General features: G+C 40.4%; 3 protein-coding genes across 5 annotated transcripts; 2 read left to right on the top strand and 1 right to left on the bottom strand.

Annotated features, from left to right (window-relative positions):
- Window positions 1–27,237: 27,237 nt before the first annotated feature.
- On the bottom strand, window positions 27,238–45,107 carry LOC148836129 (B- and T-lymphocyte attenuator). 2 transcript variants are annotated; one of them, XM_088913760.1, is made up of 6 exons: window positions 44,961–45,107; window positions 31,736–32,077; window positions 30,523–30,561; window positions 30,019–30,141; window positions 28,184–28,221; window positions 27,238–27,781 (listed from the first exon to the last, which is right to left on the bottom strand). In XM_088913760.1, exons 1-6 carry the CDS (start codon window positions 45,028–45,030, stop codon window positions 27,416–27,418), a joined length of 978 nt encoding a protein of 325 aa, XP_088769886.1. In that variant the 5' UTR covers window positions 45,031–45,107; the 3' UTR covers window positions 27,238–27,415. The 2 variants fall into 2 exon arrangements, with proteins under 2 accessions (XP_088769886.1, XP_088769887.1); XM_088913761.1 differs by having other exon boundaries at window positions 28,184–28,218.
- A 12,187-nt stretch (window positions 45,108–57,294) lies between these two features.
- On the top strand, window positions 57,295–74,180 carry u2af1 (U2 small nuclear RNA auxiliary factor 1). 2 transcript variants are annotated; one of them, XM_088913259.1, is made up of 8 exons: window positions 57,295–57,380; window positions 59,709–59,796; window positions 69,722–69,788; window positions 71,121–71,170; window positions 71,903–72,001; window positions 72,252–72,385; window positions 72,955–73,047; window positions 73,922–74,180. In XM_088913259.1, the coding sequence occupies exons 1-8, from the start codon at window positions 57,337–57,339 to the stop codon at window positions 74,037–74,039; spliced, it is 693 nt and encodes a 230-aa protein (XP_088769385.1). In that variant the 5' UTR covers window positions 57,295–57,336; the 3' UTR covers window positions 74,040–74,180. The 2 variants fall into 2 exon arrangements, with proteins under 2 accessions (XP_088769385.1, XP_088769386.1); XM_088913260.1 differs by lacking the exon at window positions 69,722–69,788 and adding an exon at window positions 67,068–67,134 and having other exon boundaries at window positions 57,304–57,380.
- A 3,390-nt stretch (window positions 74,181–77,570) lies between these two features.
- Window positions 77,571–112,843, top strand: cbsb (cystathionine beta-synthase b). The gene is made up of 16 exons (XM_088913329.1): window positions 77,571–77,658; window positions 89,410–89,612; window positions 90,303–90,409; window positions 94,743–94,877; window positions 98,106–98,185; window positions 99,155–99,289; window positions 100,548–100,617; window positions 101,456–101,547; window positions 102,046–102,171; window positions 103,938–104,022; window positions 104,630–104,735; window positions 105,559–105,633; window positions 105,770–105,904; window positions 106,346–106,454; window positions 107,800–107,884; window positions 110,119–112,843. Exons 2-16 carry the CDS (start codon window positions 89,416–89,418, stop codon window positions 110,226–110,228), a joined length of 1,647 nt encoding a protein of 548 aa, XP_088769455.1. The 5' UTR covers window positions 77,571–77,658; window positions 89,410–89,415; the 3' UTR covers window positions 110,229–112,843.
- Window positions 112,844–116,542: the final 3,699 nt, after the last annotated feature.

Below are 116,542 nucleotides of genomic sequence, written 5' to 3'. Positions count from 1 at the left end.
TGAACCTTGCTAGAGAGAGCTTCCTATTTTATGTTTTTATAGAACTTGTGTTTCCTGGTTAAAAGGTACTACAGTTAGAGATGTCTTTCCTGCTTAGGGTGCATTTTTAGAATAGGGAGATAGGCTCCCATTTATTTTGTGGCTCCTGGATTTGCAGAGAGAGAAATTTAACTGTAGGTTGTATTGTATTTATTAAGAAGGCAGCTTATCTCTTATCGTGGCCTCTGTAGGAATTATTTAAGAGTTCAATACTTAGTAGTAGTCTAGTTTTTTTTTGGTGATTAGAATGTAAGGCCTCTGGAACACCTTGTTTGTACTTTCTGGGAATATAGTAACTTGTGTGTTGTATGTTCTGTTGTGTGTAATGTAGTGTTTGTATTGTCATTATTAATAAACATTTGTTTCACCAAGCGTGCCTGTATTATTAGTCTTTTCAATAAAGCTGTGCCAGATAATAAAGAAATGTGCCTCTAATTATACCAACCGCTTGGGTATATTCTGGAGAAATCGCTTACAGGTTGGAGGTTATGAATATTTATTTTACTTATTGACTAAGCCAGTCAGTTCCTGATTTTCAAGTTCAAGTTCAAGTTTATTGTCACTATACTCATATACAGATATATGGTATAACGAAATGCTATTTAGCTAGCTCTCAGATGATAAGTAGTACAAAAAAACAACAATACAATTGTATAATAAAAGAAAGACAGAGACAACAGGTAGTTTGCAAAAACAACAACAGGCAATGTGCAAAACAACAAAAGGTAACAGGTAATGTGCAAAACAACATCAGATGTGCAAAAACATGCATCAACAGAATGAAATAAAAGGATAGAAAGTTATGGGGAGTGAGCTTTTTGAAATGTAAGGTAGAGGTAGATTTCAATGTGTGTTTGAGTTTTTGGTAAGAAAGAAGGCACTGTGAAGTTCAGATCATAGGTGAGAGGTGAGGTGAGAGAGGCTGGGAGTTTAATAGTTTGATAGTGCTGTCACGGATGTCGGAAAGGACAAACTGTGGAGAGGCAGGAGAGCGAAAAAGACCCTATGCGAGGCGGCGGAACTGGGAGTTAGCCCGGGCTCGTTAGTGCAAAGAGTTCTGGAGTGCCGTATAGAAACCTATGCCCTCAGGTAGCGGACGTGGGGCGACCTGGTGCTAGGCGGGTCTCAGGACATCCGAACGTCAATGCCGAGCGAGGCAGAATAAGTGACCCGGAAATATAAAGCCCAAGGAAAGAGGGAAACCGGAAAGACAGCAAAGCAGGAAACTAGGGACAGGACAGAGTAGGAGCGCCCTCTGGCTGCAGAGGGCGTGACAGTGAGGGGGTAAAAACTTTCTCTGAATCTGGGAGTCCAGGCCCGAATGCTCCGGTACCGTTTTCCAGTTGGTAGAGGGTCATACACCGTCTGTCATAAATGTCCTGTATAGATGGGAGGGCAACCCCAGTGATGGACTGGGCAGTTTTCACCACCCGCTGTAGGGCTTTGCGGTCAGCAATACTGCAGTTGCCATACCACACTGTGATGCAACCTGTCAGTGTGCTTTCTGTAGTGCATCTGTAAAAGTTAGTGAGGATCTGGGGACATATCTTAGCCTTCTTCAACCGTCTTAGGAAGTACAGGCGCTGTTGTGCTTTCTTGATCAGACAGGTGGCTTTGAGAGACCATGTGAGGTCCTCGGTGATATGGCCGCCAAGGAATTTGAAGTTACTGACCCTTTCCACTTCGGTCCCATTGATGTGGATAGGGGCATGTCCATTTTGCAGTTTCCTGAAATCAATGATCAGCTCCTTGGTTTTGCTGACGTTGAGGATGAGGTTGTTGTCTTCACACCACGTTGTAAGGAGATTGATCTCCTCCCTGTAGGCCCTCTCATCATTGTCTGTGATCAGACCTACAACTGTGGTGTCAACGGCAAACTTGATGATGGGGTTGGTGTTGTGTTTGGCCTTACAGTCATGGGTGTAGAGGGAGTAGAGTAATGGACTAAGCACACACCCCTGGGGGACCCCAGTGTTCAGAGTTAGTGTGCCAGAGGTGTGGTTTCCAAGCCTGACAGCCTGAGGTCTGCCTGTCAGAAAGTCCCGAATCCAGTTGCAGAAGGTGGTGTTGAGACCCAGTGCACTGAGTTTCTTGACTAGTTTCTCTGGAATGATGGTGTTAAAAGCTGAGCTGAAGTCGATGAATAGTAGTCTTGTGTATGTGTTCTTTATATTCAGATGGGATAGGGCAGTGTGTATGGCAATGGAGATTGCGTCATCTGTGAATCTGTTGGGCCGGTAGGCAAACTGGTACGGGTCCACTGTGTTTGGAATGGTGTCCTTAATGTGCTTCATGACCAGCCTCTCGAAGCGCTTCATGATGACAGGTGTTAGTGCCACTGGTCGGTAGTCATTAAGACATGTCACTGTGGTTTTTCTCGGTATTGGGATGATGGTGGTTGTCTTGAAGCAGGTTTGGACTTTGGCTTGGGCCAGAGACATGTTGAAAATGTCTGTGAATACACCCGCCAGTTGATTGGCGCAGGCTCTGAGGACGCGACTGGGTATGCCGTCAGGTCCTGCAGCCTTGCGTGTGTTCACTTTTAGCAGAGATCTCCTCACCTCATCTGCAGACAGAGAGAGCAGCTGGTCAGCTGCAGAGGGTGCAGCTCTGTTGACTGACTTCAAACCGAGCATAGAAGGTGTTGAGCTCGTTAGGCAGGGAGGCATCATGGGCACGTGCACAGATGTTCTTCCTCTTGTAGTCTGTGAGGACCTGTATACCTTGCCACATGCGCCTTGGGTCATTAGTGGTGAAGTGTTCCTCCAATTCCTGTTTGAGTGTGTTTTTTGCATGTTTAATACCATTGTTAAGATTGATCCTGGCTGACCTTAGTTCTGATTTAATGCCCGATTTGAATGCTGCATCCCTTGCTTTGATTGGGGTGCGAACCTCACTGTTCATCCATGGTTTCTGGTTAGGAAAAGTTCTTATTTCTTTTGTGAGTGTGACATCGTCAGCACATTTCCTGATGTAGCTCGTGACTGACGATGCATATTCCTGTATGTCGGTGTATGATCCCTGTGTGGCTGCCTCTTTAAACACACCCCAGTCAGTGCATTCAAAACAGTCCTGCAGGATTGATTCAGCTCCTTCAGGCCACACTTTCACCGTCCTGACCACTGGTTTCACTCGCCTGTGCAGCTGTCTGTATGCCGGGAGGAGAAACAGAGTGATGTGGTCTGAGTGTCCACGGTGGGGGAGGGGTACTGCCTTGTAAGCGTTCTGAATCTTGGTGTAAACATGGTCTAGAGTGTTTTCTCCTCTTGTTGGGAAGGAGACATGCTGATGGTATTTTGGGAGAACGGATTTGAGATTTGTTTGATTAAAGTCACCGGAGATGATAAATGTTGCGTCGGGATGTGCAGATTCCTGTTTCACCATTATCGTAACCCCCCCCCATTTGTAACAATATAAAATAAACATTTCCTTGAACTGTGGTATAGACCCACGTTAAATTAAACTGATGACCAAAAAATAGTGGAAGCGTCCAGTTTCACAGCTGTGTAATAACTGGGCAATGCTCTGGGTGAGAATCTGGGCCAGGCCTGCCTTGATGTACAAGGAATTGAGATTTTGAGTCTGCTTGTTTTTATACTCGATGAGGGGTCACACATGATTGGTATTCATAATTTTGGGGGGGATTTCTTTAATTTCAAATCAGAGGAGTTTAGAGACAGAAAAAATACCTGGGGAATCAATTCAAACATCATGACTTAACTGTTACTTTGCTCTAGAAAGAGATGTCCTCATTAAAATGAAAATGAAAGCAGGTAACATATGCTAAGATTGGCATGGTGGTGCAATGGTTAGTATGGCTGCTTTGCAGAGAGGGGACCCTGGGTTCAATTCTGGGATGCTATCTGTTTGGAATTTGTGCTGTATGTTCTCTGTGTGTTTATATGGATTTCTGGTTTCCTCCCACAGTCCAAATACATACAGTTGTTACTTTTTTGCAAAAATAAATTTTATTACAGCTCTCAAAGTATATACAAGGTCACACTGGTATATGCAATACGTTTAAGTACATACTCACTAGTTTCTATTTGAGGTGTGATAGCACTTCTGGCCTCCAAAGGCCTTCTGCATTTAAATCTATTTACAATACAACAGTTCACATGGAGGGGAGGTAGTTTACTCCCTATTGTGTCCATCTGCTACCTGCCAGGCTCTTAAACTGTGACTGAACATTCACACGAGTTGTTTCAGGCAGGAAATCTTATCCTTTGTTTTTGTGAAAGGCCCACAGTTCTTTCCATGATTTCCTTCACAGTGGAGACTCCCCACTTGCAAATGGCTCTCTTTGTTCTCCCTCTCAGGTCCGCATGTACACTGTCTCCAGCTCCTCTCCTTTTCTTTGCTGCTTTCTGCTTGCAGTAGCTCTGTGCTTCTTCCCTTGACTGCTTCCCACCATTCCACCTCCGAGCTGTACCTGTGCTCCGATGCTTCAACATGAATCCCCAGTTTTACACTCTTTTGAAGGATGTCTGCTTGTCACTTTCCTCTAGGAGGTGTACTCCCTGTAAGAAACAAACTGAGAAAGGGAGGGAAGCCAAGTCGTGCAAGACCCTCACGTTGGTTATTAGCACTTCCAGGTTTAGCTGTCATGGTTCCAGGAGCTGGAAAGGGATTTTCCAAGAGCGGTTTCTTTTTCTTCCTCTCAGATGCTGGATCTGGTCTCTTCTCTCTTTTCTTTTTCCCTAATTTTTCAGGGGATTTACAGGGCTTTTCCTCCCCTTTCTCCTCTCTCTTTTCCAGCACTAAGGGGAGTGGTGATGCAGGTTTCTTACCTGGCCTGTTTTCTCATCTCTCCCGCGTTCCCTCATGTGGGCCTGGGTGCCAGCTTCCTTGCCTGTGTGACCTGGGTGTAGGATGGCCTGCTTACCTTGCAGGTGCCCCTCTATGCCACACTCATCCACAGTGCTGGAGAGTCAAGACCATGTTTCCTCTCCTTTTCCACTTGTCCACTTCTCCCCTTCAGGTCTCAGATTACTGAATCGACATCAAACAGCACTTTCCGCTGCCTGGAACACACATGCTCATCATTAAAGCTTCCTTTCATCTGGCACCAGTATTAAATGGTAGCATGAACCCTTAACAGAAAGCATCTTAGGAATCAGCAGGAGATGTCTGATAATAAATTAGAAGCTGTTTCAAGGTGTTTCTCATTAGAGTGCCTTTGACTGCTACCATCTGTATAACTGAAGTGCATAGAGAAACACTTCATTTGGCAATTTCTCAAAATATTGCAGCCGGTTCTGAACATAGTTTTATTATCATCAACTTATTTCAGTGTTTTCGGAACATTTGGACATGTACATCACATAACAACTAAAGCAAAATGGGTAAAATGACAGAAATAAAAATAAATTACATGGGCTAAACAATCTCCCTCCGACTGTGATATTTAATGTTCTTATTGTAATTCACAATTTGACCATTACTTGTCAATTTCCTATTTTCAATTTCCTAATAACCAGTTTCAGTTTTGAAATCTTCTGTTGTCTCATAATTAGAAGTTTACAAAGCAGTGGACACAAACATCTGAAACTAAGTAGAAGCTTTGTTTGTGTTTTTACAACTGTAATTATGACATTTATCGTTTGGTTCCACTCACCTCTAGCCTCCCTTATTCTATACGTCTTGTTGTACTGCAGTTATAAGTGCAGAAGGTTGTGTGGTAACATTAGCTTTGCTAACTTACCTCAGCTACAGGTCCCTGTGAAAATGTAATGATCATGATTTTTTCACATTAAAGTAAGATTAAGATTATGTCAAGATAAAGTAAGATTAAGATCGAGATCAAGATTAAGACATGCAAGTTACCTGGGAAAAAGACATTAGCTACATATAACAATAATGGTGCAGTGGTTAGTATTTCTGCCTGGCTGAGGCCCTAGGATCCTCCAGGTTTTCTAGTTTTCTCACATAGTCCAAAGATATACAGTAAATGGCTTCTGGGAGACCTGGCCCTGGTGTCAGAGTGTGTGTGTGTTTGTGTCTGTGTGTGCCCTGTGATGGCCTGGCATCTTGACCAGGGTGTGTTCTCCCTTACGCCTTGCTTGCTGGGATACACTCCAGCTGCCCCCACCCCCTGACCCTGAATTGCATGAAGTGCTCAGAAAATGGATGGATGGAATAATAATGTGCAAATTTCTTTGTCATTCAGATGTAAAATACATGCCTAGATAGGTACGTATTACTTGAATATTTGCACAGTTTACAGGAAACACCAATGAGGTGACCTCCACATTGCATAATTAAGATCCATTTCAAATTAACCAGATTTTGCCTGTGGAATAAATATGTCTTGAAGGAGTGCCAAAATACCTTGCACACTCTGTACATTTTGTTCTGTAGCTAAGGCTAAAAAAAAAACAATATTTGTTCCAGGTGTTATAGTTCAAATACATATTCTCCAAGGAAGCAGAAGGCGAAGCCAATAATGCATCTGTTATTAATTATGCAAAATAATGTTTTTTTACTAAAAAGTCCTAGAAAAGTAAACTATGATGGGTTATGTTAAATACAGATCTAAATGTATGGAATATCATAAAGAATTTGGGTATTGTAAATAAATCCAAGAACTAAAAATATCAAAAAGGGCTGTTAAAAACAAGAACAATTTTGTGGACTTAAAAGAAAAAGGGAAAGATGGTACATTATTTTTGGTGACGTGTAATTTAATTTACTTTTTGACCTATATGCCAGAATTAATTCATTTTGAGCCAGGATTCACAAAGTTCTTGACTTGTTTACCTCAGATAAACTGTGGGTTGTTAGAGGATAAGTGCTAATCAAGTGGTGTGGTTCTGAGAAACTGATCATCTGCATTTGAAAGTTCAGAGACTGGAAGCAGAAGATTAAATCAGCGTGTATATACAGTACCTAAGAATGTGTTTTAGAAAGAATATTTAACTCAATGCTTTCACTTTAATGCTATTTGTAGGTATTTATTATTGATTAGCACATTTTTACAAAGTTTTAATCATTGTTTAGTGGTTAATGTAGACCCGGACTTCTATAAAGGTGCTTCCGTTATGAACTTCCATTTTTAAAATCGTTCTTCCTGACTGTACAGACTCCTCAACGTTTCCATTTTTCTTATCAGTGATTATTTCTTCCTCCAAAACACAGTTAATAGGTTTTTATATGTCTACTTTTGTCTATTTCACAGATAAGGCATCTGCTACACAAAAAAAAAGTTATTGCTAAGATTACGAAAAAGAGTAAGAAAGGACGAATACTGAATATGTTAGAAGTAACAAATTAATCGGATATAATCAATTTTATTTTAATCAATTAAGTGATCCAATCATTGCAGTCATAATCTGAGATGTCTAAAAATTTCACAAAGCTGTGCTTTAAGTTTTTATTGACTTCTCTGAATTGAGGAAATGGTATTAATGCAAAATCACACATGTTGCTCCTTCTCCAGATGGTTGTTTTAGGACACTGCCCAAATAACAACTTAATGTCCTTATCAGAATGTTTCCCAGACCTCAGATCCAAACACAGCCTGAGAAACTAAGATCTGAATTCTGTCCTATTTTTTATATGTTCTGTCATGTTTTTATATTTCCACATTCCCTTCCTCACATTAAAATGGGTAGTTTTATCAAAAACAGAAAAAGTAGCTGACGTAAATGTTCCTAATAAATGGTTTTAATGATTCACACTATTCATGTTTAAAGGTCAACATATTATTTTTTTTAATAAAACACACACTGCTGTGCAAAACTCTTAAACTTCTTAGGCACAATAAGAAGTAATAATGCATGCAAATTACAAATTCACCTGATTCAAAACCTTTGCTAGTGTTTTATACTAAGTTATCAACTTGGACATATTAAATGCAGTTCTAACAAAAATTCGGGAGGGATTAAGGCAGTTGGACTAATTAAGCTCAGCTGCCTCAACCTACAACTAATCCTAATGTAATCTTCGGATTCCTATATATACCACACCTCTCTCCCTCCTCCTCCTCGCTTGTTTTGCTTCTCAAATGTGTCTTGTACCATGGCAATGTTTAATTCGCACTGATCACAGTCTTCAAAAACACAATGACAGCTCAAGGCCAACTGTGCATGAGCAGCTGATCCAAAGTGTTGTAAGAACTAATGAACCTCATTGATCAATCAAACTATTTGAATTATATGTCACTTACACCTCTCCACACATCTGCATGGATAAGACATAAACAGAGAAGCATGGACTGTAATCCGTATGTAAACTGAAAGAAAGTTATGATTTAAGAGCATAAGATCAGTTACAAACGAGAGGAGGCCATTCTGCCCATCTAGACCATTTGGTGGTTATTAGGAAATTGATCTCGTCCAGATGTTTATTAAAGGAAGCCAGGGCTTCAGCTTCAAAAACATCTCTATGTAACCTCTTCCATACTTCCACAGCCCTTTGTGCAAGGAAGTGCTTAGTTCTTGGTTTGTAAATGGACTTTAATCAAGTTTTCACCAGTGTCCAGTGGCTTCTATTTTTTTTATTTAATCTTGTGATCAAACCATTATGAGATGAGTGTTTGTGAGGTACTATAAGAATAGAAGATTTTCCCATTACTTCTTGGGGGTTCTGGACTCTAGTGAGGCTGGACTGTGTGAAATACTCTGTTTTCTATTAATGTCAATAAATCTCATCTGATAGCTGATGCCCACAAGGAAGAAAAGCAGATGAAAGGTTTAAGAGGATGAAGGCATGATAAAAATGTTCCAGTTCTGCAGCAAACTGGCAAGCACTGCCACTGATAGAACAATGGAAAGCATGACTAGACCAAATTAAAAATGGTATTTTAGACTGTGACATGAAACATAATTCTTGTATCATTGCTTTGATAAAGAAATGGAAATACAAACCTCTTCTCATCATGACTAATACGATGTATCCTAATAGTGATAGGTTGAGATGATGTGTGTTTTCTGATGTGTGATCTCACTATACTGCTATGTGAATGCTGGTTTAATTTGTGAAGTGAAATGTCCTGAACAGTTTGCCTCTCAAATCACTCACCACCACCATATAAATGATCAAAAGCTTGATCAGTTTAAATGATCAGCTTCTGAAGTTTGTTACAGGTCACCGGTGGTCAAACCGGGTTATGCACTGTACAGATGTTTCCATGTGCTAGTCTTGTTCTTGATTTACTTAACATGGCAGACAATAAGCGCAAGGCAGGATTCACCCTGGATGGGGTGCCAGAGCACACACCCAAATGAGAGACAATTTAGTGATCCACACTACTCTACATGGCCATGGACGACTGGAGGAAACTGGTGCACATTAAAAAACCCAAACATCCACAGTGAGAACATGCAAAATCCACATAGAAGGTGCCCCATATGGAAACAAACATAGAAGCTACAGTAGTAGCTGTGAAAAAGCAGTCTTGATGGCTAGCCATGATCCATTGTTATTTATAGTATAACCATGATATTTATTAACATGAAAAGTGTGAAGATAGCAGGTATGTTTAACTACCTGGTCATCATGTTGACCTTGACATCTCATGACAAGACCCCAACACTCCCTTCAATCACACACAGTAAATTCCCCAGCCTAGCCTCTGCTAAGGCAGCCCAAACAGGATGATGGACAGTATTAGAATGAGTTACAAACATCAAAATGGATTGCTAGCACATGCAGAAGAATCTGTGGACAGGACTGCATCAGGACTAATCCTTGACAGTGTTCATTCAGTGTTTAATAATCAAACAGGGTGGTGGATCAGATTATTTTGCAAGAAATGACAAATTTGTCCCGGGATGAGAAATATAAGGGTTCTAATAAGTCAGGTGAAGCAAATGTCAAACAATATCCAAGACATCCTGTTCCCAAAACACAGGAACATGATGTCTTAGATATATTAGGTACAGAACTGTTAGCTAAACTGCTTTAGCTAACAGTTCTGTAGCTAACAGTTCTGTACGTAAGCTCAAACCAAACAATGTCATTTTTATGGATGGTAAATTTGCAAAGTTGTCAAAGTAAGTGGGACTGAAGTAATCGTTTTCAATTATCAGAAGAAAAATATCAGGTAATTATTTGGAAATGACTTACTAATGGGATGGACAAAGGAAATAAGACCTTAACATGAAGCACAAAACCAAAAGCTCTAGCAGCAGTCAGAAAACCCAGGAATTGAAAACACATCAATCACTTCATATTCACAGAACAGCTCAATACTGTAAATGCTGAAAGACTGTGACTCATTGATGGCAGTCAAAGTACGTGACTTTATAGAACAGTGCACAGCCAAGAAGAAGGTCTAAATAAAGAAAAAATGTATTGGGTGTTTTACCAAAAAAAAAATGAAAGGAAAAAACCAACTCTTGCAGGTTAAAGTGCAGCTCATATTTGTTATTTGGAAATGAATAATTTGTAATTGTTCATGTAATTGTTCAGTAACTGTAAAGTAACTGTAAACTGTAAAGTCATTATTGTTCACTAATTTTTGTTCACTAAAAAATAACTTCAGCCTGGAGATTAAAGAGACTTATCAAAAGGAAAACTCAGCCTCCTCAGAGCTCATCTGTGCATTAAGTACTCAGTCACGGAGCAGGAGGACAGATAAATATATTAAAACATGACAAGGTAAAACTTTGAACTTGAGACTACACTTTGCCATTTTTATGTATGTTCAGATCATTAATGCCTACGGTCTGTTTTGCCCTTCAGAGAGCTTACCAAATTCATTTGTTTAAAGTGAAGTTGGGTGAATTGTACACAGAGAGTGTGTCTGTGCCCAAAATAAGAACTTATCTTTTTAGTGGAGCACTAGTAAAACTGTAAAAACTGAGAAATATAAACAACAGAGTGAATGAAGGATTCAGTTTTCCAGGACCAGAATATTAATGATCTTCAGATATGGATCTTCACATCACAGTCATGAGCCATCTGTCTGTCCATCTATACCCAGTGATTTACTGAGGCCAAGTGATACATCATCTTCATTGGTCAGTGTTCTTCAAATCTGCATCCATTCTTCCTGCTCACTCACTTATTCGAATTTGTTTTTCTCCTGTTAGAGCCAATTTAGCCCTTCTCCAAGCTCTACAGCAGGCAAACCTTTAAAGGTAAACATGACAATAAAACCTGCTGGAGGGCCAGTGTACGGTCATCAAATATCTCCAGCACCACTGTACCTCTCCTCAGCTCCCTGACTCACCATGGAGATAATTGTCAGCTCCAGAGAGCAAGAGAGACAGACGCAGTGGGATACAGGAATGTTGTGTGAAGCTCAGACTAAACTTTCTTAACAACCTCGTGTTTTTTAGCGTTCCTATACTTTTCTGAGTGGGATGTCTCAGTTGTTGGTATATTACATCTTTTTAATGTGGGAAGAAAACAGGAAATGTTTTAGAGTCCCTGAAAGAACATGCTGAGAGAGATGCAGTCTCATTGTTTCTCTCATTTCTCTCTCTTTGGCCAAGGACGACCCAATATCCTTCACTTTTCATCTGTTTTTGGATGAAAAGTTCCAAAATATATTCAAAGAACAAACATCATAACAAGTGTAGACATATTGTATGTACAGGCCATATTCAAACATATTTTGAGGTGTTGTAAAGGAAAATGTATTAATGGAGGAAAAGAACATTAATTAAAAGGGTCTTTCAGTCATGTTTTTGTCATGTTGAAGCCTGACTTAGGGTAACAATAAAAATGCGAATAGTTCAATGCTGTTTATTTGTATGTGTATTTAACTTTTAATATGCTTTGTTTTCCAAAAATTGTTGGTTTTCAATATACCCCTGATTTTAACAGTTCCACAGAAAAAAAAAACATTTGTACAGTATTTCTACATTTGTATTTTTATATGCTGAAATATAAGAAAACACAAATGTTTTAATTTTTCAAAATTGTCACCTCTAGACCACAGCCACAGTATTTAATTAAAATAATACAACTAATTACACTATACTTATACTTTATATTGGTTTGGGCGGGGAGAAACATCAGCATGCATTATTTTCTATTGCTAGTTTATGCTCTACCTAAAACAAGACACATTAAATGCACTTTACAATAAAGCAAAGCACAAATAATAGAAACACTTGCATTCATACACAATTAATTCAATAATTTAAACAGAAATAAAGACTGGGTTATAGAAATCCAGTTTTCATTGAGTTTTAAGAAATTATTTCAAGGTGCTGACTGGCTTGAAGCATCTAATATTGACTGACAGAAAAGAAAGCCCTGTGTCTGCAGTGTTTGGGAGCTGTGTTGGGAATCTGATAGCAGGTCCATGGAGGTGTGTATAAATATTAGAGTGGGGAGGAACATGGAACAAGCAGAGTCTATCAGAACTGTTTCGTTCGTACCAGCAGGACAGAGGAGTTGCCATGGACCAGGCTAAGCCAACATCTCTGTCAGCTAGGCAGAAGAGCGATTCAGGCTCTCTCGAAACTGTACAGGCAGCTTTGTCCCTAAGCTGTGCAAGTGGTACATACTGTAGATGAGTGTGTTAGTGCTCTAGCACTATTTATTTATTCTAGATAGAATAAATATCTGCATCACGTCACCAACTTCCATCCAGGTCTCAACTTCACTCTTGATGTATCCTCCACCTCTCTTCCTCCTCTGGACAGACGTCTATCAGCTTCCTTCCACTCTGTCTCACAGACTTTGTCGTGCACTAATGAGAGTAACTCTCAAAGTAAAGCCGGCATTATCAGGGATCTCCCCTACCTCACAGGACTCCAGTTGCCCCAATCAAAAACAACCTTCAAAACATTAGTCTTATAATGAATCCCTGTATCCAATCCTGTCCTGTACCCTGTACACAATCTGCTTCTTCTCTTCCCCCCTAAACCCTGTCTATGCCTCAGGTCAACACACAAAACATCTCAATTTTTAACTGGAAATTGCACCAATCAGCTGTTACTGCCAATCACTTGACCTGCACAGGGTTCTTGTGCACAGATTTCCACAAATGCCATGCAATCACTTTGTGCTGCAACAGAAGCCAGTATATCACTGCAAATACATCCCCAGCAGCACAGAGACTGATGGCCCCTCTTTCATTCATGGACAAAGACAAATCCCACATTGTCTGGGCTTGGAGGGCTGATGTCAAATGTAACATCACCATTGATAATGCATACAGTATGTCTGTAAAGATTTAATAGATAGCATGCTCTGTATTTTGCACCCAGGAAAGGATGGTAAACAAAAGTTTAGAAAAAATAATGCCACAGACTCAAGGAACTAAAAATCTGTCTTCCAAGGAGGTCAGTGATTCAGACAGATAGTGAGAAACTGTGTAAGAAAGTTATCTATAAGGAAATTGGTTCGGATCATCACAGTGCCTTCATAAATGTTTTTTAATGATCACAAACATGTTTTTCCCCACCATGACTGTGTTATATGGTTTCACGTTACCACATAACAAACAAACAAACCCATTTATATTGACAATGTATCTGCTATTTTTTGTGTGTTTTGTGTTCTTTTAATTTAACTGAACAAGCAGGTGATTCAACTTAATGCCCATATACTGTATTTAGTTCAATTGAGATCGGAGGGGGAGTGAGTCAGAGAAAGACTATTCTGGCTTTCTGTGTCAGGGGCCACCGAGCAGCTTATTGTCATTTCTTAGAAGAAGAAAAAAAAGTCCATAACAACCTAAAGAATGCAAACATCATAGCGCAGTTTCAGGACCTTCATTCCATCATCGTTCCATTTGGTTTCTTTTATTCCCATTCAGACACATGGCATTTTCGCAGCTGTGCATGATATATAATAACGCCTTTTGCATTATTTTCATTTTTCACATTTTTTAAGATGTAAAAGTTGCTTTGATTCATATTAACCACTTCCCCCTTTCCCACGACACACCGTCGTCATTGTCGGGATTCTGTGTGAAGTCAGAGCTGATATGTTGAACCAAAGCAGTGTTTACACCATAAGACATTCCTAGTGACATCTGGAGAGACATTCCGGTTGTCTTAAATGGCCTCATTCTCACCGAAAGGTCCTGTGGGCATTCTCATTCTTTCTACAAACTTTCTTACTTTTAACTTACAACATAATGGGTTAAATAAGTTCATAAGTTCCATTGTATTGGAGTGTTTTTTTTAATTGTGGTAAATGTAATGAATTCCTTCTTTATTTTCTCAGCATCTTTGCTTTAAAATTATCCTGCCAAAAATACACTGTTAAAGTTTAGAACTTTAAGAATATAGGCACAGCAAACCATTTAGGAGGAGTTTATAAACAGGACCACGGCAATGTAATTAAGATTAAGAAAATTGGTACACTGAGCTGCATTTAAAGCCATCAAGTTTAATTTCTTCTTTTACACCAGGGTGTCAATCTCACTTCCTGGAGAGCTGGGTGTCTTCTGGTTTTTGTTCCAAACTGAGTAGTCAAACAACTCACCAATTTATTTTCTTAATTTGACATATAAAATTACATTTTTCTTAAGATCTTTGTCACGACTGCCAGCCAGCGGAGTTCAACTCATAAGAGAACTAACCAGTACCAGCATGGGGTTAATAATAACAAGCGCCGCCGCACGTGTTAATCCATCAGCACACGCTCTACCGTGCCGCAAGCAGCACTATTATACCACCCTAACCCGCTTCCTGCTGCTTGGTACTGAGTCTTCTCGTAGAGAGCTCTACCTCGTGGTTATTTCAACCTCGCTATACTACTCCTGGATTCTGAACTACCCTTTGCCTCTCGACCTTGAACCTCGCCTTCCGAATTGGATTGTTCACCTCTCTTAGTATTTCCTGGATTTTGAACTACCTTTCGCTTTTCGACCACGATCTCACCTGACGTTCCAGATTGTACGCCTGTCTCGATATTTACCTGCTCCTGCGTCTGCGTAGGATCCATAACTCTTCATGGGGGATTCCTTACAATCTTTCTCTGTTGATTACTGAACAAAAGTCAGTAAAAATTCAGTTACCTGTAAAGCACCTTCAAGACAGGTCAGCAGTGTTAACAAGTGCACTGTTAATTCAATTAGACAAGCTTTGCAATTCAGAAGTAACAAGCAGGAGAGGGCTTTCTAGGAATGGAGTCTGACACTCCTGTTCTAACCCTTACCCCAGCTATCCTAAGGTCAGGATAGTAACTGAGCTATAACCAACAGGTCCGCACAGGCTCATAAGGAGGGTTCCCAAATCCTGGCCAATTAAACAGTTATCCCACCAGCCTTTGAGTGGGAGATAGAATGTGTACATGAACATGTTAAACACACTCAACAGAAGCAGTGGACTCTGGTCCTGGAGGAACACAGATGCTTCAAATTTTGATTCAGCCAAGTTCTAAATCACAGAGTACCTAAGTTCATTTGATTTTAAGGCAATTTGTTTTCTATCATCTCTAAAAAATGTTTGGGATTAGTTATTGATGGCAGCCCTGTGCCTCTGTTTATAGAAATGCCCTCATCCAGGTGTGTTGCCAGACCTCATTGAAGGATATAACAGCATAGGCCAAACCAGGCTTAATGCCCACAACCTTCCAGTTACTGCTCTATCACTGCTGAAGTCAACTGAGACTTTACAGCATTCATTATGCGGTACTGTTAGCTAATAGGTTTTGTGCTCAAGAACAATCAATCACTGCAGTTGTGTTGCATACTTATTGACAGGTTTAATATTTGATATATTCTATATCTTCTAATATTTAATGATTGTGGGGCCCACATATTTCCATGTATTTCTGCATATCTTCATAGGTGACTGATGCAAAAGGTTTGCAGTGCTGTACAGCACACAACATTATCCGGTGCTCTCCTGCAAAAAATGTATCCAGACTTCCACTAGAGGACACTGCATTTACTTACTCTAAACTGACAAAATTTCAAAGGTCAGGAACATGTATTATGTGTTGGTAAAGAAAAATTTAGGAAACTAACCAAAAAAAATGCTACATGCCTTACGGAACAATTATTTCGTTTCAAAATCTGTATGAGTCTCTGTACTGTCATGGTATTTTCACTGATCAAAGCTGTGTATTTGAATAAGTAATTCAACCAAAACCTGCCAGCATGATGAGCCTTTGTTCTCAATTTTTTTTCCTCTTCGGATTATGTATTAATAATTGAAATTGTTTTTCACATTCAATCATCCCAGAGCAGGAAATATAGACTGGTGTCAACAGGTGGAGAGAAGACAAGCTGAAGTTGCCACAGACTACAGACCCTCATCGTTCAGCTTGTTTTTGATGCAGGGAAGTCGAAGCCCCTCTCTAATCTGAACTTTGCTTAGGTCTTGGTTTTGCAGAACTCTAAAACCTCAAGAATGAACACTTCTGAAGTGGAACAATTAACCACATAGGCTTATGTTGATTATAGAGGAAGTTTAATTTTTTTTGTTGACATGTTTGTTCCCTGCTCTTTGCATATTTTCCTCCATTTTTATTTTGCAGACGTCTTTCACATCAGAAATCGTTTGTTGCCTTATTGAAGACAATTTAAGCTGTAAGAAAAGGTGTAGAGGTGTAAAAAAAGCTCAAATGCTAAATGGAATAGAAGTATTACACCTGGTGTTGTTTACCACAAGTCTTGTTTTTGAGTATGTGCTTCTACATATCACAAGATAGAAATTCACAGCCATGAAGAAGTGTCAACCTTTGTGCTGCTCTATTAACCCAATAAGGCAACAAAACTTTTGGCATTATGTCTTTGAACCTGCATGAGTCTGAACCACTTAATGGTAAAAAAGGAATTTACACCTGGAAATGCTGGGTGTTACATTCTGAGATAAGAATTACATATATTCCATTCTATGTCTTAATTTCTTTAAGTTTTTAGTTGTGTAATTTAAATTTTATAATATTATATACTCCTTGTTCATTAGTTATGTTAGAATGAAATGAACACAAGCACTTCTGCTTCCTATTTTACATGACTGAATTTGGCAAAATCAGCAATCGCTGTATTGCTTTCTGTATGTTTTCATTTCCTAAAGTGACTGGGATCCAGTCAATACGATTTCTAACCCAAAAAAAGAATTAAAGCAAGCAAAGGAATGTTATTTGCCCCTCATAACTCTATTCTTCTAAAAAAAATGTTGACATTTTTTAAAAGAAGACAGGGTATCGGCTTCAATAACATGGCTGTGTAGCTTGTGCCACACTCCACCAACCCTTTGTGTAAAAATATTCTAAAAGAGATTTTTCTGGTGGATTGTACAATTTGACATCTGTGGTGCTACACTGTTAACTATATAGCCTAACACTGCCATTTTTGTTTGTTATATTGTTAATATAAACACTTAAATTGTTCTCATAGGTACTGTAGCTTCATCACTGTGCTGAGGAAACCATCAGATAAAACTTCCACACAGCTGCTAGTTTAAGAGGAGTGGAAACTGAACTGGGTGTGTTGGGCTGAAGATGACTCAAAATTTGCCTTTTGTTTTTATACCCTGAGGCTGCTGTTATTATAACTGTATTATTCTATGTGTAATGTATGCTTCAAACTGATATATAGTCCGAATGCAAGATTTCCTGCCTCTCATTCAGGTAATGTGCAACCTGTTTCCTGTCAGTACAACCTTTTGCCACAAAAGCATGCACAAAATGTAGTGCATTGCACACTTTAATCAAGGTTTTTCAGGTAGTGAAGTTTGCCTTAATATGTCAGCATATTAAAGTCCCGATTCCTTCTCTAGATAAACCGTCAACATGTTACTCTCATAATTCATACAGTGTGACATAGGCAAACCCTATAAGCAAAGCAGGGCATGTAATAAAGGTATATATTTATATTAGTAAATGTGATTCTGCTTTCATGATTTTTAGAAACATCACATAAAAATTTACTGAATGCTGCTCCTATAGTGTATAAAACACACAAAAAATACACTTGTGAATCGAAACCAGAACTAAACTGACTTTAATTGAACAGATGACCTCATTTAAAACAATACTCTGTGAGTTGATTCAAACAAATCTTCTTAGATCTCTGCTGTCTTTATTAATAATGAATTGTTTCACTGCCGGCAGCCACTTGGTTTTTATTATGGTTCACTAACAACAGCAATACCGAAGAATAAAGTGCCTGAAAGGATTATGGAGTGGCCAGGACCCTCACACAGGGTGAGGCGGGACCACGTACAGTATTAATAGTGTTTAAGGAGAGGAAATGACATCAGGAGTGATTGATAATTACTGACAGTCTGTTTGAACTTAGTTGTTGTCATCCCTCCCAAACTCCATTAATGTATTTATTTGACACATTCTAATATGTCACTGCATAAATTGTCCTTTGTATACAGATTGGCCCTGTTGTTGTGGATTGTTAAAAATGACCTGTCCAGAAAACTACCATGGCACAGTGCACACAGGCTGGACAGGACTATAGTTTGCCTGTGCTTTTTGAAATTTGAATTTCTGTGTCATTTCTGTTTCACTTTTAAAAGATTTTATTTAATTGCAGCAAAATTGTGAAATGCATGCGCAAAGTTTTTATTTCACACTTTGATGTAGAAATACCTAAAACACAGGAAATACGGAGAACATGCTGCTTCTTTTTGACAGGCCTGGTGGGTTTCAGAACAAAACCGGTAAAAATATTTTGATCTTATAAAAAGGAAGTGAATTTTATTCAGTGAAAAAGAAGAAGAATGACTTCATGTATGGTTTTACTTGAATGAAAGTGAATCTTATTGTTTATCATAACTTTGTTAGCTGTGAACGTATCGTTCAGTGCATTTGTATTGATAATTAACATTGTTGCTAAAGAAGTGCAATTGTGCTTATTCGTATATTTGTGTTTACCTGGTGTCTGCTTGGTTGTTAGATTATTTACTACTAACCTAATAAAGGCTCAAAAGGGTTGTTGTGTTTTAAAGGAATCGATTGCTTAATTTTTTAATCTGTGAATGAATGTCAGGATTTATCACTCTCTGTTAACACAGATCTTGGGATATAAATAGCAAACATATGCACCTCAAATTCTTAAACCATGAATGTGGCATACCCACAAAGTCTATGCATCCTCATTTAGAAAACTTTTCCATTTTTGATTCACAGACAAAGTACAGTATGTATTGGTAAAGAGAGACAAAAAAAACAGCTGTTATGTAGCATGAATTCTGAGATTCAGTAACAGGTCTGGACAGGGGGTCCATGACTCCTGTAAGATGGATTACTTAATATCTTTGTTCGGAAATGTGCTGATGCACACTGCTGCCATTAAGGAAAAAAAATATTTTACGTATAAAATTCTCTCATTGTTACAAGACAGTAATAGATCTCGTTATTACAAGATAGTAAATTATCACGTAATTACAAGATCTCAATGATCATATGAGTGCAGAAACAGCTTATTACATTGTACTATGACAGCACCTAGAAGCTACTGATAGCTCAGCTGGAAATCTGGGTTAAGAGTTTGTGACAAAGCCCAGTGATGCAGAAGGCGCACAGACTCATTTTCCACTGGGGTTTAGTTATAACGAAATGTTAGAATTTTTACATAATGTGACACAACTGAAAGTAAACTCATGATAATGTAGGTATTGTATGACAATAGTTCTGTTTCTTTGATTATCACATAAAATATGCAATTTACTATCTTGTAATAAATACTTTTCGCGTAATTATCAGATAACACATTAAATATTTTTTCCTTGATGGCAATAATGTGCATCCATAGAAAAGTTCAGACTTTTAACTTATTTCCTCTGCCAGTCCAGTGTAAAAAATACTGCACTTCAAGGGTACTCTGTCCAACAATGTCAGCACACTGAACTTTACTGAGTCACTGCTCAACTTTCTGACCATTATGTCTAACTAATCAGCTCTTACTAATTGTTCAATTAATAATGAACAGACATTGTAAGGCATAACACTGTATCAGGCATGCCCACAATGAACATTTTTTCCTTTTGAAGGTAAATACAGTTACATAAATTTCAGGTAATATAACTAAATGAAGGCAGTTCTGAAACTCAGGAAATGATAGAGGGTTGATACTAATTAGAGAAGAAAGAAAAATTACAACTCTGCACCAAATATAAAACTGAATCAATTAGCCTGTGATGAGGAACCCCAAAAGGGTATAAACTCAAGTAAACCCAGAAGCCACAGTGTTCCTCCAGAACCAGCACTGAGAACCACAATTCTAACCAGTAACAAGATTTTATGTTATTCCTATCAACAGATTTTCTGAGTAGTAGGGCTGGTAATCCTGGCACTGATCAAATAAAAACACATAGGAATCCACAAAAAATATTCTTATTATGTATGTCCAATTAAGGATAAAGCAACTGCTTTTCTTGTCTGAGCACATCTTGAGAAATTAAACTTAGTTTAACCTAGTTGGCATTTCAACGAGCAACACAATCTGAAATTCATTTTGCTTAATTCTATGCAAATGTATTTGTTTTAATATGTTCAATATTTTGTAGTGTGCTCTCTGAAAGCACCAGTTCTGTAGGGTTTGGGCATTCACGGGGACAATTATTAATTGTAGCCGTAAATCACAAAATGATTCTTTTAATGGCTTTAGAATCCAACCATGTGATATAACTCAAACAACGCACACACACAGGTACTAATACACGAGGATACATTTATTAATACATAGAATATGCATGTAAACCTAACAGATCTTATCGAGAGGGTTATCAGAATACAAAAGGTATATATTCAATCATTTACGAAGAGTTACATATATCAAGAGGACATACGTTCAGTATATCATTCATTTAGACCGTTTCGTAAATGAACTTTGTTATAACTTCTACATTAGATACTCAAAACAAGTACATAACTCTTAGGAATTAAATTGATATCAATTGGTTGGGATAACAATTGAATTCTCGAGCTGTAATGCATTGAAGTTGAATACTCATCCAATCTCTGGGGATTCAGATCTCCTGCGGGCACAAAGAAACAGTTGCAGGCTGTTGCTGTCCAATCCGTGCTCTCTGGCTGCGTGCCAGGCTGTGCTGTGCGGCTTGCGACGGTGCGCTGCTGATACTCACTGACCGGCTAGTTAGTGTTGGCTTTAACTAGCAAAGTTTGTGCACAGGAGAAAAGATGACTGTGGGTCCCAGCAAGTCAGGAAGAGGACCGGTTCGTTCCTGATGAAGCACTAGTTCTGAATAGTGATTCAGCTGTCCACAGTTCCGACCTGTTCACGAGGCTTGCTGCTGGTGCTAACCTCGGGTGGATCCTCTGGTTACTCTCTGGCAACCTCCGCTCTAGACTCTTAGAACAAAGGAAAGTTCTGGCACTCGGACACACTGGCCGTTCCGTGGTTGTCCGGGCTGAGTCTCAGGATGGTCAGGAGGCGCGCTGCGAGAATGTCCTGCCCTTGGGAGCCTTCTGCTCCTGGGCTGTCCTGCCCTGGAAATCTCCTTTGAATTCCCTTTAGAAAAGTCCACAGAATCCTCTCAGGCCCTCTGTGTTGCCTGTTTTTACCTGGAGGAACTTCAGCTCATTCATTGGCTGAAAGTTCCATGGGCATCAGAGTCCCACGTGGGTTACTAGGCCCTACCAGTCCCTGATTGGTTGATCAAGGTGAGATATGAGTCATTTACTCCTGACACCTAGGAATGCAGTCCAGATGTCCATCTGGCACTCCCTAGACAGATAGGCGCCAATGGATGACCATTGATCATGATAGCCAGGCTTAGCTAAGTGCATCCCCCTTTGGGAGCTGTCCCTTATCAAAAGAAAACATCTTTAAATCAGCCTGCATGAATAGTTTCTCTGTGGCTGCATCACAGAGATGAACAGAGAGATGGGGCCTCATTTGGGAAAGCCCAGCAACACTTAATTCTGTCTTATTAACAAGCATGGCCGCTACATTTTAATCCATTTGGATTTGACCCTACAAAAACAACTGCCCCAGGTTACATGGAGTTTATAACAGAAGTTCAGGAAGAGGATTAGATCCTAATCTTGCCCCACTTCCGTTCACCTACACTTATACATATCTCAGGACTTCCCTTAGTGCATCCCTCTCACAAATAAAATCATACATTTGTCTGTCTATCACATTCATGTACCACTGAAAGACAGATTATGGACTGTTTGCACTGAAGAGTTTATGCAGTCTGTTCTGTTACAGAACGAACCACTTCCTTGCATCTGTGGTTTCTGAGGGAACCGAACCAGTGATTCACATGTATCTTTACTTAACCTGCAGCTTAGACCTAGACAAATTGGTTGGTCTAAGCAGGTAGTGGTAGCCCTGGCCCAGAAGCCCACAATCCAGCCAGTTTTATAGGTTACCCCTCCGTTTCTAAACACAAAGAAGCTTGACATCATTTTAAATAAAACTCCCAGGATGCTGCAGGTCACAAGAATGACAACTGGCCTTTCCTGACCTGATTGAAACAATTAACTGAAGGAAGTGGTCAGAGCTCATATGTTCCAGGTCCTCCAATCTGTGGGCTTTGAGGACCGAGGATGTGCACACCTGCTATAAAGGAATGCCGAGTACATTGATTTGAATGCCAGTCTTTGCAGAAGAGGAAAAAATAAAACACACACACAAAAAGCACACCTTAATTGTTTATATAAATTTGACATTTGCTGTGATTTTCTCTGTGGAGTGAGAAAGACATAATCACACATTAACCCTGAACTGTAAAACTGACTTGCAGCTTCAATTTCTTCAGTGAACGAAAGAAAATTAGTTACGGTTTTAAGTTTGGAATACAAATTGAGCAAATGTTGAAGTGCATTTTCATTGAGATTTCTCATAAATATGCACTATATCATGGATTTTGTAAAGAAAATACCTTACCTATGCTGTAGTGCTAAACATTAGTTTGCCTTAAACAAATCTATACACCCACGATTTAAAGGATCACACTTCCATTGAGTTTTTGGAAGCTGACAAAGTATTTCGAGTGGGTTTGTTAAATTGCGTTCAGTAAAGTTTCACTTGTGCCAAAAACATGATGTGAACATGATGCTGGATTTTTTTTTATTTGCACAGGAAGAAAGACATGCAGAATATTGTGACTTGCGTGGCTGGATCTATTCAATACAGGCTGCAAGGAGATGCAATAGCTGTGACCGGCATTGCCGTGTTTATCTATCTCAGAACTTCCAGTTCACTCCCCCCTGACATCTCTGCAAAATGTTTTCAATTAAAGTTAAAAAAATACTTTGCAACGTGTGAGAAAAGTGTTTATTTGATTAAATAGCAGAACTATTTATAGCTAAACATTTTCATTATTTAAGCAAATATTTTACAATATGCACAACACTTGTTTAATACAACAACCAACTCTTATAAAAAAAGCAGCCGTGGAAAGTCTGTTATATTACATTGTTCTCAGACAGGTGACACAGAGGGCATCTGTATCTACAAGTCTGAGCAAAGTTTGTGACATTTTAACCATTACAGACATATTAATAATCTCCATATCTGAGCCTCCAAAAGAGGGGGATTTTGCAACAATACAACATTAAAGGGATCTAGTCAATTGAGAAATATTTCACAGGACCTCTCTTGACCATTTCAGTTAAATGTAATTTTATACAGGTGGAATTAAGTTAAGTCATAGCTTGTGGTATTCATAAAACATTATAGAGCCATGACAAATGTGCAAAAGATTCATAAATAAAACTACATAAAATAAAATCACAGGAAACTTCAAGTATTGTCCTTAAAGCCATCTCTTTAGTTCCAATACATTCAAATTAGTTTTCAGAGTAAATCTCCCATTTCTAAGGATACTGAAACTGCATTCTCTGCTAGAGCATTGGAGAACAGTACAATGAAAGTATGTACAACAGCAAATACAACAGCCATAACCATGACATAATTGTCCTACATAATTGATTGGATTTCATCTCAGCTAACATACAGCAGGATGTTAGATCTATAGGCAGGATGGCTGGGCAGTGAGAGTCACTCACAGTCTGTTACAGTTGTGCTTTACCCCAGCCTGTGACTGTTTCAGGTTGTCCATCAATGTGTATTTATTAATAAGTAACAAAAGGCTTGCGAAGGAATGGACACAAATGCTCTTGTGAGAAATATTAGCATTTGCTCTAGATGACATCATTGATCCTTGGTGTGACCCTTGTGAAAATAAACAGGGCTTCCTGTCAAAGCCTTTTTATATTTGTGCCAGTTGAACTACCCTGATAATATCTGCTTTGTTTGGTCACAATTTACAAAGGGAGTACTGTACAAATCTACATTATTCTGACTTTAACCCTGTCAGAAAAAGTATTAAAAACAGATTGAACTTGTAAGCTATTTAAATACCAACAATATTAATTACATAAATCTCGACATCTACACATTGCACAAAACTTTAACCTTTAAAACACAATATAAAAACAATATTCTTGCACTCTGAAATTGAAACATTAGACATTAGACATTAAACATTAGAGTATTCGGTGAGATAGAGTAATCTGACTCTCACAATCAGATTTAAAAGACAGACAGATAACCGAAAGTTAACCACACATTGTTAAGGTGTTGTGGCATTTTGTCAACTTGTTTCAGTTTCTTATCAGACATTACTGGAAGTGAGGGGCCTCCCACCTCCATCTGTGAAACAGGAGAAGAAATTTGAGCCGGTGGGGGAAAATCTTTTGATTATATGAAAAATACAAATGTTTGGAATTTCCCATTAGTTTCATGAGGGGTTAAAACATTACATTCTCCAACGTCTTAGTGCTTTATTCCAGTATCTAAGGCCAGGGAGAATTCTCATAAAAACATATGCACCAGAGAGGGAAAATCAAGAGTTACTGTAATTCTGTCATATGTTTTTAAGATAACTAGACATACACTATTTATGTAAAGGTTTTAGATTTTAAAGACACAAAATGATATACAATAATTATTTGAATCAGTGGACAAAAACATGTTACTAAACTGTTTGAGAAACATCAGAAATGTTGTTATTTGAAGCATTCCTCTTCATAATTTGTCTACTGATTTTCTGGTTAAAGAACAATATACTGTAGGTCAAACCTGAAATTAAAAGTTGCGATTACTGATGTAAATATCTCACTGATGGAATAAAGTTAAAAAGTAAAAGAAAGCTTCTCCTCTGTTTGTACTAATAGAAAGCACTAGATGGAACATTCAGATGTACATGAACATTCTGGAGGCACTACTTTACTCAAAGGGTATGGGAGTATGGGACAAGCTATTCAGCCAAGGCTGATAATGGCTGGATGCGATCCACAGAACAAATAGTTACTTAATATCTAGTATATGAATGGACCAAATGGTGTCTCATTTGCAAACTTACTTAAGTTCTTTCATGTTCTAAATTTCTAAAGTGGAAAATTATAGGTAACAGTGATGTCACAATGTTTTGGGTTTTTCGAATACAATACCTTTGTGATATGTGTCACCTCCAGAATACAAAACTAGCTCATTTATACCCTTAAAATTCAATTTTACAATGTATAAAAATGCCTGCAATTTTTCAAAAACAGAATTCTTCTTACTTTTTACTCATTCATAAGCTATTACACTGTTAGGCCTTTGACATACAAATGCTGCGGCACAGGGTGATGCAGGAATTAAATAAACATTCATTTAAACAGCATTAAAACAGAAAAAATCATACAATATATACTGTATATACAATCATGGACTGTGAAAATCTCAGTTGGGTTAAAACATTGAAAGGTGTGTTGTGGTATTCTGAAGTTTGTAAGGAGAAAATAGTTCATCTATAGATGGCAAAGGAGTTACAGAATTGGCTCTTCTTCAAGCATGTGCAAACCCTATCCTTTCTCAGCTCTGGTCAGTGGTTGTTTGACAGCCTGTCCCCACTCCTTTTGAAGTTCAAGACATTTAACTTTGGTTCACCTCACATTATGCAACAAAACTCAGGCCCTCTTCCCTCACTTGATGCTGTATGTGTACGAATAAAGACCACCATCCCGCCACCCCTCCTCTCCTGCAAGTTCAAGAACTCAATGTGTGCACCCTGACCTCCTTGAGAAAATATTTTTCCTCCTCACAACTCTTCTCAAAGAATTTGACAACCACCTTGTGGAACCTTAAACATCGAACTTCATTCATAAATATAGTGTCTTTGCATCTAAGAATGGAAGAAAAGTTAATAACAGTATGAAATGAACTAAACACTCTTACAACAAGACATTTGTTGAAAACAAGGCAGGAGAGTGTCCACCCTCTTCCTGCTATCACTAGAACAGCCATAGAGAATCCCAAGACACTGTGAATGCTGCAGAAATAATGTGAGATTCCAGGACAGCAGACCATGAATATTGTTCTGGACATCTGTGTGACATTTCAGGAATAACTGAAAAGGGGGACACAGTCTTCTGAAAATAGTTGTTGTGCCCTGTGTATAAGTTGGTTAGAGGTTGTAATGCAATAGATCATGTAGGTACCCACGTCAGCATGCATAGGCTGCAAAGGAACAGGTAACGGGTTTACCTAACACGGAAAAATGTTTCCTTTCTTATCTTTTCAGCATGGAATAAACCCGTTACCTGTTCATATTGTAGCACTTCCGGGTTCACATGGGTATGTGCCCTCGCCACTCCAGCCTCGGGTTGACACTCCACTGCTGGGGCTCAAACCTGGACCTCCAGCGTTACTCTACAGGGAACCAGCCAGCTGAGCTAAAGGGAGATCTCCCCTCAGCCCACCGGCTGAGGTGTCAGAGGGAAGGGCGGTGACGTCACCACGCTGGCAAGCCGGCTCGCTCAACCTATGATGTTGGCCATATTTGTTACACTATATATGCAATGATCACTTCTAAACACCCATTCAGGGTAATAATAGAAAGTGACCAGAGCTGTACTAGACCATAAAACCTGAAAATGCTGGATGTCAGATCACTGAGAAAGATGCCCTTTGTGCATCTTCTTCAGTGTTCACTGGAAAACTACATCTGTTGTAACAAATTAAAACTCATGTCTAACCTTCACTGAAGTCCACTTCACTTCTTGCATCCTCTACAAAGCCCTCAAGTTATTTCTATAAAAATCCTCAGTCATTTGGCAACTTACTGTATCATAGGCCGACCTCTCATTGTTTAAAAACATAACAAAAAAACACATAGGCATTCAATTCAGCACTAATGTTTCCAAATGGACATAATACATTACATTAATAAATGATTTTTTTTCTGTACAAGAAAGAATGAAGGAATTGGAATTATGAACAGTCTAATTGCCTTCAAGCCTGTACTTTTGACCAACTCAAAAGCAGACCTAAATAATTTTATTTTCACTGAAGTGCGCCATTTCATCCACTTTTTCTTCCCAGGGATAATTGTTTGCAGTAGCACCATTACATTAGATGTCAGTGGTAAACACCTGTTTGAAACGCACATAATCCCGAGATTTGTTTAAATTAACATCATATTGAACTTTTGATTGAGCAATGGTTAATGGCCAGTAAACGTACCACCTCTACAGGACCTTAGACGCGGATGGCTGCATACTCGGTGTCCTCCAGCGGCTCTGAGGAGCGTGCAGCGATTTTGTCGCTGTTGTGGTTCAAGGCTGCATACACAATGGGGTATGCTTCCTCTTCTCCGCGTTCTGCATTGTCATAGACATCAGAGTGGTCCACCATTACTGCGACCTGGGAAGGGACTTTTTGTTTTGCGGGTGAAACACCGTTGGGAGCTGTCCTCTTGGACCTGGATTTTCTCCGGACACCGTCGTTATCATACGTGGTGTTCGTCTCACTGGCAGGACCTGCGGTTTGGGAACGCACACTCCTAGGCCGGTCAGGGAGACCGGGAGGAGCACCGCCTTTTCCAGATGGCTTTGGTGCGATGTGCTGACAACACGACAGAGGAAAACAATTCTGAGCGACTGTCGTCTGGCCAGACGTGCACAAGAAAACAAAGTAAGGAAAAAATATCCAAGACAGCAATGTTATGAGGAATATAATCTGAGATTTCCACAGAACTCTTCAGTTTGAGTTATAAACACCAGACATCTGAATCAAGTCTCCCATGACACACAGGACCAAACGATTAGATATTGATGTTTGCCTGCTCCTTTGTGTATTTGTTCAAAGCAGCTTTTTTAAATATGAAAGTTGTGTTTTAAATAAAACAGTCTGTACATCACCAATGTGCTGATAACACGAGTATGAATTTTTATTAAGCACTGAAAAATGCTGCATTTTGTCATGTTTATTTTTGTAGCTGTCCAGTACTGCTGGTAAGACTCTTACCTGTTTTGTCTGGACTGGTGCTGCAGATTGTGGTGCTGCTGAACAAAACAGAAATCAGAATCCGTTAGGAACACTGCTGACCCACCAGACCAACAATCTCTAGTCAACACTAATGTAGCAGAATGAGGGCCGTTGAAGAAGGAACAGGCTGTGATTAATTGGGTTGTGTTGATGGCCAGGATTGTATTAATGTTTGCCCCCCCCCCTCAAAGTTTGCAACTTCAAGTTTTCTAATGCAGGAACTGCAGACCAAGTGAACCATTGGCAGTGGAATGAAGATACTGCACAGAGACGTTTAATACTTGGAGGCAGGGAGCAAAGAAACTGGTCTGGTGAATCGATACTGAACCAAGGGGAACGTAGTGCAGCCTACTGAAGGACTCCTGACATAGCCGAAACGGAGACTGAGGAAATTAGACTGTGTGGCATCTCTCTTCGCTGCGTTGCTGGTCTTCTCTGTATCATCAAGACTTTCTAACTCCCTCTTCTCATCACTTAAAAGGACAGCTGACCCTCAGGAAATCTTTTGACCCTTGGAAGCACCTTTTGTTGCGGCAAATGCTGTTCTCTTTGTGTGCTTGGGGTAATAGTGAATATTGTACTTAGAAAATAAAAAGGGCACTTACTGTATACAATACTAATGCTTGTTGCTGGTCAGTGTGTGCATTGGTAATTCTGGGAAATGAACAGAACCTGTGGTTTAGTAGAGGGGGCCTTGCACCCCATTATATTGCTAGGAAGCATAGTCATACATGAGGCAGGAATAGTTCTTGTTTGAGGGGTCACCTCACTGTGACACTAACACAAAATTACAGTAATGGACTGGCCATTCAATACTGATCGTCTCAGCAGCAGACGCTCCGGGCTGGATAACGTGCATTTGAGAGAGCAGGTGTGGACTGAAGCAATCCATTGGAGGGCAGAGGGGGAAGGTAAGTAAACAATGGAAGGGAAGGGAAGACCTTCCTGGATTTTTAGAGAGGTCAAGTGGAAGGCGCATCCCGGAGGAGATGTAGAAGGTGATATTGGATGGTAAAGGCAGGAGGAATGAGAACAGTTTAGGGATCATGAGATGGTAGGAGACTCCATGAAAGAGGAAAAAAGCAAGAGCTCCCAACTGTGATCCTGGAGGCCCACACAAGCTGATTTTCATTCAAACTGAGCTTTCAAACTTGAGAGTTGGTATACCACCAAACTCTCAATTGACCTAATAGCAGGATCTGAGCTCCTTATGCAAAACAAAAGTACTCAAAAGAAACTGAATTCAAGATAAAGTTTCTTTTGCCATGTTCAAAACACTTTGCACCAAAAACATCAAGGTAAGGCAGTGTTAATTGCGGTGCGGTGGGTCTGTGGCTAGGGATCTGCGCCTGTGGCTGGAAGGTTGCTGGTTTGTATCCTGCGGCTGGCAGAGGAATCCCTGAGCAAAGCCCTTAACCCCAACTGCTTCAGGGGCGCTGTATAAATGGCTGACCCCAAGCTTCTCTCCCTGTCTGTGTGTCTCATGGAGAGCAAGTTGGGGTATGTGTAAAGACAAATTACTAATACAAGAAATTATATATGGCCAATAAAGTGATGTTAGCTGAAGACTCACTTAAGGAAAGGGATGAAAAGGGATGAAAATTAAGAGTTGTGGAGGTTCCCCTGGACCAGAGCTGGGAACCCCTGGATTAGAGAACCCAGAGAGCAGATATAGAAACATAACAAGAGGGTTCCCAGCACTGAGCCTTGAGGGACACCTGTGGTAGGGGATGGAGAGCAGAAGAGCAGAAAGCAATCTACAACACGATGAAAGCTTTTTAAGGTGCTGTGATACCGCATGACAAGTCACTCACATTTTTGCCCTCGGATGCAGAGAAATGAGATGAACATCACAATTATGATGAAAGCCACCACTCCAGCACATATGTAAATATAGGTTAGCCAGTCAGGATTCCCTTGCCGTGGGATTTCTTCACCTGAAAAATAAAATTAATTTATGCCAATTAATATTAATTGATGATTTTACAATGATGTATTTTTTGCAAGAAAGCTTAAAGAAGTAATCAAATATCGTTAGATGGTAGGTTTTATTTGATATTATATAATAAAACAAACATCTGAAACACCCATCAAACTGCAAAGGATTTCTCCTCTTTGAGTTCCTTCTGGCTCACACTTGTTAGGCCTGTATTGTGAACCTCATTTCAAATTATGAGCCCGATAAATATTGATTGGTTTCCATTGCAATTTGCAGTTGGAGGGTGGAGGTGATGTTTTGTGTTTTTTTAGGAGATACTTAATACGTTATTTCAATTGGCCCTCTCGGTCTTGAAATGTTGTAGTTTTAATAATCTTACCTGTCATGTTTTTTTCACTGCTATTATTTGTAACTGCCTCTGTAACAGAGAAATATACAGAATAACATGATAATTAATACAGAATATCATAAGATTAACAGTAAAACACAAATAATAAAAGATACAACCTTCCACAACCAAATGAAGAGGAACATGACCTTATGCAATATATACATTTTGCTGCATGTTTTAAATATTACTATTATTACTACAGTCCTCCTATTTGGCACAGATCTTTGTGATCTGTATATTGTGATTCTGCTTATTGACCAAAGTTATGTCTAATTTCTTAAATTATTTTAGCAGTTGCATTGATCAGAATAATGTAATTAGTATTTCTGTACTAGTTTGATGTTAGTATATTTTTTAAATCATTTAAACTGATCGCACTGGAACTTTACAGTGGCAAGTGTCAAAAATTCTGAAAACTTGTTTATTGAAGGAGTTACAGTAAATGTTCATCATAATAGAAAAATAGCACAAATGTTTATACACAGAATAAGTTAGCCACTATGAAGTACTAGAACACTAGTATTAGGGGCTTACAAATTTCGAATTGTTTTGTAGCTTATAACAAGAAGAGAATTATAGGGTGTGCATAGTATGGTACCTCCTATCCCCTACAATGGCTTAAATGTCTATCATTACTAATGCTTTAACAATGTTGATCAGTGTTAATATCTTTATGCATTTATGAAGTGTCATGTCTAGCCTAAAGTGTTTCCAGTTTAATTTTATTAAGATAAATGTAAAATCCTAGTTGGTAACACATTTCATATCAGCATCTGATACATTTAATTAGTGGAATAGTAATTTTACGTTAGTTGTATTGATTACAGGTTAGTTTAGACAATAACAAGGAAGAGTAAATCAAACTTTTTTTATGTCTGATTTTGTTCATCACCTGATTTTTCATCATTTTGACAGAATCTGCCAGAATGTACATATCCCTATTTTAATTTGGAATATATTTCATATCATAACTGCATGTCAAAGCTATTGTCTGTCACTGCTGATTAAGTTTTAATGTTATGTGAGTCTTTCAGAATGTATGCATATTTTAAAAGTTCAATGGTACATTTTATCATTTGAAGATATCATTTCTAAAAATGAGAGCATTTCCACATGTGATCAAATTATTGTACTGTATGTCCCTGACATTCAATCTACACAATGAAAGCAAAGGTACTGTAGGAAAGACGTGACTACTCACCTGACACAGAGACTAGTATGGAGTGGCCCACAGTGCTTTGGTACACAGAGCTCACGTTTGCTGCAGCTTCACATCGATACTGACCACTGTCACCCCAGGTTATATTAGTGAAGGTTAGAGAATAGGTGGCTGAATTGGGATCATTCTCCTTCCACTTAGTTGTTATAATGTCTGTCTCATTCACAGGGTAACATGTTTTCTCATGAAGTTTACACCATCTCACCACAGGTTTCTCCTCACAGTATTTAATCCCACAGGTTATTGTTAATTGTCTCAAAACAGAAATATTCCACACAGAGTTTCGCGGGACAAGAACTTCCAAGGCACATACATTTTCTTGTCCTATAAAAAAGAAAAAAAATGCACTGAGGCCTGTATAGGGAATTTTCAATTTCCCCTATTCTTTCTACAGCATTTTTAATTTAATAGTATTAAAATATTGAAAAGCAACATCATTGAACAAATAAGAATTTACTCTTCTTCTGATAAACATTCAAAGCAGTATGATACTGTTGTAACAGACAAATGAGTTCTGGACACCAAGATGAAGTTGAACAACTGAGTTTATTGCATGCAAGAAACAATAAGATCAAAGAATTGTTCCGAAATATAGGTACAAAACTCAGTTTATATAGTTATATGAACTTCAGCCGTTTATGACACAAATTGTTACCATGGTAATGGGGAGAGGTCACCTGTGTTTGGATATTCCCAAGACCTTGACCACTTTGAATGGCTGGTCTTATCTTTCCTTAGTTAGGGGGGTCTCTATTTTGCACATGGAATCTCTTATCAGTTAACTCAAAAGTTCTTAAGCATGGGATGTCTTATACCAAAAGAAGATTTTGTGCAGAAAGAAATCAGTTAACCCTTATCTTTCCTCAGTACAAAACAATTCATGGGCAAACAAATTACTTGTCTTGGGGTTCAGAAGTAGAACCTGGTTTGTTAAATATTTATTGTTCCTGTTCAAATATATCAAAATATACAAGTGAACATTCAAAGGATTACTTATTCGATCCTATTAGTTCTTAAATAGTTTATTTTTCCTTCTCAATTTCCTTTTTTCTTCATACAAATTCTATCAATCTTGTAATTCTTTACCCCTTTACCATTGATGGTCAATGGATAACCTAAAAGCTTTGCAACCTATTCATATATACATATATACATAATTTGAACTCATGTTAGATTTTTAAAGATGTCCCTCAGACTCAGCCAGCCCTGGACTGCAGTGGAAAGCTTGATAATAGCTAACCACCAAATCAAGTTCACAGAATGTGAAAACTGGCATTTCTACTGGTAGCAATGAAACAATTATCCTTGAACACTGTTATGGATAATCACCATTTACTGTAATGGTGGCATCTGAATAAGAGGAGGTTATTACCAGGATCTTCTGGGATTCAGTAGGGTTACTGCTAATTAAAGGGGAACTGCAGGCACAATTTCTAGGACCGGTTATTAAATCTTGGCAACAAAATAAATTAATTGACATTATAGAAAAAAAATATGCATTTTGAAGTAAGCACAAAAACGTTGTTTTCATGCATTCAAGTTCCTACGAACTGCAATGTGATGTAGCCCTTCCTGCTCCTTAGTCACCATAATAATTAATGCAATTCGATGTACGAGTGAATTAGTACAGGTTGTGCAGCTGACATTTTGCCGCAGAAATGTTCCAACATGATCTGCATGCAGAGTTAACAAGTAAGTAGTATTTGTCAACAAAACCATGCCAAAATCGAAAGCAATTTCTGTTTCTATTGGATTAAAACAAATTTAATCACAGGCCTGCTTGTTTACAATGCTGTAAGGGCCACACATGTCACTGGAATTTTGTTGCCTCCTTCTGAATCGCAGAACATGGTGCTGTGCATACTATCTATTTTGTAATGTAAATTGGAGGTTTTACAAGTTACTGTTTAGATTTTACTTTAATTGTGATTTGAAATGCACTCATCAGTGCTTATTCTTTCTAATCCTGCAATATAAAGATAGCATTGCACACATACAATTGCCATAAAATATTACGATGTCTTTCTGATTGATTTGAATGGTTACATCTTTCGGTTTGAGAATTAAACTTTGGTGTAAAAGAAAAGCCAGCTTTTCAGAAAGCTAAATATACCTTGTTGAAGGCTTTACTTGTTATCTTTGTAATTTATCCATACCCCTTCACGAATGCATGGTGTGACAAATGTTGAAAAAAAAACCCAGGCCACAAGAGGAGACCCAGAGCCACTCAAAGCATTATTTAATTTTGTTAGACTGTGAGCAGCCAGTGAGTTTCAGCAGTCGGTCACAGTTATTGGCTTCCACAACCCCTCCAGGCTTCTAGGATGTACCAGAGGTCCCCTTGCAAAGGAACCTGTTCAGTCCCAAAAAACAGTCCGTCACAGAAGTATTATGTTCCTCTTCAGCTCCTGCACAACTATTCTTCTACTCTTCTGTAATCCACTGGAGAAGCCAAATTCCTGTCAGTCCTCTCTGTTCTTTAAAAAACCCTATTTCTAACAAACCAGGGACACCCTAACACACTAAACTTGGCTAATCCTCTTGATAAATAGCCCTTTAATAGGAAGATTTATGTTCCTTGTCTCCTCAGATACCTACTGGCGCATCACACGGCTTAACTCCTTTTGGCACTCAGCATCCAATTATGATGGGGGCAGTGCGGGGGCTCTGTGGCTTCGGTTCTGCGCCTGGTTTGTATCCTGTGGCTGGCAGTGGAATCCTACTCCATTGGGTCCCTGAATAAGACCCTTAACCCCAACTGGTCCAGGGCTGCTGTATAAAATGCCTGACCCTGCGCTCTGACCCCAAGTTTCTGACCCCAAGGTAAAAATTTCATTTTGGTTCCCTTAATCAATCAGATCCACTCCGAAACAAACACAAATACTAGCTTGTTTCTTATTGACCTCTCTAAAATTCTCCAGACTGGAGGCTGGCTGCTGATGTTAAAGCACAGGAGCTAAACATCTGTGCTGTCTAAACTCTAATTCTTACTCCTGACTCGCTCCCTGAACTGCAGAAGCTTAAACACGGCCCCCAATCTCTACATTCTGGCTACTAATGTTACCCAATAGTAAATCCTGTGGACCCACTGGACCAATCATATTAGCTTTTTCCTAACAGTGACTTTCCAGTCACACAGGACACAGATCAGAAGTGCCCAATCTTTACTCCAGAGGAGGCCTTGGCCAAAGCCTAGGCTTGCACATGGTATCTCATTAGTCCGTACTTGTTTCACTTTTTAATAGATTTACTGCATCTTCTATAGCACCTTTCATCCCAAGTGCTTTACAGATAGATTGACAACCTGTGAAAAATATTAATTCAATGCATTTGCTATTCCATTGTCATCATCCATAATGAACTGTAATTAACCCACGGCTCTCCTTTACACACTCAACGTCTTCCTGTACCATTGTTGAACTGTAACAATTCAAATCTTTTCTTGTTCTTGATCCTATTCTTGATTTACCTATGAAACTACCTAGGCCTATTTGCACACTATGGCAGAAGCAGAACTATCTATTTTTATTTTGACTCCAACTCACTGATCATTAACTGTGTTTCATTTTACATATACTCATTATACATATCTCATATCTTAAATTTTAAATCTAAAGTACCACCTATTGTATGAAAACTGGCCATTTTTTGTGGGGGTGAACTGTTTGGTGGGTTCTTTTGAAATTTCTGTTCCTTTTCCTCTTTTACAAGTTCTTTGCAGGTAGTTGCTCTTAGTTTTAACACTTCTCTGCCTCTTTATTGTAAAAGAGTGAAGTGTTGGAGAAGCCAAAGAGGCTGGAGTGTTGTGATTTGTGTGTGTAGTACAGTAGTCAGAGTGGAGTCAGCATGTGAGCATATGTCACTGCAATTATTCAATAGCTAAAATTAAGTCAGTTTATTGCGGTAGTTATATCTTAGCAATTGGTCTGCATTAGAAGCAAAAGAAAGATGAACATTTTTGTGTTGAGCCAAGCTGATTTTCTTTCCGGTGGTTTCGGTAAGTCAGCTGAGGTGATCTTAGCCATAGAAAAGTTCCAGTTCCAGTGAAAACAGGAGCCTGCAGTGAGTGGTGTGTAACTGGTATTACTTCTGTGCTGCAAGGTTTAATTATATATTCTGAATGAGACATTTAGATATACGGCCTCTCTCTAAATGTCCTTTGTGTTAAATTGTAAATTTTCTAGTTGTTCATTTTTTATTTTTTATTTTTTTGACAGCATATTTTGGTAGTTTCCTTTTGGGAAGGAGTTTTAAGAAAGAGTCGGTTGGACTCTGAAATGCCTGGAAGCATCTACAGAGATTCAAGGTGAGATCTTAAAACAACAGGATGATAATCGGCTATTGAGCTGTCACAGCTGATTGAGCTGAGGGATTGTAAAAGTGCTGCCTGCCTTCCATACAATAATGCTTATACTTGCATATCTAGACTCATATCAAGTTTTAGTCAGAAGTAAAAATGCCTTTTCTACGTTTAGAAATAACGTGTGAATGTTCATCGGTGTCCTATGAGGACAATAAAGCATATGCTCTATTCTGGGGCAGAATATCCAATTGCTTTCCTGAACCTATGTACTGATTATAGTATCATGTACAGCAGAATCTGAGTCTTGAAAAAAATGTATTTCTTTTCATATTGAGTTGGAACATAAGTGGATATTAAGCAGGAGTGCATTTAGGATTAAATATAGGAAGTGCTTTCTTTACACACAGAGTGGGTGATGTCAGGAACAAGCTACACAGAAACATTGTTGAAGATAACTCAATAGGATCTTTATAAAAATAACCTCATACGATTCTCAAATTTTTTTAAGTATTACGAGTCAGACAGCCAACAAGGTACAAAATGTTCATCTCTCCTGTAGCGGCGTTCTTGTAATTAATTGTCAACACACATTTATCTAGATATTCATTCAACCAATTAGGCCAGAGTACAGTATGTGACTGGGTCCGTAGCACTGCACAGTGATTTTGCAGTTGCTGCTTTATTTTTGAAGCAACCTTTAGTAAAGAAGATCATTAAATTGTTGATCTATATGTTTTAGATGCATCTTCAATTTTCAATAATACAGCTTCGCTACCCTTGGACACATGCGCTGTGTTCGACTTATTTTTCTTATTCAAATCAATTTTAAAAGGGCTGAAAAAAAGAGAGGGCACCTCCTTGTGATTGAGCCTTGTACTAAACATTCAATCCACACATCAAAAGGCTGCACAATTCACATTATATTTTGTAGTACAGCAGGTGCTCTTTTACATTTTTGTTCATGGAAATGTGTGGTCTGTTTTACAATAGGGTGCGCCCTTTTCCTTTATATTATGAGACCCTCTTAAATAAATGTCATGAGCAAACAAGAGTGTTACCGATGTTCTTCACACTTGTTTTCTCAGGTATTGTGAGAGGCTAATTTACCTAAAGGAAGTGGTGGGCAGAGGATGTTAACAGGCTTAGAGACATCCATCTTCTATTGGTGCTAAAGAAGCAGTTCAGCTGTTCTTTATTCTGTCGAGAATTTCCACTACCCATTGTCACATTTCACAACTCTCATGCATGTTTTAGTACACATTGGAAATAGAGTGTAGACTAACAGGTTCCATTTTACACTTCTTTTACATCAAACCATAAATGCACAGGTGGATTAGAACATACACGCCTTCGGATGTGTTTATCTAAGACAAATGTCTTCCGAAAAAGTGACATGAGCAGGAGAACACAACTGGAAACTTTGTGGAAGTGGATTTTAAACTGAGAGCAGGAGGCGCTTCTTCACGTAAAGAGTTGTGGGAGTCTGCAACTGGTTGCCCAGTCGTGTTGTTGGAGCCGACAGTGTTTTTCTTAAGAAATCTTAAGATCTCAAGATCCTTGATTCAGTTGCTGAAGCTTCTAATTACCTGACAGGCTACATGGGCTGAAAGGCCTCCTCTCTTTTGTAACATGTCTTATGTTCTTATAGACAGTATTAAAACATCTTAAACACAACTGTAGAGTATAGCCCGGTCATTGTTTTTTCATTACAGGACACTTTCTAACAGAAAGATATTGTTCAAAAATTGCTTTCTCACTGTACATAGCCAGTTTTCTGTCCTCACCACCATCAATCTGTGGATCTCCAGAGAATCAGTCATCTGGTGTGTCGTCTCCGCCCACCCCACACTTTAACTTTAAAGGTCTGATTTAGTATGAATTGTAAAACCATTTCGTAATCAGCTGAACCTTGTTCTTCTACTCAAATTGCTAGGTGATGATCTCACCCTAATAATATCTCTGTCACGTTATGGTTATGGGGTTGAATGTAAGAGCAGAATAGCACTTTAGAAAAGGTGAGAAAATAATGCAAATGTATGAGAACATATTTCTTGTTTTATGTGCTTTTACTTGTTATTGATGATGGGCCTCTGTGAAAACTTCAACAGGCTCAAAGAGCACAATACAGCAGAAGTGCTTTACACAAAGAGTTGCGGGTGTAGCCCACCCAGCCATGTTGTTGATGCTGACACCCCCGTTTCTTTCAAGAAACAGCTGGATGAGATCCTAGTATGAATTAGCTAATAAAATGAGATGGGATGAATGTCCTTCTCACATTTGTAACCTTTTTTTAGGAACTAAGTAAAAAAATGAGAAGGGACTGTCAGAACCTAGGATTACCTGAAAAAGTTTTCAGTAATCAAGAACTGGAAAAAAGAAAAGGCTGACATTTAGCGATGTAGAAAAAGAAGAAATACTAGTTGTCCTCAGATCTAGTTTCCAAGAGCAAATGGAAACTTTTCTCTGGGTGTTCTGCTTTTCATTTCAATTGATTTTTAATTCTTATGTTGTGCACAACTTCGCACTTAGTACGATTAGTTAACCCTTTACACTACGTGAATTGAAGAAAGCTATGGAGCACGGAGGTGCAAAGTTGAGATCTGCTCTGATAGGCCAGAGAAAGTACAGTATTCAGAGGCTCACGCGCTGCCACATCATATCTTTCGAGAGCAGTGCGTTCTGCGGAGGAGGGGGAATCCAGGGATTGCACAGGAAGTGACTGGCAGCAAAATGCACTTTCAGGGTGAGGTGGCAGACACCTGACGTTCCCTTGTAAAAACAAACTTTCAGTGAAATTCGGTGAAATCTCTTCTCAAGGAAGAGGGCGCTGAAAAAAGTGCGTTTACATCCTACGCAAGGGCACAGGATTACTGCAAATACATAGAATATCGATAACTATTCCCTCTGGGGAGAGGCAGAGCTGCTTTACATGGCACAGAGTGCGTAGCCCCTCTGCACTGGTGTGAAACCTTACGTATAGAGAAAACCACACTTCCTGCTCTGTAGGCTTTAAGTGCCACCTCACCTGGAATGATAAGCTGTTTTTTTAGGGGGGGGGGAGGTTTCTACTTTGCCCCTGGGTTTTTTACCTTTATGGGGAAATTTCTATGTTTTATAGTAGTGACTAATACAGTACGTTAACAAGCATGAAAAAAAATATTTTCTTTTGTTTATTGTTTGTTTTCAGAAAAGAAAAATCCCTGCCTTAAGGGAAACCTCAGAAAACGTCATTTTTTTTAGTTGTGCAATAACACCATAGCACTTCTACTGTATATATAGGTGTTATATGCCGGAGCGTATTGAATTTTGAAACACTATATTATTTCCCTACGGGATCAACCTACATCAATTTCCCTACGGGATCAATAAAGTCTTATCTATCTATCTATTATTAGTCTATTCTCAATGGTAGAGAAACCTGAATTAAGGTTAGGCATTTTATATAATGGCTTTTTAAAATTAATTATGAGAGTCTTCTCCTTGTTTAGTGAACCAGTTAAGGGGGTAATTCCACACTTTGGATTTAACTTTATTTGCTATGAAAACTTTACTATGTCATATACTGTGTATGTGTAACATGATAGCAATCAAACACTTCTTATTTATAAAATTTATCATTTAAAAATATACTAGTAGAACCATTTGTTTTTTAAATCTTATGGTACTAGAAGAATTATGAGTGATCGATCTTGTTGAATATTGTTTTGTATTATGGTATTGTACTATTGTTGTATTATTGTTGGATATGTTATATGTTCATAAGCTCTGAAGCTCTTTACAAGACAAATTCCCTCAGGGGCAATAAAGGTTAATTCAATTTAATTCAACAGTCCACCCAGCGATATCCTGGCTTCTTTTAAGAAATGCCTGGATGAGACCCACAGATCTAATTTTAAAATCAAACAAGCTAGATGTGAAAAATAGCAACCTTATTTAAAACAACTCTCATAGAGATTTCCAAACAGAATAAAACAGAAATACACACTTACAATACAATACTTAGAATGACACATAATTAACTGAACCTGATAAACAATCCACAAGCTATGAATAAGAATAGCAACACAGACCTTCATTAAGGTCAAGATTACTAGACAAGATAAGAAATTGACGTGCACTTTCTACTCCTAATCTGTTTAATGAGTAATGAGACATCAAGATCAAAAACTACAATATCACCAAAAAATAAAGTTGAGAAATATGGAAAATTACTAAAAGTGTGACAGGCAAGGAGGATAAGTTCAGTGTCTAGAAACTGAAAAACAGCATACACCAAAAACTATATTCCCACTCACTTTAAAGGTTGAGTATTATTATTATATTTTTCCTTCCAATTTTTCTTTTTTCCGAAAACAAAAACCTCTCAGTGACGCCACAGAGGTGCCGTGCTGCAATTAACAATTTGTTTGTGATGTCTGCCCCCACTATACGTTATTAACAACAAAAACAGGAACTGATGGAGACAATTTTAGGTTATGATGTCACACACGTAATTATCTGGAAACAACTTTCATTTGACAAATTTATTGAAATATGTTTATTTAGGGGCTTTTCTTTCAGGAAATGTAGGAGAATCTTTTTTAGTTTCAAACAGAGAAGAAAGACTATGAGAATTCAAAATCCTCAAAGGCACTGACAGAGTCAACTCCATGGACTGAATGGACAGTGAGACATGACGTAGAGGACACACATGGAGCTGCATTTACAACTGAGAACAGGAAGCACCTCTTTACATGAAGGGTTGTGGGAGTCTGGAACAGGCTACCCAGACATGTTGTTAAATAAACAGCTGGATGAGATCCTAGGACCAATTAGCTACTTACTACCAAATAGGCTACACAGCCTGACTAGCCTCCTCTTGTTTGTGTCTGATCTTATGATCTTAAGATCTATACAATATATAGAACTGAAATCTGCCCTTGTAATGGCATGAGCTTATCTAAAAACAATAGCCTGTCTTTGTGACCATGTTACAGTAAATCTCTCTTCTGCCAGGACATGCATGATGCTCTGTAAATTCACTAACTAAATAAATGAAGAACATATATCTTCTGGCATTTTCCTTACTTTATTCTGATTTTTTGTCTCTCCTTTAAGTGTTTTGAGAGATTCTCACTCTCTTATCAATCTCTTATGATGTTAGAGGTGGAGCGGTGCTCTGTGGCTGTGGCTAAGGATCTGCTCCTGTGGCTAGAAGGTTGCTGGTTCAAATCCCATGGCTGGCAGAGGAATCCTACTCTATAAATGGCTGCCTCTGTGCTCTGTCCCCAAGCTTCTGTCTCCCTGCTTGTGTCTCATGGAGAACAAGCTGGGGTATATGAAAAGATAAATTCCTACTGCAAGAAATTGTATATGGCTGATAAAGTGATCTTATCAATGTGCCCATCAGTCAGTAGTGCATGAAAAGACTTAACACAAGCAGTGACAGAGTTTGCTCAGGGGACATAATGTCTATTATTATTATTTCTTCTGCTTCTATACTTTTCACAACCCAATCCTCCCGTTGCATTTTAGACAGTTGTTAATCAGCTCAGCTCCCTGCTCTGATGGTCCAAAAGGTACTGATACTGGAAGTACAGTATACTGTCTCGAAGTGCGGTTCTGTATTTGGGCAGACGCCCCAGCCTACCTTATGCTCCCTAATCTGACTCTATTCCAAGAATTAATTGGGGAAAAGGTTGTATGTGGCATGGAATGAGGGGAGGGGTGCAGTTCCACTGATAACACCACGCTCATAGAGGCTCAGCAAGAGACAGTCATTGCTTCAGCCCAAGCCAAGAGAACACTAGTCATCAATGACTTAGTCTCAACTTCACCTCACACTCTTGTGAATCAGGGAGGGATGAAGTGGGTCCCCTCCTGTATGTCAAGAGCTTCGTAAGCTAATTTAGAGTTAATTAAAAGCTAGTGTGCCAAATGAAGCAGTAGCAAAATCTCATACAACACATTGCATACTAAACACATGATGCACAGCAGCAAAGAGCAAGAAAAAACAAGAATAAAACAATTTGTTATTCACTGAAACTGTTGGGTTTTGAATGGACTACTAAATAAGAGAATATAAGCACAGAAAAAAACGGAAACTGTTTTTGTTTGGGGGGGGGGGGGGTGGAAAATAGGTCTAGGACAGTCAACCTATTAGTTACTAGGAATTTTAAAAACATGTGTAGCTTTTTAATGTTTAATATATGAATAAAGAGAGCGAGTCGGAAGTGCTGAAGCTCCTGTTCTGGGGTGATTTTAGCAAATAATTATAGTTTATTTGTCTTTGTTATTAAAAATAATATGATTCACATAACTCAACCCTTATTATTGCATACCAATGTTAAAGCTGGTTTGAGATTGATCTGGTGTTTTTTGTTGCTTTTACTACAAGAGCTGTAGAGCAACATTATGGAAAAGCGATTAGGACTGTAACGTGTTGCAGCTGTACCATTGATCAAAGTACCATGCTTCATTCTAACTGCCGTTGTCAAATGTGTTGCTGTGTAAATACTGTAAGTATTTATCTTTACGTAAGTACCGATCTTTACGTAACGTCTATATCTGAGCCTCATTTGTACAGAGCTCGTGCTGGTTTACGAGGCCTTAACACGACGAGCACGTGACTCCACCTCCCAGACAGGACGCCGGATAAAACCGTTATCCCGGTAAATCTGTAACTGCGATTTGCTGCAATAATATATATATTCACAGACAATATAATGATTTGCTATCAATTTATCCCACAGCGTAGCTACGCATGTTCATGGAGTACTCGCTTACCAGAAGCACCTTCCAACACTGGTGGATTTATTTTAAAACGTCCTAAAACGTAAATGTTGCATTTGCCTGAGAAAATAGCCATTCTCCGCCTAGTTCTAAACACATAAGAACATAAGACAGGTTTCTAACACAGATGACGCCATTCACCCCGTCCAGCCTGTTTGGGTTATTGTTATTTTCATCGCACTACTCAGTATATTATACAGTGCTAGTTTATTTTTATTGTAGCCAAAATGCAAACTTTAAAAATGTGTATAATACAGCTATATTACTTTATATTTACATTTCAGTTTTCGTTCTAAAAAAAATCTCAGTGGAGAAAAAGATGTTCAAAATAAATTTCCATTAAGAAAATAAAAATGAAATTCCTGGAACATATTGCTATGAACGTAGTGCACCCACAATGTTTTCAGTATTTTCTAGGCAGTGCTGTACGCCGAGCATACAGTCCGAATCTCTGTGCTTTCCTGAGCTGTGCTGTTTTCCCTGCCCGCTTAGGCTGTGTCCGGTTGGGATGTGAGCTAGCGAATTTCTTTGGCATTGGTGACCGATAGAGGAATTCTGTAAGGTTCAATCCCTAATTTCTTGCGCTTATTGCTCATATATGTGGATATATCCCCGTGAGTCGCAACTCTCAACAGAGGCTCTCGGCCAAAATAACGTCTACCTTTATTTTCGAATTGCCTTCTCTGCGCTGATCACCACATTGAAATTTATACACAGGAAACAGTAAAAATTAACCAATTTTCTTGAACAGTCTGTGTTTGACTTACGCCTTCATGACCATCATTTGCCAGTCTTTCCATTGAAGCACAGTTCAAGTTTAAAGTCGCACATTATTTCTCCTTTCTTAAAATCTGAACGTTGCAATTTCACAATCCTTGTCAGTAAAGTATCGTTGTGTTATCTAACGTTAACAGGTTTCCTGTCTATGATTTATTTTTAGCAAAGCCAATGCAGTTCGACCCACTTTTTGGTAATAGGTCTTTACATTTTATTCTTCATCACTGTAAGTTTGGAAGGCACTAATTATAGGACTGTAACTCTTACTTATCTGCTGTTTTGTAGCTCAAATGTTCATTACTGTCTGCACATCAGACTGTCCCCAGTCTCTGCTTAAGCCTGGATTTAAATTTGCTTTCGCTTGAAGATGGAGCATAGCATTTTCATTTAACAAAGCTGTTGTTATTCACAGAATTAATATGACAATTGTAACCTATGTATCACATCTATTTAGGGAAAACAGTTCAGGTGAAGAACTTGCTTATAAAATGTAAATAAAAGAAAATGAGCTGCATTTCATAATGTCTATGCTGCATGATTGCTTCACAAAAATGGAAGCTTTTTTAAATTCTGGAAAAAAATGGGGAACAATACTACACAGACACAGGAAAGGGGCTCAATGATTCTTAAATTTCAAACAATGTCGCTATTCCTGTCTGACCTGAACAGCTTCAGATTTTTAACAGCTGTATCTCTGAAAGACAACAGCTCCAGAGTATACCGGCAATACAAAAGAGATTCTACAGAAAGGTTCTTGAGTGCGGAAGAGTTTCCATGATTTAGAATTGTCTCTTCCTAAAAGCATACTTAAATCATCACATGTGTCAATGTCTCTTTATGCTCAGCCTAAAGAAGAAAGATGTTTCAGGTTTAGAAATATTATAGCTTGTAAAAGAGCATCACTGGATTCCAAGTGTCAGGAAGAGTCATTCTCCCTTATCTGATCTTACGCAGAGCTTAATATTTACATTTTTCACCCAGAAACCATCTAAAATACATCATAAAGCAAAGAGTGCTGAAATGCAATTTGTGTTGACATTGTCTTTGTCTGAAAACTTGAATTGTTAAGGTGTCAGAGCTACAGCTTGTTGATGCCTTTGAATTTCATTGTTAATTTTCCCCAAACTGTCATGTCATGGTGGAAACAAATAGTATTTTATGCATCGTATAGGAACAGATACCACCATACAAATTAATTCAAATATACCTGTGAAGATGTAAATTTGAAACAATCCCTAACAATCTTTAAAGTTTAAGGCCTAGCCGTGCTGTAATTACCCGGTACTAATGTGGTACTGTGTTCCCATCCTCAGTGGTAATGACACCTCTCGGTACGCCAGTGACCGGGTTACTTACCCTGGACCTGTGAGCTCACACTGAGCAGTAAGAGCAGCTCCAGGATCAGCCTTCTCTCTGGGGGGAACATTGCTGGTGCCTCCAGTGAGGCTCCTCCATGAACAGTAACCGCTGCTATGAGGAGAGAGATGTGCGCTCAGTTAGACAGGTCTGGGGACTTTTTTCTCATGTGCCGAAACACCACAGAATAGTTTGCAAACTAGAAAGCGTCTTGTCTGCACATGTGTGCGTCAGTTTACTCCCCTTGCCGAAATGCTTGTGGTTTTACATCCTTTGCACAGACTCCTCCTTTCATGAAAAATTTTGCCTACCTGTAAATAAGAAATTCTCTGTTTTCTTGGTCCTATTCCTGTCCAGGAAACACAGTGTAGATTATTATCAAAATCACTGTATACAGATTATATTTGTAGATAAAATCCTTTTGTGCTTACAGCCACTAGTTGCTGAATTAGGTATTTCAGACAGTCTTCGTAAGCACTCTCAGTTCTCATTGCACATACTATTTTTCTTTCGCATTTGTTGGGGTTGGTTCCTGGAAGCGCTAATCATGAGTTCAGGTCAGAAGTTGCCTTTTCTTTTCCTTTGAATGCTTAAGACATTGTGGACTTTGGCAATAGTCATGAGGAACAACAAAAAAAAAACTAAAAATGAGAATAACATAAAAAAGTGAAATTCTGATTTTACCTGGTTTGGTCCTGCTGTCGTCTGCAAGACGATATCCTAGCTCGTGACACCAGTGTTTTATAACTCTTATTTCCTCTCGTTATCGCATCTCCTTGGGGACAAGTGAAATAGAGGGTGAACATTTTGACTCAAGCTGATGAGATAGCATCTTTACATGACCAGGAGCTTCAGCCATGAGGAAAAACAAAACTTTGCGGAAAGTGCTTTTTTGCTTACGTACTGTATGAACAAGCAAAGCAAAGTCGGGTAGCCATTGAGGGGTTGTGAAACAGTCGTGTCACAAAAGCTAGTACAAACTTCGTCCGAAGAAAACAGGAATGGTGACATTTGAAAAATGTTCTTTGTAATGCTTAAATATCAAAGCCTTCAAAGCAGTTTTAAGATTTTATTTTCATTTGTACTGTGGCTTAGTGATTAGAGCTGTGAACTCAGTTACCAGATGGGCCATGAGTTTCAGGTGCGGACAGTGCTGTTGTCACAGTACTCTACTTTATTTACTCCAGCCCAGACATACTGTACATATCTATGTAAATGGTAACTAGTGTTCTAGCGTTGCTGAGAGACAGACAAGCAGGAGACTGGTGTAACAGGGCTTAGTGTTACAGAAGTGAAGGCTCCTCCTTGAAAGTATAGAGTTCTGGCACACCAGACACCTGGTCTTACGGCACTGTGGAGATGTTATACTGTATCTGTATTAGCCACTATTCTGAGCCAGGGCAGAGCAGAGCTGCAATTTATTTTCACACTAGCAAACCATTAAGGACAGTCTCTCCAAACTCTCCATAGGAATTTAAGAAAGGTAACACATAAAAGGAGTCTATTCAGCACATTGAGCCTGACAAAAGCCTGAGTGAGCTGGCCTTTAGAATTGTGAAGGGCTTTTAAATTCTCCCACACTGGGTGAAGAGTTGAAAGTAAAAGAATTACTTAATCAGAGAAGTTCTGGTTGAACTACCTCTTACTGTATGAAGTCTTACAGCCAAAAGTTAGTCTTACAGTAAAACCGTGCAAAATCAAAAACCTATTCTGTGATATATTTTTATTTTTTTAAATACAGCTATATCATACACATTAAATAAGTGGAGTATTTAACATGTCTCATCTATAAATGGATTCCATTCTTTTGTGATTCATGCATTGGCTTTCTAAATGCCAAGGAGCACTCCTTCACTGAAGAATGATGAAACTAGCAAGCCTGGAGCAGATCTCCAGCACACATACAGTAAGAACCTGTCCTTAGAATAAAATAAGCTGATAATTTCAGCTGAGAGCTGAAAGTTCCATGGGATCCAGATCTCACCATTGCCCCAAATGCTCATGAAGTTATCTTCATATTACCTCAAGTTAACACCTTGATAAAACCACTTGTTTTTAAAACCCTGTTTTCAAAGGAAATAAAAGACTTTTATTTCCAGACATCCTGTGGTATTAACTTGTGGGCTCTGACCTCAGTACTGGCTGAGATCTAAGCACAGTGTGGCTTCTTTCTGCCCAACTCCAGGAGTTCAAATGTGAACACATTTTTTTACTCAGCATCGTGACATGTGGACCTGCAATAGTGACATACGTTTTCCATCCTACAGGATGTTCCCTCCACTGGGGCCCTCTTTTCTGTCCACCCCATCATCTCATTTCACCGACAACCTAATCTGCGTAACCCTCTTGTTCACAGCTCCCTTGATCACCCTTAGCAATCATCCTACCCAGGCACTTTCCCTTGCAACAGAGCTTGCTGTATCACCTGCAAGTACACATCTAACACCACACTCATTCAAGGCCCCTCAGGACAATTCCCAATCACTCAGATGACATCTTGTACCCCCAGCAACCTTATTTACTTTGGGGAATCAGGAAGGAGACTCAGAGACCACTTCAGAGAACATCTTAGGGCTGTGAAGATTAAAGATTTTCCCAAGCCTATTGTTTCTCATTTCACCTCAGACGGCCATGATCACACTAATCTCACCGTCTGTGTTCTCAAAGATGGTTTTCCTAACTTCCACATCAGAAAGACTACAGAAACCAAAATTATCCTGCAGCTAGGATCACACCTTTCCCCTTCTCTCAACGACAGACTACTTTTCTTCTAAATTCTCTCTATTCATTGTTGGTTTCATTTCACACCTCCTGATTGGCCTTTTCACCTATCCTGACTTCACATCTCCTGATTGGCCTCAATTCAATTCAATTCAAGGTGCTTTATTAGCATGACCGATGGGTACAATCAGTGTTGCCAAAGCAAATGAAAGTAATGATATTTACATTAAACAAAACAAAAAATAAAAGTAAAATAAAATCTACAGACATATTACAGACATTTACAACAAAGACATATTATAAAATATTGACATATACTGTAGGCGGCTGGAGCATTATTGGGAGACAGACTCACTGTTCCTCAGGCTGTGACAGGAGATCACATACTGGGCTGCCAGTTCAACTGAGTTCCCTCCTCCCTCTCCCAGTAGGATTGGGACCTGTTGTGATTCTGGCAGGTGTGGGAACTCTGGGATTAGATTTCTGAATTTCGGGAAGAATGTTTCTCTAATTCCAGAGTATCTGTCACAGTGCAGTAGGAAGTGCACCTCTGTCTCTATTTCTCCCTGCTGGCAGTGGGAGCGCAGCCTGTCCTCTCTGGGCAGCCAGGTCTGCCTGTGTCGCCCAGTTTCTATGGCCAGGCTGTGGTCACTGAGCCTGTACTTCCTCAGGGTCTGTTTCTGTTTGTTGTTTCTTATCTTGGTCAAATATTCAGCTAGTGTGTATTGTCTGTTTAGGGTTCTGTAGCATTCCAGTTTATGTTGTGTTTGTGTGTGTGTGTCCCAGTGTGTGAGATATTGCTGTTTGATCTGTGCTGTGATGTGGTTGAGTCTGGGTTGTGGTGCTCTAGCAGTGCTGTCCTGATGCTGGTTAGTGTTGGTGTGGCTCAGGTCAGTGAGCCTCAGGACCAGCTGGCTCAGGGGGCTCTGTTTTGGGCTCAGCTCTTGGCTCAGCAGGGCTTTGTGGTGGTAGGAATTTTGGTTGCTGTTTTTTAGGTGTAGCCAATACTTTAATATTCTTTTCTGTATGTTTATCAATAGTGGGTACTGGCCTAATTCGGCCCTGCACCCGTTGTTAGGTGTTTTTCTGTTTCTGTTGGGTGTTTGTCCCATTGAGTGTAATCCTGGTCTGTGAGGGGACCCCACACTTCACTGCCGTATAGGGCAATGGGTTGGATTACACTTTCAAATTTGGAGCCAGATTCTTGTTGGTGGGTTGATGTTGAAGAGCCTCCTTCTTATTGCGTAGAAAGCCCTGAGTGCCTTCTCCCTCAGTGCATTCACTGCCAGGTCAAAACTCCCAGAAGAGCTGATGGTGAGACCGAGATATGTGTAGCTGGATGTGTGCTCCAATGTGTTGTTGTTAAGTGTGAATTTGAACCTGTTTCCCTGAGGTCTTCTGGAAAACCATAACTCTGGTCTTGTCCAGATTGACTGTCAGTGCCCAGGTCTGACAGTACTGCGACAGCAGGACCTGTCAGGAACACGGACTGAAATCCGTGTCAGATCTTATAGAAGACCCTATGCGATGCGGTAAGAGCTGGAGAAAACAGGAGGCGTGGTAAAAGGGAACACACAGGGGTTTAATAGTGCACAAAATAATAGTGACAATCCGTGAGACAGTGTACAGGGAAGACAAAACGGCATCCAAATCCAAACGGGTCCAAGGGCAGGTCAAAGCACAGTCCGAGAGTCCATCAACAAGAAATCCATCCTGGGATGCGACAAAGTTAAAATCCCTGGGAGGGAGGAGCACACGGACAAACAAAACATGGAGGTCCAAGGGTGATGGGGCGAGATCCTCCAGACCCCGGGCTCAGGAAGCGGGAGGTGTCGGGGATGAGGCCTATGCCCTCAGGAGACGGACGTAGGGTTTCCTGGTGCTAGGTGGGCCTTGCGACATCTTACCCTAATGATGAGCCCCGAGGACTGGAGGAGCTGGTCTTTAAATAATAACACTAAAAGGGTACACCTGGAGAGCTTAATCACACGGACAATAATGAGAGCAGTGGAGTGCCCTCTAGGGAGGGATGTCGGGCGTGACAGGACCAGGTCATCTGCGTAGAGCAGGAACTTGATTTCTGTGTCATGTAGTGTGACACCACGAGCTGCAGACTGCTCCAACATTCCTGCTAATTCGTTGATATAGATATTGAACAGTGTTGGGCTCAGGCTGCAGCCCTGTCTCACCCCACGGCCTTGGGTGAAGAATTTAGTCCTTTTGTTTCCAATTTTCACTGCACATTTGCTCTCTGAATACATTGATTTAATTATGTCGTACACTTTGCCCCCTATGCCACTTTGGAGTAGTTTGTAAAACAATCTTTCATGCCAAATCAAGTCAAATGCTTTTTTGAAATCGACAAAGCAGGCAAAAATTTTTCCTTTGTGTTTTTGGTGGACGTGTTTGTCTATCAGTGTGTGTAGGGTGTAAATGTGGTCAGATGTGCGGTGATCTGGCAAGAAGCCAATCTGACTTTTACTCAGGACATTGTGTTCAGTAAGGAAGGCCAGTATTCGTGTATTTAGGATACTGCAGAATACCTTCCCCAGGTTACTGTTCACACAGATGCCCCGGTAGTTGTTGGGATTGAGTCTATCTCCACTCTTATAGATGGGCGTGATCAGTCCTTGGTTCCAGGCCTCGGGGAAACATCCAGCTGTCATGATGAGATTGAGGAGTTTGAGCAGGGCTTGTTGCAACTTTGGGCTGCTGTGTCTCAGCATCTCATTTATGACTCCATCATGGCCACAGGCTTTGCGTGGTCTGAGGGCCTGGAGTTTGTCCAGTAGCTCCTGCTCAGTGATTGGGGAGTCTAAGGGGTTTTGGTTGTCTCTGATAGCCAATTCCAAAATTTTGAGTTTTTCATAAGTGGTGTTTTGGTCTGATTGATTTGTATTTGTGAGCTTTTCATAGAGATTTTCAAAGTATGTTTGCCAGATTGTTCCATTTTGGATGGCCAATTCTTCTGGTTTTGATTTGTTTAAATTGTTCCACTTCTCCCAGAAACAGTTCTGGTTTAGTGACTCCTCAATTTCTGCAAGTTGTTTGTTTATGTATGTGTTTCTTTTCTTTTTCAGCGTGTGTTTGTAAAGTTTTACCATTTCACAGTACCTGAGGCGCTGATCTGTGTTGTGTGGTTGTCTGTGTTTTTCATTTGAGACTTTTCGTAGTGCATTTCTGATGTTTTTGCACTCCCTTCATGGCTAATCAAATCTCTCACAATTCCAATTTGCAGTGAAACTGTACATGTACAGGGTCCTATTTTGCTATGAGTCACATCAGTTCTTACAATTGCAACATCTATTATTGTTTGTTTTAATGTATAGTGCGAAAGATGCTACTGATGCTTTAATGATGCTAATTTTGTTACAAGAATCTACCCATATTCTTTTTCACATTTGTTTTGAAGAAGACGGAAAGTCTGTGTTTCACGCATGCAACACTGATGCTTGCTTGTGTCTTGTTTCCACCAGCCTACTTTAAGAGAGGGGTACAGTAGGGGAAACACCCCTGTCTATCCCATACTGTATATACTGCTGGTGTGTGACACCCTGCCTGCATCCGTTTAGCCAAAGCACTGAAAGCAGTAAACTACAACCCCCTAACATGGCTGTTCACCTTGTTTGAAAATAGTTATTTCCTCTTTTTCTCTACATATTGAACAAAAAAAAGAAGTGAACAGTAATTATCGTAGCCAATTTGAAATTTTGGTGTGAAAAATAGTTCTTTCTGATACCGGCATATGAAGGGAAACATAATCAAAGAAAAAATTGTTTTTTTCAGAATAGTTGTAGTCTGTATGTTGCAAAACCTTGCTAACCCCAGTGCTGTGAGAGTGCAGCTATGAAAAGCTAGACTCTTTTTCTGTCACCCCCTGCCACACAGCTACGGCCTGGCCACACGCACTCTTACAGTTCAGCACATTACAAAGGCTCATACTGAACTGCACACACGTAACTATTAGCTGCGGAGAGGACCCATTACCCTGATGTCTTTGATATTTTGACACAGCCTGATTCAGTTCAAAGACTTTTCCTTAGCTGGTCGGAGGTGTTTAGAGAAGGCTGGCCGCATTATCTTGTCGTAGCGGTCAACGAACAATGAAGTCATCTCTGCCTAACCTGTTGTGTCACTTCCTATAGAACAGCACATCACACTGCACTTTAGCTGTAAGCTTTGGTTGAATGCTATATTTAGCCTCTGGGTGGGCTGTCAAGGTTAATAATAGAACAGGGGCCACAGGCAGTGAACTTGAATGGGGAAATCTCTAAAACTAACCAAGCGAGGGGGCTTTCATCAGATGATTAATATTTGCCCTTCTAGTTACATAAAAGGTTTTAAAATATATATATGTAATATTGTAATTTTGTTTCACACATGATAACAAGACAATTTGACTAAAAGAGTAATCAGCAGTTACAGTTCACTAATCTGGGCTGCACTGCACACGCACACACATACGCATAAACACGCGTAAATATATACATGTACCCACAAAAATGTGCATACCAACACACACATAAACACAAAGATACATATATGTACAAACAGTGTTTGTTTATCTTCCATACAAGCACTGGTTACAAAGAGATACTACATGAATCGTTAGTGCTGTGTTGGTACCTTGAGCTGACTGGCAACACCAATTAAGAGGTACTGAAAAAGGGAGCTGCAAGACGTCAGTTTAAAAAAATCTCAGGTCAAGAAAGGATTTTTTCTTTTAACAAAAAGTTTTGGTTGCATTTTGACCCAAATAAAGTTTCAGTACCTTAAATTCTTTAATTGGACAATTGACTTCCTCTATCTGAACCTTGCGTTGTACAAACCATACTCCAGAAACTCCTTTCGTTTCCTTACAGCTTTCTTCAGTCTGATAATGAATTCCCTCTTCTTTTTTTAAATAAAATTATACAGTGGTTTGAAAAAGTGTTTGCCCCCTTCATAATTTCTTATTTTTTTGCATGTTTGTCACACTGAAATGTTTCAGGTCATCAAACAAATTGAAATATTAGACAAAGATAACACAAGTAAACACAAAATGCAGTTTTAAATGAAGGTTTTTATTATTAAGGAAAAAAAAAATCCAAACCTACATGGCCCTGTGTGAAAAAGTGATTGCCCCCTAAACCTAATAACTGGTTGGGCCACCCTTAGCAGCAACAACTGCAATCAAGCGTTTGAGATAACTGGCAATGAGTCTTTTACAGCGCTGTGGAGGAATTTTGGCCCACTCATCTTTGCAGAATTGTTGTAATTCAGCCACATTGGAGGGTTTTCGAGCCTTAACCGCTTTTTTAAGGTCATGCCACAACATCTCACTCGGATTCAGGTCAGGACTTTGACTAGGCCACTCCAAAGTCTTCATTTTGTTTTTCTTAAGCCATTCAGAGGTGGACTTGCTGGTGTGTTTTGGATCATTGTCCTGCTGCAGAACCCAAGCGCGCTTCAGCTTGAGGTCATGAACAGATGGCCGGACATTCTCCTTCAGGATTTTTTGGTAGACAGCAGAATTTATGGTTCCATTTACCACAGCAAGTCTTCCAGGTCCTGAAGCAGCAAAACAGCCCCAGACCATCACACTACCACCACCATATTTTACTGTTGGTATGATGTTCCTTTTCTGAAATGCTGTGTTACTTTTACGCCAGATGTAATGGGACACACACCTTCCAAAAAGTTCAACTTTTGTCTCGTCAGTCCACAGAGTATTTTCCCAAAAGTCTTGGGGATCATCAAGATGTTTTCTGGCAAAACTGAGACGAGCCTTTATGTTCATTTTGCTCAGCTGTGGTTTTCGTCTTGGAACTCTGCCATGCAGGCCATTTTTGCCCAGTCTCTTTCTTATGGTGGAGTCATGAACACTGACCTTAACTGAGGCAAGTGAAGCCTGCAGTTCTTTGGATGTTGTTGTGGGGTTTTTTGCGACCTCTTGGATGAGTCGTCGCTGCGCTCTTGGGGTAATTTTGGTTGGCCGGCCACTCCTGGGAAGGTTCACCACTATTCCATGTTTTCGCCATTTGTGGATAATGGCTCTCACTGTGGTTCGCTGGAGTCCCAAAGCTTTAGAAATGGCTTTATAACCTTTTCCAGACTGATAAATCTCAATTACTCTGTTTCTCATTTGTTCCTGAATTTCTTTGGATCGCAGCATGATGTCTAGCTTTTGAGGATCTTTTGGTCTACTTCACTTTGTCAGGCAGGTCCTATTTAAGTGATTTCTTGATTGAGAACAGGTGTGGCAGTAATCAGGCCTGGGTGTGGCTAGAGAAATTGAACTCAGCTTTCCAAAGATGTGATAAACCACAGTTGATTTATGTTTTAACAGGGGGGGCAATCACTTTTTCACACAGGGCCATGTAGGTTTGGATTTTTTTTTTCACTTAATAATAAAAACCTTCATTTAAAAACTGCATTTTGTGTTTACTTGTGTTATTTTTGTCTAATATTTCAATTTGTTTGATGATCTGAAACATTTCAGTGTGACAAACATGCGAAAAAATAAGAAATCAGGAAGGGGGCAAACACTTTTTCACACCACTGTAAATTGTTTCTCCTCCCCCAGCAGGACCCCCTAGGAGACACACAGCAGCCATTCTGCACCAGCAGCCCCACCTGGGTGACACACAGCATTCTATAGGCGCACTTGCACAGTACTCCCAACTTAAAATGAGGCCCAGTCTTTATGTCACATTACTGATCATTGCCAACTTTGATGGGGCCAGCTTTCTTGAAATCTGCAAGCAATCAATCAGCACGGACATTTGCAGTCCCAATGTAATGTCAGTAGGCAGTTGGCAGTTAAAAAATGGTGGAGTACTGCAGCATACTTCTACACCACAACAGAGGGAACGCCCATCAGAACTCTGCAGGTAAACAGGTAGTCACAGTTATTGAGATGTTACAAACTCCTCGAGATGCATAGAAGGTTATTTGGGTATTTAGTTAATATTACAAGTTTATTGTGACTATAATATAGTTGAGTAAATCATATAAATCACACCGATAAATGGATGCATTTGTTTATGTAAACATCCTTCCATTATCTATAGGGACATCATCTGATTGGGTCATAGTGAGCCTTATCTGACCAGCACTGAGTGCAAGCCATGAACTGTATGTCAGTGCAGCACAGGGTGGACACACACAAGGAACAATAACCAGGCACAAGACTGATCCACCATCTTCTAGAGAAATATTGTTATATAAATATGTAATATAGAGAAACACTGCTTGGACATCAGCAGGATGTCCGGTAGATGCTGCGCATTGGTTGTGGTGAAGGGGAGTCTCCATTACCTGTAAAGCGCTTTGATTGGCGTGTACAGAAAAGTGCTATATAAGTGTAAGCTATTATTATTATTATTATTATTATTATTATCATTATCAGTAAGCTGGCCCATGCCCCACAAATTGTAAGGATAATACTTCTCCTATTGTGCTGGCAATGGTGGTTCAGTAAGTACAATACTGGCCACTAAGTTTAGGAGTTGGGCTACAATGAAAACACGATATTATCATTTATAACTAACAAACTTTTAACAGCGTAGATTAGCACACAAAGAGCCACTAGAGGGAATTTTCGACTCGGATGTGAACGTGCTGATAAAAAAATGTCGTGTTGCACACTGAGGGGGCCCCCTGGTGGCCTCGTAGTTCGCCTAAGCCAAGGCCCGGCCCCGCTTTCCCGAATTAAAGATTTTAACTCCCCTCCAGAAATATTAGCTGTTATTTCAGGTCATTCCCTTGAACAATACAAAAACTTTAAGTATAAGAATTTAAACGCGTGAAAGTTCTGGGATATAAAACACGGACAGTAGGCACTCAATAGAGCAATTATTATGTTACAATATCGCCATCCCGTGGCAACAAGTAATTGTTTCTTGTGAGTTCGTTTCAGACGAGGGGACATATTCGGACACTGTTTCATGTACGAAAAAAAGAAAGAAAAAAAGATTTTTCTCATCTCTTCTAATTGTATGAAATTCAATACCTGACCTATGGATGTACTCATAGAACTTACTATATCCTTCTTCTTTTTCTTTTTCACAGCCTTAGTCCCAGACTGTCCTGGGGTCAGCTGCTTTGGTTGCTCTTCTCCACTTGTCTCTATCGAGCACATCTTCCTCACTCACTTCACATACCTCCATATCTTTTCTCACACAATCTATCCATCTCTTTCTAGGCCTGCCTCTTCCCCTGTTACCTTCCACCTCAAATTCCATTACCCTCTTTGTTACTTCCTCAACGTCCCTCCTCATGATATCTCCATACCACCGTAACCTCGCCTCTCGCATCCACCTCCACCACCCTATATCGTCTACGGATTTCTTCATTTCTGATCTTATCCTTCATTGAAATCTGCAGAATCCATCTCAACATCCTCATTTCAGTTGTTCTCATCAAGTTCTCTTCCCTCTTTCCAACTGCCAAGCATTCAGCTCCATATAGTAGTACAGGTCTAATCACAGTCTTGTACATTTTGCACTTTAACTTTCTAGGAATTTTCCTGTCACCGATTATTCTAGTTATTTCTCTCCACTTGTTCCATCCAGCTTTCACTCTTTGTTTTACTGCCTCCAGTGTTTCTCCTCCCTTTACCAGTTTTGATCCAAGGTATTTAAAGCCATCAACCTGTTTCAGTTTTCCTCCATTTGTCTCCTCAACATTGGTCATAGTATCCCCTCTTCTCTCCATTACCATTATTTCAGATTTTTCTGCATTCATTTTCAGTCCACCCTCTTCCAGACTCCTCTGCCATTTGAACACTTTCTCCTGTAGTTCTACTTCTGAATCTGCCATCAGTGCCACATCATCAGCAAAGATGAGTTCCCAAGGCACTTCTGTTCTTACCTCCTCTGTCAGTGTGTCAATAATGTTTATAAAAAGGAAAGGACTTAGTGCTGATCCTTGGTGTACTCCAACTGTGATTTCAAACTCTTTTGTCTCTCCCCGTTGTGTGACCACCTTCGTAGTTGCATCTCTATAGGTTGCTTGAACTAACTTCACCATGCTCTCTGGTACTCCTTTCTTCCTCAAGCACCAATACACCACCTCTCTGGGCACACGGTCATATGCCTTCTCCAAGTCCAGAAAGGCCACATACAGCTTTTTCCCTTTCTCTAGTGTCTTCTCCTGTAACTGGCTCATCACAAAAATGGCATCTGTTGTGCTTTTCCCCGCTGAGAATCCAAATTGTGAGTTGTGGATCCTGACTTTCTTCCTGAGTCTCTTGTCCAGAATTTTTTCCAGGATTTTCAATCCATGTTCCAGAAGTTTTATTCCTCTATAGTTTTTACACTCCATTGGGTCTCCTTTCTCCTTGTAGATGGTAACCATACTGCTTACTTACTATATGACTGGTTAAATTTCACTTGAAGAAGTCTATTTGACAGTTACATAACAGCAGTATTTATAAAAACCCTACATTTTTCTGATTATATACTGGGCTCTTCTCAATCGGGGTTTAATGAAAAGCGGTTCATCACCTAAAAACACGGGCAATCACTATGCCAAACAGTGAAACGCTCTGCCATTCGGATTGTGGTGCGCTTGTAAAACAGACTTTACGGTACAGGACTTCGGGGCTTGCGCGGGAGCTTATAGTTGATGACGTAGAGCGCGTGGCCGCGAGTTGCTGCTGCAGGAGGCGAAGATGGCGGAGTATTTGGCGTCCATTTTTGGTACAGAGAAAGACAAGTAAGTCTTTTTTGTTGTTTTTTTCTCCACAAAACGCACGCAGTCGAAGTAGTAGCTAGACGTATTGTCCTATTTTAAAAGTATCTCTCGAAGTGCTTGGTGGAAGCGTCCTAAATTCTTAGTTTTTGTGCGCTTGGGTCCGGCGGCGCAAGAGAGGGCCATGTTGCTGATGTTGGTAGGGGGGAGGACTGAGGCCTCCGCGATCTTGGTTCGTCCGCAGCAGAGAGATAAAGACTCGCCGGCCGGCGATGCGAAGTTGACTGTGAGGACGAGGCGGCGGCGGCGGCGCAGGCGGCGGGAGCTGCACCGGTTGGCCCGCAGGTCCCGGCGGCCTTGCTCCGCCATTGTGTCCGCAGACACGCTCCCCTGGGGCCGAGGAGCCAACGCCGCCGGGCCGCTTCTGGAGGGCCGCGGAAAACCGATACTCGACTGTGCTTGAGGAGGAATTCGGCTAAACGGTGCATATTTAGACGCTCAAAAGGCGCGGGGTTTAGCTCTTGATCCGCTCCTTGGTGGGAGGATACCGCCGCTGCGCTAGTTCCAACTGGCTGAGGGGAGACTCTTTCGGTGTCGGTATATCGAGAAAAAGGTCCCTGCTGCTGAATTTATTATTGTATTACATGCGGGGTTTTTTTTAGAAAATAATTACATCAAACCGTTGTTCTGAATAAATCAGAAGACGTGTGAAGCAATTAAGAATTGACTGTAGCGCCGTCTAACGCCGCAGGAAGGATACATGAAAGAGAAACGTGGATGCTTCTTTCAAATTGCAATTGCTTCGTGCTGCGTGTTTAGTTCTTTAAAACAACCTAGGCCAAGACTTCCGACTACCTGCGAGTGGGGTGCGTGCCTCATTCCCAGGGGATCACTAGGATTGGGATTTCTAAACAAAGTTCACTTGTTGTGAGTGGAAAAACTAAAGGTTGTGTATGACTGACAACTGATAGGGTGCTTCATTTCTAGGTTATGGTTCTTGGGTTATGTCGCTCATTGTTTTGGTGTGTGTATTGGGTTGGGGGGCTAGTGGTTTTATTTTGAAGAACGACGAATCGAGCCCACTGAAGTCCACGTTTTACTTCAGTAAAAACGTTTGTTACATGATAGTTGTAGATCGCAAGTCATCTCTTTGTCTATTCTTAAACAAATATTGCTTTTTGTTTAACTTTTTTTCCCTGCGTGGACTTAATGGCCTCCTCTTGTTTATAAGCTTTGTTTTGTTTCTCTGTTTGTTTGCTTCCCATTCATTCCAGTTGTAGCAGTCCAGTTAAGAACTAGAACGAGAAACACTCACAAAGGAGAGGAGAGCCCTTGGCCCGTTTGGTAGTTAACTGATCTAAGGATCTCATCCAGCCATTTCTGAAATTAGGTTAGCAGCTTCACACACACGTCTATGTAGCTTGTTTCCTAGGTAAAGATGTGCATCCTGTTCTTAGTTTTTAATACACGTCCATCTTGTTTTCATTTGTCTTTTGATTTGTTTAACTGATTCTGACTGAGTCTGCTGGGTTGACTTTGTAAGTGCCTGTTTGGATTTTGAATACTTGTATCACGTTTTCTCACAATCATCTTGTTAGGGAATATTCAATTGTGGCCCCGAAGAGCACCCAGCCTGCAGGGTTTGGTGGTGACTGTTGCTTCACCAAATTTCTAAAGACATGCAAACTACCTGTTTAACGGATCACTGAGGACTATAAATGTAGGTCTTTCAGCCCACAAGGAACAGCATTGTCTTAACTGAATAAAATACTTGATTGAGTCATCATGGGCTTATAGGTCTTCTGTATGTAGCATAACCTGTAACACTAACTGGATTGGGGATCCCTGTATTGACAGAATCGGGGCTCACCACAACATGCCAGTGCAGGTACCCTGAAACTGCTGCAGGGTTGTTGTGGGGAAAAAGTGTTTTGGAGAACCATGTAAATACATGGGTGCCTGTGTTAAAATATACCCTTGCCTTTGTTTTCCATATTTAAGTGTTAAGTGCCAATGAATTTTGAAGATCATTTCCTATATCTCTCTCACCTCAAGCTTCTCCTAGCCTCCATTACTAGGTTAGTGCTAAGTTGAAGATGTACATAAATAATTTCCCTCCATACAAGGCGTTGCAGGAGAATTCCCTCTCCAGGGATCTGGGTTTAAGAGTAGTGTGTGTGTGCTTGTTTGGCTGTATGCATTCAAGTTTTCTCATTCTAGCATCCCACTCCTGTGGTAAGTTTGAGCTTGCCTGATTTCTTGTTAAAAGTATCCAGTTTGCTCATGATAGTCTCATGATGCTTAAGGATTCCAGCCTCAGTGTGTTTCTATTTTCCTTCCCTTTTGAAACAGAGTCAATTGTTCGTTCTACTTTAAAATTGGGGCATGTCGTCATGGAGACCGGTGTTCCAGGTTGCACAATAAGCCAACCTTCAGTCAGGTAAGTCTGAGCTGTACAGATGTTCCTGCCAGAACATGGTGCTGTATTTCTACTTGAGGTACTATATACAAAACTCTTGCTCTTTTAAACCCCTTTAAGAAGCAAAGGGGAGCTAAGTGCCAGTGTTTTCAATATGTCCCATAAAGTTCAGAGGATTTTATGATGAAACCACTCAATTTTAGGGCTGCTGCAACTTGTGAAGTTTTCTTGCCATGAAAGTAAAAGAACCACTGTAATTTGACAGTGTTTGTTGGATATGACTCCTTTAATAAAAATTTTTAAAACCATAAAAGGCGTCATGTCCTTGTAGCTGATGCACATCGTAAATACTTCCCTTGAAAGTGAAGGAGTAGTTTAATGTTCTAACCAGCGTGAATGAAGTGCATTTCTAATCAGACTTAATTGGATAGAAAAATTGGTCCTGATCATGTACACTGCAAGGCACCAAGGCTTTCTGTAGGTTTTACAATGACCTGAGTCGGAACTGTTCAGTATAGTTCTATATATGCATTGAAATCATAACTTTTCATTCATTGCTTGGGTGGTTTATAATAAATCTCTCCCAGTTTGTCAGTAGAACTAAATTGCTTTTTAAACACTACACTAAACTGATCTTAACAGTGTAGCTGCTAAAAATTCGAAAACAAGGGTAAACAATTCTCTGTTTCTAAAAATGCCCTATTCTCCTTACTAGTTGCAAGTAGCTTATCTGCTTTCACGGTGAAAGGCTGTGAGCAGCTGTTGATCATCGGCACAAATTAAAATACAAGGAGTATCTCACCCCAGTGGAGAGACCACTGTGGAAATCTTCATTTCATTTCTGTCCAGAAGTAGGATAAATTTCATACCCTACCATATGAGGATATTCAGTGCGTTCTTGTTTTTCCGTCACAACATAAGTAGGTAAAGCTGAAGTTGAGTGGTTTCTTTATAATTCCTGTTGTATTTTAACCCATGATAAAGTTTTTTTTTCCCATATAAAGGTAGTCTTATTTTGTGATGGATGCATGCTTTTAAATTCATTTAATTCACACTAACTTGATTTGGTTTCTTTCAGAACTCATGCTTGGCTGAAGAATTGTAAATGTGTATTTGCTGCGAAAAAGACCTCCTCCATCACAGAAAAGCTGCTCCAGCTGTTTTGTTGGAGTCTTATCTTATTATTTATTGGAACATCATTTAGATAAGTGACTGGCTGCAAAAAATTCCAAAAAGCCAAAATTGCCCATGGTGTACATGTAGAGTGTTCCTGCTTTGTGTAGTTTAAAGTCTGCTCTTTTTACGGGTCAGTATACTTGTCCTTGACTAGCACTTCAAAGGGCTAATGTTAGGGTCACATTGTATTTAAGTTTTTTTCTCCTAATCTGTTCTTTTCCCTTTCAGTAGTTGCCTAGAATACCATGCCCCCAAAAATACTTTGCACTTCAGAGAAAGGACGATCCTATATACTGTTGGAGCTGAAAGCATTTACTCACTTGTGCAGTAAGTCTAGATGGCAGTATACTGTGACTGAGGGAGAGATGCATTTTTAGAAGCACAATTGAACTGGTCTGTTTATTTAAAAATGCCTTCCATTTGATCAGTTTTAATAGTCCTTAAACTTCTATTGGGAAGTGTGTATTAAGCTTTCTTCTTTCTTTCAGTATTGTAGATATACACTGTTATAGGCTCTGCGAGAAGATTTACAGATGGGATATCATAAGCACATTTATATCTTAAAGTAGTTAAATAATTCATAGTTCTTGCAGTTATTTATAGGCAAGCATTATACATGTTTCTCGGATATTTGAGTTATTATTATGAGTTTGCTCTCGTTTGTATAAGGGTATAATTTGGAACAACAGTCAGGCTGTTGGAGTCTTGCCTCAGCAGTTTTAAACCCAATAACTTTACCAGAAAGTGCTATTGGCACAACTAGATGTTTTTCTAGCAACCTGGTCGGATTTTTTTCTGGTTTATATTCAAGTCTGTTTGCATCCCCTGCTGAGGTGATACCTCCCTTATAACCATTGAAGAACTTGACTGTTTGACTGCGGGCTATCCAGAGAAAATGGATACAGTTCCTAATAGGGTTTTATTCAGGGGGTTGAAGCTTTAATACCTACCCAGACAGAAGTAATTTGGAATCCTTTCAGGGTTAATGTGGTATGGAACACGAAAGGCTGGTGGGAGTATAGAACAAGTGACCTGGCCATGTGGCTGAAGTTGATACCTGGGCTTCCATCAAAGAACGGCTGGATGAGATCCTTGTCAGTTAACTAGTTACCAAAAAGGTAGTATCAAATGGCCTTCACGTGTTTGAAACTATTTTTAAGTTAATTTCCTCACAAACTGGTTTGCTTACTGATCAGTCTAGCCTGGTGTAAATGAGCCCTCAGAACTTCAAAATCTCTGCATTGCATCTGTCTTGTCCCTATTGCTGCATCCCTTTGTGTCAGAATTTGACCCTTCCACTAGATTTGGCTGGGGCCGTTCTGACCGATTTCTCATTGCTCAGGTCTCCTGGCTCTTATTTTAAAGTATAGCACTAGTCAACTGTGCAGTTAAAAGGCATGGAGGCACGAAGCCTTAAAAAGTAGTTGGTCTCTCAAGTCTCTTGGATCTACTGTATGAATTCACCTTTAGTGGAAAGATTGTAACAGATTTGTACATTTGTTGGCGTTTCTCCAACATTGATTTTTCATCAATAGTGTGCAATACAGTTTCTAAGATTTTTAAAATGTATTATATTGTTTATTGGAAAATAGTGAAAGCAAATTAACATTCAGTCCCAATCTGTCATGTTTCTTAAATGTTCTGTGACTGATCAGGTATTTGCATCGCTTGTTTATGTTAGAATAGGTACTACTTAATCAAGGTGGTGCGTTCCTAGTATTATGTCTAGGTGGTGCAGATAGTGTTATTTTTTACTTCGTCATTAACAAATAAGTCTGTTGCATACCCATCTGGAGAGCGTCCATGTGTATTGTAGCATGCTTTTAAAAACATGTTCTTCATCCTCTACTCTGTCACTTGAGTGGCATTCTCCTTAGTGTTCAGTTTTCTACTATGCTGTGACAGAGAAACCTGGGAAGAAGAGATCTTGTAGAACTAATTCATGATCGTAAGTGGCCAGATGAGGTGACAGGAGCACTTATTTGACTTCTGTGTGTTGGACTGTAGAGGATGCCTACATTAAGCTTAGAAGAGCAAATGTCATTTTGGGTGATTCTGTGAATGCAGTCTAAACTGGCTCTCTATGGATGAGCTTCTAATAGCACCCAACAATACCACTTGCTAAAAAGCACTGTTGCCCAAATGTAAAATGTGCAGTTAATTTTAGGTAACTTTAGGTAACATCCTTGCATATGTATGTAATATGCTAGCTTCTCTCTTGACTGAATATTGATTCCCTGCTTATTTATATTCCAGGGATTTACACATACCCAGCCTTGCTGAGCTGTAAACTTCCCTTTTGGTCATGAAAATGTACAGGGTGTAGGATATCCAAGTTGCACTTGTTAAGTTGAGAGGCCTTATGAAAAGCTGCTTTTCTGATCATGGCATCCATAGTCCTGTTTTTTAAAAGCGTGTCCTCAGTATTTTGATAAACATGACTTTTTTTAACCAAAATAGGTGTAGTGGAAAATATTGATGTGGGTCTAGATTACACATCATTTTGGGCTAAAATTCATCCAGTCAACTGAAACTGAAACATTTGCTTCTCGTGGGTAGTGGTGTTATCAGCTTGTGCTATATATAATCTATTATCTTCATTTATAATCACTTTGTGTTACGTTTTCGAAAAACAAGTGGAGAAGGAGAAGGTCCAGCTCAAGTTTGGATTTGAATCAGCTTTGGTTGCTTGGAATGTCTGGTGGTTCTGTTAAAATACCCTCGGTACTTCTGAACACAATACAAGTGAAGTGTAATAATGCATAATGGTATTTTATGAAAATCTCACCTCACTAATGAAGTCATTTGTTCCATTCAGTTAGCAACATGAAACTTGTCTTCCTGAACAGTGCTCTGGTTGATTTTTTTTTCGGCTTATACGCTGTGGTCGGAGTCACGAGTCTACCAATGGCACTGTCTGAGTGGTGAAGGTGAAGCCTGACTGAAGCTATGGACATCTCCAAAGTTATGGGGAAAGATGCAACTGCTGCTTAATCTTTCCCAGTAGCGCAATTGGGCTTTCCACTACTTCCGCAAAAAACGTCTACAGTCCGCTTTGCGGGGCTGTTAAACACCTGACAATTGCACTACTGAGGAGCCCCATGTAGTTCGTCTAGGTTTACTCAAGCAAGTTGGAGTTGCCTTTGTATTAAACAATTAGGAAGCATCAGAACCCTCTTTACCATCAAGGCAGTGACAACTGATTTCTCATTCCTACCTGGGCACCAGGATTCAGGATTTTTGTTTTCATCCTCAATTTTGGAGTGTTTAGTTTTGAAGACTAAATAGAAATTCTGGTGAAATATTAGCTGTATAATTGGGAAGTTGCCTTGTCTTTGTTCTAAAGCTGCTGATTTTGAATGGCTAGGCAGGCTCTTGCAAAGTCTTAATTAGTTTTCTTTGCCTTCAAAATAGGGATGTTGGTGTGAAATACGACATTTTGTAAATGAGCACTCCATGATTCAGTAGTCTTTTTTTCATAGAGGTGGTTTTTTAATGGTTCTGAGTGAAATTGTAATTTCTGGAATGAAAAACTAGAGAAGAATGGATTTCTCAAAAGACCTTAAATAGAAATGGAAAACTTTTAACAGTAATGTGCTCATTCAATAATATGTTTGAAACTAGCAATATTGGTAGGAACAACTACGATTTTTTTAATTGGAAAACTGCACAATTAGCAGTTTGAGATTTATGGAATGCATCATGCTGAAATCTGATTATGTATCATGTAATGCGATTCCATGTTCTTTGATACAGACAAATCCGTGCATGTTCATAAATGATTGAAATGGCACTTTTTGTAACACCAGTTTTAATTCTGTTAACTTATATACTGTATTTCTTATTTCAGTAATGCCTTCATTATCCTGGTGCATCGTGGTATCAATGCGGCATTCTTACTGTAGTTAATAGTTGAATAATTGCCATTGCTTTGAGCATTTTTGCTGTATATTTGTTTACATTTTGCCTTTCATTTATTCGTTTTACCAGGTTACTTTAACTTAAACATTAATATACTGTTAAGCATCCTTTCACAAAGTGCCAGTGTCAACATTGTATTTCCCCACAATACAGTGGGATAATAAGGGTTTTTACTAAAATGAGAATTATGTGGTATATAAAAATAGAAATTGAGCATCTTGAAAAACAGCCAGCTAAATGCAAGAAAATATGTAAATCAGGGCTGTCAAATAACTATTCCTCACATGTCCTCAATTTAGGTTGCTGTATCTGTAAGCCGGGAATAACCAGTATGGGCAGAAGCCACTTGCCGAGAGACTTAAATTGCGTACTGCAACTTCTAAGCTCATTAACTTTGGTTTACCAATGGGCCCAAATGAATGGAGTTCTAAACCTATCTACTTTTCATGCCGTGGTAAATTGCCAGCGTGGTATATGTGGTATGGGAGTTTATGGCTTCATAGTTTGCATTCTCTGTCGTGGTAAGCAGTGAAACTAGAACGCAGCAGCATCGCTATTAGTTAGAGATCTGCAAAAGGGCTTTACTTTTTGTTCCTCTATAGCCACTGGGACTTTGCTGTCATGAACAGGCTTGTATCTTACCTTGAATTCCTTTGCAAACAACCGTAAAGCATAGGAAGTAGATTGTGTTCAAAATTACTCTAGGAATAGGATATACAAGGCAGGCAACTCGGTCCATGGTAGCCTTGTGAGTCATCCAAGTTTTACTGCATAATGTTTTAAAAAAATGTACTTATATAAAAAGAAATCCCACACTCCAGTTTGTTCACGTTTGTCGTTGTGGATCCATATTGACTTGTCTTGAGCCACTCAAGCCTTGAAAGATATCTGGTGAACCTGATAGAGGTAGAAGACCCACTTCTACAATCGTAAACTAATGAATGGTTAGCCAGGTCTTCATAAGCCACCTGTGGTACTTGATGGATATTGAAAGATTCTGCATGCCTAGTAACCTGTTGTGGGCAAATTTTTCGCTAGACTGCCAAAAACAGGTTTCTGACACAGAACTAGCAAAGATGTTAGTTTAAGAGATCTTAGCTAAAAGAATAGGTGTTTTGCAAGCAATCTCACATAAAAACGAACGTTTCCAGCAAATATAAGAAATTTGATTTTGCAGAAATGATGTACATGGTGAAGTAGGCTATTAACAAGAATGTTTCCTTAGGTTCAGCCTTGGAGGCTGCTCCTCAAAAAAATAGTACACCCATCATGTTGTTTCTGAATGCTATGCTGCTTTTTGCTCTAGAACTTATTTCATATTAGAAATGCCAGTATCTGTCCACCCCGATCCCTGCCCAGAACCATCAATATTTCTCCCTGCATTGCTTGAGATTTAGTATATGTGCTGAAGATTGGTATGGCTTTCAGGGCTTTGGTGAAGTATATCTCTCATCTATCCATAGTACTTCAGTTTTCAGAATGGTAGTATTCATTACGTAGATATTTATGATTTTTGGCCTGCTGATTGCTAAGATTACATTTCAGTGGTTGTGTACAAAAGATTCTCATAGTGTAGACACTGTAGACATCGATTCTGGTTAAAGTGCTTTCTTCTGCATTTTTTTGCTTTAAGTGATGTCCCAACAAAGTGTTGAGAGCTGCAGAATGTGAAGTCAAATAGTACAACACTAAAAGCTGTTGTAAGGATACAAGAGCAGTCCTAACTATTTTTGTAGCAGACTATATGCTCATACGTTTTGCGTTCGTTGAGATTGAGTTACTTTTAAAATCTTGGAAGAGTACTGAGAGACTTTTCCCTTAAATCATCCTTCATCAAAACAATGTGCTAGGCTGGCCTGTGAAACTAAAGTCTTAGGATTTTTTTTCCGCTTGCTGACAGACAAACGTCCCAAGTTCCAGCTGGACCCAGAATTATAGTAGTGTTTGGAAGGCCTTGCTGTGGCCTTTAAAGATAAGCTTGGTCTTGATCAAAAGCGATGGTCAAAGAGATTTTCATCTTTCGTGCTGAAAAAGAACACTGGCATGCTTTTTTTCCTTACAAACTCTAGGAGGGATGGCTGCATCTAGTTTTCATAGTTTATAAGGACGTATGCAATGACCAAGAAAGAAAAATAGTTATGCTCTGCAGAGCAGTGGGGAATTTTATTTGATTTTTTTATTTTTTCCCTCTACAGACCATCTTGATTCAAAACATCTACCGTAATCCCCAAAACAGTGCACAGACGGCCGACGGCTCACACTGTAAGTCCCACTGTCAGAAATATTTTAGATTAGGGGTACAAAATCCCTCTCTGAACAATATGGGGGTGTCTGCCAAAACTGCTGACTTACAAATGGGTGCCAGCAGATTAAAGTGGGGCTGCTTCAGTGCTGTTAGCAGGGGATAACAAGACCACAGTACACATCACACACACCCCCAGCCCCCCAAGATTTTCCTTTGACAGCCTGTTGCTCAAATCCAGATCTGATCCTACCCTGTTGTTTTTGACATCTTTAAGAGCCTAAAGGTCTGTTTCTCAATTTTTGAATTGCCAGTTTTCTATTTTATGCCTACCAATTTGGACTTCTCTGTTTTTTTTACTCCTCCACTGTATCAGTCAAGGCGGGGTACCAGTTAATGTGCTCCTTTACCCTGCAACACTTAGAGCTCGTCATCGTCGTGATCTATCGCAAGCTCCACCCTTTCTATCCAGAAAGATAGCACTCAATGGTGGAACGGCACCTTTCTCTCCAACATCGCTGTGAGCTTGGGGCACATCCTGCAGTCAAACCTGTGACAAAGGCTAGAGGAAACTGGCTGACTGAAGCCCATCTAACCCCGTGGGCACTTGCCAGTTCTACACTGCCCTTCAGGAATTCCGGACGAATTTGGCCAGTGATATCGTGATCTGGGCTTAAACTGACAGTCTGGGCTGAAGGGCTCAACCTGTGATCTAAGCAAGTAGCCTGACTGGGTGAGGCATCCAGGTGACGCGAAGAGAGGCCTTTTCAGATCAAGACTGGGTTCATGGCAGGCTTATGTTTTGACTTGGCACGCTTGAGATGCATCTTTATCAGTCTTCCTTAACCTTGGAAGGTCTGTTTTCCAATATCCCTACGTCTTTTTTCCACCGGAGATGAGGAACACTACAATCGTGTTTGAAATGGTGTCCGGAGAGGTTTTAATTTGGCTCCTTTTTGTTCATCTGTGTGCGTAGTATCGGTCTGTCATTGTTCAGCATTTTCAGGATTCTTTTTTCCCCATTTTACACTTTCCCTTTGTCAAATGGTGTTTGGTTTCCTTATGCATTCATCAAGCATTGAAGTGCGTTTACAGAACGGTGAATTTCACGGCACAGTAACAAATTCATCCATTGTCTGCTACAACATGGCTTCCTGATGGATTTCTAAAAAAGTTCACCTAGCAGTTGCATTTTGCAAGTCGTCATTTATTCTAAACAGCATGTCCGCCATTTGTGACGTTGTCTTTCATGCCCAAGTCGCCTGTTTGACCTCTTGCCGAAAACCCCAGACTCAATCAAATGCCTCAACGCAGTTGAGAAGCTGTCATGGTTGATTTCAAGTGGCTTCAGTGTTTAAATCCTTGTTCCCTACAAACTACTGCCATGTTTTATTACATACCAACCAAAGCATCCATAGTAATTAGAAAATTAACCTCAAATCTAAGTCACACTGTGTGAGAAGTACTTGAGATTGTTGAGCCCCGCTTAGCAGAGCTGATGCACAGCCACTTGCTGCTGTACAGGTAAGTCGAGTTGTGTATGGGCTTCATTTGCATCTTTTGTTGGGGGGGGTTATTTTAACTTTCCTTTTCTTTTTTTTTAATGGGGATCTCAGAAGTACACACCTCATTATTGTGCTGTAGTAACTGGAAAATTATTTTTAAAAATCCAGTACTGTGCTGTGTTTGTACCCAGTCATAAGGAGTCAGTATAGAGTCACTTATAGATTATTAAAGAAATTAAAGATTTTATTCTGACTATTTTTTGCCTTTCCTGTCATATCCACTGTTTGTGGGATCCAAAGCCCTAACTTGCTTAGAGAAGATAGTGAACAGTTTTGAGTCTTTAAGGGAGATATTTCTTAAAATACTAACCAACATGTGGGTGGTCAGGCCTGCAGTGTCTCTGGGTTGTCAGTAACTCTTGAGTTGCTTGTGCCAGTTCCCCAAGTTTTTCCTGAATTGAAGCAGGAGACAAGACATGTTGCATGTCTTAAACAAGCTCAGCCATTTTCAGTCACCTGGAATTGGAATGGATGCCTTCAGCTCCCACTGCTCGGATTCTTTGTTGCAACAGTGTTACACAGATCAATTTTTAATTTGCCTACCCCTAGAAGACCTGGTTAAATATCTCGGCAGATGTGACCTGCAGCTGTCCTTAACTTCTCATGTCTTTTTCCTTGCACAGGTTAGGCACACTGCATGTTAATATGTCCTGCTCTTATTCTCTGTAATAAGTGAAATTTAAGAGCAGTTAAAAAGTATTCTGTGCTTTCTTGATATGTATCCAAGGTGCTTTTATTTTGTTCTATACGGACTCCTGAATGCCTGTTGGTACATAGTACACTCATTTGGCCGTGCTGAAAAGCCTGTGTACCCTGAGTCAAGAGCTTGTTAGCATGCTGATCCGGCGGGCTAAGCTGTGGAAACAGTAATGAGCGTGCTGTCCTGAGGTCCCCATCGCAGCGCGGCCAGGGGACACTGGAGTGCCCCATAACATTTCTCTTTCAGCGCCTGGCCTGCAACTGGACTACGGATAGTATGGGAACGAAAGCAAAATGAGTTGAATGGTAACCTTTTTACAAAAATTTACATTTTGTATTTCAGACCATTGCCCTCTTGAACATTTACCGTAACCCTCAAAACACTGCCCAGTCTGCTGATGGTTTACGCTGTAAGTTAAACTTGTTTGCAGGATCCTGCGGCATTGATTTGTCATTTTTTTAGTATTCCTATTCTTGTTGTTTTCAGTTTCTATGACCTGAATCTGAGCCCCGTCAGCACTTTTTGCCTCTAGTTTTCCCAACTACCTAGCACAAAAAGGGCTTCTAACTCCTATTGAAATTAAGAGGGCAGACTTGTATCAAGCAGCCCTTGATACTGTCATGAACCACTCTAATCTCAAGGAACTCGCAATGGGATCTCTCGTATGCCACTTCTGCAGTTATAAACGGAAAAGGGGGGTGGCGGGCTTCGTTAATTTCTTTAAAATCTGATTCATGTAAGATTGCTAAGCCGCGCCATGGAATGTAATTCCATGCCACCGTAAGGAAATCATCAGCATATCTTCATAGGAGGCACTCCATTGTGATGGTTATTGGGGGAGGGGGGAAAATGGTGATCGATCAAAAATATCTTGGTTATCAGTGAGAATCACAAGTAATAGACAAGCCCCCTGCTGTAAAGCTGTCCCCTGTGTCCCTAACCTCTGTTTTCTAAAGCCCTTTCCCTTGAGCAAGCCTGGTGTCTTTGCATGCTCAACGGGCTTTTACCAGTCCCACTGCACTTCCCAGGAAAGTGCTTACAGAGGAAGTGCCCTTGACAGGTTACTTGTGCTGAAATATCCATTTGGTTTCATTTAAGTTTTCCCTGACATTTTATAGCATTCACTGATTCTCAGCCAGGAGTAATATTTTCGTTGTCGGGAAAGTACCTTGGTCAAGGAAAGTGAGGATAAAATGGACGTTTTCTCCTCTTCCAAGTGATAACTGTAGGGATATTTAAAATTCTTGCCATCTATCTGAAGCACAATCTCATAAGATGTTTTGAAGTTAATTGTATCTAATTTGAATTTAGTAATTTCCTTGTAATTATACATGTAATACTTGATGAAAAGGCATTAACAATAGACTCAAAAAAGTTCTTAATTTATATTCCCTTTCACTGTTACAAATCTCACAAACGTCTAGTCTGCTTTTGAGAAAATGTGTCCATCCTGTTCTCCTTCCATTGAGGGTAACACTTGGTACTGAACTTTACATTACAATTTTAGATTTTAGAATGGCAGAAGGTTTTATGACAATAGTATTGTTCAGTGTTCAGTAAATGTTAGAGATAATGTTGGATAGACATGATAGTCCTGTTGCCTTTCACTTGCAACGTCTGTTAATCAGCAGCTTTGTTTTAACAAACTAGTATCCTTTTATTTCTAGAGTTAAGTTTCCAGGAGATGTTTGGGTTCTTTAGCATCTGTAAGGCAAACTGTTTCTTTTTGCCTTTCAATCAGGTGCTGTAAGCGATGTGGAAATGCAAGAGCATTATGATGAATTCTTTGAGGTGAGTGAAAACTGCTTATATGCAAAATCAGCCCTGTAAACAGATGTGAAATTTTTTTCCCTCCTGTTTGAGAAAAGATCTAATGTAATCTTGTGTTTGTTGATCAAAGAACTGAACAAGTTTTTATTTTTCTTATTTGTGCCATAATCTTTTGGTTGGATTTGTGTGCTGCAGGAAATCACATCCATCATTATAACGTTTGCTATAACCTCCTGGGACAAAAATCCCAGTGAATGTGGGTAACATCTAGTTCTAAAAATGATGCATGGTTGATTTTTCATATTTAAAAGTAAAGTTTTGTACATCTAAACTTTCAGCATTTAATATTGACGATGTTTACATTAACATCTGTTATTTGCCATTTAAATTCTATTTGCAGGATTGAAACTGAAGTTGTGGTCATTACCCTCCACAATCACAGTGTAAATCCTGTCTGTGTCACATGCACTACTGATGCAGATTAACACTATTTCCCCCATTTCATTTTCCAATGCTCCAAAAATACACTACATTTGAACTTTTGTTTTCAAACTCTGGGTCCTTGAACCAGGGTGGATATATGTTTTTGCAGTTCCCTTTTCAGTGTTGATAGAAACAACTGTGTAAAACATTTCCTTGTCGAGAGTGATTTCTTAAAAGGAAATCACTCTCCTCTGCTCAGGTCCCCTGATGTTGAGCATGAGCAGCAGTAAGTTTACATTGCTGGACTGATGTGTGCTGCTGACTTTGTAGGAGGTCTTCACGGAGATGGAAGAAAAGTACGGTGAAGTGGAAGAAATGAATGTGTGTGACAATCTGGGAGATCACCTGGTTGGAAATGTGTATGTGAAGGTAAGCACTAAAATCTCTTCTTGCTCAAGCCTAGATTACAGCACATTACCTTATTTATTAGGTAAAAGATAATGCACTCCTTGTGCAGAGCTACAGAACAAGCAGAGACTCTTTAAACCGCAGATAGACCTTAACTTTCCTTGTTACAGTGCCCAGTGTCCTTGCATATGTATCGTTGGCCTATTGTCCCTCAGAATTTTCTGAAGTTAATCTAGGTCTCGCACTCTTCCCGTTCTGTGTGTGCTTGTAGTTCCGTCGAGAGGAAGATGCTGAGAAGGCTGTAATGGATTTAAACAATCGCTGGTTCAATGGGCAGCCGATACACGCAGAGCTCTCACCTGTGACTGACTTCAGGGAAGCCTGTTGTCGCCAGTATGAGATGGGGTGAGTGCCAGGACTTTTAAGCTTATTTTATGTTCTGTACAGTCAGCATCTGCTTATACATCTCCTCTGACGTGTGGGAAGCTCTAAGGACAAGTCTTGTTATAGAGAGGAGTGGTATGCTAATAAATCCCAAATTGAAATGTTAATAACAGAAACCCTTATCTGGATTGACATAGAAAATGTACATAAACTAAGTGCAAAAACCTTTTCTCCACACTTTCTACACTGTACCAGAGGTTATTCGTAAAAAGTAGGGAGAGCAGTGTTCCTAATCCAGTTGAGCTTCCATGCTTTATATGTGTGTTTTTTTAACTAGTTTAGAATCCAGACATGCATTTCCTTGAATACCTACTGCATGCTTGAGAGTTGTGGAGAAACTGAAGCTTTCCTGAAATCTGTATATACAAGATCTTAGGCTCTGTGTGTCCAATACTGTAGCCTGTTCAAAGAGTTCTTAATTTAGCAAGATCTCCTTCTTCCAAATCTGTGCTCGCTGTACCTTGGCATGTTGCTTGGGAGCAAGGCTGCTGTGCTGGAGTAGCAGTCCTCATGTCTTCTTCTGTCCACAGAGAGTGCACTCGAGGAGGATTCTGTAACTTCATGCACCTCAAGCCCATTTCCCGAGAACTCCGTCGGGAGCTGTATGGCCGTCGCCGGAAAAGGTAAGAGTCCAGGTCCTTCTATTATTTGGTAGATAGTGGAAGCAAAAATGCAAGTATTTATCATATGCAGTCAATTCCAAAGCCCACAATAATAAGTTTAAAACCATCACTACTCCTCACAAAGATCTAGTTTTAGTTTTGGCAAGAAGTCTCATGTTTTCCATTAGTTCTCTACCTTCAATAGCACCTTGGCTGTTCACATAGTAAAACTGTCAGATTAGGACACTTGTCTCTTGCGGTGTGTGAAAGATTGTAAGATTGGCTGCAGTCGGTATTGAGATGCTTTTTTTAAGTTTAGCAATTTTGTTTTTTCTAGGTTTTAAAAAGCTAAACTAAGGGTTGCCATTTGGGTTTATGTAAGGACCATTGTCCTAACATGTTTGGTGCTTCAAGTTACTTTTAATATATGTATTTTGAGGCTCTAGAAATAGTATTTCAGGTTAAGCAACATGCTGCACAGACTGAGCCTTGCAGCTAGAATTGCTGCTCCTTCACTGTAGAAGACTGTTAATTATTGGTTTGTGCAAAACCCTCCCCCCCTTTCATATTGCAAAACACCTGGGAGACCAGGTGAAACCAGTTGATCTTGGTAAATGTTCCCTATCAAACTTCCCACACATTACTGATTTAGTTACTGGGACTGGGATCATTATTCTGAAACAGAATGGATGACATCCTTGGTTCAAAAAGGAATGGCTTCCTCTCATTTGTAACCCTCCTATTTAGGGATATTTAGTCATTTCAGTGCACGTTGGAACAAGAGTCCATTTGGGATTTTCTCTTAATACATAATAATTTCTGAAACCTGTTGTTTTGCAGCTCCAGGTTGTAAGAACATGACCTCCAGGCTATTAAAAGTTGTCTTCTTCCTCAGGCATAGGTCTCGCTCTAGATCTCGTGAACGACGCTCGCGCTCCCGGGAACGGGGCAGAGGAGGACGTGAACGTGAGAGGAGGAGATCAAGGGATCGGGAAAGATCCGGTCGTTTCTAAGAAGAGACGCGTATCTTCGTACCCACACAGGATTTGTTGTAGTCTTATGATGACCAAAATATGTGTGAAATGTGGAAAATCTTACCCCCTCTTTTTTTTAAAAAAACCTTGCTTTCTCAATAAAAACAGCTTTGTAGTGCTTCTCTATCTTGTGTTATTTCTGGATGTAATTTTGCAGAAGAGTATTTCTAAGTGTTTTTTTTGGAAAACAAAGCACCATACAGAGTTGCATGAGCACTATGCCAAAAAGCGCTTAGACATTATAAGCGAGTGGCGAGTTGTGGTATTTTCAATCTAGATCTCTTAACTACCAAATTGTTTGAAATTGCTACAGATCTTCAGAAATTTAATTTTGCTGGGTTTTGTAGGATCATGGTGTATACCAATAGAATTTAAGTGTCTGGACAGATACCTAATATTAAAAGTCCACCACAATACAGTCTAACCAAGGAAGTCAAGTCACTTTCACTGTTTGAAAGGGTTGAGCCACACTGCGTAATGCTGATAGTCTGCTTTAGAACTCTTATATTTGTAGAGTGCATTTAGTCTTCTTTACCCTGGTTCTTCTATTTAAGTTCACTATTTTCCCAAACCTCCAACGATGTATGTAAATTCAAGATGTCCATTTGCTCTTGCATTCATTAGTGTATGAATTGGGCAGTTGAGAAAGAATGGACAGCTATGTGGTGACCCAAAAGAAGTGCAACATAACTATTTTCCCCACTTAAACTGTTGAGGTCTGTTAAGTCAAATAAGTTACCACTTAATTTGAAATTGATGTACCTGTGCAAGGGACTGAAATGTGTCAAAAGCAGAAGACAAATCAGAAATATTGTAGCAAATCACTGTCTAGTGGCAGCACATTGGTTAGCACTGCGGTCTTGCAGAAGTCGGACCCTGCATTTAGTTCTTGTGAGTGCTGTCTGCCTGGAGTTTCTTTTGCATGGGTTTCCTGCTGCTGCTCCAGTTTTCTCCCGCAGTCCAAAGACCTGTTGGTGGTTTAATTGGCTTTTAGGAAAACAGCCTGGTGTGCGACTGTGTGTCCTGCAATGGACTGGCATCCCAGGGTTTAACTTATCTTGTGGCTATTGTTTGCTAAGATAGGCTCCAGCTCCCTGCAACCCTGTATTGGATAAAGCAGTTGGAAAACAGGTGAATGGGTAAACAGACCTTGTCTGGTCCTTGTGTTCATAAACTATAAAGTAAACAATGCATTGTCTGCTCCCCTCATTACCCTATACACAGACTACAGGATATCTGTAAGGCCCTTTCATTATAGTTTCCAGGTGTTTTGAGATGTGAGAACCGCCAGCCTGTAATCATGTTTTCATAAGCCATCTAGCTGGAAAAAAATTGAGTTTTGCATATCCAAAATACTTGCAGATATACTTATTATTAACACTAACGCAATACTTATGTTTGAGGGGGGAGCTGTCAGGGTCTAAGCCACAAAGGAGCATGCAGTGGTTAATTGTGCACTGAAAAGAGCAAAATGTATTTTCAGTGTGGATTGAACTGCTCCATGTCCTCTTGATACTGCTGGCCTAGCACTCTGTAGACAAGACAGCCCAATTTTTCATAGATAAAGTCCCAACTACTGTAACCACAGATTAATTATACTGTATTAATTCTTCAACCAGACCTTTATAAGAGCAGGATGTAATAAAAAAAGGATTAATTTCAGTGGTTCAGTACCATTAAACTGTGTACTGTCTTGCTCCTAACTAATGGAACGATAAATATGTTAAGATGAAAGTAAGATCTTCATTAACTGCCTATATTGTGATCATTTGGGTGTTTTTTTTGTTATGGCAATGCAATTCACAAATCATTTGATAACATTTCTTATTCGCACAGATCATCTCAGAAGCTCTAAGCAAACAACCCCATAGGAGAGAAGGGTTTGGTGGTTATGTGATTATCTGCGCTTTGAGATATCGCTGGCAGCAATGAATAACAAAGGCCCCTTCTGCACGACTGTTCTGTATCGTATACACTAGTACAGAAAGGAAGCATTTAAACTCATTTTAGCATATTTTAATCGTGTTGTGGTTGCTATACTGTAGCTTTTCCAAAGATTAGCTGCGCAGCGGATTTTGGGTGAAGGCAGCAAACTGCCGACTCATGGTGAATGTGCCAAATGGGTAATTCAGCGTGAATGAAGAGCTTAGGTGTGATTTCTGGGTTAAGATCTAATAACTGGATGATCAGAATGAACGAAACGGCATTCTCCCATCTGTCAACGTTCTTTTCTAATGGTCTTCCTGCGTAAGGGTTGGTCCTGACAGCAAAAGGATAATGCTAGAGAGCCAGGTTCATCCAATTCAGCTCCCACACGTCCCAGTTCGGGGTTACAGCGGAGCTGGACCCTATCCCAGCAAGCAATGGGCACAAGGCAGGGTACACCCTGGACGGGATGCTAGTCTATTGAAGGGCACACACGTCAGGGCCAATTTTTCCAGTAGCTAATTAACCTACCAGTATGTTTTTGGACTGTGGGAAGAAAGCCGAGCTCCCAGAGGAAACTGTAAACAGGGGGAGAACATATAAACTCCATGCAGATAGCACTCCAGGTCTGGAACTGAACCCAGAGCCCAGGGGCAGAAAATCTAAGCATTGTGCCAGTGCCCAGGCAGGGTTCAATCCAGCTTCAACTGTGTGTGGAGACTGGGGCTAATGTCTTCAGCCTTGACCTCGAACCATGACCGTGCCTTTGTGACCCAGCCGAGAAACTCAGGCACACTTGTAATAATCAGCTACATGAAATTGAAATTTTAGCTGAACCTTAGTTTGTCACATCAATTTACATCACCATAGATAGCGAAGGTGTGGCATTTCTGTGTGAATACCGTTACTGTGTGTTCAGCCTGTTACACCTGCAGTTACTTTACTGTTCCACCTCCCTGTGTCATTACGGGCGATGAGAGGTGGGTTTAAATACCTGAACTGTCTCAGCCTGTCCAGCAGAAGCGATTTTAGATTAAACAACAGGACTAACTGTATTGGATTATATAGTTTCCTAACAAAATATTGGGTAATGTGCCCATAGTTGTGACACATGCTGCCCAGTACTAGGAATGGCCAAGCATGTGGCATGTCTCAGGTTTCAAAGCAGGCCTTTTCCTTAGTGTTTTGGGAAAGAAAACGAATCTAAGGGACCTCACAATAGACAAGGCTGTTGGTGCGCTGAGGGAGGAAACCAGAGCACCCGAAGGAACTTCATGTGAACATGAGGAAGAACATACAAACTTACATACAAACATGTTTCAGAATTTGCGAGTTAATGTCATCCTGCTTTTTTTTTTGTCAGGGTGTACAAAACGTTCGTGGTCAATATCTCTATAATGTCTAGTTCGCCCTGGGCACTTCATCCACCCCCCCTTAAAAAATTGCCTCGAGGGCTTGCACTAAACACCCTGCTCCAATTGGGGAAGAGGTGCAAGCAGACACCCCCGCCTCAGCCAATCATTGTGCACTCCAAACAAGGCGAACTCCAAAGCGATTGGCCACTCCTCTCTCTTTAACACACGGGAGCCCGACTCTTCCCTCAGCATCGGGCTTGTTATACAGTAGGTGCGTGGACGGACACATTGCATCATATCAAGAACCGGACAAAGAGGTGAGTCGAAATCCGTGACGTTAAGTAAAAAAAACGACGCAACGTGTGTGTCTGTCCTTACTTTAAATAATTCAACTATTAATGCCTAAACGACTCCTCGGATTTTGAAATCTGTCTTGAATGCAGATGATTTTGTGGTGTGACGAGCAGTTTTGGCAAGAAATATGAACGGGTTTTAAGTGTCGTGATGTTCCACAGAAAAAAAACATCAAATTGCAATAATGAGCGATTTCTCGGACGGTTACGATATTGTGAAATACATCCTATGTTACATAGTAAAACAAGCATCATTAGTCAAGTTTCAGGTCAGAAGTACGTAAATTTAGCGTATCCAGCTTTGTACATTTTGCAGTAATCGATACAGATGACAGGGTTGCATGCTGAACAGATCAGTTTGTCCATTAATGTTAAAACGGATTTCTTTCACATGTCTGTAATCATTCCTCTCGTGTATATTCGAGAACAAGTGTCACCCTGCTTATCAGGGGGGTGTAAATCGTTCATTTATTATTCCGTTTTGAAATGACGTGTCCTTTCTGTGTTAATGCAGTCACCCCAGACAACGAGTTATGTTCCCCTCATTCACTTATTTGTTGACACAAATGACTTTTAAACTAGGCAAAGTGCTTCCCTGGAACACGCAAACCTGCTCAGCTCGACACTGGAGATGTGCCAGTTGTGTGGGAGTGAGGCGCTCTCTTAACAAACTAGAGCACGTTTGCTTTCGGACGCTCTTCATATAACAACAGTGGAGAAGGAAAGCGTCTGTTTCTGAACGAAAAGAATGAAGTACTCAGCGAAATTGTCCGTAGTGTTATGTTAGGCTCTGCAGTGCGCAGCCAGCCACGTCTGTTCGGTTCCTGAACCTTATTGCTGTGTCGAAAGCCTTCGCAGGCTCTGACTCAAATTTTTTTATAGTGTCGCCCTTGCTTTAAAACGGGAAGTTCCGTTTTTCCTTTTTCGTTCTTCTTGTAACGAGAGTTTAAAGCCTTTAGCCATAGGCCTGCTTACGTGATTTGTATTTTTTATTTTTCCCCAACAAAATGTGAATCAAGAGTACATAAAAAGCATAATCATACACTGTCCACAGAATTCAGGATCCCCTACATTTAATTTAGGCAGAAGCAGTTTTTCAAAAGAAATGATAACTTCTCTCTGTATAACCGTATCTCCTTCTTTCACATACAGGCTCTACTTCTTAATTTTGATACTACTAGATGAGTGCTTTTCAATGAAACAACGTTTTTACAGGCATCCCTCTTTGTTCTGTATGCTACAAGTTCATTGCAGGTAGTTTGAAACTTATAAAAAATTTCACGTTCAGAAATCTTACAGCTTTTACTGTAGCCGAACACCCTCCCATTAATTTCATTTAAAGCTTAAATTCCATATATTTTATTTGCAGGTTTAACTAGAAACTCTTTGCATCTTCTTGGATTGAAATGGATGGCTTTTTTGGAATGTAGCCCCTTTTCCCATGTCTTTTGTGTGCGAGAGCTGCTTGCACCCTGATCCCAGAGGGGTTTTCCAGGGGGTCTCTGACCGGCCCTGTGGCAGTCGGCACATACCAGCAGCTGTGCGGTGAGGATTTCCCATGGTGAAGGGTCCTTTTTTATTGGCGAGATATGGTGGGGGGGAACTTTAGGGATTTCACTAATTCCAGGGCTTAGCAGGGCTGAGGTCGATTTGTTTGCTTGAAGGAGATACGGACATGTAAAGGGCTGTGTGCTTGCTTTGGTGATCGGCTGAGCGTGTACGTGTCCACCCTGTCCAGGGGTCAAGTTTCACAGCTCTTACACGCCGTCCTTTCCCTCTCCCCTTTACACCCTAGCCGGCTCGGATTCCTGTCTTGCCCAAGTGCACTTAGATTTTTTTTTCCCCTAACACCTCCTCTGTATGAATGCTGTCCAACACATTAACATAAATGTGAAAACTTAATCAGATCATACATTTGCTGTTGATTTTTTAAGAGTACAGTGCAGAACTGAACTCTTTTAGTCTTGAGAAACCTTAATACAACTATTCAAAATCCTTAACACATGCCTTTTGGGTTGACTGTTTATTCACAATGAATGGTGAAACATCATAGCAGAAGCACAATTCAAAACTGAGAACAGGAGACACTTATTTACACAAAGGGTTGTGGAGTATGGAACTAGTTGCTCAGATTATTCTCTGGCTTTTGTCAAGAAACAGCTAGATGACATCCTTGGATCAACTAACTACTAACTATAAAACAGTTCAGATAGGCCGAGTGGTCTCATCTTGTTTTTAACTTCTCATACAGTTGCAGGAAGAAATTTGTGAACCTTTTGGAGTTACCTGGATTTCTGCATTAATTACTCATAAAAATGTAGTCTGATCTTCATCTAAGTCACAATAATAGACAAAACACAATCTGCTTAAACTAATAAACACTAACAATTGTACTTCTTGTCAATATTTAACACCATATGTAAACATTCACATTCCAGACTGGAAATAGTATGTGAACCCTTGTATTTAGTAACTGGTAGAACCTCCTTGAGCAGCAATAACCTCCACCAAATGTTTCCTGTAGCTGCAGATGAGACTTTTTTTTAGACCATTCCTCCTTACAAAACTGTTTCAGGTCATTGCTATTTCTGGGATTCCTTGTATGAACAGCTCTCTTCAGGTCGTGCCCCAGCATCTCAATTGGGTTGAGGTCTGGACTCTGACTGGGCCATTCCAGAACACAAATTCTCTTCTGTTTAAATCATTCTGTTATTGATTTACTCCCATGTTTTAGGTCATTGTCTTGTTGCATCACTCAACTTCTGTTAAGCTTCAGGTGATGGACCACTACCCTGACATTCTCTTGTCAAATTTCTTGATACAATTTTGAAGTCATTGTTCCCTCTCTGATAGCAAGCTGTCCAGGCCCTGATGCTCCCTCCACCATGCTTCACAGCTGGGATGAGGTTTTGGTGTTGGTGTGCAGTGCTTTTTTTTCCCCGCCAAACATAGCGTTGCATGTTTCTGCCAAAGAGTTCAACTTTTGTCTCAGGCGTCCACAGAACGTTGTCCCAGAAGCGTTGTGGAACACCCAGGTGGTCTTTTGCAAACTTGAGTCGTGCAACAATGTCTTTTTGGAAAGCAGTGGTTTCCTCCGTGGTGTCCTTCCATTAACACCATTCTTGTTCAGTGTTTTTCTTATAGTGGACACATGAACAGAGACTTTGGCAAGTTCAAGAGATTTCTGCAGGTCCTTTGCTGTTACCCTAGGGTTCTTTTTCACCTCCTTCAACATTGCACGCTGCGCTCTTGCCGTGACCTTTGCAGGACACCCACTCCTAGGGAGAGTAGCAACAGCACTGAATTTCCTCGATTTGTAGACAATCTGTCTTACTATGGATTGATGAACAACCAGGTCTTTAGAAATGCTTTTGTAGCCTTTTCCAGCTTTATGCATCTCTATAATTCTTCTTCTAAGATCCTCTGATATTTCTTTTGACCAGGGCATGGTTCGCATAAACGGCTCTGTCAGTAACTAACCTTTGTGTGCCATTTTTTTTATAGGGCAGGGCATCTCCAACCCACACCTCCAATCTCATCTCATTGATTGGAACACCTGACCCCAATTAGCTTTTGGAGAAGTCATTAGCCTAGAGGTTCACATACTCTTTCCAACCTGGACTGTGAATGTTTAAACGATGTGTTCAGTACCGACAAGAAGAAGTACAATTGTTTGTTTGTTAGTAGTTTAAGCAGATTGTGTCTGTCTATTATTGTGACAGTTGAAGATCAGACCAGATTTTTATGAGCCATTAATGCAGAAATCCAGGTAATTCCAAAGGGTTCACAAACATTTTCTTGCAATTGTATGTACCAGGAGATCTTACCTTGAAAAGGTTCTTTCAAGAAGCACCATGTGTCAGGAGGCAGCTTGGCTCAGTATTTTTAATTGTGATTAGAATGGAGGTTCCCTAGAATAAAGCTGACTAAATAATTCTAAACAATTATTTAGAATGGTTTCTCTCAAAGGAAGTTTAAAATGCGATTTAGTGAAGGGTTTCACATGCACATGGAGTCTATCAGGGCTCTGATTTTAAGCTGTCATTTATTCAGTTATAACTACTTTGATCCTTTGTAGTAAAAAAAACCTTGATCATTTCGAAAGACATACAGTAAATCCTCCTTTGCTCATGTTTTGTATTAAGACAATATTAGATAATCTATTTTGGAGATATCCATGTTCAAAATGGAAGGTAAACTGGATTTTCAAAAATTTTGGAATAATGCTACAATAATTTGGAATGCTACAAATGATAACATTATTCCAAGTTTATATGGTAAGATTTATTATAAAAATGTTTTTTCTGTGTATTTTATAATTATAAATTGCATGAATCCACTAATGATCTAAACCTTGCTAGGATTAGTTTAGGATTATAATAATACTTGAAATATTCTGCACATAATCAAAAGGGTAAATGCAGCCCCCAGAACTATAGCATGCTTGACAGATGACGCACTCAGTGCAAAATGCACAAAAGTTGCTCAAAACATTAAATATGTCGCACAAACGCAAATAACGCAGTCGGAAAGATATAACACAAAAGGCTGATGAATAGCTCTTTGCACCAGTAACTTCAAAATGACACCGTAAACACTATCATATTCAGAATGACATGCATCCGAGGGTACACGCAGTCTTACTATATTGCACTTGTTGATAATGTAGCCATCTGAAAATGGGAATATTTCAGTAACCTCAATGTAGACCAATGTATTCACATTCCCATATTGGAGCCTTGAGAGGACAATTTGCTATACGTGGCTTCCTTATGCTCCCCCACAACATTGATGGAGAGGGCAGAGGAAGACGAGGCCAGAGCCTTTCTCTGCTGCTCCCTGTAGAGCCCCTGTGTCCCTGTGATGTTGTGGGTGTGGTTAGAGCTAACTGCCTGGGGATTGTTCAGGAAATGGCTGTACAAATTCAAAGTGTTTGCAAAATACAGTAAAAAATTAAAATGACAAGAAATCCCGTGGCCGGCAGAGGAATCCTGCTCTGTTGGGCCCCTGAGCAAGGCCCTTAACCCCAGCTGCTCCAGGGGCGCCGTATAAATGGCTGACCCTGCTCTCTGATCCCAATTTTCTCTCTCTCTGTTTGTGTCTGATGGAGAGCAAGCTGCGGTTATACAGAAAGACAAATTCCTAATGCAAGAAATTGTATATGGCTAATAAAGTGATCTGATCTTAAAATAGTGTGGCCACACACAAGTGAAAACACTGCCCGTGTGTAGGTAAGGAATCGCTGATTACAGTGTAGAATGAACCCCAGTTCTCAGAGCACACTGACACTTCACCCTCAGTTTCAGAACAGTCTTGGACTATTGGAAACGTATTGTGTACAGTATAAGGAAAGTAACAGGACAGAAAACAGGACCCAGAGGGACACTGTAATTTTAGCCGGTTTTAGTACAGAACCCCAAACAAAGTACTGACCGTTGATTAGGTTTATTTCTACTGATTGATCAGTTTAAAATAAATTTAGTAAACCCAAATGTAAGTAATTGCTTTGTGCAGCTCTCCATTTTAGACTATACTCCTAACTAGGCAGCAGATTGCACATATCAAAGCAGTGAGTGCATCGTATGTTTACTTCTTGTAGCTAGGACGTAAATATAAGCAACGCTCCAATTTCCTTTCCTACGTTTTGCATATCTTAACGTTTTACCATTTGCAAACTATAATATTAAAATATGTTTTCTTAATCTCTATTTAAGTGTCGATTTCGTCAGCGGTTTATGTTTTTTTAATCAGTGAAATGCTCATAGCAATAATTCACAATGACGATGACTCAGACGAAAATTGATTTCGTCACAGGATGTTCAGCGTTCGTGCGTTTGTCTCGGCTCGTTATCGGCGTCGTCACTGTTTTAAGTTCTAGTAGCAGTCCCGCAGCCTCGGAGTACACTGATCCCTTGCTATTTCCCCCCTAAGGCTTACCTCTTCCCGGCCTTTCCCTCTGTAAAAACTAGGAGAGATCCCCTGTTCTCTCTTTGCCTTGTGTCCGTCCTAGCGGATGCGCCTTCCTTTCTCAGTCTGTGGCTTTAGCTACTTTTCCAGTAAGTGGCACGCCCGCTGTACAATAAAGCGCAATAAATCCTATTTCCCACTCCACCTATACAGAACCGGTTTCGCCACATTATTGTATTGAGAATTATCGCTGTGATTTTATTCTCCAGTAGTAAGATAAATTGCGACTGGGGACCTGTCTACAAAACAGTTAAACGGATTGGATCGCTAAATCTTAAATAGCACTTATAAACAGCCACTGCGACTCAGCCATGCTTTCGGTTGGAAGAAAAAGATCTGGCGTCTGGCAGTTCTTCTCATACGACGAGCACACAAAGAAAACCTGTTGTAAAATATTATCTGAAGGAAAAGAAGAAGAATGCGGCTACATTATGAGTGGCAAAAATACAACTAATTTGAAGCGCCATCTGAAGCAAAAACACCCAGACATCTCTGCACTGGTAAGACATCCGTTTTCTCACTGTAGCTACTCAAATAGAAAACTAGACAAAATGAGCCACGTTTTACCGTGCATATGTTTGGGAATTATTCGTTTTTTCTGGGATAGTGCTTAACGTGTACAAATTGAGTTATAGTTACAGTTATCCGACATTCCGTTTTATCCGTTAACATGCTATATACTGTACATATATGCTAGGTACTGTATGTGTGCGCATGCATAATATTTGCCCAATCCCATGCTGCTTTGTCTCAGTGCGTCAAATATTGCCATTGACGTAGCTTCGCTTGTTCGTTTGCGCTCATATATATGTTTTTATTATTTGAGAAGCATGACAAGTGCAAAAAGAAAGAAAGTAGTTCTTTCAATGGAAAAAAAGCTTGAAGCGTTAAAAAGACTAGACAAAGGCGAGCCCATGCAAAAAAATTGCATCTGAATTCGGTGTGGGACGAGTTACAGTTGGTGACTGGAAAAGGAAAAGAGATGAGATAGAAAAGTGGTGCTCTGATCGGGCCTCAACTGAAGGACTGATGGACAGAAAAACGATGAAAATATGTGAATATGAAAAGGTCAGTGAAGCCTTGTTCTTGTGGTTCACGTAGCAAAGGGCATGCCTATCACAGGTCCGGTACTTCAAGAGAAAGCTCTGATTTACAGCAGATTAATCAACCAGATTTCATACTTATACTGCACTTCCATTAATCTATGATTTGTCTGTTCAGTTTCCGCATTATCCGACATACAATCGGTTCCGTTTAGGTCGGATAATCGGGACTCTGTGCTGTTAAAATGTTGGTCGGACAAGCTGTTGCGTTGTGCGTCAATAATGAGAGTTCATGGGAGTGAAGCAAAATCTGATTTCAGTTGTTCACATCTCATTTTGAGAACATTAAAGTGAGTGTAAGTTGTTTTTTGTGCGTTTCTCGTTTGGTAACATTTACTGGTCACCTGAAAAGAATATTTTTTAATCACATTTCAGCTATTTAGTTCAATGAGTGTTGGTAGCTGGATAGTCATTTAGCTAACCGAGAAAATATAACGGTAGTGGCACTCTTTTCAGACATTTCTGTTTCTTCAGAAGAATGTACGTTTATTGGGCTAATTCTTATATTGGTCCATCAGTGAGTTCAAGTATACGTGTAGGGGTCTGGTGTCTGGTTGGGGGTAATAAGCTTAAGGAGACTTGCTGAGGATCACAAGTGTAGCTTTGTTGCCCTTTTAGTTTCACAGTGCTATGTGGTAATCACTGGAAGGTGGCTAGGGATAGAGGAAGAGAGACAGGTGTATCGATTTGCATGGCCATGGGGCATTTTGCTTTTATAAGAGCAAAAGGGAGGAAGGGTTGAGTCTTAAGTGGGAAAGGGTAAGGGTTATTGACACAGTCCACTCTGGGGGACAGCAGAATAACAGGGCCCACTCCCTACCCTGTAAAAGGAGTGCTCTCACTGTCTCCCATGAGCACTGGAGCACCCTCTAGATCTGTTGTGTGTGGGGGGTGGCTTTTTCCTCAAAGGGCACCAGGCTAGCCAAGTGAGCTGGAATTTGGGAGGATGCCACTGATCCCCAGCATGGAGGCATCCCGGTCTGGAGCGCCACATGGCCCCATGGAGAAGTGCGCACCCTGGAACTGGTTTCACTTCCGCGCGGACGACGTGGGATGGACCCACCCGCTTGGTGTCCAGTTCGGGGCAGCGTTCATGGATCCTCCAAGGGCTGTAGACCCAGACCACTCTCTGTGGCTGGAGGGGCTGCACATGATGGCTCCTGCGATACCACCGCCCCGCTGCTCGGTCCCGTTCGGCAGCGTAGTCGTGGACTGCCTCCCTTTCCTCTCAGGTTCTTCTAGCGTACCTGGACTCGTTCATCATGGGTCTTGGCTCGGAGACCACCTTCACCAGTGTCTGCAGCTCGCACCTGAGCTTGAGGAGGGCAGGAGTGCAGCCGGAGGACTCTCGCCCCCCTGAGCGACGGGCGAGGAGCACCAGTGGCAGCTGCAGATCCCAGTGCTTTTGGAGTTGTGCTACCTCCAGGGACAGCTGTGTTCCCAGGGTGCAGTTAAATCACTCAGCATGGTGGTCCTAGTCTAATGAATGCCTTGGCACCAATACAAACTCAGGAAGTTTCTTCTCTGGTTGTTCTTGAGGAACCCCGAAGCGGCTGGAGAAACCCCCCTATTAGGCCCTCACACACCATATGTGTCCCCTTGTCTGGGGATTGTTGTGAAGCTATGATTGGTAAAGGCCAGGGGGAAGTTTGGCCAGGACACCAGGGTTAATACCCCTACTCATTTCAAGAAACGCCCTGGGATTTGTAATGAGGAGAGTCAGGACCTCAGTTTAATGTCCCAACCAAAGGAGCACCTTTTTTGTCATATAGTGTGCCCCTCACTATACTGGGGCATTAGGACACACAGGCTGCAGGGTGAGCACTGCCTAGTGATCCCACTAACATCTCTTCCAGTGACAACTTAGCTTTCCCAGGAGTCTTCCATCCAGGTACTGGCTAGGCTCAGAACTACTTAACTTCAGTGGACTGCCAGCTGTGAGTTGTTTGCTGCAACACAGTACGAATGATGTCTGCAACTCAGTATAGATCATTGAAGAGTAAATTACATCCTTCAAATTCCATTTTTACAGTTTTAATGATTTTTGTCAGTTTTTTTTTACATAAATTAGTTCATGGCTCGTATGTATTCTTAAGTTATATACAAGAGCCTCATTGGTTTTACACATTTGATACTTGCTTATAAGTAAAACATTGACATACAATTATATGGATATATATTCTGTCAAATTAAACAGTTTTAATTTAAAAGTAAAAAGGGACTAACCTTAATTTCCTTAATATACCTAAGACTGAAAATGAATTCAGCTTGAAATCATAATACATTTTATGACTTAATTAGGCTGCACGGCTAAAAAGCAATTCAGATTTAGTTGACTCAAAGCAAGAGCGTTCATAGTCAGTTGTGTGACTAAAATGTGACTACATACTGTATAATAGTCTTTTAATGTTTCTATGATTGTATGAGAAACTGATGACTAAATGAACACTGGTGCATTCTCAGCAGATGGCTGCTGCTGGCGTCGCTGTCTACAAACCCATGATAAATGTTTCCATTGAGCAGATATCTGAAGTGTCTGTCTCCTGAGCTGCAGGTTTTCAGTTGGAGTCCCTGTATTGGATATTACATGCCATGCCCGACATATGAAATATGTACATGTAAACATGAAATATTTACAGAATAATCAAGCCAGTGTCCTTGGTGTGACAGTGTGTGATAGCACAGACGCCAAACGTTTGTTGCAGTCCAGCAGACGATGGGTAGTGCTCTGAGTGGAGGATTGTAAGACTTTGCTTTAAGGTTTGTGAGCTGCTGGCAACTACCCAATGGCTGACTGGCCTGAATTGCGCTGCAGGCTGTTGGCTGTGTTCACAAGGTGGAGTAGCACACTGCCCAACCAGGAAGCAAGCCAGCTGGACGGGAGCAGGGTTTTGGTTCAATGTCAGGTCAATCTTTAACCAGAACATTCGTTTTCTAGCCATCAAGGTAGAAATAAGTCTCCCAACAGCACCTACAAAACACAGGCTAGAAGGAGAAGTTGCATTGATTCAGCTAATTCTAGTTTCTGTGATTTGTTTTACTTCGCAAACCTGTTTTGCTCATGTGAAATAATTCCAAAGGGCTTCCAAAGCCCCTCAAGCGGTGAAGGTGCCTGTTCATAGAGCATTATAATAATAAACTTTATTTTATATCACGCCTTTAAAGGTGGCTTCTCAAAGCACTTTACAGAATGACAACAATAAAAAAAAATACACGAGATATGTACGATGAGAATACACAGAGGAGACAGTAGGTAGTGGTACTAAATACAGTAGGAACAGTTAAGTAAAGGCTCTTCTAAAGAAGAAGGTTTTTAATCTGGATTTGAAGGAGTTTAGAGAAGGTGACTCGCTGATATCCTTGGGGAGAGAGTTCCAGAGCTTGGGGGAATAACAGGAGAAGGCCCTGTCACCCATACAATGTAGACGGGCTTGGGGGACAGATAGGAGGACAGAATAAAAAGAGCAAAGGTTGTGAGGTGGGGAGTAGGGTGATAGTAGCTCATACAGGTACTGAGGTGCCAAGCCATACAGAGCCTTATACAGTAGGTGAGCATGAGGATTTTGAGGTTCACACGAAGCTTGACAGGAAGCCAGTGCAAGAACTCCAGGACAGGAGTAATGTGATCACTTGCACTAGACCAGGTCGGGAATTCTGGCTGCCGTATTTTGGACAGACTGGAGTTTGTTGAATGTGGATTTAGAAACCCCGGCGAGTACAGCACTAGTCAGTTCGGGAGAAGACAACTGTGTTGACCAGCTTTTCAGCCACAGTTAGTGATAGCATAGGGAGTAGTCGAGCGATATTTCTGAAGTGAAAGAAAGATGTTTTAACAATATGCTGCACATGTGGGTTGAATGTCAAGGCTGAATCAAATATCACTCCCAGGCCTTTCACTTTAGACTGAAGCTCAAGTACAGTACCATCAACACAAAGGGTAAAAGCATTGGCTTGACAAAGTTGATGGGGGGTGCCAATAAGCATGACTTCAAGTCACAGTTTAGATGAAGGAAATTTTGAGTCATCCATGTTTTTATGTCGGAGATGCAATTAGATAGAATAGAGACAGCCACATCAGTGTCAGAGCAGAGAGAGCCCAGACATCACCAGATCAAGTGTGTGGGGTCATTAGCCCCCTGGGACTGCTGGGGTTGGTGTACTTGAGCTGGCCAGGTGTTCTCCCCCGTTTTGCCACAGTCGCTCTGCTGACTGGCTGGCTGTCTGTAAGCATGCTCGTGCGATCCGAGAGATCCATTACCACTCCTCCTGCAGCTACTACCTTCTCTTTAGCTCCTACGGGACTTGGCAGAATAGAGACTAGTGAGTGGCTCTGACAGGTGCACATTTCTAAGGAAAGCTGGAACGGTCTGAATCCCTCACATGTCCTTATGAGGGTCATAGAGGGAAACTGTACATGGGTGCATTTTGTCAACAGTCTTTGACTGCAGAATTAACAAAAATGTTTAGTGGCATTATGGAATTGGTTCTCTGTGATAGTCCTGGCATAATCCAAATTATTTAAAAATATATATTTTGTCTCAATGGAAAGAAAAGAGATGCAGGGGTTAAGAGGAGGCGAACTTATTCCAGTTTGATTTCAAAAGAAACTGGGTGAAAAGGTGACGTGGATTGTTTTCTGTCTCAGGTTAGAATGCCCTCCGTTCCTGTCAAGGCTGAGAACGACAGCTCCGCCGGCTCCTGCCCAGTGTCCGCTCAGTCCCACCAGGGCACGATGAATGGAGACGACAGCACCGTGGAGATGAAGTGGATTCGCCCCGATACCCCCAGCAAGTGCACCTGGAGGCTGGGAGCCCCCCCCACAGAATCCCCGCACCTCCACCTTGAGCTGTGAGTGTCTCTGCTCTCTCGTTCTGGCCTGAACCCCCCTCCCCCCTCACGTTCACCACACTCATCTCGCCTACGGCAGCTCGCGTCTACGTTGCTTGAAGTGACCACGGTTTGCTCTGACTGGGGGTGTGCGGTTCTGTGCCTGTTCGGAGGTAGAATCACCTCAAAACAATGCTTTTTTTTAACAAATTGTGAGACCTGCTGGTATGCTGTATAAATTACAAAACAGGCTTTATGTGCTTAATTTCAAGCTCAGCTCTCTACATTTCTTATCTGTCTGATGTCACCCTCCCTCCGCAGCAACTCCCCTCCTCTCAAGCATACACCATTTTTGTAAATGTAGTTCCTTGCTTTAATTTATCCACCACTGAAATGCAGCTCCCACCTGGCCGTGACACACAGCAGCCGATCTGCAGCAGCCGCCCCACTGCTTCACTGATCAGATGGTAAAGTGAGAATATTCACCAGCTGGATTAAGGGGGACCTTTGAGGAGTCAAACCTGAATGGCACTTAGATGGGTTAACACCCCGCGATGTTGTTCAGAAAGACCCCATCCTGTGACATGATCAGTGTGCTGCACAATTACATTTCTACTTTAGGAAAATGGTGATCCCTGTACAGGACAGACCTAATACAGGGGTTGGGTGATCAATCTGTATCTTGAATAACCGTCTTTTTTCATAACGCAGATCAAAACCTTCTGGCATCATGCCGAACATCCTGATGAATATCGGCAACACCCCACTAGTACGAATCAACAAGATCACAAAGGCCTACGGGATCAAGTGTGAAGTGTGTAAGTTCTCCTTCCTTTTCTCCATATGTACAGCTGGGCATTTAGCAGGAGCAGTGTCCAGCCTGGGATTTGTACCTATAACCTTCCAATTACAAGTCCACAGCCTTATCAGCTACTCCACGCAAGCAAGAGATGGCGAATTAGGCCAACTTACCCATTTGACAGTTAATTGATCCAACAATCTCACCCAGCCCTTTCTTGAAAGAAGCTAGGTTATTAACTTCAACTACATGGCTGGGTGGCCTGTTCCAAGCTTCTACAACCCTTTGTGTAAAGATGCATCCTATCCTTGGTTTTAAATGCACTTCCACATAGATTACACGTGTGTCCTCAGGTTCAAGTTTCACTGATTCTGAAGTAGTCCATCGGATTGACTTGGTCAGTACTTTCAACGGATAGGTGTACTCAGAGTCCTTAACAAGGACAAACCGCTAATTATCGAAAATAGGTTTTTGTCAACAATAATAAGTCATCTTGTCACCTTCCTCTATGGCTTTTTTCGTCAAATCTGCAAACAACGAGGTAGCCTTCTGCCGAATGAGAAGAAAACTTTGCATCATAGCACGCTTGGTCTGATCTTCAATCCACTGCAATTACAGTTTTTCCCATTTTTTCCAAAATTGGATGCCTGGCTTTAGAAACTGCTAAGCACCACCATCTGCAGATTCAGCAGTTGGTTGAATTTTCGTTTTATTCACATACACGGTACACACAGTTGACAAAGATAAATGTAGCGTGTCAAAAATGGTTTTGCTACACGGCCAGTGCGATATTAACAAAAATTGCACCGATGAACGCCCTGTATAACAGCACACTTTTGGGGTTGATGGCTTTCTCACACACACATTGCTACTTGGGAACCAAGGTGTTTAAGGTAGAGAAGTTCGATCTTGTTCATAGCCTTGCTTTGTTAATCAACCTGTGTTCGTTATTGAAAATGTGGGTGTTAATTGAAATTGCTCGTCCAAGCGAAATCTCGTAAGCGCAGGGCTCTTAGATTGAGGTATAGGTGCACTTGAATTAGGTCCCTTGGTAATCTTCTCTGATCAAGACTTAAAACGTTTGGTTTAGCTTGTCACTGTGGGATATTCCTTTAAACCAGGGAATGTCTCCTTGCCCTTCACTGGATTGATTCCAAAGCAGGGATGTTTTTATAACTTGGTCACCCAAATTGTACAGATTTCTAACTAGTGCATTGTTCAATTTTAACATTACATGATTTAAGTTCTATGCTTTTAACTGTATTTTCCAAACATTTATGTTTGCCTTTTTGATTTTTCCTCACATTGTGTAGAAGAAAAATGATGTGTCAACACGAACACCAAAGTCTTTCCTCCCAGCCTTTGCAGAAGCCAAACAAAATTGACACATTACAGATGAATGAATGCTTCGTTTCTCACCAATAGCTCTCTTACAGAGGGCACAGGACAAAGCCACAATAAGCCATTCATATATCAATTAAATAACCGCAGAGTGAAAGGCACCATTTTCTCAGGGGTCTTAGGATACGAGTGTTGGCTTTCATCTGCGACACTACGTTTCCTTCCAAGAGAAATGGTTCATTTAACTGCAGATTAGATGTCCAGTCTATAAGTCACATTCTGTCTTGCGTAACTGGCTTCAGAGGTGATGGAAAGGCCCTCATTGTTTGCCAGGGGCATAATCTCTGGAGTTTGCGACTTAAAAGGAAAATGACTAAAATCCCAGGATTGTGCTGTATTGTCACGGGTTCTGGCTTCTCCCAATGGAAGGCATGGAACGTAAATGCTTGCCAAGTAGTTAATACTTCTGAAGGTATGAAAAAGAGCACCAAGTTGCATTCCCAGAGCGATTAACATGTTACAGAAGAAAAGACATAGTCTTGTCCAGTGGTTTTGATCATTGTGACTGTATAGTGGAAAATATGGATCCATGCTGAGGAATGTGTATTTTTTTTAATTTAAATTAAGGGAATAGACTGCTTGTTTACCAGTTTTGGCTCATGCTACAATGCTACGCGCTGATTAGACTTTAAGAAACTAGGCCTTTTTTTGTTTATTCTATTTTCCAAGTGTTTTGTTCTTAGTTGCCCTCCTGTTGAAAACGTGAGAAATAAAATATGCAGGATGAGGACTATTCTTTCTTGCGATCAGATTTTTTATTTTGGTTTCAGCAAACAACACCACAATAGCGACAACATCATCAAAAACACTGTAACAAGTTCCTCCTCCTTTTCCAAACCCCACAATGATGGAACCCACGTCAATCTTTCAGTTAGCCTTGTCCAGCTTTCCTCCAGATCTCCGAAGTGGCATTGCTAGCCGCAAAACACGGACCAGTCTGTAAAGGTCTATAAATTTACTTCCCTGTATTGATAAAACGTATTCATCCATTGACCAAAGTTGGCTAGAAGAACATTCAGAGGCCCTAATATACGGTTGTGTGAAAATTTAGGCACCCTGGTCAGATTGTTTGTTTCAGTGAATCTATGAGTGAAAAGAAGCTAGCGTAGCCTCTGTGTGGTACAAAATTAAACAAGATCTCTTTCTGCAATTTTTTAATGCAAAATTGGTATTTGCAATTTGTACATATTTGAAATGATAAAACAGTGAATATGGCACATGCAAATTTTTGGGCACCCCGTTGGTCAGGACTTTTCTATTCTTGCCTTTTGGAAATTTTTACCACTCTTCTTTGCAGAACTCTCCTAGCTCAGAAGTATTCTTAGGTCTTCTTGTATGCTGGCATTTTTGAGATCTCCCCACAGATTTTCCACAATGTTCAAATCTGGGGATTGTTAGGGTTATTATTGGTGTAACCTGGGGTCACTGGGTGTTTCAGTCTTTCAACATCAGACTCTTCAACAACAACCTCTTATTCACCCCTTTATGCCCTAAAGACCGTGGACTAGGATTAATTGATATTTAGTTGAATCCATTCTTCCTTCCACCTGCACAATATTTCCTGTGCCACTAGCCACCATATAACCCCAAAGTATAAGTAACCAACCCCCGTACTTAACAGTTAGCAAGGTGTTTTTTACTTCAAATGCTTTGCTTCTTTTTCTCCAAATGTGTCTTTTGTGGTTGTGGCCAAAAACGTCAATTTTCTTTTTATTAGTCCACTTTTAATTGTTCAAATGTTTCGAGCTTATCAAGGATTTGATTTGCTTAGTTTACATGTCGAGTTTTGTGATGAGGTCATAAAACCTCTCCCATGGAGATCATTTCTGTGTACATAATGCTGTACTGTGGACCTTTGGACAACAACTCCAGTGCCGGCTAAACTTTTCTGCAGGTCCTTTGCACTGAGCTGTGGGTCCTGCTCTGCAGATCTGACCGGTTTTCGAGCAGCTCTGAGATTTTTGCTGTCTGAACTATAACAGTTCCCTTTAACTTCCATTTTTAATGTTTCTGACAGCTGATATTGCAAGCTGGAAGTGTTTAGAGACCCTTTTATAGCCTTCCCTTGCTTTATAAAAGTCCCATTTTCTTTTTTTTAAGTCTTTAGACAGCTGCTTGGAAGAACACGTGGTTCTTGAAAGTATGCAAAACAACAATCGTAACCGGAGAGCTCAGAAAGATCAGAGTGTTTGTGCACCTGACTGAATTTAAGTCAAGTTTTGGGGCCTTTGAAAAACGCAAATTAAAAAAATTGTAATGAATCAGCTGGAAGGGTGCTCAGACTTTGCACATGCCACATTCACTTTTTTATTTTTTCAGTCTTTTATAATCAGCACATAAACAGTAGTTGTGCGTTAAAATGTCCAGGAAAAATGTGATGTTTAAGTTTGTAGGACACAGAGGTTGCCATCATCTTTTCATTTGGAGATTCGCTTAAACTAACTATTTGACCAAGGGTGCATAAACATTTGATTACATTTGCCTACATTTGATTACATTTTTGAATATCAACAGTGTATGAATAATTCTCCCTGGTTTAAGTCTGTGGAAGGAGTTTTTATACAGTACAGATTAAATGGTACAGTTTAAGAAATGTCTCTGGAAGTGTTTGGTATGAAACAAAGAATTCCTCATGCTTGTGCCAGGATATCTGATCCCAGACACCTGAGAGAAAATCCTGTCTTGATATAAAGATTTTTTTTTTTAGAAATATGTTCAACATGATTGTGTGTTATATTAAGTAAATGAATATGGTGCACTGATTTTTTTTTAATGAAGCAAGAAACTCACTTATTAAGATTAGATTTTATTGTCCTCTGAGGGAATTTTTTTATGTAACTATGTCTATTTACACAGACATACTGTAGATGTCATCTTTTTGCACAAGACCAGAGAAGTACAATGCAACTCTGCAGCTGCTGTGACGCATCTCTCTCCCTTCTGCTGTGTAGTGGCCAAGTGCGAGTTCTTCAATGCTGGCGGTAGTGTCAAAGACCGGATCAGCCTGCGTATGGTGGAGGACGCGGAGAAGGCTGGGATTCTGAAGCCAGGTGACACCATCATTGAGCCAACATCGGGAAACACTGGTACGTTCAGATGGGACGCAAAACCGAGGTCCTGATTTTCATGCTTATTAAAAATCCAGTGAATTTCTTGAGTAGATGTCCTTTCCAAACTTCCCCTTGGCTTTTACTAATCTTGGCCTCCTAATAATCCCCATCTATGAATTGGTTTCATCACTCTGTTCTCCTCCCCACTGATAGCTGGTGCGTGTTCTGGCCCACTATGGCTGCCGTCGCATCACCAATGTGCAGCACCCACCTGGATGGTGGCAAAGCTGAAAACCCACTACCTGTAAAACACTTCTGAGTGGAGTGTCCATAAAAGCACTATATAAATGTAAGGAATTATGTTATCAGAGCTCAAGTGGGGCTCAACCTTAGTGAGTGTTAGGAGCATGCTAGAGTGGCTGTACAATTTATTGATACTCCCTCTAGCTAGAAACAAAAAAGTATTTTGCAAATTGTAGGGCTTTTACAGTAATCCTTTCAGCTTCCTATTATTTGCAAACATGATGTCAACCGTAGTCCTGGCAAATCCAGTTGAATTAAATCATTCAGCAAATCTTCCTGATTTGGGCATTTGTAAATCTTGTATTTTAAATTAGTTAGATTTTTTTTCAAATGTAAGTAGTTGTTTATTCTTATGGTTTAAAAGCCTTTATACAATTTTGTTGTAAAATTAGATAAAAAATATTAATACTTGTAAGTATAAAACTGTAAATATATTGTTACGAAAATGGTGAAAATCAGGAATTGGTCAAGCGGTTAAGTCAATAACTAAAATAAATGTTCATAATCCCCAAATTGTAAGTGCTTTTTCCAGAATATACCTGAGCAGTTGGTATAATAAAGGCACATGAACTCTTTATTCTCTGGCACAGCTTTGTTGAGAGGAGTAATAATCCAAGCACACTTGGTTAAACAAGTTTATTACAAACTACACTACACAACAAAACGTACAACACACAAGTAACTCCATGTACAGTATTTACAAACAAGGTGTTTCAGAGGCCTAACTTTCTGGTCAGCCAGAAAACCCCAGACTGCTACTAAGCACTACACTCTTAATATGCCTACAGAGGCCACACAAGAGATGAGCTGCCTTCCAACTAAATACAAAGCAACCTGCAGTTAAATCTCTCTCTGCACCCCTAATACTACAAAATAAATGAGAAAATAAAGATTGCTATCTATAAAAATGCACCTTAAGCAGGAAAGAAGTGTCTAACTCGGGTATCTTTTACTTAGGAAACCCAGGTTCCCTAAAAACACAGGATAGCATACTCTTCTCTTTCAAGGTTCAAATACTCTCGCCTGGCGCAAGCTTCAAGTCCCAGCTCCTCCGGACTCTACTCTTTCCTCCTTGTTGTTTATTCCCTTTCTCTGTCCTCTTAATGTGATCTTATATTGAATATCTTATATTGTGTTTGTCTGTACTGCTCCTTCACAATCACTAATCCACAACTTGCCTAGGTATACTAAGGTTACTAAGGTAAATTTTACAATTGTTTCTGCTCAAGGGACCCCCCCCAGACCTCAGCATGCATCCTCTGTTTGCTCTTCAAAGTGTCACAAACTTGATCTTAAATCTAAGAGACACTTCTCAGTCACCTAAAGCTGTAACAATATTAATAAATTGTGTTACATTTCTAAAGTTTGTGCTTTGACTGTCTTGTGCTGTGAACGCGCAATGCTGAAGGACAGTGAAGGGCAAAACATTTTGTTCTTTTTGTTTTTTATAACTAAATAATGAGATAAACTTATCACTTCATGCTGGCATGATGGAAGAAAACACAGGTGAGCTTGAAGCAGACAGATGTGTTTATCCAGCGCACCTTACAGTATGTTTGTATTTATTTATACCTCTGGGCGTTTTACTGGAGGAATCGGAGACAAGCGCTTTGCTTTCACAGCAGCCACTTCCAGCCACCACGCAATTCACATGATATGCGGTAGCACTGATATGATTTACAGATAGTTCACCATTTGTGGAGCTTCTACTGAAGTCATTGTTTAGCAGTGTTGGGCCTTAGCAATGCTGGGGCCAGAGATGGTACCAGCAGTGGTTGGCGGCTTGTCATGCTGGAAAGTAAAGAAAAGAAATGCAATATTTCACAGAAATCCTATGGAGCCTTCCTCAGGTGTGAGGTAGAGTGAAATGTAGCAGGTAGATAAGGCATAGGAGGTAAAAAGACAGGGCGCGGGGAGCAGGGAGGAATTGGGCATGAAGCAAGTGAGAATGAGTGTCCAAACTCAGGAAGAATGAGAAGAGTCTGATATTGAGAGAAGGAGGAAGGTCTGATCCAAGTTCAAGGATCATTTTGGTTTCGGATGTCTTTCTGCAACATGCCTTTCGAAAACCCCTCTGAGAAGATGCAAATGGAGAGATCAGAAAATGGTGGCCATTAGAGGTGAGATGGTGAAATGGGGAACTATCAGTCTGGAGAGATCTTTGATTCTCACAGCTCTGCCAGTCTTCTTCTTGTCTCACCAATGTAAATGGCTGGACGTTTTCTGCAAGAGATGCAGTAAACAAGGTTGCTGGAAATACTAAATGATGTCATCCGAGTGATCTGGAATTGTCCAGAGGGGCCTTGAATGTGCTTGGTATTGGATATATACAGTATTTACAGGTGCAGCGAGCTCTGTTGCAGGGAAAAGTACCTGGTGTGGATGATTGCTGAGAGCGGTCAAGAGAGCTGTGAACAAGAAGGTTACGCAGATTAGGTTGTTTGACAATATGAGATGATGGGGCGGTCAGAAAAAAGTGGAGGGGTCATCCTGTAAGATGGGAAAGTTGTCATTAATGTTCCTGGGGATAGAAAGGGTGTTAGGGTGGTAGGAAAGCAGGGTTTCGAGAGTAGGGTTGTGAGTCCCAGCGTTCCTATTTAGTTTGATGATCTGAGATCTGTTTTTTTCAGGTGAGGGCCCTGTCAAAATGGTGCATATCCTCTATCTGTGAAAAAAGACTGCATTTTGAGGGCTTGGTTATGGAGGTCCACGTCATCACTGCATAGTCATCAGAGTCTGAGCACCTGAAAAAGGGAGAGAGTTTCTAGTACTGTATGTGTGGAGTGGAAAAAGCTGTACAGGTGATAGCTGTGTGAGTCAGTGGGTTTGTAATAGACTGAAGTTGAGTCAATATACATTTTTACAAATGCACAACTGCAGCCAGCTTCTATCTGTTGATTTTATTGTTCTTACTTGTGAATTTCCTCCTCATATTTAAATGCTATTTTCCTTGTTCCCCAGGAATCGGACTGGCGCTGGCTGCGGCTGTCAAAGGCTATCGTTGTATCATCGTGATGCCTGAAAAAATGAGCATGGAAAAGGTCAATGGTTTTGACTTCTGCAGGCTTACAAAAAGATTGTTTTAGGTTCTTTTCTGCAGTTTCTCTGCTTCAGCAGTGGGTGACATTGAGCTCTGCTGTTGTACAGAAAGAAAGCTTTGTTAAATAGCCAAAATACAGGCTAGTATTTTCTTCCATTGCCCCTGCAACATAAAAGGCATTGTTCCTGCTCTGCAAATGAGTCTTTAGAATGAGAAGAGTTTCACAGGGTCTTTCTACCACCTATTAAGAATGTTTCCCCTTTAACATTCCGACATCTAGGATAGTAAATAAAGGAATAAGTGCCAATGTCTGTTTGGGTTCGTAGTACAAAATGTTCTTGTCTGAAAAGCCATGCACAGATACTTGTGTATTAAAACTGTTTGACTCCATCTGGTAGGATCTTGGAGCTGTGGAATCTGCTGTGACTGGTTGTAGAGCTCTTAGACACCCCAGTAAATAGAAAGGCCTTCTAATAGAATGTCCATCTCTGCTTGGCCTTTGTGTGATACCAGCACTTCAGTTGAGCAATATCTGTGACCCAGCCTGTCCCTCAGTCAAGCACAATCAGTTTGCACGCAAGAGGGCAAACTCATTACGTCTCACAACATCTAAAGTTGTTTCTGACATTTTCTTTCTGTCTGATTTACCATTATTTGCTTATTATTTTCAGTTATCTGAGACTGGTGTCCTGTCCGCCTTGCACCTGTTATTTACAGCTCCTTAGGCTCCGACTCCCTCATAACCCTGAATTGGGTAAACCTTTTGGAAAATGAATAGATGAGATATAGTGTTAATAAAATTTATAGTCTGACATAGGCAGGTTTTTGTCACAGAAGCAGCTTGTCCCTTTGTTTTCAATGAATTGCCTCCTCCTTCCTCTTATAAACATTGTTGCGTGTTTGAAGCAGTCTTGGGAAGCCCGTTTCCACACTGACGGCTGCGGTCTCGGCGTGTGTGCTCTCTGTACAGGTGGACGTTCTCAGAGCCCTGGGGGCCGAGATCGTGAGGACTCCCACCAGCGCTCGTTTCGACTCCCCGGAGTCGCACGTTGGAGTGTCCTGGAGACTCAAGAATGAAATTCCCAACTCCCACATCCTGGACCAGGTATAACTGGGGGCCTCACCGCAGGGATCCAGGGCACAGGCTGAACACCCTTACAACAGCAATGATCAGACCACTTTGTAATCAAAGGGGTGTGGAGTCACACCTGTGTCGTGTCCAGTTGATGGTTCTGCTTTTGCAAATTGACAGAAGATGCGCCATGATTTCACTCTGTTAACCAGGTGCTGTGTCCCTGGCTGGTATACCCTTTTGTTTTTTAAACCAAACACCAGTCTGAATAAGTGCAATTGCAAGACAAAGGGCTGTGATCTTGTGTGACGCTGTCTTGAAGAGTGTATGAAATTGAGATTTTGGAGATTTTTATTTTGCATCTTTGTGTGTGTGTTAGGGGTAGAACATTTACATTCTATGATCAACATCATATACCTGAATGATTGTATTTCATGCACACACTTAGCAATAATTAGTAATAGAGTTATTAACGTCACTTTTTCCTGATTGCATTTTCATTTTTAATGAACTTAATTGCTTTGGCCAGTGGAGTGTTTCTTCATCTTCAGTGGTCTGTACCATCTGCCCAGTGTGATTTTCATATGACATTTTAAAATGAATTTAGAACAGTTTTCATGACAGCTGAATTTGAGTTGCGTATCTGAATCCCACATCAAGTTAGTCTGACATTTATGGCACAAAAAAAGAAAACCATCAAGATACTCATTAGTTTTTGTAGGTGTTTTGAAATCTTAAAAAAGTTTAAGATTAGTAAATCACATTCATGAATTAGGGTTCAATCATGAAATCTTAGTTTCGTAGGAAAGAGAACTGAAGTCATCATTTTATTATTCATGGTTAGAAATTTGCCTTTTTGCTGTTGAATGTCAATTCATAATGTGACTTCTAGTTTGGAAACATGTAGGTTTTACCTCATAAATTGTAGCATAAAACTATTTGCCAGCAGCCATATCACTCTGCAACTCACAACTGGCAAGAGGTGTTAGTGGGGCCAGCAGGGGGCACTCACCCTGTGGTCCATGTAGGTCCTAATGCTCCAGTATAGTGACGGGGACACTATACTGTGAACAGGCGCTGTCCTTCGGATGAGACGTAAAACCAAGGTCCTGGCTGTCGTCATTAAAAATCCCAGGACGTTTCTCGAAAAGAGTAGGGGTGTAATTATCATTATTATTATTAGCAAGTTCTCATTAAGAGAACAGTTTAGTGGCCAGAAGCTGCTCTGACATCATGTGTAAGAAAGACTCCTTCAGGCTAACTCTTCACTGGCCTGGTTTTCCCTCTGTAGTACCGCAATCCCAGCAACCCCCTGGCCCACTATGACTCCACGGCGGAAGAGATTCTGCAGCAGTGTGACGGTAGGCCTCTGGTACTCTCCATTCTTAATTTGTATGGTGTCTTTTCCAAGGTGATAAGAGCATTTCTGAGCTCTGCGGAAAACTGTTGTTTCGCTGTAGTAATAATGCATTTTTAGCGTTATTCTGTTATGTAATTAAAGCCACCCTATTTGCTAGAGCTTATGACATTATTGCACACAAAGGGAATGTATTTCAGAATGTCTGTGGTGATTGGCTGAGGTTTAAGCAGATTCACAGTATTGTGCTCCGATAATGTTATGAGCAGTGTGTGACACACATGTAAAGCAAAAGAGCTGTTTTACACAAAAGGCTATAGGGGTCTGGAACAAGCTGCCCAGCCATACTAAAGCTGATAGCCTTCCTTTTTTCAAGGAAAAAGTAGATTCTCATATCAATTAGCTATTAGTTACCAAATGAGCTGGGTATGTCAAATGGCCTCCCCTCACTTGTAATCTTTCTTATGCTCTTTTGTTCTTTATAGTACAGCTCTTTTTTATAAATATATGGGGGAAATGGGATCTGATCTGAAGACTTAGGCTAACTGAGGCAGTGCAAAGTAGAGCAAAAGGTGTTCCACAGATGTCTTTCATTGACTGAGCAGTCAACTGCAAATCTGTAGCACAAATCACACCCTGTTGATAAATTAAAGAATATAATGACACAAAAAACTGACATCTTGATTCTTAGTATCTTCACTTTTTCTGTCAGGACTGATGCTGGACTGTGGCTCATGTGAACCTCAGCTGGCAGTTGCTGATTTAAGACTCACAGGGCTGAACTACAAGCAAGGTTCCTGTTTTCTTTTGACACCCATCCCCTGTTTTTTTCCTCCCATCAGGTAAAGTGGACATGCTGGTGGCTGGGGCTGGCACAGGTGGCACCATCACTGGCATTGCCCGCAAGCTGAAGGAGAAGTGCCCTGGGTGTAAGGTGGGTGTTTTTTGGAGCCGTTTCTTGTTGTTTTTTTTTTTACTTTAGTCTGTTTTTGGTTGAGCTGTCCATGCCTCCAGGGAAAGTGGTCTAAAGAATGATTAAGAAGTGAACACGGCAACTGCTGATTCTTAACATCAAGTGCTACACCCCACAACTGGCATACTGCTAAAGCCTCTGCTCTGTTGCTTATTAAATAACCTCTGCTGGGCAGATCTCGGAGAGAACTCTTTTAAGATATTTAGCTTATGAACACAAAGCCGGAAGAGGAAGGTTTATGTTTTGAGACTGTATTTTCTCTTTCAACACCGGTGTCAACAGTCATCCATACGTGGACATATTCAGTCCCCCCAGCTGCTGCTGGTCCCCCACTTAACCCCCCTCTCCAGGATAATTTGGTCATGTCCAGAAAAAGAGATTGAACATTGAAGGCGTTTTCTGCCTATAAGCCTGTCTTGGGAGAGTAAGGCTTCTGACTGTGTCCCCTTTTCCGCCCAGATTATCGGAGTGGACCCCCAAGGCTCTATCCTTGCTCGGCCAGACGAGCTGAACAAGACGGACAAGACGACGTACGAGGTCGAGGGCATCGGCTACGACTTCATTCCCACAGTGCTGGATCGCGAGGTAGGTCTGCATCTCCAGACTCACCAGCACTTTCTTTAGCCTTGAGTCCCCTGTTCCTTAGTTAATATGTCAGCTTCACAGCAATTAAAGGGGAGCTGCAATGCTGTTTTTACATTTTGGGGTTATAATGAATCGGGAATGATGAGTGCATTTCAAACCACAATGAAACCATCTCTTTTATAATGTAAATTACCGTCTAGCTGAAGTTTCAATGTATGCATAGCATCCTATTTCCATCATTGTCTGCGATTCAGAACAAGGACCAAGTGAGTTTTGCTACTATATTAATAGAAAAATGTTGCCTTGTAAGTGTCGATTTCATGAAAAACAATTAAGTATTGTAGAGAAAGAGCAACTTGCCAAATGACTAATATCCACTCATAATAATTAACATTGTTAGGAGACCTTGTTTCTCATTCGTTTACAGAGACTAGTGAGCAGAAATGGCTGTTTTTATGTTACAATTTGCTCAAACTCACTCTCGCCAGTGACATGACCAACGGTTTCTTGTCTGCCTGTGACAACATGGCAGCCATACAGTACTTTTACAAAGTTCACAATTTTACACTTAAATTTAAATTTGTAAACTTTTGTGATCCCGTCAATTACTTTATTTTGTTACTGAGATTTAATAACAGGGCTAAGAAATTTGGACTACGGTTCCCATGTAAAATAATTAGGGTTTAATCTGGAAGAAGACTTCCACACAATCCTTACCACCTAGGTAAGACTAAATTAATTTTTAACAGAATATGCTCTCTTCAAAAAATGTAACCCAGCCATGCCTCATTAAAGCAGCCACTTGCATTACTACAGAACGAGTAGCAGCATTAATTCGCTGTTTTTTCTTGTGACTATAATCACATTTGTTGGTAGAAATGAAGCTTATCCTCAGTAATCCAGTACAGGAGGTGACTTTCATGTTGGTCTAGTCTAACAATGCCAGCCTTTAGCTTTGAAAAGGCCTGATTTAATTATTTTACCATTGTAAACTGGTGGGAATGCTGTGGTTGTGTGATTTGAAAAATAAATCTGGAGTCCTAACTTCTGATTTTATTCCCAGTCCCTTCATTTCCCCAGATGTGCCAGAAATATACTTCATTCTCGAGTTTCAGGTCTCATTTGTGTTGTCAGGCTGGTCCACCTTTTAGGGACTTGAGATTATTGTAACTTTGGAAATAGTTAATCACACTTTCTGTTTTGCTGTTTTTAATACCCTGTTATGAAGATAAGGCCTGTGGCTTCATTGCATGTCTGCTCATGAGGTGCATCCTTGTCTGGGCAGATGCCATGGTTTAAATACACAGCTACACTCTTACTCCACACTCTCACCTGGGTCTGGATCAGCCCTCTTGTGGCTGTATTCTGTCTATGTCATGAAATCACTTTGTGTTGTAATGCTCATTGTAGCTGTCTGTTCAGTGTCTTGGAAGGTTACAGACTTCACCAGTTTTAACTGGCGTCATATCTTGGCCATCAGGGGGAGCCAAAAGTGTTTTATTAAAATTAATAATAATATCAGATACCTTTCCAAACCCACGGACATTACTTTTGGAAGTCGCAGACCCCCTGTGTTTATCAAGGACCCCATGATTCCAATTCATTAGCTAACATGAACCATAACAGAAATAATGAATTCAAGCCTCTAATTATGCTCACATTGAAAATGGCAGAACTTATCATCCAGCTATTAATGCACAAGGTTTTGTGGGACTTGATCTGTGTGAGATCGTTCTGAGAGCCTTGGTTTCTTTCTCCATGGGCAGGTTGTGGATGACTGGTATAAGTCCAACGATGAAGAATCCTTCAACATGTCTCGTCTTCTGATCAAAGAAGAAGGATTGCTCTGTGGTATAATTTTGGCCACTTTTTCTTTCCTTCTTCCTCCTTTTTACTAGTGATGTATTACCTATTTGTTGAAAACTCAGTGCCATCTCTGGATTTGCTGTCTCACTTTCTCAATCAAGGATTATTTGGAATAAAAAGAAGTTTGAATTAGTTTCGGACCCCTTTATATCTTACAATTATTGCCTTGAAAGTGTAGTTTTCATAACATTACAAGTTCTTTTTTTAAAATGTGTGCCTCTGTGTAGATAATATTGCTCTAGGTTTAAAAATAAGATGAAATTATTAAATTAACCATGTACATATTTTATGTTTTCTATTTTGTTAATGCCACATTTTTACACTTCTAAGTGAAAATGAAGCTTAATTTTTTGTGTCATAGATTCCTGCTCCATAAATTCAGTGGATTGAGTCTGTTGAAATTTAAGAACTTTTAATAAGGACCTGAAAAGTCAAGTGTGACTTGGACTCTTAATCCCCAGAGCTGCCAGCAGGTGGCGCCATTTCTCGCTGACAGCCAGTGTTAAAGCCTCCAGGGGCAGGGAGGGGGGAGCGGGTGTTCTTTCTTCAGTCGGGGCGCAAGAGTAACCCTGTCCCTCTTCCTGTGGCGCAGGAGGCAGCTCGGGCTCCGCCATGGCCGCAGCGATGAAGGCAGCCGAGGGGCTTGAGGAGGGACAGCGCTGTGTCGTCATCTTGCCAGACTCCATCCGCAACTACATGTGAGGAGCTGGGGGGCCCGGGGTTGGGGTGTGGGGCAAGGCGGTGGCGACCCTGGGCTTGTGAACACTGCCTGTCTGGGCAGAGGGATCCTGCTCGCAGCCTTCTGCTTGTAAAGGAGACCCTAGCGAGAAACATTCCCCAGCTGTATGAAAATTTCTCAGATTTCCTTGCGGAAAAAGACCTGGGCACTCATGTTACATTAGCAGTTACAACGTGAGGAGCAATAAGAACAAAATTGTTAAGGTTTATAGTCAGAAGTGTAAAATTCAAATCAAGGGATGTTATTAAAGCTGAATAACACACTAGTAGGTAAAGTAGTGCCTCCTGTTGCTGGTTTTCAGTGCACCTCCACACGGCTTTCACTGGTGTCCTCTGGTTCATGATTCACTGTTCATGAAAGGAAAATGTTTTATTTCCTCTACCCTCACTAGAAAGAGTGAAACTAAAGGAAAGAGAATCACTGGGTGGGTTGATTTTGGCAAGATTCAGTTCCTCCAGCCTGTCAGTGGAGGATATTCCCTTAAGCCCCAGCTTGCATCAGGATACTCTTCGCTGAACTGATTCCAGAGCAGAAATATCTTTTCAGTAACATGGTGACCAAAACAGCACACAACATGTTAAACATGTTAAACTTTATTTGTGCACAATACAATTGTAACACAATACTATATTAGCTATTCAATTGCTTCCCCACATTGTCTGAAAGATGTAAATGTGTCCGGAAGGTTTAGGCTCATATGCGGTGACATGCCAGCTGACCTTTTTAATTAGCGTTATCCATGTCCTGCAGGAATAATTTCACCCTGCATTTCATTTTCCAAGGTCCAAGTTCCTAAGTGACAAGTGGATGTTTCAGAAAGGATTCCTCACAGAGGACAGCATGGTGACAAAACCCTGGTAAGACTTGGGGTTCCTGACCTCTGACCTCTGGGGTTAAGGATTAAAGGAGTGGGGAGCGGGGGTGAAGGTGTGGGAGTAGGGTTATTGTAGGATTGTTCCCTTCTCATGGCATCATCTTTTGTTTCTTTTATAGGTGGTGGAATATGAAAATCCAGGAGCTGAACCTGAGTGCACCATTGACTGTGCTGCCTACTGTCACATGTCAGAAAACCATTGAAATCCTGAAGGAGAAGGGCTTTGATCAGGCTCCTGTTGTCAATGAATCAGGGTGAGTCCTGTGGTTTTGTCACTGTGTGCTGAGGCCTGACATTAGTGACCCTGAATTGAGCCCCTTCCAGACCACTCTTTACCAATAATCCCTTTTATGATCAATACAGTCCATAGTTTTTTTCAACTCTGTAGTGAGTAAGTACCACCTAAAAGTGCTCCAAGAAAAGCAAGGGATTAAGAGGACAGCAAGAGTATCATTATTGTAATATCTGATTTTACACACACAGTAGCTTTGCAATATCTTTTGATTCAGTTCCAGTTAGTGCAAAGACATTAAAATACGTTGAAAAATGGCAGTTGTGATTTAGAGATATTACTCAGCTTTACCTATTTGCAACCTTACTTGATTTGATATGGGCCCTAATGACTGACTGAGAATGTGCTGTGTTGTGTTGGTTTCATCCCAGGTGGATTAAACTTCTTCCAATTCCCTTTCCAGGCTAATTCTGGGGATGGTCACCCTGGGGAATATGCTGTCCTCAGTGCTTGCAGGCAAGGTCCAACCGTCTGATCCGGTCAACAAAGTCCTGTACAAACAGTTCAAACAGGTGAGGAAAAGTTTATTTTTCTGCCAGAAACCACCACAGGCTGGGCCCTGTTCTTCCCAGGCATCTGCTCTGGTTGAGATGAAGGGGCCAGTTTCAAGGATTACAAGGACTTAGTTCAGTGCCTGTGTATATCATTACCGGGCAAAAAAACAAATACAAAAAAGAGAAAAATAAAAAAACCAATCTAGCATTAAATAGAAATAGGAGAACAGGCAGATAAGTCTTCAGTCAAGATTTAAAAACTGTTAAAGAGTGTACAGCTGTCAGAATGAGATTCTGAGGTTTAGAGCAGTGAGGCTGAATGCACACACCCCAAGACACTTGTATCTGTAAGAACGTACTACTAAAAGATTTGCCTCAGCAGAGCATAGGGGGTGATTTGTTGTGTAGGGCTTTAAAAGTTAAAAGTAAAATTTTGAACAGCATGCACCTGGGGCTCATAAAGGAATGACTTGAGCTTTGAAGCTGACGTGCCTCAGAAAGCAAACAGTACAAGATGTGTTGTTGAGAGAGAACTGGGAGTTACTGTGAGCAGGGCTTTGTTTCATGATTCCTGTGTGGCTGATGTCGGGATTATATTAATACTGTCACAGCTAGGGAGGGTTTGGGAAGTGACACATTAACTGTGAAGAAATAGACCTTTGATGTGCAAGTTTGTAGAACCAAGCTGAAACAACCTAAGTAATTTTTAATTGCTCATTCCATTGCAATTACAATATCCAACACAATTTAAATTGCTTGGTTAGATCCTAATGAATGAGAGAGAGTATTTGGCGTGACTCTCCTAGCTGATGGATTTGCAGCCTGACTGTAAGGATGGGGCTGAATAAACTTTTGCTTACTTTCACAAGGAATGAGCCAGGGAGCTGCTCCAAGGGTGTAGACAGGACAGGACAGGAGGTGACAGGAGTGGTGTGAGAGGGATGCACTAAGTCCTGGGTACAAGACTTCTACCTGTTGCTGAGCAGAAGTGTACAAGAATATATACACAATTTTGTAATCTTTTGAAAAGGACTAAGTTTACAAAGTTCAAAAAAACTATAAGTAGGTGTTTTTACATTTTATTGGAATTTGTTACCCATTAACAACCATCTCCTTTTTCTGCAGAATCATTTCAAATTAGATTTTAAGTGGTCAGTAAATATTAAGGAAAAAATTGCTGTATTTGCCAGCATGACAAATGCAAATGTTATGCATTTACTACATTGTGCAACAGTGAACATATCTCTGAATAGCCATACCTTTAAGGAAAAACTGATTTCAAAGGCATGACATTAAAAAAATTGTGCTTCACACAGCTTGTGACATTATTACCTTTTGAATTAAATAAGTCTCTTTACTCCAGATCCACCTGAATGACAACCTGGGCAAACTGTCCCGGATCCTAGAGATCGACCACTTCGCTCTGGTTGTCCATGAACAGATTCAGTGTAAGTGTGTAACTCTCAAAAAAAAATGCTGGTAAAATATTGGACCGAAACAGGCCTGTGTATTAGTTTCACACCAGGTAAAAATAACAAGATGCCCTGTCTGTGAAGACGGATATTTTCCCCCTTTCTTCATAGATTTATCCCAATGACTTGGAGAAAAACGGATCCCCGTACTCAATTAGAGAAGGGCTCCAAATTGTCCTCACGATCATCCGGATGAAAAGAAACATGTTCAGGGTTTTTATTTTATAACTCAAGTATGGATATACAGGATTAAAAAGCACACCCATATTATAGTGTTTAGTATTGTGTATTATAATAGGTTGTGTGTTTTGAATCTAACATGATTAAAACTGTAAACGGCAGATTTAGTATGGAATTTATTTAGTTCTGTCAACCATTATAAAGTTCCATGACGCAACAAAAAGTGCCAGAAGTACCCAAAGAATACAGCATGTTGGCCAAATTCACATCCCTGTCCTTAAGTCTGAATTGACATCCTTAATACCTTACAGTGGCCCTTTGCCACTTCCTTTAACATCTTTATCCACCTTCTTTAACAAAGGCTGTGCCAGGCTGCAGCGAAGCTGAATGAGATTAAGCCGAGAGAAGGCTGATACTTGGTGCAGAACCATCCTTCTTTGAGGATGTTGCACAGCATGCTTTTTGAATTTGGCTCATGTGATCAGTAGATAAACAAGTTAGTTTGAGGTTTTTGGGTTCAAGAGCCCCATAGGCAGAAGCAAAGTCCTTTGTTGGTTGTAATTTTGAGATATCCAAAATGTCCCTGGGTTTGTGTGTTCTGATTAAACAAACACTGCACTTTGGGCTTTTAGCAGCATGTGGCTGACCGCTTCAGAGCTATTTAGTAGAAAGTAAAAAAATCTGACAGCATCTACACACTAGCCTGTGCAGATTGAGCTTAAAGAAAAATACCTGCTCGTATAAAAGTGTTATGTTCTTCTCTCACGTGTTATATTTATTGATTGGTTAAATATACAGAGACCCGCCATATTGAAAACCATAGCATTGTGCAGCTAAACACCAGGAGCCAAAGGGAGCAGACACAAGCACACTAATATCTAGCTGTTTTGCCTTCTCTGTCCCGTGAAAGAGCTTGTCCTAGACACCCCTGCCAAAAATGATTAAGTTGTGAATATTTCAGCAGAGTGCAGTATGATGCATTTTATTTCCATCTTGATTTAAAACTTTATTGTGACTACATTTTTATTATCAGAAAAAATCTCAACCCGCCACAAAAGCTTGACAGCCCCTGCTCCATCTGACCTGGGGAAATAAATTGTCATATTCCATTGAATAACTTCCAATGCTCCTCGACCCTGTCAGAGCCTGCTTTATTCTTGTGACCAATCCTGATGCCCATCTCTCCATGTCTTTTCAACAATGTTATTTTTGTTGAATGTACTGTTCTCGTCCAGGAGGCTGTTTTAAACTAGCATCAGCTAGAGATGTAACGTGGTCAATGTGCAAGGGGTGCATCTGAGTTTCTCAGTCTTTGCGAGCACAGGCTTTCCAGGATGCCTGGCATTGACGCTGGTGTGTGAGCATCTTTTTCCTGATCTTACATGTCGAGCACAGCCAGAAATAACTTCAATATGGAGCGTTCTTGGTGGTAGAGTACTCAAATTGAAATCAAATTAGAATTAAAAAGAAATGTAAAACTATTGTAGGCAATTCGCCATAATTCTTAATTGATGAACTATAATAATGATGGAAATTGCAGTAGGAAGGCTTTTTCAAATTTTGTTTTTATTGCTCAGTGGAACTCTGTGTGACCAAATGAAAGAAACTGATTCCAGCTGATGATTAATGAAAGGATCCCTTGATGTGAATGTAATTTATTGGTCCCACACATTCACAAAACCAAAATCAAAATGTGGAAGTGCATATAGACCTGAGAATAAGAGCCACCTGTTTACACAAAGGGTTGCGGGAGTGTGGAACAAGCTACCCAGTCATGTTGTTGAAGCCAGTACCCTGGATTCTTTCAGGGAGCCTCTGGATGGGATCTTCAGATCAATTGCTAGCAAGCAAATGAGCTGAAAGGCTTGCTCTGGTTTGCAAACTTATGTTTACTTGATTGCATAGTTGAAATAGTCTGTTTTCTGATAAGCATGAAAGGCGCTGTGCAGACTTCTTGATCAGTGGTTTTCTAGTTTCTGGTGGCAGTAGATGGAGTGCTTTCTTTCCTCATCCTCCTGCTCTTCTTCCAGACCTGTCGGACGGCTCTCCCTGCCTGAAGCAGATGGTGTTTGGTGTTGTGACTGCCATTGACCTCCTCAACTTCGTCACTGCCAAAGAGAAGAAACAAGGCGAGAACTGAGAGGTGCCTTCCTGGTCCATCCCTGTAAAAGCTGGACACAACATTGAATGTAGCAAACTCTTACATTTTCTTGAAAATCAGACTCCATCATAGTAAAATGACTTACCATTAACAGCAGCTGTCAATTCTGAAACAGAGGCAATGGTAATTTGAATTTGGAAGTGTCCTTAGTAAAAAGAAAAAAAGTTGTAGGTTTTTCTAATTTTTTTAATGTTTTGTGGTTCCCTGGCTGACAAAATCCAGCTTACCCTCAGATAAATCCTGAAATATACAGGCATCATATTTTCATGTTTCTTTTGTAAGCAGGGAAATATTTTCAATATGATTATTTACACGTTTGCAGCCTTTTAAAAGATTTTCTATCAAATCTTACACTTGGGCTCCTGAATGGCTCAGCCAGTCATGAAGCCCTTTCAAGAGTATGAATTGGGCCATAATGCTGAGAGATCTGGATTGTATTATTAAATTATCCTACTGTGACCAGGAATCTGGGGGTTTAGCAATTGATGGAGCACTGCTGAGGTTGAGTCGCTTTGTATTGGGCTATAAGGACTGAAGAGTGCCCCCTGCCAGACACCTGTGAAACTGCAATTGTCTTGCTTCCAGTGGTTGCAGTTTTCCATGTTTTCCACACCTGCCCTTGGTGAGCACAAGGGCTCTCGGTGAATGGGATTTAAACTTGGGAGGAGTAAAAATAATTGTTGATGCTAAATTTGGGAAAAAATGAGGAAGATGGAAATTTGTTGACTTGTTCCTAGTAGTATACCAAATATTATTCCGCTTACATCTTGAAGCGCGGATTTTGAACTGCTCCCTGAAGAAGAGCAGTTTATCTGAGACGCAGTTGGTATTTCTGCCACTCTATGAATGTTCAATTATTGATGTGCAAAGACTTCTGTAAATTAAAAGAAATCACATTCCTGTACGTGCAGCTACAATGCCCTGGAATGCTTGCTGCTGGATAACTCGGCCGCTATAACATACCTTTTTAAATCTGGCACGTTCAGAGCCAGCATGGTGGCGCAGTGGTTAGCAATCCTGCCTCAATGTGCTGGAGCCTGGGTTCAATTCTGGACTTGAGGTGCTATCTGTGTGGACTTTGTATGTTCTCCATATGTTTGTGTGGGTTTGCTCTGGGTACTTTGGTTTCCTCCCACAGTCCAAAGACGTGCTGGTAGATTCATTTACTTCTGAGACAACTGGGCCAGATGTCAGTGTGTGTGTGTGCGTGTGTGCGTGCGTGTCCTGTGATGGGCTGGTGTCCCATCTGGGGTGTGCCCTGTCTTGTACCCGTTGCTTGTTGGGATGGCCTCCAGCTCCCTCGTGACCCTGAATTGGATGAAGCAGTTAGAAGATGGATGGATGTTCAGAGCACCCTACCAATCCTCCCTTTCAGAAAACAAGTGCAAATGAAACGAAAGAGAAGCGGTCTTTCATGCTTCATGCAGTCACATCACAGTCCTGGTTGACTTGCTTTTGCCAGGAGCCCACCTGCCACTGTAAGGGGTGGAATCTACACACTACACTCTTTAATTTTTGTATTTACATTAAAAAAAACTTAATGAGCAAGTTTGGGATGTTTTCATTTGGCTGGATGAGTCTGCGCAGTGGCTTAAATGTACAAGGACATTGAGACACTGGCAATGGATGTGCCAAGACTGCTCGCTCCCAGGCACACCTGGTGATTCTCCCAGAGGAGCCAGAGGTTGTTCAACCCCTTGCTTTTACAGACTCGAAAACCCCTCCCCCTTGCTTGCATTGGCAATATGTAAATACTTTATTATTGGTTGGTCCATAAATAATGAACAAGGGAGAAGCTGTACCATGTGTTTGACGATGGGGGCTGCCATTTTGGGGTGCCTGAAGGTCAGCCCATGGATACATAGTAATAAACCCACACAACAGTCAGTAGAAATACAGGGAGAAAAATACAGCAGGCATAGGGCATCTTGAAATGGAGCATTTGAAAGATTGTTAACCCTTTGTTTCCTAGAAGAACAGCAGTAAACTATTTTATACCAAAAAGTGCCCATAAAGGGGGATTACGGCCGCATTGTTTCCAATTCCTTCTGCGTGAAGGAAACGACTGACCCTGGAGCTGCATGTTCAGAAAAATTGATCACCTCCAGGGAGGGGTTTAGGGTAGCTGGTGTATTGGAACACGAATGCTAGCCGATTAAGCTTGCTGGACAGGGACTGATGAATTAGTTTGTCCAAACCCAGTGCCCAAGCAGCAGGACTTGTATTGGGGGGTGTTTTCATGTATTAAAATAAAATGATGTCCTTTTAGTGGGCAAAAGACGGGAGGTACATGAAGTTTAATAGATCCTATTGGATTTTGTTATGGTATGAAACAGGAGTATGAAACAAGCTACCGGCTGTGTTCTTGAATCTAATACTCTGGCTTATTTCAAGCCAGATTCCTGGATCAATTAGCTGTAAACTACTAACCAGAGTCGATGCGCATAATGGCCTCCTCTCACTTGTAACCTTTTGATTAACAAACATTGATCAAACATTCTTTACCATTATGTGTTTTGATTTTAAATGCATTTTTTCTTGAAAACACTGCAATAATAATAATGGCTTCAAATAAAGTTTGTCCTCTCCCCCAGAGTACAGCGTTTTTTTTTCTGCTATTTTGTTTTTGTGGGTTTGATTTTTTTTTTAATGGGACTCCCATGCAGTTCCTTACCCTTTGCAATATCGTTGTTGTAGCCTTTTCCATGCACATTCACAGTGAAACAGTTGTGAAATACTTAAATATATTTTGTTTATGGAATAGGCATAATATTCATAAAGAAAAGATGTACAAGTGTTTTTCATCGCGGTAAAGTTAGCTTGAAGTTCAAAAATGATTTTGGCACGCTCATAGCGTTTCACGAAACCTCCTTAAATAACGAAAACACTTGTGTATAAGGTACATTGTGAATATTTTCACAGCCTTCACTTTATTCTTTTTACGCAGTTTTTTTGACCACACATGAATATTCTGACGCCAATATCTTTGCAAAGGAGACACACAAATTCTTTAAACCAAACGCATTTTAAGGACCGCGACTTGAGAGGGTTTTCTCAGGGTTTTGATTGATGCGCAATCACGCACCATCTGGAACAATGCGGGACCACTGTGTACATACAGTACGTTCACAACGCGAGAAATACTGCTCAGTAGAGTTTCATGCGAACAACCCATATATGACCATAGGAAGCAGAACAGCACAGTCTGTAATTACCCAGACTGTAAGCGCGGGAATAAAGCTTTGTTTTATTTCTGAAACTCTTTCTAAATGTCCTGATTTCATTTAGGTAAGGGTCAACTACTGTATATACACAATACCGCTGACAGCAGGAAAATTCCTATTCTTTACTCAACAGCTTTTTAAAAGCCGCACCCATGATGTTCAAACCAATTTTTTACACAGAAGACTGACACAGCTTTGCGTTGTGAATCTGGTTTTCTCGTGGTTTTATTGAATGTGGCACTATACACTGGGATAGGGGGATGCTGTTTACGAGCCAATAGCATTTAAACCATAACACCCACAATTGCTGAAATTAAGTGTTTTACAGACTAGGTAGGTCCTCTGATCTTTCACAACCTTGCTTTAATTTGTGAAGCCTTTCTTTCAGATACCTGGCTATTTTTTCAGATACCTGGATATGTACATTTTGCAAACCCTGGTCTGATGAGGGTAGTATACGCACACTATCACTGTGGTAGGTTTTGCAAGCAGGAAATGTAACATCTTTTCTCAAGCTAACTCCTCTCAGACAGAAACCTAAGTACCAGTTTCAATATGCCCAAAAAAACAGTATGTCTTGGATAAGAGTTAACTTTCAGAACCAATGTGAAACTGAAATAAAGCACAGGAAACCCAGAAATTACAGGAAGCTACTTATTAACTACTGCCGGATAACCAAAACTGAAGTCCTTATCATTGGGCCAAAAAAAGTTTGTCATTATATGTCAAACTTCAGTTTCAATGTGGCTGATCACACTGTTAACCACATCACAGAAACAGTGAAAAATATTGTACAGTAACTCTGTGAAAAGTTTCATTCTGACCTTAATGTTGATTTTCATTGAAAGCGGGTGCCTAGAGTTTGTTTTCCCCCCATCTTAGAAACATAACTAATAATGTCCACTCCATATTTAGAAAGCTCAAAGAATCTAACTGTTCTAATGTTCTGACTAGAACACAGAAACATAATCACATCATCCAAGTCCTGTTTTCACTGCACTGGCTTCTCACATGATACCATATACATCTCAAGGCTTTTTTACTCACATGCAAAGATAACTTAGCCTCCTATGTGATCTTTTGCTTACATAAGCATCAATAAGACTGCCCTGGTTGAAGGATGGTGTCTATCTCAAAACCCGCCAAATAAACAGAAATATGCAGGTGGCAGAGCTTCCAGTCACACAGCCCTTAAACTGTGGAATGACTTACCGAACCTTGTTAAGGATGTCCAATCTGCATCAGCTTCTTTATCGAAGCTGAAGACACATCTCTTCAGTTTTTCTTATTCTGACTACCTAAAACCTCTCCCCCGGCCAAACAGCTGCCAAAACCAAGGGTTTTTGAGTGTGGAGGCATATTACCACATTACAATCATTAGTAGGCGTTGAGCTACATCAAGCTCCATCCCACGACAAGGACTGCTCCTGGATTTCTAAAGCACTGGCTCCAGTGGATATGAATCCCTACCAAACCAAGATCCCAGAACACTCAAACCAGTGGATAGGACACATTTGCTCTCATAATATCTTAAATACAATTCACTCTGCCTCACCATGCATGGCTGTGTATGTGAACTGTTTCTAATAACTGCTTGTCATACGCAGCCAGGACCTGAAGGGGGAGGTCAACCTTCAGGCCTTGAAACTTTCTCCTTTGGAGTTTATTGTTTTTCTCTCCCTCATGCCTGATGGTTAAACAGTCACATTATCAATACATACAGCACACCAGACTACATACATACACACACTTTCCCTGTGACTCTCTGTGTTTAAATGCTAGGTAGGTCCCTTTTCAGGTCACCAAGGCCTATGGAGGAATGAGGAGCAAGGGCCACCATTTTTCTTAACCATCCAACACTGGAGGCAGAGGTGATGTGGTCAGCATCACACTCTGGCCAGTTTACTACCCCCACAAGGATTAACCCCCAGTACTCATTTGGAAAGCAGGCTGAAAGGACACAAATTAGAGCAAGCTACATCAATCTCTTGCCCCTGCCCCTACTTGGGATTGAACCCAGGACCTTCCGGTCACGAGCTAGACACCCTTGCCATCTGAGCTACCACAGCTCCGCATGGTTAAAGGTTATCTGTCATAAAAAATGTAATATGTATAAAAAAATATCAAATGAATGAAATATTGCATTTTACAACTTCACAAATCAAAGCATTGTCGTGAAAGGTCAGGGGGGCCTGTTTAGTGTGTAAAACACTTGGTTACAGCATCATGTCTGTTGTGGTTAAAAAGCTATTGACTCGTGCAGAGCATCCCCCATCCCAGTGTATTGCCTTTAGAAGCTGGTGACTTTTACAAAACAAACGTTCCAAACGTTTAGAAATTGCCGATTTAAGTGTGAAAAGGACTATCGACTCTCCAGAAGTAGGTCTGATAATCCCTGGAGACGATTACATGTATAATATCAAACCCCCAACGGTAGTATTGGGTGTACATCAAGAGGTGATGGTTATGACGCCTCTTGCCTTCTTGCTCTCGGTCTGTCCAAAGATTCAGCTCGGATTTATAACTGTGTGACGTAGGAATCAGACACGCAAGATTATAGATTTGTGATTGTAAGGATATGAAAAACGAGAGTAAAGGAAATTAACAGTTCATGTTTGCTTGGGAGTTTTATGTTTAATATTGCCTTCACAAGAACATAACGTAAAATAAAAACGTTTCTTATATAACTAAGACATTATCGCTTTTTAGGTTAAGTCACAGTACTTCTGGAAAGCGGTTCCTGTTCATAGCTGTTTGTTTGGAGATTCAAAGTTAATGTCAACGAAAAATTATCCTCGATAATTTGGTGACTGCAACATATGACAAATTAATAGCAAAATATCCTCCAAATTGTTTTCCGCAAATTCCGCTTTTAGTGCGTGTGAAGACTGTGTGAACAACAACGTCATCATGACCAGCAGTTAGCAATTGCACGGAATTCGCTGTGAAATATTTTGTAACTTAACTTTGTTTTGTATTTATTTCTTTTTTCAACCACTGAACAATTTGATCGTTCAAAGCGTCCGCCGACTTCCTACAAAATCTTCAGTTTGAAACAGGGGAAGTAAT

Source organism: Atractosteus spatula, chromosome 4 (genome assembly GCF_055471065.1).
Source record: "Atractosteus spatula isolate fAtrSpa1 chromosome 4, fAtrSpa1.hap1, whole genome shotgun sequence".
Lineage (NCBI taxonomy): Eukaryota > Metazoa > Chordata > Actinopteri > Semionotiformes > Lepisosteidae > Atractosteus > Atractosteus spatula.
Note: the sequence above shows the minus strand (reverse complement) of the source record. Positions and strands in the feature narration are given on the sequence as shown.

Excerpts from the sequence above, each read along its gene's own strand:
- u2af1 (XM_088913259.1), top strand. The coding sequence starts at position 57,337 with ATGGCGGAGTATTTGGCGTCCATTTTTGGTACAGAGAAAGACAA. Across the intron at positions 59,797-69,721 it reads ATAAGCCAACCTTCAGTCAG|ACCATTGCCCTCTTGAACAT; the intron begins GTAAGTCTGAGC and ends TTTGTATTTCAG. Across the intron at positions 71,171-71,902 it reads ATTATGATGAATTCTTTGAG|GAGGTCTTCACGGAGATGGA; the intron begins GTGAGTGAAAAC and ends CTGACTTTGTAG.
- LOC148836129 (XM_088913760.1), bottom strand. The coding sequence starts at position 45,030 with ATGTTCCCCCCAGAGAGAAGGCTGATCCTGGAGCTGCTCTTACTGCTC. Across the intron at positions 32,078-44,960 it reads TGTGAGCTCACAGGTCCAGG|GACAAGAAAATGTATGTGCC; the intron begins GTAAGTAACCCG and ends TCTTTTTTATAG. Across the intron at positions 28,222-30,018 it reads CTGCATCCGAGGGCAAAAAT|CAGCACCACAATCTGCAGCA; the intron begins GTGAGTGACTTG and ends TGTTTTGTTCAG.
- cbsb (XM_088913329.1), top strand. The coding sequence starts at position 89,416 with ATGCCCTCCGTTCCTGTCAAGGCTGAGAACGACAGCTCCGCCGGCTCC. Across the intron at positions 90,410-94,742 it reads CGGGATCAAGTGTGAAGTGT|TGGCCAAGTGCGAGTTCTTC; the intron begins GTAAGTTCTCCT and ends TCTGCTGTGTAG. Across the intron at positions 107,885-110,118 it reads TGTCCATGAACAGATTCAGT|ACCTGTCGGACGGCTCTCCC; the intron begins GTAAGTGTGTAA and ends CTCTTCTTCCAG.